The following is a 121,896-nucleotide window of genomic DNA, read 5'->3' on the forward strand; positions in this document are numbered from 1 at the left end:
TTTACCTTGCCTGGATGTGCAGCTCTCTGGGTGCTCAGCATCCCCAAAGCTCTGATCCTAGAATCGCCTCTGGTTGACCCAGACCTCTTAGACTACGCTAAGCAATCCATCTGTGAGAGGGAACAGCCTTCACTGGTAACAAACCAGGAATTCAGAGACATGTGCCAGAACATTTTAGAAAACTGTGAGTTTCCATGCACACCTGATGGTTGCCTTGTTGAATACCTCATGCTAGTCCAAGAATTCACGACTGCCCTGAACAGAAATGCAGTTCCTACACCTTCTACATTTGCAGAGGCAAATGACATATACACATTTCTGAAGAGAGAGAGAGGATGGAAGGTGCATCAGTAAACATTTCCTATGACCAATAAAGTCATACAACATTATAAACAAGGACAAATAAATGTTATAAATGTTAAACACCTTTTTAAACGGTAACTGTAATGGAATACAGTTACTCATATTTTGTATTTTAAATACGTAACGCCGGTACATGTATTCTGTTACTCCCCAACACTGGGCAGAGCAATATCTGTCACTATTCAAAAAAGTTGTTGACAAATTTTAAATAAAGCACTTTAAATGTCAAAAATGAAGTGACATTTTTGGTGCACGTGTAACAGGGAATCTCTTTACTCAAAGTAAAACAAATCATTTAAAGAAGTGTACACTTAACAATAACATTTAACATTGGATTCAACCTGTACAACCATGAACACACAAGAGGTTTATAAAAGATATTCGATATGGGGTCATTATTGCATGGGTATCCTCCATCTCCCATTTTCAATTTTGTGGTTCCAACCGTGTTTTTTTTTTCCTGGGGGAGCATTTGCACAAGCATGTTGATGCTTGTTCTTGAAAGTCTGAAGGCTGCTTTGAGGTCAGCTCCAGCAAAGAACATTGAAAGGATGGGAGCACTGTTATTAATTTGTGTGTATATTTTTGCTGGGCTTCCCACTTTTAAAGAAAGTAGAAGATGATCTGGCTAGATGGAAATCTCTACCCATATCGCTCATGGGAACGGTCGCTTCAATAAAAATGATGGGCCTGACAGACTGTTAATTCTCTTCCCGACTTCTCTTTTCTCCTTATTTCTCTTTCCTGTCCCTGGGTTCTGTCCGTTCAGATTGTAATAACTTAAAATAAAAATAAATAATAAAGACTGAATAAACTATGACAATTAAGTGGACGAGTATAGCAAAAGGTCCACTTTGGAAAGTAAATCTGTTGGGCATTTTTCTTGGCCTTCAGACAATAATTCTGAATGCTACAGAGGTGGACAGGACAGGCAGAAAAAAAAAAAAACTTTGCCAAAAAAACGGGTGTATTTGGCTCCCAGTCAAACCAGATCACTAGCGTTCATTGATGATGTGACCACTGATAGAAATAGTAGGATGAATTCTGAAGTCTACAGGGCTAAGCCCTCTGCTCAGATCCAGCCAAATGCTGCTAAATTGATTGGACAGTCCTTCACAGTTCAAATGTACCCATAACATACCACAAAAGAAACCCAAGAATTTCTCAAGGAAAAGAGATAATATTATTCAATGGCCAAGTTAATCATCTGATCTCAACCCAGTACAGTTATTAAATACACAACTGAATGCAGAAATACTGCAAAGTAGCAGCAACTGAAGGAATCTAAAACAAAAGCCTGCCCAAGTATCTTGAGGGAGAGACAGAGACAACTCTTTTGGTAATTTTACCACAATATATTTTAAATGAAACAACTGATGTGCAGACTTTCAGCTTTAATTCAGTGTGTTAACCAAAAAACATTGCATAAAAATGTAAGGAACTAAACCATATTTACCACAATGCCTTCATTTCAGGAGCTCACAAGCAACTGAGCAAATTAAATAACTGAAAATAAAATGTTCATTTCTAATACTTGGTTGATAACCCTTTGCTGGCAATAACAGCATAAAGTCTTGAACTCATGGACGTCACCAGATGCTCGGTTTCCTCGTTTTTAACCCTCTGCCTGGTCTTTACTGTAGCGGCTTTCAGTTGCTGTTTGTTTGTGGGCCTTTCTGTCTGAAATTTAGTCTTCAACAAGTGAAATACTCAATTGGGTTAACGTCAGGTGACTGACTTGGCCATTTAGAATATTCTACTTCTTTGCTTTAATAAATTGTTCATTGCATTATGAAACACCACCCAATCAATTTGATTGCATTTAGCTGGATTTGAGCAGACAGCACATATATTGTTGTTGCTGTCATGCTGCTCTCTGTCTGACTTGCCCTTTTGTATCTCATCTAAAATACACTGTTCTCTGACAGAAACAACTGATAATCAATTTGTGTTTAAATTTCAATTTTTATTTTTTAATTAAAAAGACATTGCAGTGCCATCCTTTTCATGTGCCATACTTCAGCAATAACCACAGAATGCAAGCGTCACTTGTTTTCTGCCGTATCTTGTTTGTGCAGTGTGCACAACCTCTGTTTTTATATTTATAGAAACCCTGGTCAAATGTTTTTTGACTGTGCTGGGGTTTTTTATGTTTTTTTAGCAACGTCCAATCTAGCCTTTCTAGTCTTGAGGCTTTTGAGTCGCTTGCATTTTGCAGTGAACCCTATATATTATTACTTAGTTGGCTTGGTTGTCTCAGTTTCTCTGATGGTTTTTTTCTGTTTTTGCAGCTTAAGGATGGCTTTTTTCATCTGCATAGAGGACTCCTTTGACCGCATGTTGCCTGCTCACAGCAAAATCTCCCAAATGCAAGCACATCACCTCAAAAAGACTCAATTCCTTTTTGGAATAGAATAGATCTTTATTGTCACTGTTACAAGAACAATGAAGCACAGTTTGGCATCTATCTGTTGGCAGCATGTACATTTACATGCAGATTCTTTTAGGATTGGAGAAGAAGATACCCTCAACTGAAAGCTGAGAGTCTACAAATTATGTCCAGCTGGTAGCTTACATCAAGCTTAAACTACTTGGTACTGCTGCCTCCTGGTGGTATAATAACAAAGTTTCTTGTTTTTTTTTGTTTTTTTCAAAAAACAGACAAAAATGTCCTGTGTTATTTATTTATTTATTCACTTTACTGTGGACACATTGTTAAAAAAAAAAAAAACACTCACAGAAATTTCTATTGTAGATAGCAAAAAAAAAAAAAAAAAAAAGTAAAAAACAAAAAAGGTAAATGTACTGGTTATTATGTAGCACTTTTCTACTCTATGAGATCACTTTATACAAGTTGCCTCATTCACACACAGCACTTCTACATTCACACAGAATCATACTACAATGCATCAGAGAGGAACTTGCAATTAGTATTTCGCCCAGCGATATTTTGCATGCAAACTAGAGAAGACGGGGTTTAACCTTCCACCCTAAGCATTTGCTATGTTAGTCATAAGGCTAACATTGTATTTCTTTTAATGGAGCCAAACGGAGACACTCAAGGCAGGTACAGGGATTAACAAAAGGCGAGCCGTTTATTAGCTAGGAGAAGGTAACAAACAAAAGTCAGGCAGATACTAAAGCAAAACTTAACTAGAACTAAACTGGGAGAAACTAAATGCTAAACTCAAGGGACAAAGAACATCAAATGAACATGATAAAAACCTGAACATGGGATAACCAAAATGTAGAAACCTTTAAAAACAGGAAACATGGAAGCCAGGAAACGCAACGTGAACACAACAGACAACCTAACAATGGATGACAGAAAACACACACTAAACACAGAGAGGAGACGAGGGAAGTGGAAACACATGGAAAGCACAGCTGAAGCAAATGACCATGACCCCACAGGGGAAGCAAAACTAAATACACTGAACATGGACCACGAGACTATCAAAATAAAACAGGAAACACAGTAACATAGTCTGACACATGAGCTTGAAACAGGAGGAAAGGCAGATGTGAGAGAGGGAGCCAGGGAAGACGAGAGAGAGGAGACGAGAGACCACAAGAAACAGAGACATGACAGGCTGGGGAGAACACTGAATGAACATGAACAGGGGAGACATGGAATGACACACAGGAAGGGGAGATGAGACATCTTGACAAGACAACATGGAAACGGAAATACAACTAAACAATAAAGAGAACTCAATACTAAAAAAATAGAAAACCCAAACACCATGACCTCAAAAGGGTGGGACAAATGACAAAGAACTATTACAGACATAGCAAATATCTGTAATTTAATTTTCTCATGTTTCATTAGAAAATTAATTTGCATTTTGGTGTGAAGTGGTTGGTGTTTTCCTTGTGTGTTGCTTCACTCTGACAGAGTAGACTACAGCAGCATGAACTGAAAGAAGTTTAAAAAAAGACATTTTAACTGTGTCTTGCGCAGTTAAAGGATAATAATATTGGGGGTTTTTTTTTACATTATACAGAATGGTAAAATAAGGTACATATTCCCAATACATAAATTCACGCTTTCCATTTTCTAGTTTTTTCAAAAGATTTTCAGAAATGTCAACAAAACTGTCCAGGTTTTTATACTAGTTTATTAAATCAAGAACATTAAATGAATATGTATCTTTTACCTTCATTAACGGTGATAGGGTTAGTTGTCCTATTGAAATATTTGATACCAAGAAGCAGGGCCAAATCCAGAAGTAGAATAGAAGTGCTTGCCACCACAACCACATTCAAGGCAGAGAGGTGAGAAACTTTATCTAGAAGATATACAAAACAACATTAATAAGGAACTGAGATAATGCACTCTCATTTACAGGGCTACATGACCTCAAGTGACCTCAAACCCAGGATGTGTACTTGAATTTGGTGCATAATACTGTAAACTACTATAAACTAAAAATGCAAGCTATCCATGGAGTTGAAAGATCATTTTCTTTCTTTTTTCTGTAAAATAAATCAAAGCACACACATATACCAAATAGCTACAACAAAATACACGACCTCCAAAAATATATTTTTAAAGATATTCAGATAAAATAAAATGTCATGACTCTACCTGTACAGCTTCTAAGGCGGATGACTCTTTGTTCTCTGCTGACATTGTTTTGAACAATACATGTCAAGTTTCCCATCATCTGACCATGTAAGCTGATGGTAATGTTTAAAACGTTGTGGTTGTCTGTTTCCTTGGGTCTGGTCTGTATCAGTGAGTTATCATGCAACGACAAAGTGAACTCTACTTCATCTCCTTCAGAGAAGCAGCTCACTGTCTTCTGTTCTGGTGACAAACACATCTGTGATATAGCTGGTTCTGACACAGGGGCTGAAAAACAGATTTATAGTCACTTAAAAATGTGATGCCAACTGGAAACTGTTGGCTATATATTTATTTCAGTTGTATTTAATTTCCAGTAAAAGAAACTCTTAAACAAATTACTTCTTTAGAGACATTAGCTAATAAACCTAACAAAAGTAGGTTTGAGAGGTGTCTACAGTAAAAAGACCATGCAACACAGCAGTTGTATATGTCATCAATGCCAGTGGTCCCCAACCTTTTCTGTGCCACGGACCGGTTTATGTCCGACAGCCTTTAAGGTGTCGCAGATAAATACAACAAAATAACACCGGTACCGGTACCAAAAAAAATATTTATTCATGACACATGGGAAAAGACCCAGGGAAACCAAGTTAACGATAAAAACGATTAAAAAAAATAACGCTAAAAACCCTGAAAACCATGAATTTCACACCCGAGCGTCAACTCTTGCAGCCCGGTACCAGACGACTCACGGACCAGTACCGGTCCGTGGCCCAGGGGTTTGGGACCGCTGATCTATGCAACTGGTTATATAAGTGTATATAAAAAATTAAAGAGTAGAATTACATCAAAATAATTTATATAAAAATGCTACAGAAACTCTGCTTCCAGGTACCTTCAAAACTTACTAAAGAAAATGCATCTGGCAAATTATGACTCAAAGACAAACTGCTCAAAAAACAAACATTTTTAATCTAGGTATGAAAGGTTTAAAAAGATTTGTAATGTAAGTTGTTTATTTTCTCCTTTACAGTAAATCCATATCATATGCATTATTGCTGTTACACATATATTTTCCGAAGAAAAAAGGAATTGTTGTCTTACCTAGTATGTCCAATTCAACGATTATTTTGTGCAATAACACACCATCAGATGCGTGTTTTTCCATCTTGTACTCTCCAGAATCATTTTTTGTTGCACTGCTGAGCATAAATGTTCCATTTGTGAACAGGGTAGAACGACTCCTGTATTTTTCATTTATATTTAGTAAGGAGTAATTTTTTAAGTTTAAAATAACATCTGTATTCTTCTCGAATCTGGTCTTTGTGTTTAGACTAGTAGATAAGTAAAAAATGAGTGGTTGTCCCAATATTCCAAAACACTTATGGGATCTAGGTTGAGTTAGATTACACTCTGAAAACCCTATAGAGAGAAAAAAGAAAAAATATTAAAGAAAAGTAAAAACTAAAAATACAAAAAGGGAAAATTGTTGTTTTTAGTTACTTGTGATATACCTTATGAATCCCACCAACTACTGACTAAATTGAAAACCATATACTTTGAATAAATTTTAACTTATTTTCATTTGCAGTTTGTGTTATTCATTTTTTATTCATTTATACATTAATTTTTGCAGATTCATAGTTCGTTCAGTCATTTATATTTTAAATGACTGAGGCAATGCTGCGTGAGTATCAGTATTAAAGACATAGAGACCTGGCAGTACATAATACAGCACTGTATTAAATATTGATCCAATTAATAAATAATATGGTAAAATATTTTTTAGAATGACTTGAAATTTAAATATCTTTTTTTTTTGTTTGTTTATAGTAATTGCAGCTAAACAACATAGTAGTTTGTAATTGTTGAAGCATACCTTGTGCCAGAGGAGCGGTTGTCAGAGCTGCAATGATCATGCTGGTCAATATCATTTTCTGTTGTGGCAGAATCAAACTCTTAACAATAGTGACAACCTAAGAGTGTTAGGTCCACATTAAGAGAAAAATATTACTGATATATTGAGAATAATTTGTAATTCTGTTTCGATTAAAGAGTCAAAATACTATTTTGAGAAAAAAGTTAAAATGTGGAGAAAACTTGTTTTTCAAGACAAGCTGCCAGAGCTGCCATACCTCTACAAAACATCTTGTGTAGATGAGTTTGAAACAAATTGATCAGCCAACTTATCGTGTCTTGTGATATAACGTACATCCTTGGTCATTTTCCAGCCAACTCTTCCACATTTGTATTTTTTTCCTTCTTAGTATTTCAACTTTTTTTTCTCAATATACTACTTTGACTTTTTTCTTGACATTTCAACTTTATTCTCAGAATGATCAATAAATTTTTTTTCTTAATGTGGCCCTAATACTCAATCAACCAGATTCAGGTTTACTTTTGTATTAAAACACACTTTCATATTTGCAATAATAATATAATTAGCAGACAGTTTCAGAGATAGGATTTTATATAATTTAGACTTAAAAATATGCTTGTTTGTTTGTTAATTGATGTTGCAATTGGAACAGTCAAAACTGTAAAAGGTACTCACCATATTTGAAGTACGAGGTACTTTTTGTTGCTTGAGCAGACAGTGAATTTCCCACTGACAGCTGGGTGGTATGTATGTCTTCTCACTGTCTTGTGTAGAGAGAGTTGAGGAAGCAGCTATTTTCGTGCAGTTCTACTAAAGTCCTGAATGTGTTACTGTCATTATGGTGACAGTGGGCTGTTGTAATATTCATGTAGTATTCAGAAACAATGGGCAATCATTCTATAGTATCACAACTTTACAAAAGCCTTAAGAAATGGTTCTCTCTCTTTATTATCAGTTTTACAAATTTATTATTAAAAAAGTTATTTTCCAACAGCATCTTTGTTATGTTTTCTTTTATTCTTTCTACAAAGAAAAATAGCCAAAGTCCACAAGCAGATGAGAAAAAAATCAGACATCCAAATCAGATAGTAAGATATTCCTGATATGGTTATCAAATGTATTTCTGAAACAAGATCATGTCCATTCTTGTTTTTACTGGGAATTCAACTTGACATAATGCTGCTAGCATGTATTTACAAAACACAGACACAAGGGAACGACTGGATGAACAAGTAATGCACTTAACAAGCACTTCTAGCTGCAAATACCAACTTTTTACATCAGATTAAAATTATAATCACATTGTTCAACATTAATTCCATTCGCATGTTTTTTTTCTGCAAGGAATGACTTGGGAATTCTTTTTGTGTTCTTGTGTTAACTTATTTTGCCTTTCTTTTTTTGTCTTTCCACCTTCAGCTAATTCCTTACAAAAACTTTGTAGCATACCATGTTTCCATTTCCAACAGTTTAAACAACTTAGATGAGAGCTACAGTAAACTTATTGCATTTTTAGTAGCAAGTTTAGCATCACTCACCTGCGATCAGCGTTCTTCTCAGTGGTTGCAGGGTGGTGGTTGTGGCTTTAGACAGAATTGTGGAGGCAAATATTTAGATTCATTGAAGTATTACTGAGGGACGTATCTTATTTATATTTACTTGTTCTTAGTCTAATAACAAGAGTTACTGAAATTAAGAAAAGAAGAAATTAAAGAAGGAAAAGTTTCTAATGTAAGGAATTAGCATTTATGCCTCCTTTACTTACGGAAGATATCCTAGAAAATACAAACTAGTTTAATCGATCTAGACACAAAAAATCCCAGCGTCATCCTCAGCAGACAAAACAATATGTAGTTAATGGAAGAAAAGAGTTGGTACTGTAACACTTCATTATAACTACACATTATTAAGCATCAATAAAGTATTAGTTAATACTAAAGCATTATTTATCATTAGTATATTTTTATAAAGATAATAATAATAATGCATTGGATTTATATAGCGCTTTTCAAGGCACCCAAAGCGCTTTACAATGACATTATTCATTCACGCTCACATTCACACACTGGTGGAGGCAAGCTACGGTTGTAGCCACAGCTGCCCTGGGGCAGACTGACAGAAGCGAGGCTGCCATATCGCGCCATCGGCCCCTCTGGCCAACACCAGTAGGCAACGGGTGAAGTGTCTTGCCCAAGGACACAACGACCAGGACAGAGAGGCCGGGGATCGAACCGGCGACCTTCCGGTTACAGGTGCCCTTCCCAACCCCCTGAGCCACGGTCGCCCCAAGATGGATATAAATGGTTTAATATTGTTTAATAATCTCATATATAGCATTTTAACAAAACTTAATTGACTTAAGTAACTTAATTGAGATTGTGTTGAAAGTGTGTTAAGTAAGCTTTTATAACTACTTATTTGTAATAAGTATTTGTAATTATTGGTTTTAATTTCCATGTCGATGACAGTTCATGCCACGCTGCTTCTGATATCTTTTATTTGATCTCTCCTTTACATGTGACACTCTGCCCTCTGTTCATGTGAAGCATTCACGATTAACTACTGGCTCTGTGGTGGAAGAATTTGTGGAATTGATTGATAATAATTTACCTGAAACTGATTATATGGAACGGCATTGGCCTCCTTCATTTTGCATTGTCAAAAAATTCTAGGTAAAGTGGCTCCTCTTAACATTAGGAAAGGCAGCACTGTTAAATCCCTGCCTTGGTTCAAAGAAGCTATCTGCAGCTTTAGACGAATTTACCGTAAAACTGAGCGGCTCTGGAAAGCCACAAAACTTGATGTTCATAAGCTCCACTTAAAAGAAATATTATCTACCTTTAATGACATAGTGAAAGACTAGAGAGCTGCTTGTTTCTCTAAACTACTTGCAGTAGGAAAAAGAAATCCTAAGGTTCTCTTTGATACAGTGAGTAGCACTGTCTCCCCCCCAACTCCATGTACACCTGTCTTTTCAGATAAGGATTGCAGTGGCTTTTTAAGATTTTTTCAAGATAGGAATATAGACCTAACTCACTTAGATAACCCCTTCAACCATAATCTTCCACACTCCATAATTATGGAATCCTTCCACCCAGTTTCTTTAAAAGATCTATCGGAAATACTGACACAAATGAAACCCTCAACGAGTCTAGCTGATGTCCTACCTACTTCTTTATTTTGTAAAGTTCTTGATACCATTGGGCTCCTGTGGTCACATTGATAAACTGTTCCTTGCTATCTCTGTCTGCTTTAAACAGGGAGTTATTCAACCTCTGCTGAAAAAGCCTAATCTGGAACCGACACTTCAGTCAAGCTACAGACCCATATCAAAACTCACTTTCATTTCTAAATTATTAGAAAAATTCATTTGGTCACAAGTAAAGAACACACTAGAGGTTTTTAGAAAGCCATACTCCACAGAAACAGCTCTCCTCAAAGTCACAAATGACCTTTTGATGGCCATGGAGGCGATTGCTCAGTCCTTGTTCTATTGGACCTTAGCGCAACCTTTGATACCGTTGATCTTCAGATCTTAATCCACCACTTAAATCATATGGTAGGGATATCTGGATCTGTCCTAAAGTGGTTCACCTCATTTCTGGCGGATAGAACACTTTTAGTTTCAGTGGGAAACTTCTGGTCAGATGTAGCAAAATTGTCATGTGGACAAGGATCGGTTTTAAGCCCCTTGTTATTTTTATTATATATTCTTCCTTTAGGCCGTATCATTAGCAGTTTCAAAATTATTTCCTACCATCTGTATGCAGACGATATCCAATTATACATCTCCTTTAAACCTTGGGAATTAGACAAGTTATTCACTTTAATGGACTGTCTTAAGAAAATTGATGGTTGGATGACAAACAATTTTTTTGCAGCTGAACGCAGACAAGGCTGAGTGTTTAATTCTTGCTCCAGAGAGTATCAAGCCCCAAATGAGTCTAAATCTCGGTTCTTTCTCAGCCTCGATAAAAGCTACTGCTCAGAATCTTGGAATAATTTTTGATAAATCTCTGTCTTTTGATGCTTATATCAAGTCTGTGACCTGCTCCTAATTTTTTTATTTAAGAAATATTGCTAAACTTAGGACTATTGTCTCCAAAGGTAAAATGGAGACGCCTGTCCACGCCTTCATCTCCTCCCGGTCAGACTATTGTGACACACTCTTGCAAGGCTTTTAACCCACAGCAAAAAATTCTCCCATATCACTCCCATGTTAAAATTCTTGCACTGGCTTCCAGTTGGGTACAGATATTAGTTTAAAATCCTCACTTTTACATTTATGTCTTTACGAGGAGAGGCCCCCTCCTATATCACTGAGCTTCTTCAATTCTACTCTCCAAACTGGATCCTTAGATCCACTGATAGTGGTCTTCTAACTATTCCACAGACCCGTTCGAAAACGAAGGGGGATCGCGCTTTTCAAACCCTAGCTCCAATACTGTGGAACAGTTAATCTCCCCCACTACGCACCATCGACTCTGTGGCTTCTTTTAAAAAAGAGCTTAAAACACATCTGTTTAGACAGGCATTTGGGTAATGTTCGTGTGTAATATATTGTTTCGTTTAATATGCTTTTATATTCCTTCCCATGTGAAGCGCTTTGTAATAGCTTCCTGTCTTAACAAGTGCTATATATATAAATTTTACTTGCTTACTTACTACTAGAGTATGGCCTAGAAGACCAGAGGTCAAAATTGGATGCACCCCTTGGGGTGGTTGAAAATACCCATCTAAGATCCTGTGGGATTGGGGACTTCCAGATACAGACAGAAAAACAGGTGATCACTAACCAACTGGACATAGATTTACTAACACACATTCTTGGGACAGAAACCAATATTAACTTAGAAGAAGAGAAAGGTATGTAGAGAAAAGATAATCCAAACAATGCTACCCTGAGTCTGTGCTTGATTGCATATTATTTTTTGATTTGAAATCTAATGTTGTGGTGTACCAACAAAATTCCAAAAACAACAAACTATCTAACAAATTATGAACCAAACTATTTGTGGTTATACTGTGTTATACTTCTGGCATTTACCTTCTGAAATTCCTACATCACATACAATATGCCCACGGCGGGATATTAATGACAATATAAACTAAAATTGGTGTCTTCTGAAATTGTACTTGAAAGACTCTTATCAATTGTGAATCATAGTTTAAAAACCTACATTAATGAAATATTGTACATTTATTATTCTACCTATGCAGTGACAACAAAATTCTTAAAATACATTGAACCAACAAAGCATCAGCTATGTGTTGTGCAGTAAGAGTTGTGTTATGCCCTAGGAGTATAAGAGGGGGTTCATGTCCTGCATGTACATTCAGCAACATAGCCTGCATTAACAAAGTCTGTTAAAAGAAACAAACAGGAAGTTTCACAGTAGACAAAAAACAATGCATGATAGAATCTATTTAAGCCACAACTTGTTCCATTCTCACTGTCCTCACACAGTAGCAAACTAGGGTGTGTATTTTTAACTACATAGATACAAAACAACACAAGAGCTACACAGAATGAAAGAGAAAGAGATGTGGTTACAGTACCTTATATGGAATACTTTTTAGCACGCAAGTTCCTTATGTGGTGGACAGACTGTCAGGGTAGGCACTGGCGATACTGACTTTTAACTTTGAAGCAATGCTATTTACAAGTCTAGTATCTAAAGGAACAAAAACACCATTATCAAAAGGGGAAATAGAGTGTAAATTCACAAAAATGCCTTTGTTATATTATTATAAGATCATGCTCTATGATAGCTAGTATATATGTGGCCCCAGGACACCCTAGTTGTCAACTGTTGGTAGACAAACTGGACTACACTGGGAAAAGTAAACCTAAACAAATACTGAAACATGAAGCCTGGACATGGAACACTTAAACGTAAATACCTGAACATAATGCATGAAGAACAGACGACACGATATGAAGAAGAGACAACCCGATAATGAACAAGGGTAAACTCACATAATAAATACACAGAGGGGTGACAAGGGAAGTGGAAACACATGGGCAACACGGCAGAAATGAATTAGGGGAGATGAGACAGGAGGAAACAAAACTGAACACAATGAACACAGGGCATGATGCTGTCAATGTAAAACTAGAAACACTAAGACGCAGACTAAAATACCCAGTGACACGGGGCCGGGAAAAAGGCATGCACAGGGGAACAAGACAGGCTGGGGAGACAATGGGAGGAAACACAGAGAGGAAAACACATTAAAGAAGATGAGACATGGAGGGAGGGAGAGAAATAGGGAGAGAGAAAAGACGGGCTGGGGAGAACATACATAAATGCACATGACAGACATGGAATGAGTATAATGAGACAATGAAAAAATTTCCTCTACTACACTGAGAGTGCTTGTGGCCTGTCCTTAGGTCTTTGAGCCAGGCTGGGCCCAACATGAAAGTGGCAAACCCTACTCTAAGCCTTCAGTCACAGAAGAGAATGTCGGTCTTCAGTGCTTTGTGCACCTGTCAGGGACAGAGGCCCATGTGGTCAGAAATCGCATATTTTTATAGAGACATGGAATGTCGCCATGATTGCTATACACGTGTGTGTGTATACATAAAACACGTTGCACTGTACCATGTGACAATAATTAAAAGCTATACCTTAGCTGTTCGAAGTGGATCATGGACCAAGTAGCCATTCATTTTACCTTAATCCTCGAATCTCTCCCTTCCTAATTATATCACTCCTTCTATTTTCTTACCAGGTCAATGGCTCAGTTTCCTAAATAGTTCATCTTCCTCATCTCTTACTCACTACTCCACAGCTGGTGCTAGCAGCAGTAGCCTCCTGTGAGTGTGAGGCCTGGTTACTAACTGTTACTAGCTGTTATTAGTTGTTGCTGGCACTACTGTTCAGCTAACATGTCAGTTAATATGACACATTTACTGCATCTATTATTAGTTTCTTATTTTCTCTTAGCTGTTAAGCTCCACCTTCACTTTTTCTTCCATGCTAAACTTTTCTACAAGCTGATCAACTGCACACTGAAGATAGGGGAGGGGCCGGTCGTATTAAGAGATTTGACTGGGCAATCCAGTGTCAGTAATAGTGATGTGTCGGTCGCGAACGAAACGGCTCTTAGAGCCAGATCTTTGAAGTAAACGACGGGAGTCGTTTCCTTGTTGGGAGCTGTGTTTCTTTTTTTTCTTTCTCTCACCCTCTCTCTCTCACTTTTTTTCGCTTCACGCCGCACGTGAGCCTTGTGCTTGCGCTGAGCAGAGGGGGGAGGGGTGGTAGTTACACTCGCAGTGGCACAGGAACAGAGAAGGAGGGAGAGGGAGAGAAAGAGAGCCAGGGGCAACAACAAGAGAAAACATCATCACATTAGAAAGGTATAGTAATGAAAATGAGTGACACCAAGAAAAGAACCAAAATCTGGAACCATTTCAATCTTATTGACAATACATAGGCAGAGTGTAGAGTCTGCAAGAAAAGGATATCATATAGCGCGGGCTCCACAAACAACGTGCACAGGCACCTGAGAGCTGTCCACCCATCAGTGCAATGGGAAGATAAAACACAGTCAGTTGAGTGTGATATTAATGAACATGCCAGTGTGTCTACTGCAACTGTTGCTGCTGCTGCTGCATCTACAGCATCTTGCAGTATACCACCACAACCACCTAAACCAACCCAGAGCTCTATTAGACAGTTTTTGCAGAAGTCTGTGACCCCAGCAAGACAGAACTCAATTGATAAAGACCTGGCAAAAATGATTGCACTTGATTTCCAACTATTTTCAGTTGTGGATGTTAAAGGATTCAGAAAGTTTATTCATGCACTGAATCCTATGTATGCAATTCCAAGCAGGAAAACACTCTCCCAAAAAATCATCCCAGGCCTATATGACAGAGAACATCCATCTTCTTTTTGTTTTGAATATTAATTTATATTTTATTGTGTTGTGGATGGCAGTGTTTTGTGTTGTTTCATTTTAAATTTGCTTAAAAGGAAAAAGCTGAAAATTTAAATAGTTAAAAGTAGAATTGTAAATAGTTGGTTTTTGTATTTTATAATTTATTTTTTTAATTTTATGTGGAGTGAATAAATAAAAGCATATTTATATAATAAACATATATAAATAAGAAACAATTTTTTTTTACATTAGTACTTCATTTTGTGCATAATTTTATATTGTTGTTGATAATAAATTAATTAAAGCAACAAAACAACCTGAAGAGCCGGTTGGGAGCCGAAAGAGCCGGATCTGTGTAGTGAGTCAAGCCGAAAGAGTCGGTTCTCTTAAAAGAGCTGGAATCCCTATCACTAGTCAATAATGAAAATGAACCAATGGGATGCTGTCAGTGCTGGTATGGCCAGCACACAGGAGCCCAAAAGTTTGTTAGTCCACCGGGAAAACACCCGGCATGCCAGATTACCAGTTCAGCCCTGAATGTCAAAAAACTGTTCAGAATCAATCAATCGTAAGTTTAAAATCAGCTAACTGAGAGTAAACAGAAATCAAAACTTGACTGCTCGCGTTCATAGAATTATAAATACACTGTCTTTTCAGTAAATGTAGAAAGCATGTGCAAGTAGGACCTGTGATATGCCCACAGTGGAGCATTACTAAATGAATTCAGACCATAAACTTACAAAACTATGTGGCACGCAGTACCATTAAAGCTTTTTTCTCCCAAGTCATGCATAGTACATCAAAGTTTGGTAGAACATGCTAACAGGAAGTTTCACATTAGACATGAAAACCATAGACGTGTTTGTGTGCTTAAACCACAACTTGTTCCATTCTCACTATCTCTGCTTCAGAAACAGGAATGACTTGGGTGTTTATTTTTATCTCTGAAGATACAATACAGCACAGATCTACTAAGTCTGAATGATTAAAAAAAATGAAAAAGCATGTGCAGAGTTTACTTCTGAACATTAACGCTCCTCATGTTATGGGCAGTTAGACTAGGGATGCAAACATAAGAACATTTACAACAGTAAAATGAAGCAAAGTGCTGTAAATTCACAAAAATGCCTTTTATTAATACAAGATCAGCCTGTCATCTAGCAACATGTAGAATCCCCATTTTTTCAGGTATAAAAACACTCTTTTTGTTTCAAAAATACAAATGAAGGTTTAGCAAATTTATAGAAGCTACATACATGCATACGTGGAAAAAGAACTTCCTAAATAGTCTTCCTCATGTATATACATGAGTACATATATACACATATATCTATCTATCTATCTATCTATCTATCTACATATATATATATATATATATTCACTGGATATATGCTTTGACATATGTATATATATGTATATAGGTATGTAGTGATGATAGTACAATACTGATATCAAAGATTGTTATACCATTCTGCAAAAACAGAACTTATAACAAAGAAGTAATTTCTTGAAACATTTGGTAATTTTCAGTTTACAAATTAGAATTAACCAAATAAGGATTTGGGATAAAGTTTATAAAGGTTTTATTCTTTTACTAATTCTTTTTACTAATTATTTTGATCATTTCATTTGTTTGAAACAGAAGCTTTACAGAATATTAACAGTTATGAACATTAACTATTTCAGCTGTTAGTGAGGACAGGAGCTGTTTCTGTCTATAGCTGTGTTGTGTGAAGTTATGTGCAAGCTGGAGGTGTCAAAGATTACACTGTTTGTTGCAAATGAATATTGTAAATTGATGGTAATATCCTAATACATCTCCACAACAATAAACATTATTCATCCTTGTTACCCATTTTAGTTGTTTAAATTGCTAAATTTTAGAGTAATTACCAATAACAAAACAAAATTTAGAAAAAAACCCCATCCATACATCTTCTTAACTACTTAACCACTTCAGGGTCAGGGCTGGATCCTTTCCCAGCTGATTTTCCTGAGTTGGTTTTATTTCATTTGTTATTTCTAATCACTCTAACATCTGTGTAGATAACTTCACTGTCAAAGTTACCTAGAGGGGAAATAAAAAAAAAAGTGTATTGTGCTTTGGATGAAGCTATGTTGTTTAAAAAGAAAAACAATCCCAGCAAGGCTTTAAATACTTTACTTACCTTCATTAACTGTTGTCAGTCTTGTTTTCTTGGAAAAACGTTTTACAACCACAATCAAAACTACAATAAAAAACAGCATGATGACACTGGTTATCACAGCCACTGTCAATGTTGTAACAGAACCTAGAATGCAAAAGCAAATGTCAAACAATATTGAATATCATGACGAATTTAGAAATACCAAAATGCTTCTTAAATATTTCCAAATAGCAGCTTTTCCCATCCATATCGTCAACATACAGTAACATCTGAAGTCACAGGAGATGTGTACTAACTTTTTCCCACAAGAATTCACAAGCGACCAAAACCATATGCTAAATAATTTCTTTTACTGCATATAAATTCAAATCCCTTTGAAAGAAAATATGTAGTGTTGTCTCAGAAAATCTTACGTTTAAATACTCTACCACTGCAGGCTGCCAGGGGAATAACGGTTTCATCTCTGCTGACATTATTCCAAACTTGGCACATAAGGTTTCCAGTCAGCTTTCCATCTAAGATGATGGTAACATTTGGAAACTCGGCTGTCCAAATGTTTAGGGACTGGTTGTGGTCATTACTTTGTATAAGTATCTGACCATCCAAACTCAAAATTAATTGTACTCCATCTCCCTCAGAGAAGCAGCTGATCTTCATCTGTTCTGGTGACAAACACGTCTGAGACAGTGTTGGCTTTGACACTGGAGCTGGAAGACATGTAATCATATTGTGTAAGCAGTGTAGAAGACAAATAAAATATAGTTTAAGTTAATTTGCACTGTATTTTATTTGTCACAAAAAAGGTTTCTAGGGAAATATCACCAAGTATTAAGAGAAATATACACTTAATTTGTCCCACATTTGGGGAAATATTTTTTTAAACAGCAATTTGACTAATAATAACAATAATAATAATAATAATAATAATAATAGATGAATAACATTCAAGGGTTACAATTTTGGATTTCCAGGTTTAATTTAGTTATATGTATACAGCATCAAATCACAACAGCAGTTGCCTCAAGTTGCTTTATATTGTAAGGTAAAGACTTTAATATAATAATGCAAAGAGATGTTTCAGTTTCAGATATTTCAGTATTTCAGTGCCATAAGGGTTTTGTCATGCTTCTGGGTCTTTGACCCAGGTTTTTGAGGTTGTTAGACTTGATTTAATTTCCGAGAATATTGAGATTCTGATGTTCAGTTTAGAGAGCCTCTGTGTTTTGTTACTTAAGTTCTAGTTTTTAGTTATTGTTTAATTTAGTATCCTTTTATGTCTAGTCTCTTGGGCTTTCCTCGGTGCGTCCTCCCCTGCATTGCCAGGGTGTAGACTATCATATCTGTTTTTGAATGTGTTTAGTGTCACTCTGATAGTCTCTTGTCCCGTGTGCATTATGTTTAGTTTTGCTTCTTGTAATGTCTTGTTGAGTCTAGTTTGCTCCAGTTGTGTTCCCATGCACTTCTCTCTATCACCCTTGTGTATATATTGGCTCAGTCTCCCCTCATGTCTTGTCGAATCATTGAGTCACTTTCTCTTTTTCTTCTAGCACCTGTCTTCTTGTTTTCTGCTAGCTCTAGTTTTAGTTCCAGTTTATTTTTGTTAGTGTTTTCCTAGTTCCCTTTGCTCTTGTGTGATTGCCTAAGTTTCGCTCTGGACATCAGCCTTAATAAATTCGCCTCTTGAGTAAGGTCCTGTAAGGTCGTGGTCCTTTACTTCACTACTCACGATCTGTGTTTCCGCAGGTCATGACAAGTTTAAAGTATTATACCTGCTGCAAGTATAATACGTTTTAACACTTTCTTGTTCACCAACTCACCAAATAAACTGTGTTGTTTGCTGTTGTTTGTTTCGGTTGAAAGCATAGGTTTGTGACCCGAAGTTCTTTATTAAGCTTTAGCATTCAAGTTCATTGACTTTGTTGACAATAAAAAAACAAAGGATTTTGACAGCTTGATTTAATCACAAATCCTTTTTTATTCCTTGACTGGGATCAAATGGCAAAATAATACCAGTAGTATTCTCTGATGCCTCTGGCATTTACACTTTTTTGCATCAGTATTTATTTAGATTTAAATTTCTTTTGAATAACAGGAACTAAAACTCAATATGAACCTGCAGCCTTTGCTCCCCTCATATTCAGTATAACAGACCATTCTCAAATTTTGATTTAGTATTCAGGTTTTTTCTCAAATATTTGTTTTACTGTACATTGCATGTACATTTACATTACTTTTTAAATTTGCACAGTAAAGTATAAAGCAGTAAAGTATTTTTGCTTTTGCAGATTTGAAGATTAAAGCAATGAGGTCTTTTATGGAATTAACATTTAATTTAGTCTCATTTATATGTATATATGTAATATTCAATAAAAAAACAACTATACAATTAATGTACTTGGTTTATAACATCTGCTTTTTTAAAACTCTTTTAATAAAACATAGCCATTCATATAAATCAATAATAACGATTAGCTTGAGTTTGAAGCAAACAACCGAATAAAATAAAAACTTACCATATATTTTTAGAGATACATTCGCTTTTTTCAGTAACTTTCCTTTAGAGTCATGTTCTTCCAACTGGTAATATCCAGAGTGTTTCTTCATGGCTTTACCCAGTTTCAGTGTTCCATTATTTACGCCATTTGGTTGATTTACATATTCATGATTTAAAGACATAGTCCCATTATTGCCAGTTTTTACAACCCAGTATTTGTTATCCTTCATAACTCCCATTGAAGTATCAATTTTATGTGACAGATGAAAAATTAGCGACTGTCCTATGGCTCCAAAACAATAATGGGTTCCAGGAGATTCTGAGAAAATGCATTCAACTGACCCTAAAAGAAACAAGAAATAAACACAAAATTTTTTTATGTAAAATATGGAATAAAATGAAACAGATTCTATAAACAAAACTGGTACAAATTTACAAATTCAATCAACATTTTCTGTATTGAAAACAGTACAATATACTATAAAATTAAATACCTTTTGCCAGGGCTGTTGTTACCAGAATTGTGATGCTGATGTAGATGGAAATCATTGTTTCTGTAACACAGAGGTCAACATTTGGAAACATGTCACACTTTTTTGGAAGGTATGCCTGCCCTAATTTATTCTATGGATTCTACTTCTACTTATTCTATTGATCACTTTGAGAATAAAGTCAAAATTCCTAGATAAAAGTTGAAATCCTATTTTGAGAAAAAAAAATTAAATGGGGAGATTAAGACAAACCTATACCCTCTATAAAATGCCTTGTGTAGATGAGTTAGTAAAATCATACTTCATAATCTGTTTTCTGCACACTAAAAATTTATCACATAAACACAGTGTGGTGATAAAGGATGTAAAAAGATGACAGAAAAAGGAAAAAAACACATAAACACATAAAACACATAAAAAGAGTTGAACGAATTTGTACAAAATGAAATGCCTCCCAATGGACAGATGCAGGAATATCGATGACTGCAACCTCGTGCAATGAAGAGGATGTACGTTGTATCATAATACACTATAAGACGGCTGATCAATTTGTTTCACTAATTCATCTGCACAAGGCATTTTGTAGAATGTATATAGCAGTCATGGCACTTTGTCCTGAAACACCTGTAATCACCAAATTTGACTTTTTTTTCTCAAAATAGAATTTCAACTTTGATCTTGAAATTCAACTTTATTCTCAAAACGATCAATAATATTAGTTTATTCTTAACACGCCCCTAATTGTTCTTTGTATTATTTAAACATTTGCCACACTGCATAAAAGGTTGATTTCACAAATTAAAAGTTATACAGTCTCTATGAAATAGTATACATGGATTATTATTTATAATTTAATTAAATAAATTTGTTACAGATTTTTAGTTTGTTTTAATCAATATCAGCCTGCATGGATTAAAGTTAAAAGCTTTCACTCACCGCATTCAAAAGGGGAAGTTTTCTATATGGCAGTGTAAGACTGCACTGTGAATGTTTTACAAGCAGAAGGCTGGTTTATGGTCATTACAATGGGCGGATCAATGTAAATATCAATAGTATTGATACCAATGCTGGTATTGATATTAGATTGATAGTAGCGTGATAGAATCAATACTTTGTTTCTATCCTCTAAGTTCAGTATGTAGCCCACCTAATTGCGTAAATTATTTATGGGGAAATACAAAGAAATATACCTAAAAGATCCACTATGAAACATGTGTAAACCTCGTTGTACTGAATGTGACCTCAATTTGATTTATAGCCTACAGCACATTTAAACAACAGAAGAGTTGTTTAGAAATAGGCACATTTATATTTTAGGTTTCCACAAAGCCCAATTTCAAAAGTATAACCAATTATTGTGAATAGTAAAAGTCACTATGATTTAGTGATCATTAAAATGTGTTCAGAATTTGCTAATCGATCATGAATCAACTCATAGGTCATAACACACTGCTCTCCTCTACATTAACTTTCTTTATAAGTTAAAAGTGTTGTTTTTTGCCTTGTGTGGGGAATACTGGCCCCACATTTAGTTGGTATCTGATCGATACAGAAATTTAAAGTATGGTACAGCACTTGCTTCTTCTCTGATAAGAATTAAGGAAGGAGCTTTTGCACTGGTTCCCACAACTGTACAGTACAAATTGGTCATACATGCTTTAGTTTTTAGCCCCTTTTGTCAGACTGGTTCTGGCAAAAGGTGGCTATATTTGCTATGTGTCTATTTAGCAAAGCTGCAAAACCGAACCTCACTCAATCATGTTTGTGGTGCTGGTGTTTTCTGCCGTTATCAGACAAAAAATATGGTTTCACATTTGGTCAATTATACTAACAGGGTTTTCAAATGTTTTATGCTCCTTTTGTTTTGTTTATTTGTTCTGCTTTTGTTGTTGGAGTTTTTTTATCTATTCTTTTTTTGTCTGTGGTCAGTGGGCCCGATATTGTTCTAAGCCAGCTGGCTTTAACTAATAGTTCAACAATTCAGGTCCTTAAGAGAAACAAAATATAGACAGTTATTGTGACAATCTTGATCTAAGAACAACACAAACATATAAATTATTTGACTTTTTGTGAATGCTGTATTTTTATGTGTGAAATTATTTTTAGCTTTCACACAATATAAAAGGATCCAGAAAGCTACAGTTTTATTTTATTTTATAGATATTTCTTTCATTCATTTATTTATTTTCACAAATTGTGATACTAGATTAGTGAAGTTATACAATGTTATGTATTTTCTTTGGTGACACTGGTGTATTTTCATTTTACCTTTTAATTTTTAGAAGGGCTCGCATTTCTGATGACCATATTGTTTCTAAAGAATAGCTTGCCTATTGATGCTATTATTGTGACCTTTATTTTATTAAAATCCCCTCTGTATTCATAATGTTTGATAAAAGTTGTGGCGTGTGGGCATTACATTTTTTCCTCTTCTACTCTAAAGGGGCAGTGTGAGGGTTTGGGGCTTGCCAGCAAAAGAAGACAAAAACATCACTCACATAATTGCTCAAGTTTCTCACGACAACAAAGGCAATAACAAATTAAGCCAAGTGTGAGACTGACAGTTAAAAACCACAGCTCTTTTTCTGTTTCTGTCACTGTCTCATCCGTAGCGTTTAATGTGAAACTCTCAGGGGAAACTTCTCGAACGTCCGGTGTAAAACCAGATGGACAGGACTTTTAAGAAGTACTTTGCATTTGACCTCACAAGAAAGCAGACTGGCAAACATTTTTTATTTAGTATTACTTTTAAATATATATATTTTTGGTCTTTTAACTGGCTTTATTGGATAGATACAGTGAAGATTGACAGGAAAGCAGAGGAAAAGAAAGTGGGGAAGCCATGCGGCATAGGGCCATGGGTTGGACTCGAACCCAGGCCGAGTCCAACCCACAGACTGTGTGTCTCTGTCTATATGTTACTCTGCTGTGACGGATACATGTATGCTGCCTCTTTCCCAAAGTCAGATATAGGTTCCACCTCCTGCAACACTTCATTGGATAAGCAGCTGAAAAAATCGATGTCCTTTAGAACTCTTTATCAAAGAAAAAAACAATTTATTAATGCAATCCCACAACTGTCAATGATTTCAGCCATTTATACTCAATCATTTTCATAAGATCTAATGTTGGCATTGCATTGCTCATACCTCACTGCATATAACATACTGATTACCACACTTAGCATTCAGAGTCCTTTCTATTTCAGCTTGATTAAACACAAGCTAACTTGTTTTACATGTGTCAAACATAAGGTGAATGCTCTGGTTGCTTAAATTTGTGTTTTTGTTTATGGGCCACTTTGCAACAAACTTATCCACATTATTCAGAGACTGACATGTTGCTTATTATTTAGTTTCTATCGTTTTCCTCATTACATTCTAAGTCAGAACACTCAAAATTGCTCAGTCCTCTTTGTTTTGTACAGCTTTCATCAATCTCTGGGTTCTTGCAGTTCTGCTTCAGTTTATCTCGTCTCTCAGGGTTTTCCATAATTCTCTCCAGTGATGTAACTGGACTATCATTTCTTTTTAAAATGCAGCCTAGAAGCAAAAATAAGAACAGAAAAAAATGTTCACATAAACAATGAAGGACTGGCTGAAACTGAGAGTAATAGATGATAGTAAGATGATAGTAGTTGCAGATATATTTTCCTATCCATTGCCTGCACCACAAAGTCATTCCAGTGTTATTATTGTAGGGTCTACCTTACAATATAGAGCCTTGAGGCAACTGTTGTTGTGATTTGGCACTGTATAAATTACACTGAATTGAATTGAAATTAAATTGAATTGAATTCGTGATGAGGTCATCCAGTCGTGTTTGGTATTCTAACTGGCAAACTGTCAGGTCTGCGTAACCGAAAAATGTTACATTTTGCAACGAATATAATCATCATAATGACTGGTTCCCCAATCCCTGTAATTGCCTTCCAGTTGGCAATAGAGAGAGCAAACAAGAGGGAATGCAGTAGTAGAAAGCAGAAGAGGAGGTACAAGACAGCAAACCAGTGGTACCTGAGTAGGATTTGTTTTTGTCTTAGTGACTGGTATGCAGTGTTGGTCAAGTTACTTGAAAAAAGTAATCAGTAACTAATTACTGATTACTTCCCCAAAAAAGTAATCCCGTTACTTTACTGATTACTTATTTTCAAAAGTAATTAATTACTTAGTTACTTAGTTACTTTTTAAAAACACGATTTACAACCTGAATAGGTGATAAAGCGATAGATCTTTCAGCCCAATTCTACTTTTTCTGCATAATTCATCATACGAAATGTAATCAAATGGAAAAGTCTCTTTTTAAAACTTGTTTTAATCTTTTAACTTTATGCATCAAGCAAAAATTAAATTATATGCAACATTCTCTGACTGGAAGAAATTTGTTTAACATTTAAACCTATTTTCTGCACATTCCAGCACATAAAATAAAATATTTTCTTGTGTTTACACTCACTCTTTCAAATAGATGCAAGTAAAACACAGCAGAAAATAAATAAAATCAAAGACTCAGCGGTCCTGTTGCTCTATTTTCACCTATAAAGCAGGAGTGGGTTAGGGGTTAGGCGGAGGTTTACCCTGGTGCAGGTGTGCCGCAGCGGTCAATAGAAGAATCCGCGAGTTTCTCTGTGAATTTCACATTACAGTCGTAGCGCACTCGGTGCTTGCTTGGAAGTTTGGGGGTTTAAAAAGAAGTTTTCTTCCCACGCAGTGAACAGTGGACACTAATGTTTTTGTCACTTTTTATGGAATCAAACTCAAAGTAAGGTCAGTACTTCCACGCTTTAAACGCTGCACGCTCATACTCTCTCCCGTACTTGATATATTATCCCGTAGTTGATCTGCAGACAGCTGTTGTCACGAACGTCGCACTCGCTTACGTCACTGTCATGAGACATTCTCGCAAAAAATCACGGTTTTAGTAACGCAGTAACGCAGCGTTCCTACGGGAAAGTAACGGTAATCTAATTACCGTTTTTGCAATAGTAATCCCTTACATTACTCGTTACTTGAAAAAAGTAATCAGATTACAGTAACGCGTTACTGCCCATCTCTGCTGGTATGGAATACCACAACAGGATACCAGTGAGGTTAAAGAAAAACAAATATAAGTGTAACAATAAAAGAGACCACTGAGAGAATGTGGACAAGGAGACAAATTAAAGGGAAAGTAGCAAACAAGTAAAACCTGTGCAACTGAAACAACATAGGGTATTTTCTCAGGAAAATGTAACATGAGTAGTTTTCTTTCAGACATGTCTTCACACAACCTGCCTGAGAGTTTACACTTAATTCTTTAAATTTTTTCAAATGTGAGGATCATGCAATTAATTTTAACTGTTAGAATTAGCTTAAGGAGTAACACACCCAGGAATGCACTTAAAACATACCAGTACATATAAGACCCAAGGATCAAACAGCATGATCTTTTAGTACTAATCACACAAATCCTTCAGGTCATGCATAGCAGAAAGAAGAAAGAAATGAACGAATCACTACTTCCTCATTCAATGTTTAAATGGAAATGCTCAGTTGTTGAGCATTTTTAAAATGACTGTACTATAATTAGCATGTTTCCAGAGTCTGCACAATTATAAAGGGCCTTAGCCCCTATGCTGAGTAACTAAGAAGAAACCTGGCAGGACAGGTTCTGTGTTATTATTGATATTTTAGCTGCACCTACATGACTGTGACATGAAACCAGTGCTTCACCAGACTCTTGTTTCTCACACTTTTGTCTCCTTCAACAACTGCTGCAATGACTGACTGATCCAGCTAAACAAAGAAGAGCATATTGTAAAGTTATAACTGACATTATTAAGCCATTTCATAATGTTAAATATGTTTAATAATGTTAATGATTATTACTTCCATTTTTTTCTTTGTTTAAGCTAGGGCATTATGTCGTTACTATTGAGTATTGCAGGGTATTTGTGTCACTTAAATATGAATATACAGTGTAATGCACACTGTGAAAAGCTAGAGGGGGCAGTTTTCAAATTGACTTCACTAGGTTAGAGAAAATTCTGTTTTTGTTTTCTTTTATTTTTGGTCTTTTCTCAGTCTCATTGGCATGACAGCTTTTTCATTCTTTCCAACCTGCTGTGGAATAATAATGCAACATTAGTTTATATTAACTGTAATGGAGCTACAATATTATGATTTACAAATAGCAGAGAGAACATTTATATTTTACACCTCAGTGAATTTTAGATTAGTAAAAGAAAAGATTTGGACATATTTAGGATTTCTCAGGGATGCCTGCCTGAATTATATTTAAGTCAGTGGCTCAGTCACAATTTTAAGACGTGTGTTTGTGTGTGTTTGTCCTATAGGTGTTAAACGCGCACACAGTTCTCCTTATTATCCTATAGAATAAAGACCGGTTTGTTAGGCAATCTACACCCTGTGTGGCAATAACTTCACCAGGCGCTGCTTTCTGCCCTGCACTGACCCACTCCTCCTACTGCAGCTAAGGCAAAACCATACACCAGCCACAATGATATAGTTATTTATGTATACTCATTGTCCAAATCTCAGTTATATTCTATACAAGTATGTTATTAAATGTGTATGTTCACATATACAGTGAAAAGTTAACTGAAAAAATAAATGTTAGTTAAAGCTTCAAACACAATTGTTAAGACCTTTTTCATGCCAAAGTTTATAACTCAAAAGGTTTGCAAATGTTTGAAATTCTTTGGAATTTTTTGTGATATTACAAAACTGAATAGTCTGATCACATTTGCATTTGGCTTGCAATTTATGTAGCTTGGCTTATTTATCTACATATGTTTTGTTATTAATGACATGAACAAAAGAAAAGAAACAGGAGCCAAAAACTAGATACTCAGTTGTCAGGTGGGTATTTTTTATAATGATGTGCACACAACTTTCACACTCATTAACTTTTAAACTCATCAAACCTGTTTTGTGTTATCTTACATGTAGGTTAACATGTAACACTGATTTGAAGTCTGGTACTCTCATAGTGTCATATATTTAGCACAGTCCAAGAGTCTGTTTAACAAATACATAAGAAAAAGGAGGACTGATATATGAAAGACTGAAATATTTATTTAATATTTTTACAGCTTAGAGCTTATTGATACAGTTATCACATCTATTAGAAATAATCTGTAAAGAAGGAGGCTGTGAAAAAATGGCATGCAATACATATTAAGCTAATGTGTGAATCTCAAAATCGTTTTACACAAATGTGTCATTATGGTAACATTAGTCACTCGTGGAAACACAGCAGCTTGTGAAAGTAACAGTTAAAAAATATATAAATAAAAGTTTAGAAGGTTATTTTGAACAGTACAAAAGAGGTAATAGGAGCCGGGAACCGTGTGTGTTTGGGTGGAGTACATGTAAGCACAGCCTACATACAAGGTGTGGCGTGACTAGGCACAATGCAGTTTCAGGAAGACACAAGAGTCAGCAGCTTACCTCGAAAAAGGGTTATAATTATTTGACTATGAAAGATTATGCTGAAACCATTGGCTTTCTGGGGCAGTGGGGACGTTTCCAGCAAATTGTCTTCTTCTCGCTCGTTGCCACCATCATGCCAAATGGATTTGGTGCTTTCACTCTTGTTTTTCTGACTGATACACCGAGTCATCACTGCCTGGTATCTGGCATCAACCTCACTGAAGACTGGCGTAAAAGTGTCATCCCAATCAGAGTAAGTGACTGCGAGAGCCCCAACTCTGTGAAACAGCACAAAAAGGAAACATTTAAACTACTGATGCAGTTTTTCAGTGAAAAAACATGCTTGGGAGAAATAGAAAACTACTTTATGGAACTAAATGAGTTTTACATCGCTGTACAATCCAGAGAGAAGTTTAAGTAAAAGTTTAAGTGGTTGAAAGTTTAAAAAAAGCTGTGTAAACAATACATTTAACTGAAAACCATTAAATCTTCATGAAATGCAATAAAATATTTAAGAAAGTCATAAATTGGGATAGTAGTCATTGGTATCTGGTTTGTACAGGTGTAGATGTGATTGCCAGTTTGTCTACACAAACTGATATACTTAGATAAACTGAATTGTCTACACATCTGTATGTAAAGGACACTCTCTATATAAATGGCCAGAAAAGTTAGTAATGTATTTCAGTATGCTGGTTTTAAGTTCTGTTATTACCAAGAAGAAGTGTCAGGAACTGTCTGCTCTTTGGGCTGGAGTTTATGTCATAACCTATCACAAGACTGCTATGCAACCAACTAAAATGTGTTGTAGTAAAGTAAGTAAGTAAAATTGTAGTCATATAGTACTGTTCAAGACAACAATCATAAAGTGCTTCACAAATAAATACCAGGGCATTAAAAAATAAAACAGACAAAAAATTAGCCAGACGCAATTCCAAAAAGATGCGTTTTAAGTTGTTTTTTAAAATAGACTACTGAGCCCACAGATCTCAAGCTCAGAGATCCGGGTAGTTGGGTTTTGGTTGGGCCTACGGTGGCCCTGAGAGGCCAAACGGATTGCAACTTAAGAAAACACCAGCAATAAGAAAAACGCTGCAAAAGCACACAAAACACAATGGAAATAGGAAAAAAGAAAACAGAAATAGGAAAAAGCACAAGGGAAGTGTTTCTGGGGAGACAATAACCCGACGGACCAGTTGCAGGAACCCAAAACATAATAGGTGTGTTTTATCATGATTCATATAATAGTGATGACTGATTTTTAGGCTAGTAGTTAGACTAACACACTTACCTCTCATCTTTTCTTTCCTCACAAAACCATAGATCCTCCACTTCTTAGCCTATTTTGGTTCCTGCAGCTGGTCCGTCAGGTTATTGTCTCCCCAGAAACACTTCCCTTGTGCTTTTGGAAATCTGTTTTTTCCTCTTCTTGTTTTCTTTATTCCTATTTCTGTTTTCTTTTTTCCTATTTCTGTTTTTGTTTTTCCTATTTCCGTTGTATTTTGTGTGCTTTCGCAGTGTTTTTGGTATTGCTGGTGTTTTCTTAAGTTGCAGTCCGTTTGGCCTCTCAGGGCCACCGTATGGGCCTATTGTTGCCTCAGTGTTACATAATTTTGTAAACACTATGACATCCTACCGAGTTTGTCTTAAACATCTTAATACTAATAATGATAAAACTGTTTGTATCCTTGTGACTATGAGGAGGTGGATGGGAAACGGGAGCTGAGCAGATGCAGCAGATACAGGTTGGATGTGGTCAGAAATCTCTCTGCTCAGGGATATATTCCTGGCATGGATGTCAACCTTACGGACCTGGAGGAGGAGGGCTGTGTAGATGGGTGGAGCTATAGCAAAGACATCTATGAATCCACTATAGTTTCTGAGGTATGGTCAAATCCTTCTTCTACATCGACGTATTTTTCATGTACTATTTTTTAGCAGCATTGGCTGTTTTTTATTGATGTTGCAGATATATCATTAACTCCTTAGTCTATGTGACTCCTTTCCTCCTACCTTATCCAAGGCAGGGGATTTCAGCCCATCCATTTGTTCAACAGTTAGGACAGAACACACCTGTGAACATACAGTAGCTGCAGTCAGTCAGTATAGGAACGTGATATAAATTCCTGTGGAAAAATCTTTCTGTACTGAGTGTTGTTAATGTGAAGTTATCAACATGGCTTATTTCTCATTATCTTGTTGTAATCTTGTTGATCTTTGAGTCAAAGCAAATTCATTATGTCTTCAACATTATTTTGTCAGTGCTTAAAGTTCAAGGTGCTCTATGGGGATTTAGTTTCTCCACACCCTTTTTCTTTCTACTTGGAGTGAAAAGACATTTGAATACAGCGAGCAACAGTCAGCACATATCACACTAACTTTAACGTGGTTATTTATTTTGCACATATTCAATCTTTCAACTGTTAATATCTAATTTTCCAGTTTGACTTGGTGTGCAGTAACCAATGGAAGCAGCCGCTCACATCCACTGTTTTCTTCGTGGGAGTGCTCCTTGGATCATTCTTTTCAGGCCAGCTGTCAGACAGGTACTGACATGAGATTCATGTGAAAGAGACCAAACACCACACCATTCTTTAAAGGTCATTATACAACTGAAAGGCTTCAGTGTTTCGATATTAAGATTGTCTTTATTGTAAAAAGAAATAAAAAATTAAAATCATTTAAAAAAGATCATGTTACAGTATACGCTTATAATAGTCAATAATGTAAAAGACATGTATTATGCTGTTGTTGACAGCTTTTATTAAGCTTTGTAATACTTTTAAGATGTTTCTCTCGCTGAAAATGCTACATCCAGACAAACTTTTCTGCGATTTTCATTTATGATGGAGTTGTATTTTTACCAGTATAGTATAGTATTTTTACCAGTAATAAGAAATAGAGTACAGTGGTAGAACACAGTTATTATTTTTAGATATTTACTTATTTATTTTCAATTTGTGCTCCTTCTACCCCGCAATATTTTGAATACCGTTAGGTCCATCATTTCTGGGACAATGCACTTATTTTGTTATTTTGTCTGTGTACAGCACCACCCTGGATTATACATTTTTAAAAGTCCAGATTTTTAGATGCAATTCACACAATTGTATAGAAAATACAACACTTTTTATTCATGTATATGTTTACTAATGTATTTATCTTCTCTGTCTAGATATGGCAGAAAACCTGTTCTTTTTGCAGCTTTGGCACTACAGACAGTTTTCACCTTTGCTCAAGTCTTTTCTGGTTCATGGATTATGTTCCTCATCATCCTCTTCATCAACGGTTTGGGACAGATGTCCAACTTTGTGGCTGCTCTTGTGCTGGGTAGGATAGAACATTTATTTAGCTATGATGCAAAACTAAGGGCCAGATTTATAAGAGGGTGTCATGGTCCTGTGTCAGTGCCCCAGTGTTTTTGAGTTTTGTGCTTTTAGTTTTTGGTTTCTTGCTCACTCTAGCTCCTTAGCCCTTTAGCATTTCTTGAGTTCTAGTTTTAGGTTTTGTTATGTGGCTTCTCTGTGTTCTGTGTTTCCTGTTTTACTTTGAAGGTGCGAGTCTCTTGTCTTGTTATGTTAATTCGGATCAGCTGTGCCTCCCTCCTGTTTGCCATCCCTTGTTCCCTTTGTGTGTGTATTTATAGTGTGGGGTTGTCTTTGCTCACTGTCGGACCATCTGTGTTACTTGGTGTATCTCTGCGGCTCCCTGCTCATCATCCCATGTAGTTATGGTTTCAGGCTAGTTTTGGTAGCTCCCCATTCTGCATTTCCTGTTTTTTGCCACTCCTGTAAATAAAGCTCACTTGCATCTCAGCCTGTACCTGCATCTTGGGTCCTTACTCTCACACACCACACGACTGCTGCCGCCGCCGTGACAGTGGGGTAAATTGTAATGACACCACAATCCTAAAAGGGCCAATGGGAGCGTCAGGTTCTACTGCTGATCTACAAACATCATGCCAATTGATAAATGATGGAGTTTGAAAGATGCATTTTGATGCAATCTAACACAAGGAGCATAAACTAGGGAGCCAAGAATAGAAAACACCAGAGGAATGTCTAAGTGCAGGTTTTACACGTTTGCTTTGTACAGCAAAAAGAGCAGCAGATGTTTGGATATAAGTGCAAAATTAGTAGAAACTGAAGTCAGGTGACAGCTCAAATGGAGTGAAGGAGTCATTCAGAAGACAGCTGCTTTATTCCAGATCATTCTGCTGTAACTCTCACAGCTACCTGTCAGATGTCACATCACTCACATACTTCTGAGCAGCTTGTGCAGCCTCTATGCTTTTATTCAGTTTCTTAATGCACACTGTGTGCGTTTAGTCTGTGTGCCTTATATACCCAATGGCAAAGTGCATTTAATTCTCACAAAAATCACTCTAAAAACACCTTTTGACAAGTCTTTACTGGCAAGGCCCTGCTGCCTCTGGCACTTTCACTCTCTCCAGGGGTCTCAGCATACTTTTACATTAAAAAACAGGCAGTGATTGGCAAATTTGCTGCAGATGCATGAACACTGTCAGTGGACACTGCTTTTAGAAGCACTCTGTCCCACGTGTCCCTTTGCAGCTGAGCCACAAACCACACCTCACTGCCATAAACAAATTCAGATGTTAAAAAAAAATACATGAAAGCTTATTTATTGTGGTGTGGCACTCTGCATTGTGTTGATAACATACAAACAGAGTTTTTTGTGCAATCTTTAGTTTGTTTCCTTTTTTTGTTTTGTTTTTCGGAACACATATATTTTTATTCATCATTACCCCCTCTTTTTTTGCAGGTTCTGAGGTCTTAACTGGCAAAGTGCGTGTCCTTTACTCATCTTTGGGCACATGTCTAGGCTTTGCTATTGGATACATGATACTTCCACTCTTAGCATATTTTTTAAGGGACTGGAAATCACTGTCATTGGCTTTATCTTTGCCTTGTGTGGCCTACATCCCCTTTTGGTGGTAGGTGGCACTCATTCTAGCATATCTATCTGTCTACATATATCTGTATATAGCATTCCCTGTAGGAACTGAATCAAATGTAATGACTTGCTTGAAACTGTGGTGGACATTAGCAGATGAAGTCAGGGGGGAGTTTCCATAGACTGTGACATACACAGATGATATTGTTATCTAAAGACAGAGTACAGTGGAGGAAGATGATCCTCTGTCACAACCCCTAAAGGGAGCAGCTGAAAGAAAAAGAAGAAACTGTTCCCAATAACAAGTTTATTGACTTTATTTCACTGTCTTTTTTGCTTTGTCTCCAAAATCCCTCTGATCAAGTCTGCATCCTTTTGTTTGTGTTAAATATTAAGCCAGGCTTATGCCAGAGTCTCCCCGGTGGTTGCTTTCTCAAGGCAGAGTTGAGGAAGCCGAGGCCATTATAAGAACTGCTGCTAAGTGGAACAAAGTTCAAGCTCCGAGGATCATCTTTGAAGATTGTGGTGTAAGTAAACTTTCACTTACACATTACTGGATTAATCCAAGATGCAGAACACAGTTGTTATCATTTGAAACAAGTTCAAGTTTTACAAATAAATACATAAATAAAAATTACAAATATTTTTTTATATTTGACATTTGACTGATATTATTAGTATAAAAATGCATGAAAAAAGAGAAATCTTAAACATTTTTGTGTTTTAATATTTTTTGAAAAAGCCCTGCTCACACAGTCAAACTAATTTTATGAGTCTTCCAGACAGAAAAGATGCAGACACACTCAAAGGAGCATTACAATGTCTTTGACCTGCTGAGGCAGAGCAGCATCAGAGCCACAACACTCATCCTCTGCTTTGTGTTGTGAGTAAACAGTTTCCGTTTTCCATAAACGTTTTTGTGACATTTCACTAGTGTCACTAATACAGCAGTGAAGACAGTGTGGCACATAGCGGCTTAATGAGACATCCTCAGATAGAGAAAATAATGAAACAACAAGAAAATTACCAAACAATGAATTTGCCGGATTCCTCATGGAAATCAAAAGCAGATTTAGCAGATAAACAGCTAAAAATGACCTGTCTCTTAACTAAAAATGATTTTTTACTAAAAGAAAATTCATTTTTCTTTTGTTTTTTCATGTATTTGTGTTTGCCATGATATAAGATCTGCGATAGAAAAAACAATCACGATTTGCATTTGAAAAAAATGAATGCATGCAGAAAAATCTTGGGAAAGTTCACTTAGATGAAAAAAACGTTTTCATTTCCCTTTGATTTTCCCAGGTTCACTATGATTGTTGGCTACTATAGCCTGTCTTTCAATACAGCACAACTCCATGAAAACCCCTACATCAGTTGCTTCATCTCAGCAGTTGTAGAGATTCCAGCATATATTTCCAGCTGGTTGGCTCTGCTATACCTTCCACGACGGCTGTCTGTGATCCTTACGTTGGTCTTTGGAGCGGTGCCACTCTACCTGATTCAACTTGTTCCAGACGGTAAAATTTCTTAAAAGCAAGCTGCAAGAATTCACATTAGAACAATCGATCAGTCATATATAAGTTACTTATTGCTTAAAGTGTCCATACTATAATTTTGGGGTTCTTCCTTTTCCTTTGATGTGTGATACACACTACTGTGATTTTTTTTCTATAATGTCATTCCAAGGAGCCAGACTTTCTTGTTGTTTATTTGTATTTTGTCTTGGTCTTCTAAATTTCAGTCCAGTCCTTGTACGTGTCCATTTTAGGGAAAAAATGTTGTTAAGCCACTGTTAAGCACTGATTTATGAATCATTCAAGCATAACAAGGCAGCTAGCTCAAGGCATGAACCACTGTCGTGTCTACCTATAACTCACAACAAAGATCCAGTTCTAATGTATTGCTTTAGGCATTTGTTACTAGAAGCCTGCCATTAAACACATAATTTGTTCTCATTTCTTCAGTGGAATCTATAAAAATGTCAAAGATAACAGTTTGACAAGGATGAAATTATATTTTTACAACAACAAGGTGCAAAGAGTGATGTTAGCTGAAAATGCAGCATAAGCTGGCATGGTGTGCAATGTATAGCTGTCAAAAAAACATTCCTAAGGAAGGTAAATAAATAAAATGAATAAAAAAGGCTGAGATATACCAAAATCCTCAAGAACTGGAACAAAAATAATTTGTAAAACTTTTGGTTTAAAAGTACCTATTATCTGAATGACAACAGCTTCAACTTTTAGCACGCCAATATAGTAAAAACATACCTATATAGAAAAACACGCAACGGCGAACATTCAGTCATGGATTGGCCTCCTAACAGCCTGGGCCTCAACATTATTGAGACATTATTAAGACAATCCCAGACCGTTTGTCTGGGATTGTCTTGACAGAGAACTGAACAAAAGGCAGGCAACAGACAAAGATGTGCTTTTGAATATCTGGAACCAAATATTGACTTTAAGCTTCTTTGTACTATACAAAGAAACCTATATTTCCATATGGGTTTTGTTACGGGTTCGAAATTGAGGACGAGAGTAAAACAATGATGGTCCAGAAGAGGTCATTCAAACAATTGATTTTAATGAATGCACGCAGCGTGGAGAGGTGCAAACTGCAAAACAGTTGTACATCTCTACCCAAAATACACTCTAGATTGCTTTTATAACATCAGGGTATTGTAACGCCCCTTCTTGCGTTTACAAGCACATAATTTGCATGTACAGAACATTCATGTATTTTAAGAATTAAATGCAACATAGAGGTTCCTCCTTGTGGCATACTCTTCCGAATATAGTGATGACCTAAGGCCTTTGAGGTCACCATGGACTGGACATCCTTCCGTCACCTGTAACTAAGCAAACTCAAATACCACAAGAAGCTGAATACATTCAGGCCTTTGCTCAGCTACTATTTTACTATATCAATATACTCAGCATATGAGTTATGATATATATATATTTAACTCAATCATTTTAAAGTAGTTATAACTGCACCTGTAATAAAAATGTTAATATTTGATTATAATAACCCCTATAATATAAATTATAACATAATGCCAGCAGCTTCAATAAACACTTTGATGAAATGATAATTAATGCAATGATAAGATGATGGTTATGTAAAATAATCCCTATAATTCTACAGTTTGCACATATTCTAATAAATCACTGCACCTGTTTCCCATCTTCCAGGCAACATCTAGAGAAAAAGAGGACCAAAAGTCCCAAAAAATTATTTTTGGAAAACACTGTAGCTATGTTGCACATAAAAGTTCTTCCAATAAAGCCTCTGGCAAAGACAGATATTCTTTCATACATATAAAACGTTGCCCCTTTCTTTGCCCAAGATAACTCATCTATCATCAGTTATCTGCTGCTCTATTTGATGCAGCGACATTGTGTCTGCAGAGCAGCTGTTTGGCAACATTTTCTACAAAGAACAAGAAATTGACTCAATCCAGATGCAAACAGCTGCCTTAGAGTCTGATAATATTTTCGCATTAGACCCACTTCTGCTAACTCTAAAATGTCTCAAAGCATTACAAAAGTTTAGGATTACTTTTTTTTTTTTCATGTAATGTACCCGTGGAAAAAGGTAGCTTCCTGTATCTTTAGTTCTAGCATTGTCCATGGCTGTTGTTGTTTACATTAGCACTAGTACTGACTGGGGGCTGACTTGTATAGTATCTATAGGCCCAGAGAATGCATGAATGCATTTCTTTCAGACTTTCTGCTGGAATCCACAGTCTCTTCTGGTTCATTATGTATCAGAAAACTACAGGTGTATGTTAAGGGAAGATAGCTTTCAGGAGACTATGCCAAAGCTGCCTTTGATCAGCTGACACTCACATGAGTCAGGCTTTTCTGGAGGTGGGGCCCTTAAAGGAACAGAGGTTGAAAAAGGACGAAAAAAACCCCCAAAGCATCAGTGTGCATTGTGTGAAATGTGATGCGTTATTTAACATTATAGCATGTGAACCAACAAAAGTATGAACATGTAAATGATCATAATAGAGGAATAGAATTTGTTTTTGTGATTTTTTTCATGTTACTAGGCAGGAAGTGACTACATGACAGGTATATGCAGGATTATCATCTTATATAAAACAAGTTTCACATACTTGATTAGAGTTTTGTCTCTTACTGTTTACTTATATCCACAAACTAAACAAATGTATTATTCTTTAGATCTATCAAATCTGTCTCTTGTACTGGAAATGCTGGGTAAGTATTCAATCACGACTGGTTCCTCCCTGATGTTCGCCTACACCGCAGAGCTTTACCCAACAGTGCTCAGAAACACAGCAACGGGGATAAGCAATACTGTTTCCAGAATTGGAAGTTGCATTGCCCCTTTATTGTTAAGTCTGGGTGAGTGCACTGATTAATATTCATTTTTAATCATTTGCTGTTTTCTGCCTGAGCATTTTACATCATTTGATTAAATTTGTATATTTTATGCACACTCATAAAGGAGTTTTCTCTCATCCTAACTTCCCCCTCTGTGTCTTCAGGTATGTATTATAAGTATCTACCTCATATTATATTGGGGACTCTGGCTGTTGTGGCTGCCTTTGCGGCTCTTTTCCTTCCGGAGAGTTTTAAGAAACCTCTTCCTGAAACTATTGAACAAATGCACAGACGAGAAAGGTAAGCTACTTTCATTCATAGTTCATTTTACTAAAAACAAGTTAAAATAACTTAAAAATAAGTTCCCAGTTAAAAGCAATTGTAATTTTACATTCTTATACAGCAAGTTCTTTAAACATGGTACACAGTATGCAGAAAAGTATGTTGTCAGGCAAGTATTTGTCATTTAGACAGTCATTGAAAGTAACTGAGTAGAAGCATGTTCATGGCGTAGATCATCTGATTAGATTTTAGCGCACCTATTATCTGCATGTATTTGCTTACTGATGGAAAAATACTAGTTTCCAAGGAATTGTGGAAACACCTTTGAAATTTGGTCAGGTTTAGAATGACCCTTTTGGAAAAATACAGTAACTATTTCAATAAACATACAAAGCCAGATTGTAATATTGACATCCTGGGTACGATTTCATAGGATTGATGAGGCCATTTCCCACAGTCTTGGGTCTACAAATCCCTCCCTCTGATGATTTTTTCTTATTTTTTTTTCTTATGTTTTTTAATCTCCGTTGGGGACAACTACATACTTAACTACAAAGTACATACTTTGTTAGTTTACTTTTAATAACAATATTTGTAGCGGTACGCTACAGACTCAAAACTGCAAACAGTTATTACCAGAATCTGCAGCTCTTCTTTTATTCCAGTTTCAGTCTGACTCTAAATGTATCATTATGTTCTCTATAACTAAATGTTGGGTATGTAAATAGAAAAATCTTTGACTTAAGAGGTGAGATTGCTGTTTATTTCCAAGTGAACTTGGCTGCCACCAAGTGGCCAAATGTTTTTTTGCAGATTGAATGAAAGCCCTTACCCAACTACAAAAAATAAGTGTTAAGGCAGGTTACATCTTATAAGAACAAGTTCCTGATTATAATCACAGACCTCTCCCTTCTTTTGGTTTGTCTTCAGTTTTAAAATAGCAAAAAGACATGTGCATCGTAGTATTGTGCTGATAATGAAGGTTATCGCGGAAAATAAAACTCGTCTTTGTCTTTCCTCTTTAAAACAGGATGGAGTGCCCATGTCTTACTAGAAGTATGACCCCTGTACCCGTGGTACCACTGGACAGTCCACTATGATTATTTGTGTGTCCTGGTCTAGACAGATGTTGTTATTGTTTACAGTCCTTTATATTTAAGTTTTGTTTGGCTTCGTTGTCTGTTAAATTACTGAAAGCTGTATTATATATAAAAAGTCTCATAACAAAGATAGACCAATAATTTTCATTTTTTGTTTCATTTTGATATTTTTAATAAAACAATTTACAGTGTTTTTTACATCAATTTGCAAATGTTCATTTGATACTTAAAGTTACAAATACCTCATTTAACCCACATTAAACTACATGATCGCATTAAGCTTGTTTGTGCATTTTTTTACTACGTCAGCTAGATATGATATTCTTCACACACCCATAAATCCTCAATAGAGGGTTAATAATAAATGCTGTCTTGCACAAGTTGGAAGTTTTCCCATATTTCTTGGAAACCTATTATGCAAGTGACGGTCAAAGATCATCTTTCACCATCTGAGCATTTTGTTATTGCCTTTGTAATCTATAACCCAGTGATGACTATCAAAAGTCAAATTTGGAGTTGATACCTTTAAGAATGCACACAACGTAAAAGCTCTGCAGAGTTTCTGGAGTCTTCACTTTCAGAGTATTACTTATTTATTTATGCAACTTTTGCTTTGAAGAGTATTTTTTTACTTTTTTTACTTTTTATTTAAGTGATTTAAAAGACAGAAATCTGAGAGTATGCAGGATTATGATGAAGTCACAGCATTTCTTGGTCATTGGGGACATTTCCAGCAAAGTGTTTTCTTCCTACTTTGTGCCAGCGTGCTGCCAAATGGATTTGGTGCTTTTTCCCTCATCTTCCTTACTGACATTCCCAGTCACCACTGCCTGGTTCCTGATATTAACTTGACAGAAAACTGGCACCAAGCTATCATTCCAATGGAGGTAAAGAAGTTTATTCATTAAAAGAAACAAGAAGAGCTGCATGTAATCTTGACAACACCAATACAGATAAGTTGTGTCAGTGTTGCAATCAAATCCTCTAAATCTAATATTTTTCTTCAAAGGTATTTAATGTATTTAGTCTGAAATGTCAGTATGAAATTTGAGTTGTGAAGTACATAACCACAAGACAAAGAAAACCTTCACATAAAGCAAAATTTAGCTGAAAGAGAAATAGTATTTTCACTCTGCAGCTATGATACACAAACTAGAACATCATTATAAAAGTCTGGCATGTGCAAGATGACTTCTAGACAAGGCGTTCTGCAACTAAGTCGTTTTGACAGATGAGTCATGGTAACAAAATTTATATTTGAAAATATGAATCATTTAAGGTGGGCCGAAATCTGCTTTGGATTTGTGTGACAGTCAGTGGCAAAGGAAACGCTGCATGGTTGGAAGGAATGATCGTTCCCACTAAAAGTCTGTGAATGTCACTCAGTCAGTCAGCCAGCACAGCATAAATGAAAGCTACATTTGAAATAGCTTCCATCTTTAGAAACAAAGTTAGTCAAATCCAATACCAGCCCAATACCAACACTTTAAAAGGCATATACAGTAACACACAATTATATATTATTTATATTCACATTCAGACCAATTTAGTGGGCAGGACAGTTAAAGCGAATTCACAATTACCTGTAATTACCTACTTTTTTTCTAAAGACAACATGTATGTTTGAGTTATATGTTAATGTTGGAGGATGTGCAAATGTTTAAATGTGTCCGTCTGAAATTTAATTTTTTAATGATCATATTTGCAGCTTTGTAGATGTATTTTCTAGAGATGGAACATCAGATATTACATATCGGTATTGGTCCGATACTGACCTAAATTACTGGATCGGATATCGGAGAGAAATAAAAAAAAATGTAATCCGATCCATTAAATATCAAAAAAGCACCTCACAAAACTTGCGACACGGCGTAACTCGGCTCATAACCGTAGCACGTCGGAGCAGTGTGCTCACGTGATAGAGTCGCTGTGTGTATTTGTAGCCTCGCTACCAAACCAGCATTTCATCTCCGAGGAAGTTATCCCAGAGAGAAGTAAAGCAAGTGTGTAAGTTCATCTCTGAATGTTTGTAAAGCAATCCCACGTTAAGCTTAACAACCGATATATGGAGCGACTGCCTCTCTCTCTCTCTCCCTCTCCTGCCGCTACTTCATGAAACTGATCAATGATCAGCTGATCGGCTTTTCTGTCGCGAGTCCCATCTCTCTTGTTTGTTTTTGGCCCACTTTGCACCAGAAAGAGGAAACCAGCAGCTGAACAACAGCAGCACGTTTAAGCTTGATAAGCTGTTGTTAGAATTTATTTAATATTACTTTCTAAACCAGGATCCTTTTCTACGTAGCTGACCGCTGGTACCTGTGCAGGGGCGGATCTAGCAAAGTTTAGCCAGGGGGGCAGGTAGGGCATTAACAGGGAAAAGGGGGCACAGAGACATACTTTTCTTTCTTATTCTCATTTAAAATGTCTAGCTTTTAATAAATAATTATCTGAATCTTACACCCAAAGTTTTAATCTGATGTAAAATGTATAGAAGTCCATTACTGTATATAGTAACTATTAAGTCTAATATACCCTAGTAAGCTAGTACTTTTTCCTTTGGGAAGGTACCATCTGTGCAGTCTGCAATTCTGTTGAAGAAAGATGTTGAATCTATTTAATTATTCTTGAAAAATAATTTAATTCTGTGCATTTTTTTTCACACTGCATCAAATAAAAGTTGATTACGTCGATTAAGCATCATGAGGTGGAGGGTGGGGGGTGGTTCCCTATTTTTTTTTGCTGGGAGTTTGCAACCCTATTAGGTTGCTTAATATTTCTGCTAAGTACTCTTTAAAATACCAGAATAGGGAGGATGATGCAGGTTTAAGTTTATTAGATTGATCAGTGTTGCTGAACTATGAAATATTTTGGGCGCAATGTATTTTTTTTTACATACAGGTATAACAGAATAGCTTTAGTGTTGTTGTTTATTTAAACTTGAGTATGAACTTATACAAAATGCAGCAAGATATTAAAAACAGTTTTATTGATTAAAAAACACACTATATCGGATTCATGTCGGTATCGGCAGATATCCAAATTTATGATATCGGTATCGGTATCGGACATAAAAAAGTGGTTATCGTGCCATCTCTAGTATTTTCTTTGCATTCTGCAAAGCCAACTTTAGCTTTAAGCTCAATAAAGTAGAATGGCCATATTTTATGATAGGGTATATATTTATATGTGTGTGAAGGGTTATTATGAGCACTACGCCATCAAAATACGGTCATGGTTTTGGGTTTTATGTTTTTGTACTTTGCATTCTTGTTTATTTTTAACCATTCTTTATTTTAGCTCTAGTTTTGAATTGTGTTGTTTAGAGTTTTTACAGCTTTTAAGATTATCTTTACAATAGTAATGCCTCTGTGTCTAATCTTTAGTTGTTGAAACTTTGTGATCTGGTTTCTATTGGTTTTTGAATTGTATTGTGATCGCTTGTGTTTTACTTTGATCTGATCTGTGCCCGTCTTTGTTACGTTCCCCGCTAGGTTACTTCCTGTTTTATTTTGAAAGTATTTTGTTTCTTGTTTAGTTTAGTTTGATTTCCTCTTTTGTCAATAACCTAATATTTCAGTATTTCTTGGTTGGTTTGTTTCTGCATGTTTGTTTGTTTTGTTGTTGTTGTTGTTGTTGTTGCAGTTATTTTAGATTTGTTTTTCTTTATCTTTATAGAGGGTAGTATTTCTTTTATAATATGGTATTCAACACAAAGACAATTTCACAGAAAAGTAAATAAATTAATGTATTTATTTAACTGCAAGATGGTGAATGGGAAGCTGGAGCTGAGCAGATGTCGGAGATACAGGCTGGATGTGGTCAGAAATCTTTCAGCTCAGGGATATATTCCAGGCCAGGATGTTAATCTCACTAACCTGGAGCAAGAGGGGTGTGTTGATGGGTGGAGCTACAGCAAAGACATCTATAAATCCACTATAGTCTCTGAGGTAAGTGTGTAATACAGAAGATATTTGAACCATGAAAAAATAAGTTGTCCAAGCATAAACAGCACCTGAAGTCTTTGTATTTTCAATTTTTTATGCACGGACATTTCAGTTTGACCTGGTATGCAGCGAAGAGTGGAAGCAGCCGTTTACTTCCACAGTTTACTTCATGGGAGTTTTAGTTGGATCCTTTTTTTCAGGACAGTTGTCAGATAGGTAAAAATACTTTTTTCCCCTTTTAAGCAGCACAAACTGTATATTGATCTTTTAAATTCTTTCTGGCAATCATTGCATATTAATACTTTATAATATGGCCTCCTGTAATTAGACTGAATTTCAATTTATTTTATTTGAAATTATAATGTACTTATATTTACCTACAAATACTTAGGTTAGGTACACTAGAATAAATACAAGTACAATTCTTACACAAAACAGTAATAAGTAATTCTAAGTAATGTAATTTTACAAAATACAATGTAATTTTGTGGAAAAACAAGCAATATTTATTTGTTATTTATGTCTTAATTCTTTTTTTCCTGACTGTAAGTCAATGTAATTCTTTAAAAATATATATTTTTTAATATTTTAATTCTTATAATTTCAAATAAAATGTGTTTAAATTCCATTTAATTAAAGGTGAATTACACTCTTACAGTAGTTTTTATCGTATTATAAAGTGTTTTTATTTCTACAATTGCTTTGTTTAGCATGTAATAAAAGTCGTCATTACATTATGTAACTTCTTTATTGCTGAGTATTATATTGCTATTACCACTAAACACACAAATATACTTTATAATAAATATTTTATGATAAGCAGTATGTCTTATTTGTTTTTTCTTATTTCATCTTTTGACTTTTCGCTGTAGATTTGGAAGAAAGCCAGTTCTCTTTCTGACCATGGCACTTCAGACTCTTTTCACTTTTGTTCAAATCTTCTCATCATCTTGGACAGTGTTCTGCATCCTCCTGTTCATCAGCGGTTTGGGACAAATCTCTAACTATGTTTCTGCTTTTGTGCTCGGTAAAGGCATATTTTTTGTTCTTTGGTTACTGCAGCAATGCATCCATTAACCTCCATTACCTCAAAAGTTCTGTTGATATTCTCTTTGTGTGCAGGCACTGAAATCTTCACTGGTAATGTGCGCGTCCTTTTCTCATCCATGGGTGTTTGTCTTGCCTTTGCCTTTGGCTTTATGATGCTTCCTCTCTTTGCCTACTTTTTAAGGGACTGGACATCTCTCCTGTTAGGTATATCTCTCCCTGGCCTTCTCTACCTTCCTCTCTGGTGGTAGGTTGTTCTTGAAAAAAATATAGCTGCATTCCTGTTAAGTTTATCTTCCCATGAATTCATTATAGAGTATATAACCTCTGGCCAAGAGTCAAAGAGAGTAATAGGCAATACTATAACTTCTGTTCCACCTGATCCAGGCTAAATCTTTTGGTTTCTTTGTGTTGAATACTGATGCAGGTTTATTCCAGAGTCTCCTCGGTGGCTGCTTTCACAGGGAAGAGTGGAGGAGGCAGAGAACATAGTGAAATATGCTGCCAAGAAGAACAAAGTAGAGGCTCCACAGGCCATCTTTGATGATTACGATTCACCAGTAAGTTGGCTTTGAATTAAATCATTCAGGCACGTAAAGAGAATCTGTGGAAGACACATAAATGTCTCTCAAACTACACATGACAATACCCAAATGATCAGAAATATAACTGTTACCAAAAAAGGATCGAACCCTGGAGGAACAGATATTACCGTATGCTCAGAGTCCAGAGTACAGCTGCTGAGACTGGGATTTTGTATCTTTTAGGCAGATAAGACTCAGGCTAATGAACATCACAGTATCTTCAGCCTGCTAAGGACTGCAAACATCAGAAACACATTGATCATTCTTTGCCTTGTGTGGTGAGTAGTAATTCAAAGCACTTATATTTTGGGGATGAATAGAATATCCTATGTTTATCTGAATTCCCATGAATGATGAGAGAACAGGAAAAAAGCCAGTTTAGTTTAGAAGAGCAGTGTTTTGCTCTAAGCCATATTTTTTCACATTATATTTTTACAAGCACTTGAAGCACCATCACCCACTGCAGGCCCACAATCACCAGAGAGCTGGCTGCACTGGTCTTGCAGACACATAATTCCTGCTGGTTTGGCACTCAGTGAACACAACTAGCAGTGTTCACTGGTGACAAGCCTTTGAAGGTCCTTTTCAATGCAATCCCAATAGTCTCCCAGAAAAGCTCCTTACTGGTAAGTCACTGGGAAGAGTTAGAGTGTAATGCATTGTAACGTAACACATTACAGAGATGCAATTATTTATTTTGGTAATGAGAAGTGCAGTAGTAATATGATTAATAACAAAAACCTCATCTTTCAATTGCATGAATAGATAATATAAATGCACTACTGCTTATTCCAAGCAGATTCCTTTTCAGATTGCTACCATGTTTTATTTGACATATGTTTCCAGGTTCACTCTAAGTACTGGCTACTTTGGCTTATCTCTAAATACATCTCGACTCCATGCCGATCCGTTTATCAGCTGTTTCATCTCAGCAGCCGTGGAGGTTCCAGCGTACATTACCAGCTGGCTGGCTTTGCAATACCTTCCACGACGACTTGCTGTCATAAGCATCTTGCTCCTTGGAGGAGTATCACTGTATTTCATTCAACTTGTGCCTCATGGTAAGCAGAAAAAATGCACCATATTGTGTCCATGGGAGTGTCAGAGGTTTTATTTATTTATTTATTTACTTATTTATTTATATGGCTGAGGTTTTTCAGGCATATCTTATCTCAATTACCGACACTAGAAGTAGGTACTGAAGCAAATTAGTATACAGCCTTATGCAAATCTTTTTTTTTTTTCCCTTCAGGTCTATCATATCTGTCTATTACTCTAGAGATGGTGGGCAAATTTGGTATTACCACCGGTACTGCCCTGATGTTTGTATATACAGCAGAGCTGTTCCCAACAGTACTCAGGAATACTGCAACAGGAATGTGTACTACTGCATCCAGAGTGGGAAGCTGTATTGCACCATTTTTGTTAAAGCTGAGTGAGTGAAGGAATGTTTCTCAAATCTTCATAAATAAGCATTTTATCAAGTATATCTAGTGGTCTGTATAGACTCCAAATTCCCACACTACATTACATTGCATAAACACAAGACCAAGGCCTTTCATCAATCCTAATTGCTCCTTGTCTTTGTGCAGGTCAGTACTTTAAATATCTGCCTTATATTACACTGGGGAGTCTTGCTGTTGTGTCTGCCTTCGCTACTGTGTTCCTACCAGAGAGTTTCGGACGGCCTTTGCCTCAAACTATTGAACAGATTCATAAAAGAGAAAGGTGAGATCAGTTGGAAGAACATATGTAATATTTATTGAATGTGAAACTTGTCATAAAATCTTGTTTGTTTCCAAAGACCTCAGACGTAGGTCTCAGACTTGTGATAACGTGATAACGTAGTCACTGTGCAACTACAAAAATTGACTCTTAATTTAAGTGTTTTAAAAGCACCAAAATGACAATAACTAATTTGGCAGTAAACACAAAGATGGTGACACTTCACGTCCTTCCTGCAAAAACAAAACTGTGTTTTCTTTGTCTTTTGTCCCTGACAGAATGAAATGTCCCTTCATTACTAGAAAAGGACAATCAAAACACGTGAAGATTTTTGAAAGTCGACTATGATTTTTTCCAACACCGATGAGTCACGAATATATTGTTTTACTTCTTGTGTCTCACTGCTACGTTTTGCTGTTCTTTGCATTGGAGTCAGTAATAACATGGTAATAAAGGTGAAGTAATTGAATTAATTACAAAATTTTAATCCAGATGATGTTGTTTTAACAGTGTGTATGACTGAAGGTAAATTTAATGTAACCAATATTGTTGGAGCAGCAGCTTGAATGTCCTTGTTCGTTAGCAGAACAGGCTGCCAGCAATTTTTCTATATAATTTGGTTAATCTTGAAGAATAAAGCATTATTTTATTACATGTTTGTATTTGTTTAATATGCAATATTTTCAATAGGACACGTTTGACAAACTCATAATTACTTAATGAAAAATTTTCTGTAACGTTACTTAATTGTACATATTTTTCATCTAACTGTAACTGAAGTCATAATTTATGAAGAATTAGTGAATTTGTTGTTGTGTGTAAAGAGTAAGTACTGAAATAATGATTTAGTAATGACAGAAAATCTATCTCTTCTACCTACCCTTTCTTCATTTATTATGTTACAGCCACAGAAAGCACAACTGTGATTGGAAACTGCGGCACAAACAAAGTTACTGCAACCATGTGCAATAAACTTCATTTCACTTCATTTAAATGGTTGCTTTAACCCTTTCATGCATGAATTATGACAACCTCAATTGGGATTTTTTTCTTAAATATTTTTATTCATCTTTAGGCATGAAAAGATGAATAAAAATACTTAAGAAAAAAATCCAGATTGAGGTTGTCTGATTTATGCATGACAGGGTTAAATAACAATAATTACAATGAAACACGTCATACATCTATGGTAACATTAAATGACCAGTGGGTGGCAGGGTATGGAGTGACACATCAGTGTCCAATGTAGTGGTTTATGTGCAAGTATACCATCAACGCTGACACAAATACAAGAAAACAGCCTTTGAATAGCTGTCCACTGTAGTGACAACTATACGTGAAAGGGTTAAAGACCAGGAACCAGGTCTGCAACCACTCACATTCAGTTGCCTTCAAAGCGACCTTGGTGCATCAGGAGGGTGAAAAAACAAAAATAAGACAGAGCCAGTCTATCACTTTGTTATTGTTTGGTGAATGAATCGGATTCCTAAATTAGACAGCAATTATTTTCAAACCTTCACCAGTTCATCTGAGAGGGACTGCAGTCAGTCTGAGTCAGATGGTGATTGTTCATGACAGGTTGGCTTGTAGGCAAGCTGTGCATTCACCTTACTATTGAAAGTGGCCGCCCAGAGGTTAAAAGCTGGCTGTCGCAGCTACTTGCAGTCAGTTCTCAAATTTAAAAACAATACTAAAAAATCAGTGCAATCACCAGAAAACCAAACATTTTTCCTAGTCACAGTCAAATTGCTGCCCTGTTTTTACTCTAGTTCACACGCGTTTGAACTCCAGGCCTCAAGGGCCGGTGTCCTGCCGGTTTTAGATGTGTTCTTGATCCAACACAGCTGATTCAAATGGCTGAATTAACTCCTCAACATGTCTTGGAGTTCTCCAGAGGCCTGGTAATGAACTAATCTTTTGATTCAGGTTTGTTGACCCAGGGTGATATCTAAACCTGCAGGACACCAGCCCTTGAGGCCTGAAGTTCGACACCCCTGCTCTAGTGTGACTGAGTAATTAGTTAGCCTATAGAACTTCTTCTGATATACAGCACCATGTAATTGGTTGCATCTGATTAACAGCTGAATCCAAAGAAAACATTATTTTTATTACATTAGATTATAATGGTTACTTGTTTGTGTGTTTGTTTTTATAAGTCCCCCTTAAGCTGTGGCCTAGAGCTGATCAACTATTTTCTACTATCAATCTACTACTAGCCGATCTACTTCCTGGTGTCTTATCATCACAATCAGAATTACTTTGTGGTATCTGGGTATTTTATGGCATACTCATGTATGATGTCATTCAGAGTGGCAGATCATGGTCAGATCATGGTTCATGGTAAGCAATTAATGAATAAATCTTCCATTAAATAATGCATTAAATGCATTATGTATTCCCACTATATTCTAAGCAAAGTACTGAATTTCTACAAATTTTCTGCAAGTTAGTCTTTCAAGTTTCCTATTGTACATCCTAATGTTGTCAAATTGGTGGTGAGTATAAGCTTCCTTTTATAATATTTTTTTGCTATAATATAAAAGTAATATTTTAGAGTTTTGTAAGGAAATTAGCTCTCCGGTCCCCTTGAACTGATATAATTTTATACATCCAGTGTCAACACAGCAATAATATTACCTATGTCTATAAAGAGGTCACTTAGTGGAAATGTGTACACAATCTCTGCTCATCCAGTGATTCGAATCAAGTCAGATTTTCACTTTTCTCCTTGTTTATGGAGTCTTTCATGCAGGAGCATTTTCCTCTTCTCTCATGTGTGTGACAGTGTAAGGCTTTCTCTGACAGCATCTACAGAGAAGGAAGAAAAAATAAAGTCATAATCAAGCATTTTCTGTTTTTTTACATTTCTGTATGTGAACTGTCCTGGACTAAAGAGGAAGTGGAAACACTTGTCAAACAATTATCTGATTCCCACTATGTATTTTAATATCTGTTATATGGGATCAGCTGACCTTACTGGGTGAATCTGGGTAAATTTCTGAGTTACTAAATAATAGCGACACCAATAAAATATTGTAAACTGTGGTACATTTGTTTTGCTTATGAGTTCAGTATATTGCATACACTCACTGTCCGCTTCAATAGGTTCAACTGCTCATGAACACATATATCTAAGCAACTCAGTGCATTTAGGCATATAGACATGGTCAAGATGCACAGTCGGTCTTTTATGCAGTGAGCTTTTTATCATAATTTTTTCTTTACCTTTCTCTGATTAAACACAATTGTAGCTATGACAAATATACTGAGAAATATATATTACATGATGATAATCCCTGATACTCCATGTAGGCAAGTCGCATGGTAGATGAGGGTGTTTTCTATATATGCAAACAAACGTTACTTATTAACAAGCAGGAATCTAATCTTTGCACATTTGGTTTAACTGTTGAGAAAAATAATCAAAGGGCAAATGTGTTTGAGCTTGTGAACTCACCAACACACCAAAAATGAACAGAGTTGGGTAAAAGAGATCTATATTTTTCTATCTTTCTTCTTTCTTTTTAAGTTTAAAATTTAAGCAAACACATTTTTTGAAAAAAAAATATAATGGTATAAAATTGTGATACAAGAAAAAAAAAATTAAACTTTATGTTTAACACTATTTAAAATTGAAAGATTGGCCTCTCCTTATAACACCGGAACGTGAAACTACCAAACGCACAACGATTGTAAATTTAAACTACACTGAAAAAAAGAGTAAAATAATCTTTTTACCTAATCTCACTCTATAATGAAACTCTTTCTTTACCCGGGGAAGTGCTGCATGTGATCAATGGTCTCAGGCAAAGGCATTCCAAAGCTCTCAGGCAGCAGGAGACTCAGCAACCCTGCTAAGGCTGTAAGGCTTCCCATAAGGATGTAAGGCAGTGAAACGGAATAGCTTCCTGTGGCAACACATCAAAGGAAGTGAAGAAAGTGAAAAACAACCTTGCCTACAATGGTTACAAAAAAAATCCCTTAAATGGTAAGAAACTTGTAAATTTTAACTGAAGGCTGTTGTTTCCTTTCTGATTGCTAATCAAGTCTTCTATTACACTTCAACTAGTGGTATTTCTTGTTGTTTAGTTCTAGTTGGGACATTTCTAAGTTGTTATGTTCTCCTTGGACGTGTGTGGTCTGGTTTCCTTGAGGAGTACAAGTTAGTTTAACTCCAAACTTCAAAATGCCAAGTTATCTGACTTTGAACGTCTAAATGTTCAAGCCTTGTGACAGAGTATTTACTAAAATAGATGAAAAGAAATGCATAAACACACCTTCATTTAACGAGAAACTAAGAATAAGCTAGATGTAATGGCAGGATGCTTAGCATATGTTCTCCTCACTTTAAACGTGTTTATTTTTCATGCTTGTAACCAGTGATTAACACAACTTTAGGGAGAGGACAGAAGATCCTTACTTAAGTAAATGAAGAACGGAGCAGTAATGCTTCCTATTCTGGAGGCCATAGAACAGGCACCAACAGCTGTAGTTCTCAGCACAGTTGGGTAGAGTTCAGCTGTGAAGGCGTAGACCAAAGAATACGCTGTTGTCACTGCAAACTTCCCTATCATCTCCAGTGCTATCGCCAGAGAGAACAGATCTACGGGGGAAAAACATTGCAAACGATTGAAAATGACTGTACTTAATCAATAAATATGAGAACAACACTCAAAATAGAACATGTGAACATAATATATAATTATATTTAAAAAAAAAAAATTAAAGATTGCCAGAAATTACAGCTATAATGAATCAGTTTCGAACAAAACATTGAAGTGCCATACGTGTTGGAATAAGCTGAATGAGCAGCAGAAACAACCCTCCCATGGACAATGATGAGGACAGAGTCAGCCGTCTGGAACACCAGCGAAACATAGTCCATGACAAAATGTAGGCTGGTATCTCCACCAGAGCTGACAGGAAACAGTTGAAGTGCACATTCCCATGAAGGTTTGCCGTGTTCAGGGAAACAGCAAAGTAGGCAATGGTCAAGGTGTTCCTGTGAGGATATAAGGTGTCCTTTTTGTATCCTTATTCTGTACATCTCAATAGTATGGCACTACAAAGTAGTCAGAAACATAACAAAACATTGTATCAACAAAATATTTTAGTTTTTTGGTGGTTTGACACTGTAGATGTTGTGACGGCAACATCTACAAAACCTCCACTAAAAGTGAGAAATGTGGTACGTTATAGATGAAAAGCTAAATCTAGTATTTTAGGTGGTGTAACATAAGTTTGTCATAGATCTAGCTTTGTAGAGCTTAATGTTTTAAGAACATCTATTTTAGAATTTTGTTTAACATTTAAAAGTGCAGATAAACACAGTTAGTGACTGTCCAAGTGGTTCCTTCAAGTGCTGAAAAACAAAGCCAAAATGAAATTTCCTATGGTCATTTGATAATGGCATCAAAAGCCCTGAAGTACTTTACTACTGAGCTGCCACCCAGGCAAAAGAAAAATAGAGCTAGATCACGTTATAACGTGAAAAGTTTATTTTTCTAACAATAGAAAAATAAGGGTATGGGGCGATCGTGGCTCAAGAGTTGGCAGTTCGTCTCAAGAGTTGGCAGTTCGTTCTTTTGCCTGGGTGACAGCTCTTTACAATACCTATGCCTAGAAACAAAATAAACCTAGAGCTTTTTTTTCCTTTTATATTGATAGGGGACTTCGTTTTATTTTTGTCTTTTTTCAAAAGTTGCCTTAAGCCTCAAAGTTATGGCAGATAAGGAACATGGTTGCACTGAGTGAGCAGCATAGACAGTTTTAAGATGGCTGTAGCTACTGCAATGTCATGCACTGGTTTCTGAAGTCCTGTTTTTAAGTCTAGTCTCTACATTAGAATTTTCACCATCTTGGGTTTTTTTTTTAATCGCTTTTTTTATAGGACTAGGAAGGTTTTTGTGATCACAACCATCACCATCTGGTGGCACTAAGAAATAATGCAGGCTTCAGTCACTTTTGTATTGGCAACATTTTTCCAAGCTACATCTATGTTTTAAACTCACTGTGGTGACAGGTAGGTGCTGACTACGTTCCCAGCTCTTTGCTAGATTTCATTTAAGCTAATTAAAGACACTGAACTGAAATTCTATTTTTTAGTATGTCAGCGCTAACTGGCAGGTATCTTTGTGTGTGGAATGCATCTATACTGTGTATGGATATGCCTTGATAACCAAGCTAGCAATGCTAGCTAGCTTGGTTAGCACATCAAAGTCCAAAAATTGACCATTTTGGCTAAAATAATAAGACTGCAACACATAAAACCAAACTTCAAAGCAGTTAAGAAACCAGTAGGTGATGTCATGCTGTCTTTGTCCATTTTTTAGATTATATACAAGGTGACTAGCTAAAAATTACAAAAGCAAGCCGAACGAGAACCACAACTCAACCTTATCCTGGGTTTCCCCTATAGGAACCCTAAAGCACTCAAAACAAGTTTTTAATAGAAGGAGAAATGAAAAATTTGAGTTTTTTTTTAAGTCAGTTAATTGTAATAAATATGCAATGTGTGATTACATATTTATTACAATTGATATTTTCAGGATATGCAATCCTAAAAATATTTTCATATTAATATTTTTAACTTCAGAGGTTAAGAAAAAATATCATCTTATCCACTAGCGAAGACTTAACTGTGTAAAGCTAAATCGAATTGTTTCCTGATCAAACAGAAATGCAGCTGCATCTGTTTTCGGACTCAGCAAGAAAGCGTGCACAGGACGAATACAGGCATACTGTGCAGTTATGCAAAACCTGATTTTGATCTTAGTTGCAGGCTTCACAGCACCCGACAGGTCATTATTTGTTGTTAGTGAAACAGGCTTACATGTGGTCAAAGTGATGCATAAACAGGTTAAACCTTTTTATGTGAATGTGAGCAGTCGTGTGTGTTTATGCCCACATGTGAGTGCTTGGATGTGTGTAGCTGTGTGTATGTAGGGTCACGGTACCAAATGCGAGGGTCAGGTGGGACAGCAGGGACTCACCAGATCAGCCACAGCGTGACAGAGATCCAGCGGATGTTTCGAGAACGAAGCAGGTCACAGATGTTGTGGGCCCTTCTCTTCTCAGGCTTAAGTTGTTCCTGTGGGGCATCGATGCATGTGGAATAACAAACACTTAACAAGCAGAGCCATCAGTCTGGAAATAATGTAACTGGAGAGAAGCTTGTGGGTTCAGGGTCAGATTTTCCATATATATGTATATATGTGTGTGTGTGTGTGTGTGTGTGTGTGTGTGTGTGTGTGTGTGTGTGTGTACAGTATATTCAATTGTGAGGATTTTAATTTAAATGAGCAAATATTTCAGTGTATAATAATAAAGTTGGGGGGGAAATGCATTTATATCCCCTAAACCGCATATTATACTGCCATTTGCTGTAATACCACATTTGTAAGCTAATTATATCCCCATGGATTGCTTGAGACAGATGTTTATAATTAGAAACAGACAGCAGTCAAGTATTCAGCTTTTTATTCCCCCCCAAAAAAACAATCCCACAAAAACCACCATAATCTACTCCCAGTTTCCAGAAATGACACCAAATAAATGCTAACTCTACACATTTTTTAGCAGATCTGTTCTCAAAAATATAAAAAATGTGTCTCCATAAAAACATCAGACACCTGTATTGTTCTAGACCTAGTTACAATAAACTGATAGAGAAAAAAAAACAAACAACATTTTGTAGCCCATGCTAAGGGTACATTATCTCTAAGGGGGAGATATTGTCTGCACAGGATAAAGTTCATGAATGTGGCAATTTGGTTTCTTGAATAGAGTTCAAGAAACCAAAGTTGAAAAAAGTAACACAGAGGTCATCTGAATGGAGGAATGCATTGTGGAAAAAAACAGACCCACTTTTTAAAGTTCTTTCGTAGAGTTCAATTGGTAATTTTCCATTATTAAGCATGTGATCCTTTTTTTTAAACAATGAACACAATTACTGCAATTAACAGTTTGATTTATTTCATGTTTCAATCTCGGAAATTTACCATTTTTCTGGATTTTAGGTGTCTTTCGTTTTTTGATAGACAGTTATATATGGATTGAACTGAAGTAGACAAAAACCAAGGTAATATTAAGAAACATGACGTCTTCACAGCTTCTTTCATAAACTTACCTTTATTTGCAGTTACAGGTTTAATCAGTTCTTCCTGCTGTTAAAGTTCAGGCCTTTCAGGTTTAACCATATACTCAACCATTTACCAGCTAACCTATCTAATCTGTACACATTTAGGCTCATAACACATGTACAGCTGTACTAAAGCACAATATAACGGTGCTTGGTGTTCTTTTCAGCACGTTGAAAACTCCTTGTCGATTAAAGTCGACTTCCTTTAATAGTTAAAAGGCACATTATCCAGTGCAAGAGTGCAAGAAGGAAAGGTGTTAAATAAACCTTGACAACGTGTCTGTCTGCTAGCCGCCAGATTAACGTTCATTCATGCGGAAAACAGGAAAACAGCAAATGATTACATCACAATGCACACTGAGCAGTGAACCCTAAAAGGTTCATGCTTCTTGCCCTTTCACCTAGAAATACTGAAAATTCAGTTGGAATATTAAAACACATAGTCACATGGTTTAATTGTAGGTGTATGCATTCTAATTTTCCTGAAAAAGAATAAATATTTACTGTCTTACTATCTTATTCAGTCATTAATATTATAGTGTCTAAGTGATTTCTGAAAACAAATGAAAAACAGCAATCATACCTCCAGTAAAATAGCCTTCTTTCTAAATTATTTGTGTAGTGACAGTAACAGATTTTCAAAGTTACAGAGAAAACACTGACAGATAAGGCATTTTTGTGTTCCCTAAACATTTTAAAAGAACTGCCGCTTCTCTAGCACAGCACCCAAAAAGGTCTCACCTGCAAGGGACTAAAGATGACTGATGGAGGCTCAACCTTGTTCTTCTTAGCAGCGTCTCTGATTATGGCCTCAGCTTCTTCTATCCTTCCCTGAGAGAGCAGCCACCGAGGAGACTCTGGGATAAACCTTTTTCATTAAACAAAAGAGGGCAGAAACAGAGGCTCAACCTTTTCAAACCAAATAAAGCGCAGTCAGGACATCATGTAAATGTTTTGTCAATATTTTTTTACTGGCTTCATTAAAAAGGATCCAAGAAAAAATAATTTGATTACACTAAAAAAAATCCTAACACTCCCCAGATGTACAGCTGTGCATTATCAGTTACCATAACAACATGTACAGTCACACACAAACACACACCTACCTACCACCAGAGAGGCACAAAGAAGAAGCCAGGCAGGGAAAGGCCTAGGAGGAGCATCCTCCAGTCCCTGATGAAGAAACCAAAGAACGGCAAAAGCATGTAGCCCCCAGCAAAGAACAGATTCACACCCGCCGTGGTGTAAACAGTCCGCACATATGGGCTTAATATCTCTGCTCCTTGGAAAATGATGATTAAAAAAAACATTCAAAATACAAGTTAAATTACATAAAAGTTTTGTATTACAAAAAAAACATATCTGAAAACTTTTGAATAGAGTACCTAACACAAACGCAGCCACAAAGTTGGAAATGTGGCCCACCCCAACGACAAAGAACAGGGCGCAGAACGCCGTCCAAGATGGCGAGAAGACCTGAATCAATGTGAATACCGTCTGAATTGCCTGAGTAACAAACAGCACTATTTTTCTCCCATACCTGAAATTGACAGAAGGCAGGACTGAACAAATCAGCATGTTTTATAAAGTGGGAGAGTCAGTCAAATTCACGACAACAATAATGTCTCATATGTTCTTTTTTCTGCATGTACTTCAATGAGACAACATGTGCACTCAATGACTAACAATACCATAAAGACTGACCAATCCCCTGATACCTCATCTCTTTGCTTCTTTTTAATTACAATTTTGTTTTACAGCAACTTTACTGGATAGTTCACTCTCGCCCCTGCCATTAGCTTCCATCCAGAACAAATGAAATAGTCTGAAATTGTGTGGTTTTCTGAGACATAACCAAACAATTAATTATTTAAGTTTGCCCCCCCAAATCTTACTCTAATGAGTAACAATGGATTTTCCCTTTAACCTAACTTGGCTTCTGAGTTGTGCTCGAAATCTGTTTAGACTTTGTGAGGGATTATGCAAGAACTGTTTTCAATAAAAACAAAATGCAATGAGCTATGAATCATCTAAATTTGTTCTGAGGCCTGTTTTTCATCTTTTTTTCTTTTTTAAGAACACTAAAGTTGCAATAGTTTGAAAAGAGAGATATCTTGCCTGCATAGGGTACTTTCTTGTTTTATTTATAGCAGAGCTATAGATAACTGGTTTCGACTGGAAGCTGACCAGTTTAGTATCAGGACACTTGGTAAAACATTTGTTTTACGCCCCCACCTTGGCTACTCAGACCACATCTCTGTTATGCTAATCCCAGCATACAGACCACTCGTCAGGCGATCAAAACCGGTTCTGAAGCAGGTGAAAACCTGGCCAGCAGGAGCCACCTCTGCTCTTCAGGACTGTTTTGAGAGCACTGACTGGAACATGTTTAGGGAGGCAGCAACTTACGGCGACTTCACTGACTTGGAGGAGTACACGTCATCAGTGTCCAGCTACATCAACAAATGCAGCGATGACGTCACTGTCTCCAAGACCATCATCTCACGACCCAATCAGAAACCGTGGATTACTGCGGAAGTGCGTGCACTTCTGAGGACCAGAGACTCTGCCTTCAAAGCGGGAGATAAGGTGGCGCTTAGCAGAGCTAGGGCCGAACTTTCTCGGGCCATCAGAGAGGCAAAGCGTGCACACGCCCAGAGAATCCACAACCACTTCAAGGACAGCGGCGACACACGGCGCATGTGGCAGGGCTTACAAGCCATCACCAACTACAGGACGACAACACCTGCCTGTGATGGTGACGGCTCCCTCCCAGATGCGCTGAACAACTTCTACGCTCGGTTCGACAGGCAGAACGACGTGGCGGCGAGGAAGTCCACCCCTCCTCCGAACGACCAGGTGCTGTGTCTCACTACAGCTGAGGTGAGGAAAACTCTACGCAGAGTCAACCCACGTAAAGCTGCTGGTCCAGACAACATCCCAGGCAGAGTGCTCAGAGAATGTGCTGAACAGCTGGCAGATGTTCTCACTGACATCTTCAACATCTCTCTGAGCAGTGCCGTCGTTCCCACGTGCTTCAAGGCCACCACCATCGTCCCCGTGCCCAAGAAGTCTTCTGTGTCCTGTCTCAACGACTACCGTCCTGTTGCACTTACACCCACCATCATGAAGTGCTTGAGCGGCTCGTCATGAGACACATCAAGACCCTGCTGCCCCCTCACTGGACCCACTGCAATTTGCATACCGCCATAACCGCTCAACGGACGACGCCATCTCCACTGCACTCCATCTTGACCTCACACACTTGGACAAGAAGGACACACACGTTCGAATGCTGTACATAGATTTCAGCTCAGCATTTAACACGATCATCCCCCAACAACTGATCGGAAAGCTGAGCCTGTTGGGCCTGAACACCTCCCTCTGCAACTGGATCCTGGACTTTCTGACCGGAAGGCCTCAGTCAGTACGGATCGGGAACTGCACCTCCAGCACCACCACACTGAGCACTGGGGCCCCACAAGGCTGTGTGCTCAGTCCTCTGCTGTTCACACTGCTGACTCATGACTGTGTGGCAACACACAGTTCAAACCACATCATTAAGTTCGCTGATGACACGACCGTGGTGGGTCTCATTAGCAAGAACGACGAGTCAGCGTACAGAGAGGAAGTGCAGAGGCTATCGGACTGGTGTAAAGACAACAACCTGTCTCTGAATGTTGACAAGACAAAAGAGATGGTTGTTGACTTTAGGAGGACACAAGGCGACCATTCACCGCTGAGCATCAACGGCTCCTCTGTGGAGATCGTCGACAGCACCAAGTTCCTGGGCGCCCACCTGGAGAAAGACCTCGGATGGTCCCTCAACACCAGCTTCCTGCACAAGAAAGCCCAATAGCGTCTCTTCTTTCTGAGAAGACTGAGAAAGGCCCAGCTTCCACCACCGATCCTGACCACCTTCTATAGAGGAACTATTGAGAGCATCCTGAGCAGCTGTATCACTGCCTGGTTTGGGAACTGTGCCATATCGGACCGCAAGACCCTACAGCGGATAGTGGGAACAGCAGAGAAGATCATCGGAGTCTCTCTCCCCTCTATTAAGGACATCTACACCACACGCTGCATCCGCAAAGCCACCAGCATTGTGGCTGATCGGACACACCCCTCTCACACACTCTTCACACTCCTGCCATCTGGAAAAAGGTACCGAAGCATTCGGGCACACACATCCAGACTGTGCAACAGCTTCTTTCCACAAGCCATCCGTCTCCTCAACAAAAAGGGACTGGACTGATAAACACACACACACACACACACACACACACACACACACTCTATCACTCAGCTCAACTCAACTACCTCAAAGCACTGAGACTGAACTTACACATCAACCTGTAAATGCTCTTTTTGCACAATATTTTTATGTTTACTGTTCCTGCACTACCTACATACCAAGTATGTTTACGGTTTCCTTTGCACTACTTACCTAGTTAGAATAGTTAGTTTTAGTTAGATAGTTAGTTTTTGTTAATTTATGTTGTAATTTATGTTAGGTCAGTCTGTCCTGTCTCTAGTTAGCTAGTTTAGTGATTTTCTGTTAATTTATGTTGTAAATTTATGTTGCATGTAGCACCTTGGCCCTGGAGGAACGCTGTTTCGCCTCACTGTGTACAAACTGTATATGGCTGAAGTGACAATAAAGCCAACTTGACTTGACTTGACTTGAAAATGTGGTTTGGCACTGTTTTGCTAATAAATATAAATTAATGTGTTTTTAAAAACACAAATTTATATCATTTTGTGATTCACTGATGCTGTGACAGACTATGGTGGAAAGAACACACTGAGTTGTGGAATGAAAAGTGTATAATTAATTTGAGCATACTGATTAGCCTATCGTATGCAATGACATTTGTTTAACAGCTTACTTCTGTAGCAATAGATATGAGTTAAAGGGCATTTATTTCTATATCATATCTAAAATATAGTGTGGTAGGATTAGCTATATTAAATAAACAGCTGGGCTTAACAATTTTTTAAAAACTATTCCTCAGTGAATATTGGACTAAAGGTCACATTACTACACATGTGTTTATTCAGTAGATCAACAGTACTCTAGCTCAACTGATTTGACCTATGCTTAACAATTGTTAAGCATAGGTCTATATGTCCGGAATATGCTTATCAATTGTTACCCATGGGACTAGAATTTAACAATTAATAATAAGTAGAATTTAACTGAATTAAGCTATCTTGTCCATAACCTGTCAGAGAGCTGTCCTGAAATGAAGGAACCAGTGAGAACTCCACAGAAGAAGAAAGAAGAAGTCAGCGGTTTCTTCCAGCTTTCATCACAAACCAGGTCCCACTGAAAAAACACATAGATATATACAGTGCAGATCACACTCAAAAAGGTTTGCTTTTTTTAGTTTTGTTTTCTCTTCAAGAAAAACCAAAGAGCTCAGTGTGTTCCAGATGTTAAACAACAATCTAAAAGCATAAAACAGCATTGTTCATGTAAACCACACAACCTAGGGCCAGTTTTCCACAAATTAGAGATTTTGTGTTATTTGAGAAATTTTTGCCACATCTTGTTTGACTTTGTGATGAATTCCCATAATAACAAGAGTTTAGCTAACACACTTCCTGTATATCACAACATTTAACCTATAGGCTATACACAGTCGCTTAGATCTACCTCAGCATAAAAGCAGAATCAGCCTTCTCCGCATTTAGAAAAAAGGCGTGTACATACCTCCGATATGATAGTAGAAATGTAGATGCTCTGGTCATACTCCCATCCGTCCAAGCAGCTTTCTTTCGGCACAGCAGACAGATTCACATCAACGTCGGGCAGCAAGCCTTTTTCAGAGAAACTCAGGATATCAACAAGTTTGTATCTGGAACACTTGCTGCGCACTAACGCGCCACCTTGGCTGCTCTCTTGCTCCAGCGGGATGCTGCTGTTCCTCCACGCGGGGGTGAGGTTGAGATGCGCGGGTATGAGGCAGTGGTGGGACGGCGTGTCGGCGAGGAACACCGTGGAAAGGGCAGTGAAACCGTTAGGGATGACGGTCAAAGAAAGGAGGAAAAACACCTGCTGCTGGAAACGTCCCCACTCTCCGAGGAAAGCCGTTGAAGTTTCATAGTCCGTCATCTTACTGGTTTCTGACGGCTCAGGGTACACACAGTGGGCCAGAGTTAAGAAAAATGAAATGATGACTGGAGTGGGCATTTCTTAAGCAGAGCTTTTGTTTCAACTACTAAACCATCCCTCCCACCTCGCGGCGTTTTAATTATTGGCCAAGTTTCTCAAATTAACTTGTCTTTAAAGGGACAATCCGTGTTTTAAACTGCATGGCAATAATGCATTGTTAAGCCCCCAAAGTAAACAGTGTTAAGTGTTAAAATATCGATTTTTAGTGCATTTTAGTGCACGTGCATTATGGCAGCTACATTATCTCTATCATTTCTATTTCCTAATACTCAAAAACATAAATAAACCATTACTGATTTTAAAAGAATTTTAACGTAATAACGATAGCAAAATACTTTATTCCATTTACACAAGTGTCCTTCTGTATATGCTTTAATTTAGCTGCCATCACCTATGCTGATTTGCATCACTTGACATGTGAGTCAAAGCTTTGTTCCTAAGGTATAACAAGAAAGTGTGCACTGGGTTCATCTGCTAAGACAGCTGTTTCAGAGAGCAAGCATGAAAATCACTGTGATGGAAAAGTCCATCATTAGGGAGAGTCCAGAAAGGACAGCGTCTTACCCCTGCACTGGAAGTTGTATTTCCAAATTCCTTACTTTAGTCTTGCCATACCAAATGCACTCTGGACTCTTTTATTATCGTAATGACACCTATTTGAAATTATCTTTGGTCCAAGGCCAGATAACGATGCGCGGTGTTCTCTTTGGTTATAATTCCCTAAAGTCTTCCCTCCCCAAAGACCAGATACCTTTTTTGTTATACTGTGTCTTTCTCCTGAATCAAACTGCCATAAAAAGACCATGAAGTCGAACACTCTCATAATTTCCTAAACAGTTAATTACGTAAGCGTTGGATACCACTAGATCAGTAAATACAGCTCCAGCCACCACTCACTTACATGCCAGCTTAAACTGTCCACATTGTTCTACATTAGTACCAAAAACCAATGAAGAATGAACACTGTGCATGTCTGTCGATTATTAAAATTAAATGAAAAAAATACAGCTAGATAGAGAGCGAGTGAGAGGGGGGAGAGAGAGTGCATTGCTCTTGTAATTTTCCTTCTGCTCAAAGAGTAGGACAGTCTTACCACCATATCTAATCTTTATACAAACCTTTATCATGAAAGAACTGTCACATGCATGTAACCCCAGCCTCTGCATTTATTGATTGTGTAAAATGTGATCTCCTCAGTGCTAGGCTATGAAAACCTGCTTGCTGGTAAAGCTTGAGTTAATGATTGTGTACACTGCTTTACACATTTGTTGTAAAACAAAAAAAGACAAGGAATATGCTGTTTTTCACCCAAGCATTAACAAGGAAATCAGGCAGGCTGACACTGGAGACACATGTTCTTGATTAACTTCGGTGGCATTAATTATTTATGAAATAGATTGGAAAAAGCCGGCAGTATATTCACCATTATGCAGGATATGATTCATGTTTTAAAAGCCTTATTTGATGTTACATAAGTGTTTGTGTTTTCCAGGTTTTAACATAACTGTTCATTGCAATGATTCAAATGCATGTTGCTGTAAAATCTATGTGGTCTTTTCGACATGTGTCACCTGAGGAGCTGTAAGTCCCTTTGTTAGAGTTGTTAAGCAAGACTCTTTATTCCAACTGCTGCTGGACTCTCACGTGATTGTTACAACTTAATACGTTTTTAAATGTTGTTATGCACTTAGAAGAAACCTTGTCTGTAGACAGTAAATAACTTCAGCTTTAAATCTTTATCTATAGATGAGTATTTTCACTCTGGGAAAAGATTTATCTGTTTATCGTTGATCATTTCTTTTTTGTCATATTGAATAAAGACCACAAAAAACCTTCAATATCCCAGCTGGAATATGCATTATTGTTTTGTTATACTTTATTTACTATTACTATCTTCTGAATATATTGTTTTACATCTTAGTTTTGTTTCTATGTGTGTCAAATACACAGCATTTGGTACAGAGCTAGACAATCAAAAGATCCAGTCCAGCCCACTGGATGACTAAGCAAAGTGTGGAACTGCAGGTTTTTTCAATGAACTTCACAGTCAGTAATGATTTGTCCAATAGGATCATGCTGTCCTGGCTGTCTGTCTGATGGATGCACATGCTATATTGGCTATATTTTCATCCAAACTCAAAGTCTATATCATTGTTAATTTTCAGACTCGCTGCTGAAAAATAATAAGGATGTTGGTTCCATGCCACATCAAGGATGGTTAAGGATGAGACGAGGTGCTGGTTATACAGCAGTTTTAACAGTCTGACCCGCTCAGGATCAAACTGGGTTGTGTGTGGCCTATGAACAAAAACAGGTTTAAGATCTCTTATCTAAAGCACTATAAGGGCCTCTGAAGGGTGCATATACACTCACTGGCCACTTTGTTATATACACCTTGCAAATACTGGGCTGGACCCCCTTTTGCGTTCATTACTGACTCAATTTCTGAATGCAGTGACTCAACAACATGCTGAATAACCATAACCCCCCTAACCTAACCTAACCTAACCTAACCTAACCCCCTGGAAATTACGCCCCTGTGTCACACAGTGGCTGCAGAATCGTTGGCTGCACAACCATAATACACATGTCCTATTCAACAACATCTCAAAGGTACTCTATTGGATTGAGATCTGGTGACTGTGGAGACCACTGGAGTACGGTGAAACCAGTTTGAAATGATTTGAGCTTTGAGCACGTTATCCAGTGTGTTATTCTTAGATGAGCTAAAAACAGACAAAATTCATCACTTAAAAGCTGTTTAAAAGTGAGTGCAGTATCTGGGTTTTTGTTCTTAGAGCATAAAGATTTTGCGTGTATTTTTTGTAATTTTTGTAATTTTTTACTTAAATCATTCCTCTTTATTTATTTATAAGATTTGTCTCCAGTAAAACCTTAATTTATATAATTTATATTATATTTATATAATATCTTATTAAAAATGCAATTGACCTTATGCTGCAATACAGGACCCCAATCAGTCTCCAAACCATGTAGATATGTAAAAGAGGCTAAATATAAAAATCTGTAGTGAATTTACAAAAGCGTGATGAATTTGTGCACACAAAAAATCTTTAATCCACATATAAAGTCATGTCTGCCTTAACGGAGTTTCTTAAAATAGTCCAATGAGAGACCTAATTCTTCTTAGCAACATTTAGAGTACAGGCACGTGGACTTCTTGGGAGTATTTAATAGAGTGGAATGTTGTTTAGAGGAAATTTCCACAGCAGTGAGGGGGCTGGGTGAGGGGGCTGGGTAACTATGAAGCTTCTGGTTATTTTTACTTACAGTAAATCAAATCCAATCAAATTACCGCACGACCTGTCTGTCATTCTTTAATATCCGATTAATTTTCTCCCTTGACTGCTTATAAGAATAGAGGATCAACAAGAAGTTTCACATTGAGATGAAAATTGATCCTTTAGAAAGGAGGTTTAAAACTCTCAGCACTCTCGGCACTTAAATTTAAAGTTTTTCCGTTGTAACTCCGTCCCACCAAGAGACCGGCTCACTCTGCCTGACAAAGAGCTCAGCTCTAACACTCTGACACTAAGCTGAAGAGTTTAAGAAGAAAGCCAGCTCTGAAGAATTTTACAAGACTTTGCCTTTCTCCCTTCAGAGCAGGGAGGTATTTTTTGTAATATAGATATATATAAAGAATGGGAGATTATGATGACGATACAGCATTTCTTGGACAGAGCGGTCCTTACTTCTGGACCACATTCTTTCTCCTAAATGTTGTTTTTGTGTCAACCGGATTCAACGGGCTTTACATTGTCTTTGTTGGAGCAGCTCCGAAACACCACTGTTTGATTCCAGATATCAACCTGACTGAGGAGTGGAGAGATGCCATAATTCCCTTTACGATAGTGGATGGTGAGGAAGTTCAGAGCCAGTGCAGCAGATATAAGATAGACGTGGTTAGAAATCTTTCTGCACAAGGATATATTCCTGGAAGGGATGTTAACCTGACGACCCTGGAGCAGGAGGGATGCTTAGATGGATGGAATTACAGCAAAGAAATCTACCAATCCACTATAGTCACTGAGGTCAGTACTATATTATTATGATTACTAACATGAAATTCCAGTTTTGGAAGCTTTAAGCTGTCTTTTCATTATGTAATTCACATCTTGCACAGTGGGACCTTGTTTGTGACAACCAATGGAAAGTTCCATTTGCATCCTCGAGTCTGTTTGTGGGATATCTTGTTGGGTCCCTAGTCTCAGGACAGCTTTCAGACAGGTATTTTACTCCTAATTATCCTTTTTCTACTTACCCTGAATCCACCCAGTATAATTATACTGACTTAATTACAAGACATTTTCTGTCATTTACTATATACTACAAGTCTGTTAGTTTCTCTAAATCAAGTCTGTTCATACAGTGCTGGTTACAGTAGTGTCACTGTAATGACACTGATTTAGGAACACTTAAAAAAAACAAACCCTATAGCCACACTATATAGTGGAATTAATGACAGCAGCCCCATCTGCTGTTATAACAGGGATGGTGCTAACACACGGGTTAATATAGTTTTGTATTTAACATTAAATTTTATTTCCTTATTCAGTTTCTAATGTTTCCAATTTCACTTCATTTCCAGAGAGGGTTTGTTCATTTAGCTGTGATGTTTTCTTAAAACCTTAACTGTAGCTGTTTGATTGCATTTCCTCACCAAAAGAAAACAAACCACATGCATTTATAAATGCTCTGTATCTGTGGATAAATATCTGCGATATATATGATTCCTTTCTAATCAGGTTTGGAAGGAAGAAGGTTGTTTTTATGTCTCTTGGGGTCCAGTGTCTCTCCGTCCTGCTTCAGTCCTTTTCTCATTCATGGAGGATGTTCTGCATCATGTACCTCTGGGTTGGAGCCTCTCAGATATCTCTCTACATTTCTGCATTTGTTCTAGGTTTGAAATATAATTTAAACATGTGTTTGGTATGATTTCTCTGTCTGCCTTCAGTAACACGCTTGTCACTAACGATTTATGATTTCATCTTGGCTAGGAACTGAGGTTTTGAGTAAAACTATGCGTGTGCTGTTCACAACTCTCGGAGCCTTCCTTTTCTACTGCATTGGGTACATGACACTTCCTTGGATTGCATACGGCATCAGAGAATGGAGGACTCTGGTTGCAGTTCTGTCAACAACCTCTCTGATAAACTTTCCACTGTGGTGGTATGTTTTTTATAATAATAACCAGTGATTTTTACTCCAATAATCATGCATAAATGCAAAGTCAATAACGCTGTCAATAACTATGAAGAAAACAGACTCTAAAACTATGTTGGTTGGGCAGGTTTATCCCAGAGTCTCCTCGATGGCTGATGGCTCAGGGGAGAGTCAAGGAGGCAGAGGCCATTGTCAGAGAAGCTGCAAGTAAAAATAAAGTTCAGGCACCACCTGTAATCTTTAAAGAATCTGAGGTGAGGTTCATTCATTGTTATTAATATTAGTATTAATATATGCATTTGTCTAACATTCAGGTCCACATCTAGTATTTTCTAAAAATGGAAAAATAAATTTAGGGTTACATTTCTAGAAATTTGACATACAGAATGAGCCACAACATTAAAACCACTGACAGGTGAAACAAATAGCATTTGTCTTCTCATTCCAATGCATTATTCTGCTGGAAAACCTTGGGTCTTGGCATTCTTGTGCATGTTACTTTAACATGTATCACCCACCTAAACGCTGTTGCAGACCCACTCCCCACATCGTAACAACACTCTCCGACGGCACCGGCCTCCCTCTGCAGGACAGTGCACCATGCCACACTGCCAAACCTGCTTAGGGGGGCACCACAAAGAGCCCAAAGTGTTGACCCAGATCTGAGTCCGATCAGGCATTTGTGGGATGCAGCGGAACAAGCCAGATCTACAGATGTCCAACCCTGGAACCCAAAGGATCCACTGCTAACGTCCCAGTGCCAGACATCACATCCAGGCCTTCAAGGGTCAGAGCTGCACAATGCTACATAGGTGGTTTCAATGTTGTGGCTGACAGGTGTATGCTGGTAGTTTTAATATTCACAGACTAAATGTAAAAATGTGACTCCAGAGGCCACATTGAATATTTTAGTCATTTATATTTTTTTGCCCCTGGAGAGGGCAGCTGGGGAAGTTTGTGTTTTGTCTTGCTGGAGGTTTCCTCTTCCAGTACATGTCTGTTTATTTTATTTTTGTTCTCCATAGCCTGAGTAAAAACCTGAGTAAAAGCTATGTGGATAGCTTCCTTGAGGCTACCACATGTTAACATTTCAGATAACTGCGAATGCACTATTGAATAGAAATCTAGTGCTAGTGTTTGGAATTAAGAATCATTCCTCAGATTACTATGAGATTAAAATACAGTACAATCTCACCCATTCATATCTGCATGATGCTTTTTCCTTGGACAAAGCCCACATATAATCTGCTTATGATATACTGACAATAGTCTATGTACAAGAGTAGAAGTTCAAATCACATAAATCGTCTTCTGTCTCCATTTAACACCCAGGAATTGCCTCTTTTCAAGACATATACCATGCTTGATATTCTGAAATCCAAGAATCTGAGATGTATCACACTGATGTGTCTCCTTTTATGGTACGTTTTATGGTTGCTTTCACCTTTTTCTGGCATTTTAGGTTTTTGTAATTCAGCAAAAATAGTCAATGGGAACAGATGCCTGACTTGACCTTTATATAATAATACAAATATTGGTAAATAATGACACTGTACTTTTCTTTTTGTATTTTCAGGATGGCAATAAACATTGGGTATTTTGGTTTATCGCTGAACACCTCCAACCTCAGTGGCAACCCATTTGTGAACTGCTTTTTGTCTGCTACAACCGAAGTCCCCGCCTACATAGTTTCTACATGGCTGCTAAAAACATGTCCCAGAAGAGTGCTGCTTTCATTGTTCCTTATCATTGGAGGAGGAGTTCTTCTGCTCATCCAGTTCATCCCAGACAGTAAGGCTTCCCTTCTTACAGAGTAAAACTGTAATATCATGAAGCCAAAAAACTATTAAGTCTCTCTCTATTTCTTCTCTCCTCAGCCCTTCATAATGTTGCTCTGGCATTAGAAATGACTGGAAAGTTTGGCTTCACCATGGCCTTCAGCATCGTGTACATCTACACTGCTGAGATTTACCCCACAGTACTCAGGAACATTGGCATGGGGATGTGCTCTTCAGCTGCACGTGTTGGCAGTATCACAGCACCTTATGTCATTTTTTTAGGTACACAGATGTTAGATATCTCACACAGACACTGCATTGGCATAGTCATACAATGATATGGTGTAGGCACAGAATAACAGCAGTGGTATGTAAAAATATAGTCAGGTAAAAGTATGTCTTGCAGCATCTCATGTAAACTTGAAGTAAACACAGATTTGTAGATGCTTAACATTTCATGAGGTCATACATCGATATACTGTAGGTATCTAAAAGTATGCCTTTTTCTAAAGTTGGCTTTTGTTCCTTTATTATTTCTAGGTACGTATAATAAAGTTCTGCCTTATATTTTAATGGGAAGTCTCACAATTGCCTCCTCTGTGGTTAACCTCTTCCTTCCGGAGACCCTTCATAAAGATCTTCCGGAAACCGTGGAGCAGATGCAAAAATGTCAGGGGTGAGGGCCGTTCACGTATCACATGTAGATAAGCTCAAAGCGCTAAGTGTCTCACATGTGGGCTGTAGAACATGTCAGAAACTGATTTTACTATTTGTCAATGCATAATTTCTGAGAACACTTAGATTGATTGCCTTCCTGATAAGGTGATGTGCATGTTGTAAAAAGGCAATATTTTTTTTTATGCTACATACCTTCAAATGTGAAGAAATAGAAAATGCATTTTTTCTCTTTTTTTCACTTTTTTTTGTAATTTCAGGCTTTGCAGTGGACCAAAGAAGAAGAAATGCATAACAAATGCAGCAGTGGTTAACCCACCCATACCATGTGAGGCCCATTCTGATGGGCAAGCTCTTTCTCTTTAGTTTATTTAATGTTAAGCGTCTTTTGCGTGAAAGTGGCCATCTGAAATCCCAAAATAAAATCCCAAAAGCACGCTAAGATTGTGAATTCAAGAATTCCTATAGGTATTTAGACATATTGCAAATAAAAACATTATTCATTTTTTATGGAATTGAATGTTCACAAAATTCAAGTAAAAAATTAACATCTGAACCCTATTAGCGCACTGTTCAGCTTTTGTGTTTTAACAGTTAATACCACATCGTAATTTAACATCATTGTCTATTTTATTGTTTTTACTGCCAGTGAAAAGTTTGATTTACTGTAATGAAAAGCATCATGCTGCCATACTAATAAAGAAAAGGGTAAAGTCAGCAGGTCTTAAGCTTAGTTAGCATAAAATCTGGAAACGAATAGCAGTTTGCTTGTTTCTGTCCAAAGGTAGCAAACTTCACCTGCCAGCATATCTGAAGCTTACTAATTAACTTGTAATATCTTGTTTGTTTAAGAGAAGACAGAGCAAGGAGTTCTGGGATACCCCAACCCCCAAGATTGAAATGGGGAGACTTGAAACCATTTAAGTGTTGCAAATCTTTGACTGAATCAGTGCTCAAGATGTTATTAGATTACATGTTTGTTTTATTGTTTTTTCAAATAAATTGTCATTGAATATTTGTTGTTAAATGTTGTTTATTTTTATGTCATTTTAAATATATGCTCACTATTAATTTGCTGGGCCACTTCAAGCTGTTTTGAAATGAGAAATATTAACCACCTATTGATATGTATCACTTGTTCTACAATACTGTGATTATGAATTGCTATAAAATGCAGTGAAGAAATCAGAGGTTAACGTGAGATGGAACCTTAAACAATGCTGTTAACAATGGCGTCTCTCTAAATTGTGATATACTCCAAGCCTATTTAGTGAATTCTGTCATAACTGTATCAAGATAAATTCCTCCTGAGTTGCTGTCCTACATTAGGCTTTAGCTTTGGAAAACGTCTCAGCTGTAATTATGTAAAATGTATTAAAAACCTGTATGAAACACAAATAGAAGAATGTTTAAATTCTGAGCTGTAAGTACTAAGAAAACTTGTCTTTTTTGGTTTAAATGTCAAGAAATTTATTCACAAAATGGACAGCAGAAAAATCATGACACTTTCACAACTGGCCATCAGTATCCTCCTGAACAGATTTTTTGGCAATTTTTATTTTATGTAATTGAATGATTGTACAATGTATATTACTGATCTAATAACTAGAAATTCTAACTTAAATGTCTAACATTAACTCATTAACACATCTCATTCCTTCTCTCAGGGCTTAAGGACATTTTAATCACTGAGAGAAACTATAATTGTCAAGGTAGCATCAAGATATTTTACAGGGAAACTGGTTGTGACTTGATGCTTAAGAAGGTTGGATGATGCAACAAGTCAGTTACACTGAAGTCAATCAGCAACAAGATGGTTGAATAATATTTAAAAAATCAACGTGTATGGTGGTGGCTATAACTCAGGAGGTCGAACTGGTCATTCAGTAACTGGAAGGCTGGTAGTTTGAGCTCAAAGTTTTGATGTCAAAGCATCTTTGGGCAAGTTAATGAACCCCAAGTTGGCCTCTGAAGTGTTAAAGTTCAATAGAAAGCATTTAGTTGTAGAAAATAAAAAGTGCTTGTTTGAATGAGTGTCAACGGGTGAATGAGACATGTTGTATAAAGCACTTTGACGCTCCAGTAGAACAGGAATACTGTATAATACCCAGACCCTTTTCCATTTACTATATAAAAGTAACACCATCATATGAAATTAATAAGCGATGGTAATGGCTTAATTTGTGACTGTTTTAAAGTCATTTTAAAGTAAACTTTAACATCCAGTTTTTCTTTGATGTGTCCAGGTCATCGTTGTAGTTATAGTTAGTATTGTAGTCTCCTCATTGGCCGCTCTCTCAGGGAAGAGTAAAGGCCATTCTGGAAGAAGCTGTTAAGAAGAATAAAGTAAGAGGCCCCTCAGAGGCTATTTTGACCCAAGCTGAAGTAAGAGTCTTGGAAATATGTTGTTTGTTTCAATATGTGATCTTCACAATCTGCAAAGGTGCTAAAAAGGTCAAAGGTTCTAAAAACTAGTTGAAAGATAATTTAATTATGATGAAGTTTTATTGGCTTGACCTTTTTATCATCTGGAAGTAAGATAGCAGAAGAAGCTTGAAAATGCAGTTTGATGAAGTGAAAACAAGGAGGGCTTTGTGACTTCCAGGAATGTTTTTTTTGGTTAAACAAATATTTCTATAAATAAATATTAAATAAATATTTTTGTTACCGGTGAATATGAAAAGTATTTGGTTAAGACTTGCTTACACCAAGAGACTCGAGTTCCTGTTGTCTTTTGGCTCAGTTTTGCATTTCAGGTTAGCCTGTTTGTGTTAGGTCACTCATTATATCACTTTGTACCATGTGTGCTGAAGTCGTGTTTCATTTACAGATCTTGGATCCAAAGTTTAACTACAGCTTCATCTTGTTTTGTTCCTCCCCACACCTTGAAGATTTGTTTTCTATAAAGAAAAAAAAAATACATTTCTGTGGTATGTGTACAGTTTCCTCATATAATATGAAAAGTATTAAAATCAAGAGATGAAAATTTAAGTAACTTAACATCTATAGTCATATGCATAAGCTAGATGCAGTACAAAACGTTTGGTTATTTAAGTCCCCAAACTGCAGCTAATTCGTTTGATATTTGGTTGTGGATTTTGCATTTCCAATATTATTGGAAAAAATAAATTTTATATATTTTATATATAAAATAAATTTTTGAGTACGCTGTCTCAGCAGGATCGCTGTCATCATCATTAACTACTACACATCAAACCAGCATGTAAACCATTACTTAAGCTGCTTCTTGTCTGCTGTGTGAGGTTCCAGCTTACAGATGTGTCTTGGTACTGCTTCAGTATTGCTCCAGAACCTTCTCCCAGTCTTCAGCTCTCCCCCTCCATCCTGATCCTCTGTGTCCACACCATCCCAAGAGGTAATGCTTTAACTTGAGAAATACATTGCTAGATCATCATGTCACCAAGACCCTATTTTCTTAACTTAATAAACAGCATAGTCACTCTTGGCTTGCATTGTGATTTTACTCCGATTCAACTATGAATGTGATTTATACAGAATTATGATATTATTGATAAAATACTGTTTTTAGCAGGACTGAATACAAATCTGAAGATATATACACTAGCCGCATCATTAGGTATATCTGTTCCCCAACCATATATTCGTGCCTTCCTTCGTTCGCAGGCATGTGATGCCTTGGGTGAACATTATCAGATTTGCTTGGTGCCCCGGTTAAAGTGGCACCAACTTTTGGTAGTCCACTCTACAGAGAGAGTATGTGCAACCTGTTCAATTTGCTTCAAAAGTAAGGCTTGTTCCTGCCTTCAGCTCTCTTGCAATCACTCCTGTCAGCCAGCTCTGTATTCCAACTGCATTCCCTCGCACATTTTCTCAGGCAGACATTCCCAATTTATATATTGTTTTTGCGTGAAGTACTAGGCACAAAGGTTAGCTTATTCTCAGGATTCTAGTTCAACAATCAAAAAGAAAGGGCTAATCGGGAGCTTAAAGCTGCCCTCTGCTGTATCACTACCTCAATCCCTCCTCCTGAAGGCCTCATCGTCCTTGGGTTAAGTATGCTCACTAACCCCCTCACCATTTGAAGCTTCATTGGGATGTCAACCGTCTTTGCTTCCAGTCCAGGAGGGGGAGACTGTGGTGCTCTCTTTACAACATCCCCTGCATCAAAAACTAGCTTTTGAGACTGAATGCACCATTAACACATCAGCTGTCTATCTCAAGCTTCCAACATCTTTTAAGATCCAGCCTACTTTTTATGTTTCCCAAATTAAACCTTTTCTTCCAGCCCTTTTTGCATGCTGGCACATCAGCATGCACCCGCCCAGGTAGTGGACAATAAACCTGGTTACACGGTTCACAGGTTTTTGGGCATTCAAAGACAAGGTCCCACATCAATCACCTTTGCAATATTCTCTTTGTAATGAAAATAAATAATTCTGAAATATTCTGAAATAATCCAACTTATTAAGTCATGGTATCTGTTCTGTTTCAAAAGTTCTATTTTACTTGTTTTTGTTCTGAAATTTTATTCTGTGTACAGTATTTGGTATGTCTAATTTACCTAACCTACTGTGAAGAAAACATCAAAGTCATTGAAAATATTAAAATCTAAATAAAATACTTTTAAAAACCTTGTATAACTATGGTCATAATGCACTAGTCTCCTCAGCTACAGGATTGTCACTTGTGCTAAAGCTCAAATAGTGTTGTAAAGAAAAAAAGAACTTTATGTAACTGTGTAACCTCCCATATCAGGTGAGGCATATAAAACCTGAGCTCAGTTTTACAGTTCACAAGCTCTGAAATCTCTTAGACCAATAGAGCTCATCCTAACTTGTGACTATTCAACACTGACTCTTTTAAGTATGAAGGATTTTGGTGAAGTAACAGACACGGTAAAAATCAGAGACTATGACACCATCACAGCTTTTCTTGGATCTTGGGGACCCTTTCAGCTCAGGATTTTTTTAGCACTGGCCATAAGCATTCTCCCAAATGGATTTATTGGTGGTTATATAGTATTCATAGGTGCTATTCCATCTCATGAATGCTATATTCCTGAAAACTACAACATCAGCGACATGTGGAAAAATGTGACAATCCCATTGGAAACTGTTAGTGGCAATGCAAAGCGGAGTTCCTGCTCAAGGCTTAACTTGGATGTGGTCAGGAACTACTCTCAGAACAATATTATCCCAAATGTCGATGTGAACGTTAGTGAAATACCTTGGGAGAGCTGTATAGATGGGTGGTTACACAGCAAAAGCATCTACCAGTCGACTATTGTTACCGAGGTGAGAAATTTGTCATAATTTTATTTAGCATCATAGATTTATCTAGAACATGCATGCACAAGGTATTGCATTGATCTGCCAATCTAGTAACCATCTTATCAGTGTTATCAATAATAATAGACTGCATTTATATAGCGCTTTTCAAGACCCTCAAAGCACTTTACAATTCCACTATTCATTCACTCTCACATTCACACACACTGGTAGAGGCAAGCTACAGTTGTAGCCACAGCTGCCCTGGGGCAGACTGACAGAAGTGAGGCTGCCATATTGCGCCATCGGCCCCTCTGGCCAACACCAGTAGACGGTAGGTGAAGTGTCTTACCCAAGGACACAACGACCAAGACTGTCCGAGCCGGGGCTCGAACCAGCAACCTTCCGATTACAAGACAAACTGCCAACTCTTGAATCGCCCGTATCAGATACGCTTTTAAATGAAGTGCCTGGCATGGAGCTGGATGTGAAAAATTACAGACAAGATAGTTTTGCCTAGACTTTTACATGAAGCTATTATGCAGAGTCAAAACCAGTTCATGTAAATTACTAAACTATGGCAGCCCACCAGGTACAACAACAACAGGTCAAAATGCCAAACTTTCATTTACTACTCTTATACACAGTATTCATGGTGTGTAATATTATTATTATTATTGGGAAATTAAGCAGCAACAACTAAAGTAACTATTTGTACATTAGTGCTGTAAAAGAAAACCAAATGCATGTTAAAATATAATCTTGCTTAAAGATGAGTGTTGCAAGAATTATGCAGACTGAAAGAAGTCACACAACCCTTGAATTTACTCAGCAACCGTGCATCATGTTTTTAATGTTACTGTCAATTAAAGTTGCATTACAGTTACAATGGATTTCAGATTAATGCTCCGAAAATCATTTTTAGTTTATTAGTCCTTTTCATCTTATTCAAACATCTCTCTCATGCCACAGGTGAGGATTTTGACTAAGCCATTGCAAAGGGCGAGCTTGCATTCCCATTGTCTTTTTTTATATATATAAAGTTCCTTGTTTTCCCCAGTGATTGCAAAGCATCCAAGCATCAAAACAACATCAAACCACAATGTTTCCTTTACATCATGCAAATAAAAAGAATAAAACAATAACTATCCTAACATAAACTGATTTTTTCTCACTTTCTATCAGTATATGTCTATATGAGTTAAAATTAGGTGTTACAAATTGTAAGTGTGATTAAATTCTCCCCAAGCTGTGGAGACTAACTGATAGTTATTATGAAAAATTAATAAAGTTATTGGTGTTGTTGCACAAACAATTACCTGGAACTATTAAAAAATAAACGTTGTTCTACATGTGGGAGAGTTACTCTTACTTTACATATTCAGAAATCATAAATAGTGTGAGTTCTTATTCTATTCTATTCTTGTCTTCAACTAGTTACTGAGAATTCCAGTCAGTAAAATATCAGCATATCATGAAAACATCCTCCACGATGTAGCCCATGCAGGACCCTGTTGTCTACAGTGGGACTCCAAAACCTATCACCATATTACCTTAGATTTAAAACCTACAAGTAATTTAAACTGTGATCTGAGTCACCTGTCATTTCTTTATTAGTTGACAGATTTGCAGATGTATACAACACATTGTAAGTGAGTGAAAATGATGTACTGATTTTGCAGTGGGACTTGGTTTGTGAGAATGCATACAAACTTCCACTCACCAGCTCCATTTATTATGTTGGTGTACTACTGGGAGCGTTGATCTCAGGTCTGGTGTCCGACAGGTCTGTACTTCACACAACAATGTTTGAACAGTATTTGTGTTGATCTAGTCTACTAGACTGTGTTTCCTTACAGATACGGAAGGAGACCAATACTCTTTATCATGATGCTGCTTCAAACTGTATCAATCACAGCACAGATATTCTCCCCGAGCTGGGAGATTTTCACCTTTATCTTCTTTTTGGTGGGTGCTGGGGGATTCTCCAACTACATCATTGCATTTGTGCTAGGTATGTTTTCCTGATAAGGAATGTGATATTTGATGCTGCTTAATATACACAGGCATTAAGTAATTTTGTCTGTGCATGAAGCATAAGTCAATTGCTAGGATGTACAATAAAAATGTAGGAAGCCCTAAATGAAAGAATAAAGAAATCAAGAAATAAGCAAACATTCATAACTGTTATATAGACATACTATGTATCACTTTTGCACAGCTCTTGTTATAACCTCAAAAACTACATATGAAATATGCTTCATGCCAGACCAATGGTTTATCTGATTTGATAAGTAAGACAGTAAGACAGAATGGTCAGTTTCATTATAACGATATTACAAATTTTCCAAAATGTTGTTTTTGACATTTACAGGTTCAGAAATTCTAAGCCCAAAAACCAGAGTGACGTTTTGTTCTCTTGGAGTCTTTATGGGCTCAGCACTGGGGTACATGGCAATGCCTGGAGCAGCGTACTTCCTCCGGGAATGGCGGTTGCTGCTGATTCCAATGGCTGCCTGTGGATTGATCTACGTCCCTCTGTGGTGGTGAGACTTTTTCATTTGTTGCATTCAGTGTTGGGTGTAATGCGTTACTATGTAACGCGTTACTGTAATTAAAATACTTTTCCACTGAAAAAGTGGAGTAACTAATTACTGTTCATTTTTAGGTATTTTAATGACAGTTACTTACAATGTACTTGCGTTACATTGTAAAATAATTAAACTCGCTGAATATCATTATTTAATTTCAATAATTTATCTTCTAAACGTAGACGTAAACTCTGCCGCGTTAACATCGCTGTAGTGCAGCTGCACGTCATTTCGCGCCAGTTTGCTGCATACTGCAGGCTACATTGTGGAAGAGATGCTACCGCTGCGTACTGTAGAGTCTACGTCTTTTAAAAAAATGATTTATTATTTAAAGAGTTTAGTTTCTATTGTTTGCCCACTCAAGGTTTATAGGGATTTTTAAGAAGTATTTAGTTAAATTACTTATTTAGTAATTAAGTTACTTTTCTCACACAGTAATTAGATAAGTATTTTAAATACAATATTGACTAAGTAATTAGTAATTAATTACTTTTTTAAAGTAACTTACCCAACACTGGTTGCATTATAGCTTGTGTCCTGAAAGTTGTTTTCAACTCAAGAAAAAGATATAATTTCTTATTGAAGGGAACGTGCAAGTAGGTAATACATTAATTTATTGTTCAAGATAGCAAAACACCAGATTTTACTTCATAGTTTTGTTTGTTTAGGGTTAAGTAAAATATCAACACAGCTGAAAACACCCTCCAAGTAGTAGCCCAAGCAGCAGCCTGATGTCCACTCTCTCCGGTTAGTTTGTTAAACTCTGACTCCAAAACATGTCAGCATATTAGAAATTTACAGCCTTATATGGTAAACAGACCCATAATTTGCAACGTGATCTTAATCCCTTGTCAGTCATGTTGATCACTTGTTTTGTTTTTTATGAATGGTTGGATGGTCTGCTGCTTTGAACTGTGGGACATCATCCTCTCCTTTCTTTTGTGAAGGATAGTCCAGCATATTCTACACTAAAGGAGCAAACAGAGAAAGCACTGAAGCACTTTTCCTGAACATTTATACAGTTCAATCAGCTCTTGTCATGGCTGCCATTCAGATACTGGGTCATTTCACTACTTTAGTATCCTTCCTAAACAAAAACGACTATTCAACTTCAACCAACAAGCAGCTAAATCAACAAGATGTTTTGGCAGGGATGTTGCCAATGTTTTGCTTCACTATCAGATAAATGATAAAGTTTGTGTTTCTCTGAAAATATTGTGTTGCCACTGTGTTTGTCTGCTCAGGATAGTCCCAGAGTCTCCTCGCTGGCTGCTCTCTCAGGGAAGAGTAAACGAGGCTGAAGCAATCCTGAAGCGTGCTGCCAAGCTGAACAAAGTAGAGCCCCCGCAGGCAATTTTTACACAAGCTGAGGTAAGTGCATGAGCAAGTTGGTGATTTTAAATCAGAATGTGTTTAGAGAAATGTGAAAAAGTCCTAATATGTGCATTAGGTTAGAATAAAACTAAAACCTTTGACATTTGTACCATGATTATGCTTGTCTCTTGGCTTAGGTTTGCATTTCAAGTTAGCCTATTTTTTATAAAAATTCATTATATGGCTTCATACCACATATGCAGAAGTCTGCAGGTCCAGGATCCAAAGTGTAACCGAAGTAACACTTTGTCTGTTTTTTGCCACAGATTGAAGATGCACTGACAATGAAGGAGGAGAAGCAAAACATTTTGGTCATTGTGAAAAGCTGCAATATTTTCTCTATTACACTGATATGTTCACTTCTGTGGTACATCTAGACTTTGCTCATATCACTTAAGAGATTAAAAGATTTAAACCAAAATAATTGCTTTTTATGTCAAATTAAGTTTTGCTCTGAATTTCTGTGCAGGATCATCATCACCATCAGCTACTATGCTTTAGTCCTCAACACTTCCAACCTGAACGGTGACCCTTACATAAACAGCTTCTTGTCCGCTGTCGTAGAAGTTCCAGCTTACATAATTGCCTTGGTACTGCTTAAGTACTGCGCCAGGCGCTTCTGCCAGTCTTCCACGCTCTTTCTCGGAGGTGTCATGATCCTCTGTGTCCACCTCATTCCAATAGGTAATGATTAAAGCGTTACAAGCACGTCACTTGTTAATGAGTTCACACTGTGGATGAACAAATGTTTGCACTTCGTCCTCAAAAATGTAACAGGAACAAAACCCTATTTACTTACCTGAATAAAATAAGAATGTATTCAGAATGCATGTGACATGTTATTTGACCAAGTTGAATACCTTTAGCTTCCACTGTGACCAAATCTGACATGGGTCTAAAGGGCATTACACACTGAACGCGTGCAAAAAGCAACACAAAGTTCCAAATTTTCCAAATGCATTTTCACCAGAAATTGCACTGAGACAAAAATAGGACAGTTGAGTAGTTTTAGCACTTACTGGCAGAGTTGGAACCACATCTAAGGAGGCAGAGAAATAATTTCAGACGGCCATTGACCTGGAGCAGTGTCTACTGTAGCCGTTCATCTGATGTAAAATGATATTTTTTTTTGCATTTGTATACTCGGTACCAGTGTCCATTTTAAGTTACAGTTGCACCTGTTGGCAGATGCAGTGGCCTGACTGGTCAGAGCTATTTATTTGGAACTAAAAAGCAATTTTTGGTTCATTAAAATAAATCCTGGCAAATCGTCAAGTGAAGTTCTGCAGTCGGTTTGAATTAGAACAGATATTTTAACGTGCAAAATATTTGCACGGATCTAATGCATTGTGTGTAAAGGCCTTAAGTGCAGTCTGTTTAGCATGGCTGCACTGTTTAAAAATTCATATCAATCGACTGATCATGAATATTTAGCACTAGCACAGCTAGAATGATTAAGTAAGGTATACTTAGCTACCTGAGAAAATTCGAAACAACCCTTAGTTATGTACATCTCGTTTGACTTTTTAGGTTGTGCTGTAATGTTAAATGATTTTTTCTTCCATAGGTTTACCTGGTGTGGCTGTTTTTCTCGAGATGTTGGGAAAGTTTGGCATCACATCAGCATTCTGTGTGGTGTATGCTGTCACATCAGAGCTCTTCCCAACGGTTATCAGAAACACAGCAATGGGGATTTGCTCCATGGCTGCACGGATTGGGACCATCATCTCTCCGTTTATTATTTACTTAGGTAGGGTTTTTTTGTTTGTTTACTTCTTCAGGCATTTGGCTTTTACCAGGACTATTTTTACCAAAGTATTTAAAATTAGCTGGATCAGTTAACCTTTTACTACATAGTAATGCTACTTTCAATAATCACAGAAAAACTTTTGCACAGGCTTATAGTTGTATCAATTGTAAGGCAAAGACTCCACAATAATACAGAGAAAAAGTCTTAAGAACTTATAGTACAAACTCTGTCTCTGCAATCTGTCTGCTTAACAATGCTACCAGTTCAGCTGGAACTCTGGAAAATTAAGCACATTTTTCAGTTCATAATTTTCAAAACAGTTATGTTTAAATTCTATTTATTTATGTATTTATTGATATTTTTGTTTTACAGACTTGAAGTTTTATTAAATGTAAACCTTGAGGTCAAGGTTTATTTTCTTTAACAAGAAAAAAATTACTTTTGCTTATTTCTTCTTCTTTTTTGTTTACTAGCAACAGATACTCTGTTTTTGCTTTGATGCCCTTATTATTTTATTTTGCATTTTCCATTTGCAGGACAAGAATTCAAGGCACTCCCCTACATACTAATGGGAGTTCTAGCAATATGTGGAGCTGTCTTATGTTTGTTGTTGCCTGAAACGAATGGAAAAATCTTGCCAGAGACTATATCACAAATGCCGCAGATATGCAGGTATGTTTATGCATTAATATATCTACAAGCTTTATGTTTAATACCTATTTTTGTCACAGTTAAAAATTTAATGCTAAATGACACCTTGTTGTTCAAGCAGGAGAAAAGGAGAAAAGGAAAAGGAGGCTGAAAATGAATCGACTCCATCTGTTTGCCAGCTCAAAGAATCTAAATTATAGTTTGGCTTCTCTATGTTTTTATTTTTTGGTTTGTTTGTTGTTTTTTGTTTTTCAGATATTTAATTGTTCTGTCATGAAGCAGCATGACGTTCTGCAGCTAAACAACATGTTATACATTTTAAAGCTTCTTTTTATTATTTTTGTGTTTTATGTCTTTTATTTTGAACTATTTTGTAACGGTACCTGTTACATACTGTATTTGTTTGTTCAGCTTACTTGTGTTATTGTGATGTTTCTTGTCATCAGCAGATGTAGCCACCTCTAGAAATTTAGGAAATTTGCTGGTGTGAAGCATTCAGATATGTCTCCATCCTGAGTCCCAATGGACCTCAAATACATCTCTCATCACCTGCAACAGGCAGCGTGCAGAATATATCCAGCACATTGCACGCTTCTCCAAAATCCTCTGTCTATGTGGGAAATAATGGTAATGTGTTATTACAAAATAAATAGTTTCGAATCAAAATACATTTCCTGGGGGTGTGGTTTCTACAGTTACACACATTTTTGACATAAAAGAACTCCCCTCCTTCTTCAGATATCAGTGGGGTTGAGTGTTAGGAGTGTCAGTATGGGGACAGCTAAGCCTGAGCCAAAGGTTCAGTCTGTTTATTTGTCCTGGAAACAAGTCAACTGATACAGAAAAAAGTGATTTAGTATACATATATACAGCCCTTCATCACCGCATTACTCCCCCATGTGGAGGCCCTGGAAAGCTGTGGCGTGTCCAGCGGGGTGGCCTGGGGGGGCACAGGCCACCCCCCCAACCAGACTGGCCACCCCAGGTGCCACCCCGAAGCCAAAACAATAAAATCCAATGAAATATCAAATGTACGATTATGTTTTCACAGTGAAGCTCAGATATCCGAGTGTAAGTGAATGCAGCATCGGCTTCTGCGCTATGAGCATCATGTTAGCAAAGGTAGGAGAGCCAAGCACGAAAGACAGCACCACAGAAAACAGTTTTTCGGCGAAAGATTAACAGTTTAACATAGCTGGACTGGCCATCGGGCATGGCGGAGCTTCCACGGCGGCTAGCAGGTGGATGAGGGAAGGGGAGGCAGGAGGAGGAGAGACCCGAAGCGGCCGCTGGTCCGAGTGTCAGGTGAACTGAACTTCAGGTAAGAAGTTATGACCTGCAGTCTATCCGGGTCAGATATAAACCAAGTTTAGGTGGAGTTTATTTTCGTTGTGCTGACTTTTTACAGTCAGTTACAATAACTCGTACTGCGTACTAGCTAGCATGATGGAGTTTATATACAGCTGGGTGGGTGCTGTGATGTTACTGATAGTGAACTTTATTCATAAGGTTAGTTAGTAGAGTTGCCAACAGCTCCTTAAAAATGGAATGGTCCCTCATTCAGAGACAATATTACAGGTTTTGTATTGAGCTGAGAAGAGACGCAGTTTGTCCCGAACTTAAGCTAGAATGGAAAAGACACAAAGCTGGAGTTATTCTGTGTTTACGCTGCACAGCTGCCTCTTCTTCTCTCATTCTCTCCCCCTCCCTCTCCTGTTGCTACTTCAATCATGAGACTGATCAATGATCAGCTGATCGGCTTTTCTGTCTTGTTTGTTTATCGCCCACTTTGCCAGAAAGAGGAAACCAGCGGATGTCGCGCTAAACAACAGCAGCACCTTTAAGCTTGATCAGCTGTTAGAATTTATTTAATATTAATTTCTAGTATCAGCTGATGTTTGCTGGAGCCACAGCTGTAAAAGCTGCTGGTCATGATGTCAGTTTGGATATGTGGTGAGAGGAAACATGAAGATGAAACCAGGAGATGTCCTTACTGAATCATCAGAGCTGAACAGGTGATGGAGAAACAGGTTTACCTTTTAGGTCACATGAATGAGTTGAAGGGAAGTTATGAACTGTTTCTGAGAGACAAATAACACCAGGATCCTTTTCTACGTAGCTGACAGCTGGTAACTGTGCAGGGGCGGGTCTAGCAAAGTTATGCCAGGGTGCCAGGCAGGGCATTAACAGGGAAAGGGGGGCACAAAGAAATACTTTTCTTACTTATTCTCATTTAAAATATCTAGCTTTTATTAAATAATTATCTGAATCTTGCGAACAAAGTTTTTATCTGATGTAAAATCGATAGAAATCATACACATACCAACAAGACCGTGTACATCACTGTCACAACAGCATTTGTTTTCATTCAAAGGCTTTATGGCTTTAATACCTGGTGGGCCGGTCTCTGGTCAAAATGCCCAATTTTTTGTACCAGTCCAGCCCTGCAGGTTAATACTGGCAGTGTCACCATGCCAGCTGACTGTATTTCATCATCAGCCAGTGTTGTTCTTTATACATCAATATTACCAAAGTTTACCATAAGGCAGCATAGAAAGTATTTACTTGCTTTCAGGTTTCATTCAAATGTTAGTCTTTTCATTTGTTTCCACTTTTCCCTGTTTCAAAATCAAACACCAGTTTGTGAGAAGATTATCTGCCTATTAAAAAAGAAGATAAAGTTTTGCATTGGCTAATTTGCCAATTGTATGTTAAAAATGTTTGTATTTTAATATTCAAAAATGTTTGTGCCCAAAACATATGTGCACTATATGTCAGTAAAAATACTATGCAAATATTGCTGTCCTTGAATGCTGAGCAAACACTGACAAAGCACTGATTGTATCTCTTATACTTCATCAACACAGTATCTAAAAACTTTGCACCGTAGTGGTTAAAACCTCATTCTAATAAGAGTCAAAAGCAAATTCAGTTATTAGGTTTACAGGGTTATTGAATGATGGTTAACTGTTGGTAGAATTTTTTTTAACATTATCTGCCAATTACATCTGCCACCCTTCTCCAAATCTGTGCCCCTACCTGGCCCCCCCAACAAAAATTTTCTAGACACGCCACTGCTGGAAAGGGTTGCCAGGAGAAAGCTTCTTCTATTTAGTAACACATCAAAAGAATCAAGGTGTTGCAATTACCGGGTCAATGTCCAGACCGCCATCTGATTAAAATGCTGCTTCTGGATCTAAAAGAGAGCTCTGCATAAATGAATGCGCACAAACCTTATTTAAAGCAATGCTTTAAATACAATGTAGTATTGCTGACAGGTAACACTAATCACTAGGGATGGGTATCGAAAACCGGTTCTTGTTGAGAACCAGTTCCCACTGTTTCAATTCCTTGGAATTGTTTGCCATTTTTGCAAACGATTCCTTTATCGATTCCAGTCGCCCTGAATGACGTCACCACGTTGCGGAGCGTCATTTACCTGGCAGGGCGCCTAAGCGGCTCAAACGCTAAAAAGTTTGGTTATACTTTACGAGAAAGGATGACAACAGGGCAACTTGCAATACTTGCAAAGTAGATATTTCATTTAAGGGAGGAAACACTACGAATATGCAAAAGCATTTGGTCACAAAACACGCGATAACCTTAAATGAATGTCGTGTTTTTAATTCCGCTCCGGACTCGTGAATCTCAACCCAGCAGCAGCGGTAACGTTTGCACGTCCTCTCCCGTTACTGCGGCAGGTAAATAATCAGCTAACAGTGCATATTATGTTAGCGCGATCTGCCTTATTACAAAACCTGCCATTACTGTGCGCTGCATTTAGGTGACCATGATGAGAGAGACAGACAGAGTCTGGCTGGCAGTTCTCGCTGCAGTCTACCGTTAGCGTCTCCTTTCAGGCCAGGATAGACGAATGTCACCGAGCAGTGACTAAGTTTGTGGTAAAAGGCTTGCACCCATTTGCCACAGCAGATGCCCCCGATTTTAGGTAAGTGAACTGTAGGCAGGGACATTACTGGATATTCTTGTGTAATTGCTACAGAATAAGTTATGTTATACTTTGTTAATGCTACAGAAGAATATTTATTTTATTATTTTACATTTACAATTTTTTTGTCCTGGGGACCCTGTGACACCCCATTGAAGAGCCGTAGGCTGTGGATCTCTTAAGATCTCACTGTTGGGTTTGTAAGGCCATGTTACTCCTAAATTTCTATCTTGTTCAAAGAGAAGATATAAAACAAAGTTCTAAGCTAATCAACCTTAGTGTGGATGGATGGATGGATGGATGGATGGATGGATGGATGGATAAAGAATCGAATCGTTAAACAGAATCGAAAATGGAATCGGAATCGTGAAAATCTTGTCAATACCCATCCCTACTAATTACCTACTGAAATTCTTCCAGCTGCTTCTATCCTTTGAGTTTCCTGATTTTAATCACTCTAAAATGTCTTTTGCCAGGGCTTAAATCCTCCTACTGTACAGCTGACTGCTCTGGTCGGTAAAACATTACTTAAGGTGCTGTTGTGGTGCCAAAAGCTGTATCTAGACAGCTGAACCTTAGCTTGGCAGAGAGAACAGGTGACTTGGAGGACTTCTGCTGGGTAGATCTGGTAATGCAGGAGGATGCAGAAGCGAAAGCTTGAACACAAAGCATCACTGGTGCACCCTTTTAAAAAAAAAAAATAAAAAAATTTCACTGCGTTTTACATCTGCACAAAAAAGCTGAACTTTCTGTGATGTAATAAATATTTTCCCAACTTCTGTATGATTTTTCTTTCAACTCGTTTTTTGATGACCGAAAAATAGTGCTAATATTATGTGTACTGTACCTGAACCCTGTACAAACTGTACGGCGGTATTTAATTGTGGCAAGTGGGTGGGATAATTGATTGATTTTTGCTACTTTAAGATAACGCCACCAAGACTTAGATGAGCCTATGACTTTAATTTTAATTTAATAATTTAGGTTCCACGTGGAGAGCAGTGTGAACAGGGACAGGGATATTTTATAAAATATAATTTTAATTCACCCTCAATATAACCAGATAAAACATAGGTTGCTCTGAATAAGACATAAAAAAAATGCTTTCACCAGTGCTTGGAGGCAACGAACAAAAACAAAAGATCCTAACAAGGGAACCATGGTGTCGCAGCGGTAGGCTATTATTACCGCGACAAAGGGACGCCTTTAGCCTACGTGGGGCTGTGTGAGGACACAGTGTGTGATGTAAGATGCGTGTACATATTTTTATTTACACATTTCATCGGTTACATGCAATAATTAGTTAACTGCTAATTAATTAATCCTTGCATGTCGTCGATTAAAAAGCCACGGTGTTGGCTACAGTTTTATGCGGTTTTTTTAAAATTAGTGTTGTTTTCTTGTTTTGTTTTTTTTTATTTAAAAAAAGAAGCGTCATCAGTTTCCGGGGAAAGTCCGCCAGCATTTCACTTTCAATTCAGATGCGACGGCACGATTTAAATGTAAACCAGTGTAATTGTTTTACATTTTATTACAAAACTTTAAAATAATTAATATCGATCGGACTGTTTGTATATAAGAAGCTGGATTCAGGAAGCTGTAAGAAGAAAACTGACCACAGCGACGAAGCACGCAAATGGGAGTTACTGGTAAGGCTTGCGTAGGAATTTTGCCTGAAGGGCTGAGCAAAGCAAAAGTGAAACCGAATGGAGAACACAAGCTAAATGTTTCATTCTTTGCTCAAATCCACTCGAGCTTTAATTCATATATGGATGGGTTTTTTCATCTTTTATGCGGAATATATTGATGGAGGCACATGTTAAGGTGAGTTTTTTTTTTTCTTTAAATCTGCATACTCGTATCCTTTCGCCCCAGATGGCGGCAGTTCTGGTTTTTCAGCCTTGATGTAACTGGAATAGCTGTAGCTTACATCACTTCACTGATATGAAATCGGTATTCAATGCAACTTTCTCTGTCAATTCTTGGCGTGCTATTAATGAGGAAATTATAAAGAAACGTGATATGCACAGAAAACAAAACATGAATCGAGGAACACCAAAAAATAGGCATCGTGATGCTTCACAGACAGAATGTGAATTATCTTTTTTCCTGCCCCATCTTTTCCCCTCGGTGATGAATCTTAAAGTGTATTTATTCGTTACTCTTGACTGTTCTCAGTATTTAATTCCACTTTGACATTTTAATGCTCAAAAGCCTAAATGAAAACATTTGTGCCTTTTATGTACATCTTGACTGACACATACATCTGTGCAGTGGCATCTGTTTTCATTATGACTCTTTAGATTCTCGGAAAGACGGAAAATTGCTTTCTAGGCCCTTAAGCAGCTAAACCGCTGAATCAAACTATTCCTTCATTACAATGCTGATCTTAAGGGGTTTTAGCAATACGTTAAGAATATTTCATAGATTTCTTTCAGTTTCCAAAAAAAAAAAAAAGCCTCTGGGTTTGTATTGTAAATCTTCTATAGCTGTGACTGTTTAAATGGCTGCTCACAGGCAGTCCCCTATTTGGATAATACTTCTTCTACAGCTGTACTATATATACTTCACCACTGGTTGTCGCCAAAGTCAACTATTTCTTTTTTTTTAAAAATTGTTTTTGTAATATGTCAAAAATATTCAATGTGTTTAACTTCCGCATTTTAATTTTAGCTTAGTGGTTAGAGTTAGTCAAATTTTTACTGTTTTGCAATAAAAAAAAATACCAAACAGTTACAAATAATTAAGAACAATATATACAATAACAACATAACAATAAAATATACAACTGTGTATTTCATATTATATTAGATATAATATTTTGTGTGGACGAGGTGGTCGACACCTCGTCCACACAAGGTGTCGACATACTTGTGTGGACGAGCTTTCATAGCTTTCATAGCTTTTGCATATAGTGTTTACTAAAGTACACAGTTTTTGGCACCATGTGAAAAACCCAGTTAAATGTAATTTGATACATATACAGAACATCTACAAAATAGGACGCTGCAAAATGTAAAAACAGATTCTAATGATTTGCAAAAAAAAACCTCATTAACCTATATTTTATCCTCAATAGAACAGAATAGAAAACATATCATATGTCTAAAGTTAGACAATGTCCCACGTTTAATACAAAATGTAACATTAAATGCATAACTGATGGTATGCGGATACATGAAATTGGCAGCTTGTATTCCTTGTAAGGCCCCAGCTGTGCTGAAAGCTATATTTTAGCGCTTTTAGAGCAACATATGTTCCCTTCCAGATGAAGTCTTTTTTTATCACAATAGTATGTCTTTGTAGAAAAATCTGGGTACTGACCTGCCTTTCACCAGCTGAAAACATTTGGACCATTATGAAATGAAAAGTATTACAAAGACCCTGGACAGTTACGCAACTGGAATCCCATAACAGACAAGAATTCTTCTCCCAGAAGTCCAGCAGCTGGTCTCTACAGTTCCCAGACACTTACAGACTGCTGTCAAAACAAACTAGGATGCTGCACTGAATTATAACACATTTATAACTGAGTCTTACATTTTGTAACTTGTACATAACAGAGTGAGTTTAATATTTTGGCTGCTCGCTCCACTACAGGGCTATGTAGCTTGGCCAGGAAATGTGGAAAATAGAGATACAATCTTTTGTTTGTTTTTCGGTTTAAAATTCATAGATTGCTAGCTGATGAGCTCTTGCAGTCTAAAAGTGGAAGATAGATTGTTAACACAAACTTGGAGTAATTAGGACTCTATACCACCGGGCAGAACATGTTCCCTCTAAGCCTGAAGGGAAAAAGAAGGAACACACACATGTAAAGGAAGCACTGAAAACATGCGGTTATCCTAACTGGGCGTTCATAAAGTCAGCAAAGAGGCACAGAAAAGAAGATCAGACACCAGCGAGGGAGGATAAGAAAGACAGACGCAACAACGTTGTCATCCCCTATGTAGCCGGTGTATCAGAGAAACTCAGGAGAGTTTTCTCCAAGCATGACATCCCAGTGTACTTCAGACCCAGCAACACACTCAGATACAAACTGGTTCACCCGAAAGACAAAACTCCAAAACACAGAATTAACAACGTGGTGTATGCTGTACAGTGCAGCGAGGAATGCCCAGACCTCTACATTGGCGAGACCAAACAGCCACTTCACAAGCGCATGGCACAACATAGAAGAGCCACCTCCACAGGACAAGACTCAGCAGTCCATCTGCATCTTAAGGATAAAGGACACTCTTTCGAGGATGCCAATGTTCACATATTGGACAGAGAGGACAGATGGTTTGAAAGAGGAGTGAAAGAGGCCATCTATGTCCACTGTGAGCGACCATCTTTGAACAGAGGCGGTGGTTTACGACACCAACTGTCTGCCATCTATAATCCAGTTTTGAGTTCCTCCCCAGACGCCTTAACGCCCACTCACATCCTGGGCCATCTGACCTCAGGAATTCACATGACAAGGTGGGGCCAGGTTTCACAATGGGCTCACCGAAACCCTGGCTGATTGGGTCCCACCCGCTTTCACACCTGGGCGCATGTGATTAGAGGATCACCAGGGGTCCTTTGTCCCTCCTTGGGGGATACTCCCACTGGGTTTAAATCTGGGACTCTCGGCCATTTGACCTTAGAACTGAAGAAGCTTCTCGGATGAGAGGTGAAACGTCTTCAAGCAACTTAAAGAAGTCCAGACGCTTTTCTTTGCAAACTCCTTTGACTACGATGACCTGGATGACTGAGAACCTTCACAGACATAGATTGTTATTCACTGATTTTTTTTTCCTGGATTGTTTAGCCCTGCGACAAACTGGCAACCTGTCCAGAGTGTACCCTGCCTCTCGCGCTGAGACAGTTGATGGATGATTTTTTCTTAGTTAGGTGGTATGCCATTTGAGTGCTTTTCCATTCTGGACTTACACAGGAACTTTCATTACATTGTACTTACTTACTTAGATTAATTCTATCACTTACAAAAGCTTTTGAAGCTTCAAAATAATACTACCGTCTTACTTCCAGGTATAGAAGTATTTTACTGTGAAGTATTTTTACTTGCGTATTTGACACTTTTGACACTTTCTACACTGCTCACCCATTTTTTCCCGCTCATCCAGTTCAAGGTCGGGGTGCCAGCTGTAAACAGGGAAAAACTGGGGTATAGCCTTGACAGGTTGGTTGTGTAACTTGCTAACACAGAGAGAGACAGAGCACCATTAACACCAGCACCCAGTTTAGAATCACCAGTCAACCTAACATGCTTGGGTTGACCAAGGTCAGTGGATTTGAACACAGGACCTTTTTGCTGTGGCATAAAAGTGCAAATAACTGCCGCAATGTACCACTCTACTTTTTACTCCTTTTATTCCATTACATCGATTTTATAACTTAGTACCTTGGAACTTTAATGACTGTGATGCAGACAAATTAAAAAAATTTAAAAACACATAAAGAAAAATTAAATATTTTTAATCATTTCTTGAAAGAAAAGCTACAAGCCAAAAAAAGTGTATATCCCCCCTTTATGAGGTTTGCCACAAAGTAACTGATGACACATAAATGCACAAAACATCGGAATTCAATTATTTTCCTTTAATTATTTTGATAGGTTATGTTTTCTATAAACATAACATTCTATTTATATTTGTATTCCAACACTTATTAACACTAAAGTAATTTAATGAGCATTAGCATAACTTTCAATAACAAAACATGCTGATACATTTATTCTAAATTCTTGGGGTTTTTTTGTACCACTTATCAACCACACAGGCCAAACATGCAATTTAATAAATGAACAGCAGATGTCACCATTGGTCAAGACTTAAAGAACCACAGCATCACTAATAACCAGTAGGTGGCACTAGAGACCTTGTTAAAATGGCTTTGATGACTGTGTTCTCTTTATGGCATGTGAAAAGGAAGTTTTGTGGTTTGAGTGTTAATGATGGGCTGAGTACTTGCCCTCGTTTGCTAATCATCTGACGTTTATATTTTGCATGTCTGCTAACATGTACAAGACAGCAGGGCACAACAATTCGCCACATAAAAGCAGTCTTAGAGCATACAGTTTTCTTTGTTTTATTACAATCAGTCTGCAGAGCAGCGTGATGAGTGTCCTACATTAAAAACAGGAAATGAATTGTCTGAACTGGAGCAGTGATAGATGTGTTACTTTGAACCCAGCCTGCCAGCAGCGACCTTTACATAACCGAGTTACAGGAACTCTTGTAGCAAAAACATAAGATGAAGCAAACTTCTCCATGCTGTCACCAGGCAAAAGCTCTGCTCTGAAAGCCTTTCAAAAGCATTCAAAGTAGGCAAAATATATTTAAAATGTGTATCTGTGTCACGGCATAAGAATGCTTAAGCTTTAGGTATGCTTTTGTCTGGTTTCCATATAATCTGATTTGAAGTGGAATGCTTCCTTCATCACTTATCATCAGAGAATGCATGTAGATAACAGGCAGCCATCGATACCAACAGACAGCTTTTAAGTTATCAAAAGCAAAGCAATTGTGTTTTGTTTTGGGGGGTTTTGCATGTTAAGTTTGTGACACCTAGGAGGGCTGAATAAGTCATTGTGGTAACAATCCAAAAGTTTAGCCATTATTTAACTGTGAAGGTGCAGCATGCTTAACCCAAGTAAATGTCAGTATTGAGTGACTTTTTGAACCCTAGAAGTTTTAAGTTCTCTTTGATGTTTATGCTCACTGCTAAGTGGTATGACACCTTAACTCAGAGACACACCACAAATGAGTGAGTGTGTTGCATGCCATGATTTTAAATCCCAGTAGGGTCACAAATTCAAGGGTTTACGCTGATCATTACTCGTTTAGTAAAATCATGACTGCACGACTTACAAACAGCTGGCAGTGAGTGGGTGGCATTCACCTAGAAGTAGTAAACCACAAACAACATGTTATCTAATCATTTATGATCTTGCTAACTGGCAGTGTGTGTGCAAATAGTCATGAATACTATGACTCTTACAGTAAAAAACACATGTGCATCAACTCTCAGGTCTCAACATTTGGTGATACATCTCCTTCCACTATAAGATAAGGACCGCAAACTCAAATAGGCCAGTAACTCCCTCGGGTAGAATTTGTTTTGCATTGTTTCTTATGTGGGTTTTTTAATTGGTTTTTTCAGTTTGCTGTAATGGAATGATAGAAAAATCATATTCTCCTTCTGTTTTGTGTAATTTTTCTGTGATATCTTATAGACCTTATCTTATAGGCTAGGCTAGGTGTAGTGATGCCAGGTTTGGACACTCAAATGCAGAGAGTCGTTTGCAAGTATAATGTAACCCATATCTGATGAGCAGAGAGTAAACTTGTGTCTGTGAGCTCCTCTCATCCTCACTAAAGATGATAATTCATAAAAGAAGTGGTTTATTAAAAAAAAGAAGAAGAAAGAAAGAAAGAAAGAGAAAAAATAGCATTCATTTCCCCCCAAAAAAGCAACTCTCCTGCAAAAAATGCTTTGAGATGAGTTTTTGTTTTGATGCTGTGGTTGCTGTGGCTTCTTCTTACAAAGCTGAAACTTTAAAGCCTGGTGCAAAAAAGCAAAACAAAAAAAAAACATTCCACTGCGGCTAAACCACGGCTCAAATGAAAGCGTGAAAGGTGAAGCCTGACTTCCCAACTCCAGGCAGATTTATTAGAAATGCCTCGTCTTCCCTCTGAGCAGCACCATCTACTGGCCAAAGGACAAAAATGCAAAGCGTCTGCTTCTCTCAAGTCACGTGATTTAAGAGAAATCGAGCCTCCAGTTTAGAGCAGGTCACATTGAGGCTGACAGTTACACAGACCGTGAAAAGGGCTTGACTCAGCAGGTGCTTTTTTTTTATTGCATTGGGTGTTTGTCCACTTTTATTTCGCTTATCTGACCATTTATATGAATTATGCAGTGCATATTTTCAACTTTTAGCTCTGAAATTATTTGACATCTGCCACAGATGGCAGTTTTGGGTTCAGTATGTCGTGACATCAACAGGCAACAGTGTTATAATGAGGGGATGTATTTTTTAAAACTAGATGCTCTTATTGGGGTTTATTCAATCACATATGTGTAGCTGCATGTGTAGAGTTTCTCTTGCAGCACAACCAGATATAGGGCTAGGGACATCCAGCCCTAGGCTAACATTAACGGCATACAGGTCAAAGAATAACACATATGTCTGCTATGTCCAAGCAAACAAAACTATGAGGTTTGTTTTTTAAACCTCCATGTTTATCTTTAACTCTGTTTGCTATCTTTGTTGTTGCTGTTTTGGCTTCATAGCAACAACTTTGTTCACCTGTGGCCACACCCACACACCAGATGGCACGGCAGCACAAAGACATTTCGAATGATGGGTGATTTCGGGTAAACAGGATATTTATTGTACACACAGAGACAAATAAAGAGTATATTGCTGACACTAAGGCCTCAGCGTTGGCACATCACATCAAAGTATTCTTGACCTCATTCTCATGTTGACACATTTTTTTATTTTTTTATTTTACTACTATTATTTTTATCAGCAGTAGATTTGATATCACGAACAGGGATCTAGAGACATTGGAAACTGGACTGCAAAAATAGGGAAAAAGTTCAGGCAGTCACTGGGGCGGTGGTTAGTGTGTGTAATGGATCCAAAAGTGTGCGGAAGACTTTATGTTCTAGAGGAATAGTGAGGAAGACACTTTGACTTCTTAAGTAACACATTCCTTGGGAGCTGTCATGTCTTGATGCTCAGGAATGCCAAAATTGTCCAAAACAGTTTACACCCTGTTACATCCGCATAGATTGTTTATCAGCTTTACTGTGCCAATCACTATAATGCACATACCTGTTTGTTAAAGCAGTTCGGCAGGCTGGATTATAACATCATTCCCTGGCTCATAAAACAAAAGATTTTTTTTTTTCTCTTATTGCATGCCACCTTAATGGAGAGTTGTTGGCATTACACACACAAAATCTGTGATGATGCAGGTTGGGCTGGTATCATTACTTTAAACAGACAAATTACAGTAAGAAGGTATTGCTCCTCTGGACATCACCAGCTGTCACTGCTCCCAGGCCTTTATTGTTTTAAGTTAACTAACAAAATAAACCACATTTTGCTCTTGTTTTGTTTAGCACAGCAGTGTTTCTGTTTACCTGTGTGACTTCATCAGAAACGATTGCAGGAAAAACATGCATTTTCTTGTAGAAGGAATATATATAACTTTGTTGAGAATACCCGCATGGCATAGTAAGCCTTTAGATGATGGTAGTCTCAGAAAGATAAGTCATTCATGAAAGATGACTTGTTTGAGTTGTGATATAACATTACTATTTTTATTACACTGTTGATTGTGAGGTGCTCTCCTAATAAAAGAAGTCCTCAGGATGTTTTTCACTTATGGTAACCACATGTGACTAGTGATTAATATCCACCTGTTGACTGGGCATAGCAGCATTTATTTTGCAACATAATGTGGTAAAATATGGGTGCTATATCATCCTGCCACTAAATGACATCCACTTCCTTTGTGTGTCTGTGTGAGAGAGCAAGAGACAGAGAAAAGCAACAGAAAGGATTTTGTTCTTTCCAGTAAATGAGCCAACTCTAGTAAACTGCCTTCTCCTTGGTGTCATCTCTTTCACTCATTTAGCTACCCTCCCAACCAAAAAACAACATGCATGCACACACACACACACACACACACACACACACACACACACACACACACACACACAGCTTATAAAGCATCGAACCAATATGTGGCCAGAAAACAGCCAAAACCATGTCAGCAGCCTTGGCTTATCACACTGTCTTACCCTTCCTCACTCCATCCAAATCTCTTTATCACTGTCACCCATGCCTATAATGCTCCCTCCTTTACACCCACATGCACACTTGATTGCTTTTGCACATCGTCAACTTTTTTGGCATACAGGTAACTCCTGTTTACAAAGGTATGACAGTCAAACAGGATGTGATTTTACTTAATATGAATGCTTGCGTGACTTCTCTCTCTGTGTTATGTATAATTAAATTGAATTTTATTTTATTTTATTTCAAGGCACTTTGTAAGTAAAGACCCAGCTGCGTGGAGAAAGACCCAAATAATCCAAAAATCCATTTCGTGCAAGTCCTCGGCAACAGTAAGGGAAACAAACGTTTATCCAAACCTGACTCAGAAAGACAGTCCTTCTACCCTGACTGTTTGGGATTAGATAATAGTGAAGAAAGAAAAGAAAAAAAAAACTAAGAAACAATATGAATTATTAGAAATTAGAAATACTGGCATATAAAAAGCACTCCAATGCAAACTTTTCATCTTTGAAAATCTAACTTGTGAGCATGTGGAGAGTATTAGTACCTTTAATACTTAAATTAACCAGACTAAAATGATTGAAACGCAACTAACTCACCTTTATTATCGTGTTATGTATCATATTATTGGGTTATTATAAGTGCAATTATGTGTAATCTGCCTTTTATTTTACTATTGCAAATTATCCAGCTTGCAGTAGGTTAAATAACTATATAAATAGCTATGACTAGTAAGCATAAGGAGTGTAAATCTGCAAAAAACAAAAAATCAAAAGTTGATCATCAAGAATTAAAAACAGGAATATTTCATATTAACGCATGAACGTGTTTGAATTTTAATGCCAAAATGAAAACAGATGAAGAAAGAGTTTCCTTTTTTACCGCTTTGTTCAAAAGACTGCGGCACTGAGAAACTTTAGTAAATATGTAAACAACCACTGACATGAATGAAGACCGTGATTGAAACTTTTTTATTTCATTTTGAATGCCATCCAATTGAACCTTCATTCAACCTTAGAAATGGCATCAGTTGAAATTTGATACGTCACTGTGACAACAGTTGCTCAGGGTTTTAGATTACTTCAAATCAGAAAACGTTTTAATTAATGGATGTCATTTTTACGTTTCTGAACACACAAGGACGAATCAGCAGACAAATATAGTGTCATGATAACAATAAAACATGCAGAAGTGGAAGTTTGCTGTATTCTGTAAGCATAGGAAGCCAATTAATTATTGTGTTCTTGTTCTTTGGAACCAGTGTAAAAGAGGGCAGCCTTCTCGTGAGTGTTTGTCAGCTTTTTTCAGTGGGAACAAATACACACACGCATTAGAAATCTTTAAAGAACTACAAACCTAAGCATCTAGCCAAGATACTAATTTCAAAAAATTTGAACTTCAAATCCCAGTTTGACAGTATTTGTTCTACACTTGGTGGTTACTCCTTTACTGCAAAATACCACATCAGTGCGATGTGGCATGGAGGCTAGGTTAAGATGTTTTTGAAGTCCAGGTTGTTTTCATACCAGCCTTTAGCTTGTGCGTATTTTTGAGCTGGGTGTTTCCCGCTTACTCTTGACAATACTTCACAGATTCTCTGTGGGTTGTATGTCAGGTGAGTTGGCTAGCCAGTCAAGTGCGGTAATAACATGAACAGCAAACCTTTAGTCATGGTTTTGACCTTGTAGGGAGGTGCTAAGTACTGGTGGATAGGGAAACAGATGGAAGCATAAAGTGCTCTAGAGTCTCCTGGTAGATGGATGCTTTGGCTTGTGGCTTGATAAAACAGTGGACGAACCACCACTATGTTTTATGATATAGCACCCCAAATTATCACAGAGTGGGGAAGCTTCACACTGGACTTGCAATATGCTTCTCCACCCTTTCTCCACACTCTAGGAACTTGATTTTCAAATTATATACAAAACATACTCTCACCTGAAAAGAGGACTTAGAACCACTGACCAACAGTCCAGTTCCTCTTCTGTTTAGGTTAGATGCTTTTGGCATTGTCTCTGGCTCAGGATTTCCTTTTTATTAGAAACGATGGTGGCTCTTCATGCACTGACGTCAACCTTAGTCACTATTTAATCACGCCACACATTGCCATGACTAAATTGATTAAACTGTGTTCAACCAACAGATTGTCACGTTAAATGAACACATTTCTATTTTGCAAATCAACGATGCACCTTAGCTGACTTTTTTCAGCAACGACCCTTCGTGTTTTTGTTACGCAAATGATATTCAGTTGTGCGTGTCATTCAAACCCCAGAATGGTGCCAGACTATCTGTCCCCCAGGAGTACGTTAATGTTACAAAGAACTGGATGGGAGACAATTGTCTTGTCTTTACATGCCTGAAAGAAATGAAGTTCTTATCTGTGCCCCTGACAACTTGGTGTTTAAGTCAGGAGTTTATTTTGCTAAATGCACTGACCATCTTGTACAAACTTGTTTTTTATCATTTGTGAAGCATGGCAAGGTTAAATATATTGCGCCTCAATGTGAAATGGAAGTGATGATGCAGTGGTTTGTTTTATGACTCCTTGGTTATTGTCATTTGTTGTTGGCTGTTATCCGTGCCGAGATCATCCCGAGATCGACTGCAAACAGTCCAGAACGCTACTGAAAGCTGCTCACGAGGTCCCATGTAACACCAGTTCTGTCTTCTTTACACCAGCTCCTGTAAAATTAGGGTCCAGTTTAGCATTTAGTGATTACTTTCAGCGCGCTTCATGGTCAGATTCCTCCCCATATCTACTACATCCATTCGTAAGTGCAGGGACAGCTGATCAGTGCTTGTTGCCGGTAACTCGACTCAGGTAGGGGCTGTGCTTTTGAGGTTGTGGCTCCCAAGTTGTGGAACTCACCTCCATTGGAATTAAGATATGTGGACACTGTTCACAGCTTTAAAAAGAAGACCTACCTGTGCAGGATTGTTTTTTACCTTGTTTTATCCATTGATATGGTTTTAATTGTTATAGCTTATACTGTGTTACACTTGTTTTTTATAAGTGCTATATAAATGGACTTCACTTACTTCTGGGACTTATAATCTTTATGGATGGTGTAGATGATCATCTTCTAGAAAACTGTCTAGTCAGCAGTTTGTGGTTGGATTGTGGTTGCCTCTAATGAACTAGACTGAGAGATAAACAGCATTTATACTGTTTGAACAGTAATTAACTTATACGTACTATTAAATATTCTATTATTTATCGGTACCATATTTGTGACTTTCATGAGTTATATGACATAATCATTCAAATTAAAACAAAAGCCAAAAAAACACCTGAAATCTTTCCCTTTACATATAATACTTACAAAATGCAAGGAAGTTTCCCCTTCTTGATCAAACATTTTTCATGATATTCTAATTTTTCTGAGATGCACCTGTAGTCTTTATGTATGTAATCTTATCTGTGTGTGCATCGTTTGGTTCAACGTCCAGGTAAATGCAAATTTCCTTTAAACACCTGCACTTTTTTTTGATCAGTGCATTGTGTTGAGGCCAAGGATGCACAGAAGACTGATTCAGAGTTAAAAGGGTTTTTTTAGCTGTTTCGCACCTCATAAATGTGTAGAGCGCTCGCATATATCTGTAAACTCTGTCACACCAAGCTTTATCCCATTTAACACTTGGCAAGAGGTGGAGTACACCTTTGCACCTTACATTGCTTACATTACACCTACAACCATCACACAAAATGGCACCAACCGGCTAACAAGTGTAAACCCACAGCCTTCTTCCTGTGACATGACAGAGGCCACCTGCTCACCACCATGGCTGTGCACCACCTAGTCTTTGATTTACCTCAAAAATGTACACTAAGAATATATCTTTTAAAAAAACAGAATTGCAGAAGTTAGAGATTTTTCCGCTTTTGTCCGCTTAGTAGCCGTAGTCGTTTAATAATATCCTTAATTGAAGCAGCAGTTTTTAGCAACTTTTCACTAGCCCTAGCTGATATAAGTGAAGGACACATGCACTCCTTTTTCCACTCTGTCGTGATCACACTTGACCCACTTGATTGGTTAAAGGTTAAACTGGATATTATAAAAATGTAAAGCCTTGTCTGATTTAGATTAAACCCTGGGAGATGATACGGCTCGTATTTTGTTTTACAGGGTGTCGTATCCTGAAAGTTTACTGCAATCATCTTTTGTTTGAAACCACAGGCAGTTCTGGTGTTTCCAGTAAATCAGCCGACCAATATTTCACTCTCTCTAACACACAGTCACTCTTTCACTCCCTCTCCTTATCTCTATCAGACACACACCCACATCCACTCACTCACAGACACCTGCATACCCACAGCGTGCATAAATCAGTCTCAGTTAAAGCAGTCTTTCTTCCTCTGCATATGTGACCAGCTACCAAAGTTCAGTTTTTTGTCATACGTCACCAATTTGCAGCAGTTATCTCGGGGCACTTTGTTATTATTATCTTCATTTTACGGTAAACATCTTAGAATAATAAAGATAGAAATCAAATGACTGCCTGTATCGAGGCATTAAAACATGTTTTAATAGAATGAAACCTGCAGCAGAGCCAAGCTCGGGAAGGTCAACTAGCAGTTAAGGTAAAGGGAATGTAAAGAGAGAAGAAAAGGCAATAAAAAAGACAAAGGAGACAATAAACAAAGTAATAATAAACATTTTATAGGTGAACGTTCATTCATCAGTTCATCTTCATGTACATATTGATGTATTGAACCGCTTTGGAGGTTTTGAATTAGGTTAGGGAGAAACCTACATATTTTGGCATTCATTATCATGATTTGATCCCAAAACGTGCTTCATTATCATAGCAAGTGTACTTTGAGAAACTTTTAAAAAGTTTACTATCTTAATAGTGCATTTTTGCAGTTGGTTAACAAAACTCTATTTTGCATGTTAATAATAGTAATAATTAGAAATATTGTTTATTTTAGGTGCATTTCAAAACATTGGAGGTCACCCCACACATATATACAACATACATGCATACATAGAAGAACAGACAAAGAAACTATCCGTCAAGTCAATGAGACAAGTTTACAATATATAAAATCATTAAAAACTGAGGATTCATGTGACAGGATGAAAACATGTTAACTGAAAATGGTGGAAGAAAAGAAATTGCATTAAAGGAAAAACAGTTAATAACAAAAACCAAATATTTATGTGAGCAAAATGCAGCACCACTTGTCTCTGTAGCTCACAGACAATAAGAATCTGGGGTAGTTGCCACAAACTCAACAGTCTAAAGAGCAACCAGCGTTAGGTACTTTGAGTCTGCCTTGAGCCCAAAGTTACACAGTAGTCTGTACTTCAGCATACAGGCTTGAATTAACCTTTTAAGACATATACATCAGTCACCATCTGTGCTGTTAAAAGGTGCAAAACGCAATATGTTAGAGTTCGCAACTGTTCAAACAGGTCAGGTCAGGCACTTTGGCAATGTTTAAACAGGCATCGCTACCGGGAGAAATCCCACAGTCCAGATGTCTAAGTAGCCCTCTAAACATTTAGTATTAACTTGCAACGTGCCCGCTTTACATCACCAGCAGTTACTTTTTCCTTTGTTGCTTGTTGTTGGCGAATGTTATTCACAATATATGGTCTCTAGTTATGTTAGACAATAGTAGATGAAGCGGCTGTGTTTTTATTTTAGTTATTTTTTTGTATTTCTCTTTAAGCCTACAATTTGGTGGGCAAATTAAATTACTTCAAAATTGTCTTGGAATCAGATAATTAGTAATATGAGCTTTTGATTGATTGATTTTTATTGATTAGCATACAGAATACAAAATAAAGATTACCAAAAAGCAAAAAAATCATGAGACAAGGCTAATCAAAGGGTATTGGCTGAAGCATTTGCTTATTATGCCAACCCTTTTAACAAAAAATCTTTTGCATGCAGCTCCTGTACACAGGGCTCGAAGCAAAGAATAAAAGAAAGCAAAGCAAAAACAAACAAACAAACAAACAAAAAAAAAATTTCCACCTTAGATAATTACATCAAAGCAAAACAATCAAGAGTTTCAGAATTATTATTTTTGCTCTTTTCATTCTTGATTAATATATTTTTCTAATACTCTGTTTTTAAACATGTTTTTAAACAAGGAAAATGAACGACACCTTTTTAAATCATTGTCATAACTATTCCACAGGTTAACTCCTCTAACAGAAACACATCTTTGCTTTATGTTTGTCCTTATCTTGTTTGTTTTAAAGACATCTGTTCCCCTTAAGTCATATTGACTCTCTCTGACTTTAAACAGCTTCTGAATATACTGCGGCAAAGCAAGTTATTTTGTGCTTTATACATTATCTGTGCCATTTTATATTCGACTAAATCATAAAATTTTAGGGTATTCAGATTAATAAACAAAATGTTAGTTGGTTCTATATAGTTTGATTGATTTATAATTCTTATAGCTCTTTTTGTAACTTGAAAATAGGAAGAGTATTTGTTTTATATGCATTACCCCATATCTCCAGACAATAAGTCATATATGGAAGCAACAGAGAACAATAAAGTGTGTATAATGATTTTTTGTTCAGGACATGCTTTGTTTTGTAGAGAATAGCAATGGTTTTTGACATTTTTGTTGTCACATGATTTATATGAGACTTCCAGCTCAGCTTATCATCAATTAGCACTCCAAGAAATTTATTTTGAACACTCTTTCAATTTCAATTCCATTAACCCTGATTTTAGATACATTTTTCATTTGTCTAGTGCCAAAAATAATCAATTTTGTTTTCTTTATATTTAATGATAACTTATTTACATCAAACCAGTTTTTTAATATATTTAACTCCTTTTCCACTGTAGTCAGAAGCTGTTCTAGGTCTTTACCTGAGCAATACAGAGTGGTATCATCAGCAAACAATACACATTTTAACAGTTTGGAAACACTACATATGTCATTTATATATAATATGAATAATTTAGGGCCCAGCACAGAGCCCTGAGGAACACCACAAGTTACCTTCAACTGATTAGATTTTACATTATTGATTTCAACATATTGATATCTGTCATCCAGGTAACTTTTCATCCACTTATATGCTATCCTCTTATGCCATATCTCTCTAGTTTATTCATTAATATAGAATGATCAATTGTATCAAACGCCTTTTTAAGTCTATAAAAACACCAACGGTATATTCCCTTATTATCTATTGCATTAGATATCCCTTCTACAAGTTCCATCACTGCCATCGAAGTGGACCTTTTCACTCTAAAGCCATATTGGTTATCACTTAGGAGATTATGCTTCTCTATATATTTATCAAGTCTATTAACAAATAACTTTTCTAAAATTTTTGAGAACTGTGGGAGTAGTGATATTGGCCTGTAATTGGTAAACTGACATCTCTCTCCGTTTTTATGGATTGGAATAACTTTTGCTATTTTCATTTGTGAGGGAAACACACCAGTTCGAAAGGACAGATTACAAATGTATGCGAAAGGTTGCACTATATATTCTATAATACTCTTAACTAATTTCATGTCAATACCAAAACAGTCAGTGGACTTTTTATTTTTAAATGTCTTCACAATGTTAATTATTTCTCTATGAGTTACAGCACCAATAAACATGGAGGACACATTCTGAGTAATATGTTTATTTAGGTCATTATTATTTCTTGACTCTGGAATTTCTTTTGCTAAATTAAAGCCAACATTTACAAAGAAATCATTAAATTCATTTACAATGTCTTTAGTTTTATCAAGCACAATATCTTTATCTTTTTTAAAATAGTCTGGATAATTCTTATTTTTTGAGCCCTTTTTGATTATGCTATTTAATATCCTCCATGTTTCTTGTGTGTTACTTCTATTTTGAGCTAATTACATTTAGCTCATGTTACTAAATGTAGTTTGACATATATGAGCCTCTATATCCAATGTGTATTTGGAACCTTGCATGTACCAGGTTGGACCCCATTTTGTCTTCAGAGCTGCCTTAAATCTTCATCACATAGATTCAACAGATACTGGTACTGGTTACATGATCACACAGTTGCTGCAAATCTCTCAGCGGCACATGCAAATTTCCTGATCCACCACTCCCAAAGGTGTTTTATTGGATTGAGATCTGACAAGGCTATTTGAATGCAAGGGAACTTGTCATGTTCAAAAAAACAGTTTGAGATAACTATGAGCTTTGTGCCATCACAAAGCAGTGTGAACCACTGATACAAGACAGGACAATCCATGCTTTCGTTGTTTAAGTTCTGACCCTGCCAGCCCAATGTTGCCGAACAAATCCGGACTCATCAGACACATTTTTTTAATGGTTTTGAAATTTTGGCGAGCCTGTATAAATTGTAGCCTCAGATTCTTGCTCTTAACTGACAGGTGATCCACACAGTGAGGTCTTCTGCTGCTGTAACCCATCTGTATCAAGGTTTGGTGTTGCTCTTATGCATAGCTTGGTTGTGATGAGTGGTTAATTGAGTGACTGTTGCCTTCCTTTCAACGTGAAGCAGTCTGGTCGTTATCCTCTTACCTTTGACCTCTGTTGTTCTCTTTTTTGGACCATTCTTTGTCAACTCGAAAGACGGTTGTGTGAGAAAAACCCAGTAGATCCCAATCTTCGGACCAACAACTGTTGCTATGTGATTGGCTGATTAGATGTGTATGTTAATGAACAGCTGAAAAAGTGTACTAAAGTGTAATAACGTAGTCTATATACATAAACGGTTAGGATGAACTCAAGTCCATTGTTAATCAAATGACCCCAAATGGAGATTGTACTCCCATAACTACATACACTCAGTTTTTATTAGCTCTATGTCCCGAAAGTGTCAGGAAATACCTCTTAGCTGTGATTTCTCTAATCCTACACCAGAACATTAAATCATCTAAAAAATCATCTTAATCCAGCGCATGATGAAAACAAAATCTATTCTACCAAGCTATTTTTTAGGAGCGGATGTTGAAACATGGAGCATGGATCACAAAGATAAGCCCCCCAATTGGCCTTCTACTCATTCTGCTTCCTGCTATTGTTTTCAGCTGCTCAGAATGAAAGTAACAACTTCTGCCAAACGAGTGCTGGGATACAGAAGTTATGTCAATATAGTTCCTCCAAATTGTCTTCTAGATTATGTATTGTAAGCAGTTCTGCTGCAGGGAATATTGGCTTTTTGGGTTAATGTAACAAACAATGTTAATGTATTCATAAAAACACCCCAAAGCCTACATAGAGCTGAAATCGAGCACCTTAAAATTATTTTTGATCCTCAGTATATTTTTGTTCTGCATCTGGTTTCACTGGTTTCATACAAAAATTAGGTGGAGCAAATGTTTCCAGAGGATACTCCAAGTATGAGTGGTGATCGTTTTGGAATGTGTGTGACTTATCAGTATCATGTAATGAGACAGCAGAGCCTTCAAGTGTGACTCACTGTGAAACTAATGGCTAACTGCTGAAAACTCGTTTCTTTTGGTGGCTTTAGAGTCTGACTAAGAGTTGGAACCCAAATTGAAAAGACACCGACTGGGAGCGAGAGGTGACGGCCTTTTAAAAATCAGACACGGTCCAGCCTGTAGCTCAAGATGTCTGATCAGCGACGAATATTTCTTTTAATTTGCATCTTTTTTGTTAAATAAACGAAGCCACTTGTGTGAAGAGTGTGTTCACATTTAAAGCATCAACGAAATACATTTTTACATTCGCCCATTTATAAGAGCAGTTTGTTGTTCTCAAGAAACACTTTGTCGTTGTTGAGGAATTGAAGTTTAAAATAGAAAGGACTCCTGCAAGGATAAGTTCAGTTACATATCTTAGCATAAGATAAGTAATTAAACTCATGTAAGGACAAGTTTAATTGCAAATGCCACGTCAATCATTTCAGCTTTCATGACAGTTCTACCATCATCCATTTGTGTTTTCTCTTCGGGCTGGTATGCATGTTACGCATTCGTCCAGCCTTAGAGCTTAATCCTGACTTTAAATCACACAAGCTGACATCGTCAAACCTGAAAATCCACCCGCTCTGGTTCGTTCCATGTTACAGATGTTTGGCTTTTCTCCTTTTGTCTTCAGGCTTCAGGTACTAAAGATTTAATTAATCCAGGAATACCACACCCCTGTTTAATTAAAAGTTCATTTATTATTTCTAATATTTCTAAAATGTGATTAATAAGGGCAAATTTTGTGCACACTGGCAGTAAGGTGGCTCATGATCAACGCTGTTGCATAACAGCAAAAGGGTCACGATTTTAAAACTTTCGTGCTCTTTGCCTGTTATTCCCATAGTGGAAAGCATGCAAGAGAGATTCTTACTCTCAAGAGTTTCACTTCCTGGTTTAAATAAATAAACTTATAACTCATTCTAATCTGGCGCCTTTTTTTATAGTGCAGAACATGCACAGTACAGGGTGGGGTAAAATGCAAGTGAATGATTTCGTTAGTAGGCTAATCACTATGGAGTGTACATGTATGTAGGTATTTGTACTAAATCACTGTCATTTTAAATCAAAGCAATACAGAAGTAGAATTCATCTATCTGCAACATGCAACCTCTATTTTCTGTAAAGACATGCAAAGCATGGTGGTGATTTTACAGCAGTTACAGTAGTCTTTATGAGACCAAACATTACGTTTTCTGGTGAGAATCTACACTGCTGAGAGGCGGATCAAATAACAACTGTGCAGCAACCACAGATGCTAATGTTGGACTTCCTCAACGGCTACAGTAACCTAATTCTTCGAATGAAAATATTGCGGCCTGATTATGTGAATACAAAACTTATTTTATGTAACAACTTGATCCAGATTATGAGAAAAAGCACACGACTTTTCCCTGAGGCAACTCTGCAAATTTTTTGGTGTACGGTGTGGGTTGCGTGACGCAAAGAATGTTCAAAACAGTCGTCCTTTACAGAAACTCCGTATTATCTCTGTGATTCTAATCACTATGTCTTTCATATGAATCACGGCTGATGAGTTGAAAGAAAAGGTAACAGAACTGTGGCAGTTAATTAAGCAAAATATGCATGGAGCTCATCATTACATGTCTGAATAGCTGTAACAGAAGTAGGCAAATTTTCAGAGGCACGATGTAATGAGAATTGAAAAAAACAAAAAAACAAACTAAGACATTCAACCTAGACACTGAGGGAAGGTCTGACTGACGGTTGAATGATGCAGTTTCCTGTTAGAGAGTAACAAACACAGGGCAAAGAGTGACTTAATAGGTGGAGTATAAAAAGCTGCAAACACTGCAGCACTTTACCTCCTGTTGATACAGTCAAGCCCTATTTACTTATGATATGCTCTTTGTTTGTTTTTTTTATTAGGAATTACTTTATTTATCTTTTGATAAATTTGAAAACCAGAATAGAAGAATTATGGAAAAGGTTGTATTGTGCAATCAAAGGAAACCAACACAAGATGGCTTAAACTGCAGTATTAGTAATGCTAATGCTGTTTTTGTGTAGTGAAATTCTACAGAGCCCACAAAAGGCCATAGTTTGGAGGTTTATTCTGGATTATTTCTGCATCCTTTGCAATGAATTTCACATGCCATTTTATCAGTGTAAACAACATATAGCATTACGCTGAGCCAGCAGTGCACCCACACAAATGCTACACGCAGTCAGTGTTACACTGTTTAGCTGCTGGGTCACACCCACAATCAAAACAGTTACAGTCAGAGTTTCAGAGAAAGCTGTTAGGTGCATCTGTATGGTCTGATGTAATCACAGCTCTGACAGTGGCCATGGACAAAGCTGGTGAACATGTTTCCATAATGTTATTTCTCTCTGTAACAGTGTAGACTTTTACCTGTCTAAGCAGCCACAACAGTTTGTTCAGTGGCACATTCAGCAGCACTGGTTGATCTGTTGATAAGAATGAGTTTTAAATTTCTTTTGGTAATTTTTCTGTGAGGTTTAATCCAGAAAATATAATTCAGTTAGTGACATTATGGGGGTTTGTTATCTTTATAATGTATTTACCATCAGCTGTGTAGACCGTCATCACCTAATGGATGTTCATCCAAACTGTTGAATGGAACAAATACGTTTTAGGACATCTTTAAAGAATGGTAGCACAAAAAAATCTCACCTCAACCCATTTATTTTTTTTAAAAATACGAAGTAGAAATGCTCTAAAAGGCGCCAACCTTACAAGCATCAATGATTCACGCTTTGATTCATGGTATCTGGCATGATACTTAACCAAGGAGTCTAGTGCGCCCCCAATAGTTACACCAGGGATGGGGAATGCCAGACCTCAAGGTCCGGTGTCCTGCAGGTTTTAGATATCACTCTGGGTCAACACACCTGATGATTAGTTCATTCCCAGGCCTCTGGAGAACTTCAAGACATGTTGAGGAGGTCATTTAGCCATTTAAATCTGCTGTGTTGGATCAAGGACACATCTAAAACCTGCAGGTTTTATATTTGCTCTGTATCCATAATTTAAAACACGGCTACAATTTATGCAATTTATGTAAGCATTCACCACCTGTAGGGCTTTACAGGCTATAGTGATTAAACATAAAAAATGTTTTAGTCTCTATGGCCGGTGTAAATATTTATTAAAAGTTCTATTCTGCTCCTAAGTTAGGAATATGTTAAGTTTTACACCACAAGCTTTCTGAGCCTCGGTGAGTGAGTGAGTGAGTGAGTGAGTGGTACAGCACAGGCATTAATCTGGAAATATTTTTCAGATTGCCTTCCATCCTGAGCCCCAAAAAAGCATTTTGTCAATCTTTCTATTTATTTGTTTTTATGTGTATTAAGCAGATTTTTGAAAAGAAAGACACAAAGTCACACATTTATTTATCTATATTCATATGAATACGAACACTACAAAACTGGAAAAGCAGAAATCAGTAAGAGAAAAAGAGATAATGATCGAACATTGCCTAACAATGGGTTATAGATGACAAAACAAGTTTCTACACGCTGTCGTAGTATATCCTTCTGAAACAGGGATAATTGTGTCTCTTATTTGTTTTTTTACAAACCCTATTTGCAAGACAGTCTCCTAAAAACTTGCACTGTACACATTTGAACTTTGAGCCGGGACAGATAGAGTTTGTTCATCGACCACTAAAAAATCTTGGAGAATTTGCTGCAATGAAGGAAACCTGGAGATCAATAATTGTTTCATATAATTCAATATCAGTGACTTGTCATGCTTGTGCAATGTGAGTTCCTGTGTTTGCTTTTCCTTGTGTTCATTATTGCCATAACATTAAATATTCTAAAATTAGAATATTTCATGTTCTATTTTCTATTCTATTTTATACTGTACTAATGAAACTAATCCAAAATATCTGGATTTTACTCTTACTATACAGTCATAGTGAAAAGAATGGACACCCTTTTAAATTCAGGAGTCAATCAGGAGACAGTAAAAATTCATCAGGTCCTTACCAAATTTAAATTATTTTAAATACAAACTCGGATTAACAACAAGACATGACATATTACATCATGCCATTGTTTCACAACAGCGAAGCCAACGTGCAGACATAGTGTGTGAAAAACTAAGTACAGCACATGGTTCAGTAGCTTGCAGAAAATAATTTATTTTGAAGTAATTGCTTTCGGTGCAATCTTATCAGTGTTTCACATCATTATGGAAGAATTTTGGCCCACTCTTCTTTACAAGCTCTCTTAACGTCCCGCCACAGCATTGCAGTCCAACCAACGTCTGGATTTTACCTGAAGCAATGCAACATCTTGATTATTTTCTTTCTCAGCTGTCATATTGTAGATTTGATGGTGTGCTTGGCACCATTTTCCTGTTTTATGAGCCAGTTTTCGGCCAGACTTTTGCTGTTTGCATAACATTTGCCTACAGAATCATGGACTGCAACGTGGCCAATTTCTGTGGCTGCAAACCAAACCCAAATGATCACCCCTCGTCAAGCCGTGAGGTGTGCTATGAAGTGTTTTTCTGCTGATAAGCTTCGTATTTTCCAACTATGGCACTGTACATTAGCGCCAAACATCTCCACGTTGGTCTCGTCTGTCCAAAAAACGTTTGTTCAGATGCAGCTTTGCAAACTTAAGCTGTGCTCCCAGGTTCTTTTTAAAGAGAAGACATTTTCGCCTGGCAGCCTTTCCAAACAAGCCATACTTGTTCAGCCTTTATTAAATTTTAACTGTCACAAACTTAAACATTGACGTCTTTCCTTCTTGACATCTTGAAACACACCTAATTACTCCAGACCAGCAAAATGCCACAACTTTAATCAATTAATCAAGCGCATTCGACTAGCAGCACTAGGCTGCGACTTGCCCTCTTTGGTTCTATAGTTCTAGTTTTTCACACACTGCTTCTGCATTTTGGCTTGACAGTATGTTATACCGCATGCTTTTTAGTTCATCTGAGGTTTCATTTAAATCATTTTAGAACCTGCTAAGAATCGGTTTATTTTTATTGATTTCACAACAACTCCTGCTTCGCTGTAATATTAATAACTTTTAATTTTTGAGTCATATTAGTCTTTGTCACAAGACTGAAAATCCTAGGGAAATGCCAAGCCAGCTTGATTTTACCCTGCTGGTTATTGTGGTATGTATGTGTCTAGAAGCACTTAGAGGAAGTAACTTCACAAGCATAGCTGTGTCGTTAAAAAAAAGAAAGAAAGAAAAGAGAAAAAACAACTTTGGTTGAGCTTCACTCTAAAGTGGTTCAGAATGAAGCATCATTAAAATTAGCACAAAACAAGTCTAATGGTTGTGCTTGTTAGGTGGAAAGCACCAGAGATTCACCAAGTGCATTACCAACACACACGGTCCCCTCCCCCCTCGGCCCTCTCTTGTGGTTTTTGCATGTTAGATCTCTTCATGGCCGTGTCATCTATGTAGGGAGGAAGAGTTTTGCATCGTCTGCATCCCTCCCTGAGTGCTACGCCCTTTCCTGGCCATGGGACAGTGTTAACGCCTGTATTTCTTCAGCACGTGATCGAAATTTTAAGCACATTTTAGTGTTTCTTCTTTAAAGTTATCTGTTGTTTCACATCCCAACACAAACCATTTTCTCTTGGCAAACACAGTTCCAATGTGCTCTCCAAAGGTGGACCAAAGAGCTTATTTGATATCTTATTTTGCACCTGATGTGGCTCTTATGGTTGGCAGTGAGTCATCGCCTGAAATTTTAGGGTATTACAGCCAGCCATGGCACCAGTTTGCTTTTTTCAACAGACAGAGTGTGTGGCGTCAATCTGATATATGTTAGATTAATGTTTTATTAACTTTATCTACATTTGTGCAGCTTAAAACAGAAGTGAAACATGATCTGTGTTAATTTTTTGCACATCTTATTCGTCACTTTTTACACAGAGATTTTATATACTTTGTAATAAATCAGCCACGTTTTAGATTAGGCTGCAGTTTCTCCTGAACTCTCATATTTGTCCAATGATTCCACACATTCATCCGAACAGTCACAAGCAATTTTTTCAGCCTTCTTTCAAAACCATATCCATTCTCCTTCAGCTGCCTTTCACTGGTCTGAATCATCATGGTGTTTAGGGAGGGTCTGGGGTCTGCTGGGACAGGTTATCAAAAATGAGCATCATTTGATTGATTTCTACGTAATCTGATCACATATAATACACATTCTACAAAACGTTGTCTGCATGAATAAAAAGCTTATAACTCTGTGCCACAGTTCTCCGTCTTAAAATTGTTAAACTTAAACCAATTAAATTAATGAATTAAAATATCTGCCATCTGGTGCTTCTAGAGTTGTCTTGAATAAAACCATTTTTGCCATCCGTGTGTCAAAATTTAAGGTTAGATCACAAAAATTTCAAGTTAGCTCTTCAATTTTGAGTCATTTTCTCAGATGTCAAAATTTCAAGATAATAAGCTGAAAATTTGGTCTTATGTATTGAAAAAAATGTTTTTCAGTGGCAGAAACAGGCTTCCATACCCTTGACAGTCAGTGGTATCAACATTTTATTGAAACTAAGTGTGCTTCTGTGACATATTTAAGCTTTTGTAAAGGGATAACAAAGCGAAAATGCATTTATTTAAGAACTGCAGACAATAAAGAGAACCGCATGCTTTAGACAAAATCACAATGGTGTCATGTTAACAGGAACTAACCTAAAAATGCACAACCTTCCCAACTGGTGATTCACTACTGTTTTTTTCCTCTTTGTATGCACGATGCACTTTCAATGAATTCTGGTAAAACTATGTTTAGATCGGGGTCATGTTAACAATCCATTAAGATTTGTCTTATATTCACCAAGATCATCAAGGTCAACATGATGTATTGGTCAACAATTGACAGAAAGTTTCACATTTTCCACTTTTATTACGTAAACAAAGTATATAAGAACTAACAGAACAAACAAGATGTCATGTGTTGCGATAGCACCAGGTGGATTATGTCATTGCACTCATATATAACAAGTAAGAGTTGTTAATGGTCTGTCATACTGGCAAGATAAGAACGCCATTTTTTCCATTGCCTTTCTCCCAAATCGTTTTGTAGAGGGATGGATTAAGTCATTTGCTGATGTTTAATTATGTTAATAAAAAGCCAACACTTTCAGAAGGTAGGCTTCATATTTATCCATACTTTCTGGGATATACCCGAGATGTAGATATAGACGCTCGTGCTAACAGAGATACGCAGGGTTTGTGAAATGAAGCAGCAACATCCTTCCAAAAGAAACTATGATTCTTGTTATAACCGTTTAAACAATGCATGTACAATGTTCCTGAATAAGTATATTTTTTTAAACAAAATAAACATGATCAAAACTTTTTTCACAAACAATGCAATGTATGCTTCACACGTACTCTATCTGCATAAATAAAAAAAATAATTATGCTCAAATTATGTCTAGTATATATGAAATGGGTTTCAACCAGGGCAGCACGGTGGCACGGTGGTTAGCACTGTTGCCGCACAGCAAGAAGGTCCTGAGTTCAATTCCACCATCAGGCCGGGGTCTTTCTGTGTGGAGTTTGCATGTTCTCCCTGTGTTTGCGTGGGTTCCCTCCGGGTACTCTGGCTTCCTCCCACCGTCCAAAGACATGCAGTTTGAGGGGATAGGTTAATTGGATAATCCAAATTGTCACTAGGTGTGAATGTGAGCGTGAATGGTTGTCTGTCCCTGTGTGTTGGCCCTGCGACAGACTGGCGACCTGTCCAGGGTGTACCCCGCCTCTCGCCCTATGACAGCTGGGATAGGCTCCAGCGCCCCCCGCGACCCTGGAAAGGATAAGCGGAAGCGAATGGATGGATGGATGGATGGGTTTCAACCAGTCAAATAACAAATCCTGCACTTTACACTTGTTAAAATGTGTTTAAAAAGAACAAAGGGGACAAAATAATATATAGAAAATACAAATAAATCCCCTTAAAAGTAAATACTGCCCAGAGAGTGTGGTGTAGGTTTGCGTTTGTTAGAAGGTAGTGCGTCTTGTTTGTGTGCTTCAAAAACAGCAAACTTAATGTTCAGCATGGGTGTCCTGATAAAACCAGCACCTATTCAGTTCAGTTTACCAAATTGTAAATAAATAAATGAATATTTGGTACATTCAGAGTTTGGAAATAATATTCAACTAATGATAATTAGTCCATTCTAAACAGGTTTCTACACTGTAGTAATATGTAACTTTTTGCCTGTATAATCAGCATTAGATTCACCACTTTCTTACTGAAACCTTTCAGTTCTTGATACATTATAAAGTGATTCCTTAAATTATGTGTCTGCACTGAAACTGGAAATTTTGTGGGTAGGAAACCTGAATAAAAAGGGTACAAATCTTGCACTTACATAACCAGTTACCCTGACGTTTGTTGGTTAAATGCTAACTTATTGCAAAGGCAGTTTAGCTTACCAGCTTGTGTAAATTGGACTGAATGCAACATAGATACTGCTCCTTATTGTACTGGGGAGCTAATAGTGTCAGGAGTCCCAGCAGAAAATCTAGTTTCAAATGCATAACAACGCATTACTTACACCACATTTGCCGCTTGCTAAATGCTTTTTCTTTTTTGCCTTGAAGTGCTATTGCTCCATCTTTGACCTCTAAGTGTTTGTTTTTCCATTACAAGGTTTATGTTGGTACTAAGCAGGTGCCATTATTTCTTTTTTGCAGTTCCTGCTGGTTCCAATCATTTTTTCATCATTTAGAGACTGAACACAACGATAGCAGTTAAATTCACGTGGACATGATTTAACATGAATATTGCCTGCATGACATAACTGGCAACATGGAAAAGATTCTTTGTGTTGTCGGGTTTTTATACATTAAGTTAAATAGAGAAAATATATGCCGTTTATGTTGGAAGTTTGCCTTAAGATAAGCTGGAAATGTATTTAATCATTATTCTTTGTTCTCTCTCTCCCCCTTTTATTTGTTCATTTTCTTTGTTTTGTTTTGGTCTTGGTTTTTTTCAAAGGATAATCTTCAGTGGATCAAAAGTAGCCCTGGCATGGTTCACCTCTACATCAAAGAGCAGACAAAGGAAGGACAGAGTCTGATGGTTGTCTATCTACAAAAGAACTATGTCTTCAGCAAAGAGGGAAACAGACAAAGATATGTCTAGAAAAATATATGTTTATTTCGACATACAGAAAAATGAAGTTTGCAGTCTGTGCTTATAGTTTCACATCTTGTTTTGCGTGTATGTGTGTGCGTGGTTTGTTTCCCAGATGGTATTCCAGTCTCGAGTTTGAAACCACAGAAGCTTGCACACCGTCTGTGTATCTTCATGGTGTAGCTTTTGACTGTTTAAAACACGATGTGTTCAAACTCCTGCTGCTGATGCCGTATTGTCACGGGACTTCATACTCACAAAAAGTCATGAACTACAACATCGTAAACCGAACAAAAGGTGTTATTTATGAGCAGCTGTCATCGGGGGGTGACATAAACCTAACCTCTTTTTGATTAGTTAATGATTATTTGTTTATTATGTTGTCAAGTTGTTGCGTGACACCTCACGTTGCCATGTGCAGCCATTTTTTTAAAAAGACAAAAAAAGCTGTATGCAAAAGAACTCGCTAACATGTAACTCAAAGCTTCTTTGTGTCAGCGAAACCAGTCATGTTCTTCTACTATGTTTTGGACAGCATCACTACATAAAGTTATTTTGTGCTTTTTTTATTATATTACACTGGTCGGAAAATTTCCTATACTTTATCTAGTCATTAATGTCGGTAACTGCACTAACAGCTGCAGGTCATTTCCACAGGTGTTTGATCTCAAAGGACTAAGGAAACATTGTTGTATTTTCGAACTCCCATTGAAGTACACTTTTCTAAGTTTATAAGCACGCTATAAGACTATAGCAGCTGTCACAGGGTGAGAGGTGGGGTACAAAATTGTCAGAAGCTTTTAAGATAACTGTAGGTTTATAATTGATTGCACATTAGAAGCAGGTGAGTGTTAACATAAATGTTCATTTTATACATTTTTTGTAATAAAGTGGAATAAAAACACATACTGGAGTCTTGTGAGATTCAGTTTTTTATATTGTGACTTGTGAGATGCTGTTTGTGGATATAGCTGTCTCTGCCTCTCTGCAGAAAAAGCTACCTTGACTGTTTTTTTGAAAGTGAATAATTGTGTTGGTATTTCTTCAGTTGTTTGGACGAAACCTCAGTGAATCATTTGAAAGGAATCATTATTGATGCTTAAGCTGTAAACACAATGTTTTGAATTCCTTTTGTGTTCGTGGTGCCTCAGGAAAGGAGGGTAATCACGTCACAAGAACCTTCATCAAAAATAGGATCAAAGCATTATTTTTATTAAAAAAAACATATGCACATCATAATGAATGACATGAAGTAATTTACAATACACATAAAGACTAAATTACTTCTTTTCCCTTTGATTGTTGCGTAACCTCTATTAAATCTGGAAACTGCATTGAAAGCAGGCGCTGAGAAAATCTCACTATTATTCACAGAAAAGTCAAAAACTACAAAAAAAGTTTGAATACATTAAGTGTATATTTGAAAGTTATTTTGAATTCAAAAACATAAACACTTCAAACCTTATCTCATAGTTTTTACATTTATCCAAATGAGGTTTCTCATTGAAAAGGCTTCGCCTGCCTCAAATGAAGTCACATGACTTACTGTAAAGCAAGGCTTTTCAGGTCCCAAACAAAAGTATGGCTATTATCTCGTTTTTATCTCTAAGGATGTTTGACAAGTCTACTTCAACAGTCTGGACTAACCTGAAAACATGCATGAAATAAATGTAAAGAATCCCATTTGTGGGGTCTCCTGCAGTAACAGTTCCTTGTCAGCGAGCCAGTTTAAAGTATGTATAGCGTGCATGTCAGTATATTTTGCAATGACACTATTTCCTCAAACTGTTTGGGGATTATCGGGGGAACCCGAGATGAGGAAGAAAAAAAAACTGATGCAACTATTCACAGTACCACATACCACAACTTTTTTCTGCTCTTAAGACTCAATGATTTAAAATGAAGAAATAGATCATTAACTGCATGCTGTGATCATTCAGACCAACGTGATTAGAATTTTTCATAATATTTTAGAGTTTATGTTTGGTAGTTCTAATTTAGGTTTATTAATTTGCTCAAAGAGACGTTACAAATAGATAGCCCACAAATGATCAGTTTCATTACAGGACACCATTTAAAACCACTTGGTTTAGAAATAAAGAACAAAAATTCTTTTATATGTTTCATATTTTGTTTGTTTTATTAAAAAACACACAACAAACTATTTACAACATAGAAAAGCTTTCACCTGTTGTTGGGATGTTTGTCGACAAGATGTAAAGATGCAGTTTTTGGTCACTTAAACTATAATTCACTGGTAGATATAACGGAAAAACAAAGAAAAAAATATGTGATTTTTTTTTACACTATACATTAACTATCTTTCACAAGCACTGAGTGCGAGCATATCTGCAAGATGAGGTTAATGACAACTACCTCGTAATTGTCAGAGGTTGTTTAAGATAAAGGAATTACCATGCCTGAGCTTAACAGAGAAAACATGTGCAGCGTGGTGCCTTGAACCAGCCAAAACTATAAACAATGTTGAGCATGTGAATTCCTTTTACACAGCAGTGCGCTTTATAACTTCTGTTCACAACTTCACATATGGGATGAGAGAGATGAGGGTAGCTCTGCAAACTGCTTCCAAACATCAAACACACAGTAGAAGTCCAGATGTTGGGATGCTGTCCTAGCCAAGGGGTGATTTAGCTGGGAGGAAGGCTCTGATGGGAGAAGATTTCAGGAGCTTAAAAGTCCAGTGTAAAAGAATTGTCCTGTCATGTCCTTTACTTTTTTAAAGCAAAAGTGGCATCTGTTGGCAAAAGCTGTTCCAGAATTCATCTGTGGAATTTGGGATGTCTGCAAGAGTTGTGTACTGTGGCCGTGTGTCGTCTACTTCGTCGACTGCAAAACAAAGAGCGAAATCCAAGGTCAGTTAAACCAACAAAGAATATATTTTGGAGTAATGTGACTTAAAACTGATAGCACTATTCTGATTGCTAATGTAATCTACAACAAAATCTATACATATTTATTTATGTTGACTAAATTCTACTGAATTCTTAAATTGCTGGCATGGACTGTGGTGTTTAAGCAGCAGCTACATGACAGCCTCCAACTAGCAACATTTACCTGATGAAGACTCACTCCACTGGCTCCCTGGACTGGTGCATGGTTCATTGCTCAGGAACCCCCTGTCGTCTAAACTGCTTGTTGTCATCCAGTGTGAAGTTTCTTTCTCCAGTTTTCTGCAAATCTGAAAGAGTAACACTGGATTGAGTATGGCTATATTTGGCCCAACTAGTTTTTCCAACACAAAACATGCTTATTAGTGTTTTGGGTATTATTGCATGAGCCAAACCAAGCAGAATAAGACAAACATGGGTATTCCTGTCAATGAAATATTACTTTCTAGCTAGGGTAAGACCTGTAGCTTATGCTTACCTCAATAATGTCTTCTGGATAGTCGTAGTCTGCACGATCACAGCAACGAGAAGGGGAGAGAAACAGAAAGACACATGAGTATTTAAGTTTCTATGTAAGTTTAATTATTCCAAGCTAAGCCAAAGTCTAGCAAGTATGAGCTATGTGCTGTCATCTTACCGGAGCTGTGAACAGGTGAAACCTGAAATCTGTTGGCGAAGGAGTCAGGGCCAATCTCGACTGTTGAAGACCATTCAGGAACGTCAGATGGAAAGAAGAAATCTGCAAAAATGGCAAACAAACACATTGAGTACACTTGGACTTTTAGATTCAAATGCAATGTTTATCTGAGCATTTTCAGTACAGATTTTTCAAACTTGCTCACCTGGCTGGTCTGTCTGCACTGTGCTGTCAACTCTGTTTTCTTGTGTGCTTTCTGGCATCAGTGCAGGGATGGGAGACTGAGTGTCACTGTAGCTGTCTTCCCTCTCTTCCATCTTAACCACTGAACTCTGCAAGAACAAATCAAAGAGAAATTAAGCGGGATGTTTGAAATGAAAATCGAGACATTCAAATCCATATGTGTATGTCTGTTTCCTGCACAGCTACAAAGTAGAATTATTTTAGAAAGCTATACATTCAGTATCTGGATCAGTGTAAATGAGGAATATTTTGAGTATGCTATTTAAAAACAAGTGCCACTAGAGCTATAGTAACAGTGATAGCATTTACCTTCTTCCTTCCCTTTGACTCCCTTGATTTAGTCCGTTTATCTGTGCAGAGGAAAGAAAAACATTATGGTCACTTACTTTCTTCACCACTGAGACTTTAGAGCACATGAATTGAAGATACTGAGCGCCAATGTTAATTTGCAAAAAAAAAAACAACAAACGTTCATTTCCTGTCAGTTTTCTCACCTTTAGATTTTTGACTAGCAGGCAGCATCCTGAAGACACGCATAGCTTGGTGGCCTTTGTTAATGCTTTTGTCTTTCACCTCCTCGATGTCAGGCAGTGAGTTCATTGCACAGCGAAAGTTGGCTTTCCATGTCTTGGGGTCACAAACTTGGCCCTCCGCATATTTCCCTGTAAAATGCATTGGCACATGCTAGTTTAGTACACTTTGTCAGCCTGTAAAGAAGAATTGTTCTGAACAGGTGGCAGGCTTATTCAAGTTTGCTCACCTGTGTGTTTGGCCCACTCTTTGAACAGACATGCGTCTTTGTCCACCTCCCAGCCATGTCGAGCTGCATGCTTCCAGGGGATGGAAAACATTGTTTTCTCCTAAGAAATATAAAAAAATCAATATATATTAAGTTGGATTGTGGGTAATTGCGCTTACTGAGAGAATGCAATGTGTTATCTCCCAAGCAGAAACCAAGCTTCCGTTCAGCTACCTCATCGTGGCTATTTTCACCAGTTTGAAGTGCCACAGGCATAGCTGCAAAGTGGCTTTAACTATAGTACGCCTCAAAGTAACACTGCAATACTAAGACCCAGCCCAAGCTAGTGCTTCAAACCAGGTCAATGTTTGTAACACGCAAATACTGTATGCACAGCAAGGGGACAACTCAGCGTCAAAAAAAACATGTGCAGCTTTGCAGAAATAACTTCCCTGTCTCATGGGGAGATGTGTCAATCTTACAACATATAGATTTCCAAATATCTATTCCTGTACTCTGAATTGTCATTACTTATTTGCAGGCAGTTCCTATTTACATGAACCAGTTCAGCGTATTATAATAGGATAAGAAAGCTTCTCACCTTGTCAATCCAAGCCAGTCCCCAAATTGTATTGGAGTCGATCATCTTCTCCAGCCATGGCCTCATCCTCATTCTTGACACTGGCATGTTTGCCTAAAAAAATCCAGAAGAAAGTGTTTAGAGAAATGCTGTAATGCAGCGTGTGAAGCACAGCGGTAAGAGGAAATAAACTCCCGCATCTCAGCCCCGGCTTAGATTTACTACTGCTTCTTGGCTGCGCGGGACATAAGAGTTCATGGCCAGGGCAATCAGCGCGCACAGGGAGGCGTTTACGTGTAGCAGTCAACTTTAGTTTAGAAAGGTTGGAAGGAACAAAAAGTAAAAAAATAACTGAAAATAACTCGTGCAGTTATGCAGTGATTTTATTAATCCTGGAGCGCAAAAGTTTAAAAATCTGAAATGGTAAGCGAATATTCCCCACCTAAAAAAAAGTTTCTTAATTCCTTAGAGCAAAAGAGCGCAACTCAACATAGGCTGAGCAAAAATGTCACAGAATTAAAAATTCGAGTTTGAAATGTGCATAAAAAACCTTTGAGAGTGAGCATTGAATTAAATAACATGCAAATAGATGCAAACACACAGCGTGAGAGAAAGACTCCCACAGTAATAATAGATACTATTTTAAAAAGAAATCATCCCAATAGCATCATTTAGCCTTTAAAAAATACAGCAGCGATGTTAAATTGATATCACTATACTTACAGATTAATTTGCTTTGATTCCAGGAGGAAAAGAATGCAACAATAATCCCGTTGATTTAAGAAAAGTTTCGTCTCGTCTTTAAGTGTTCCACTTGCAAACGTTTTCTGAGTACAAGTGAGTACTGACAGCTTGCTCTGCACACTTATATACTGTAAGCTCAGTAGCGGGTATTCCCCGGCAGGAGGCTTGGTGCTATAAAAAATGTCCTCAGAAGACAAAAGAAGTGAGAGGTGTGTTTATCAAGCCTTTGAAAATGTATTGGTTATTTGACGATAATCTCGTAGTTTCTTACAGTAGCTACTTTATTAATGTCATATCTGCATATTTGCGCATTACCACCCTGTTGTAACTAAAAAAAAATACCATTTGAAGGTTTTTTTATTGAATTGACTGAAAGTCCTCTTATAATAGGACTGACATTTTTTACAGTGTGTTTGGAGCATGCGCTGTGATCCTCTGCTTCAGCAAAAGAACCGTTTCCGAGAAATCACGCTGTTGAGAGCTAGAAGGAAGTTAAAAACAACACGCGTGGAATACAGTTGATTGCTGCACGTAGACTAGATCATCAAACTAAATGACCCAACTCATGTGTCACTCGAGTTTGTTTCCCCACTCCCTCCTTTTTAAGCAATTCACCTTACAGATAGTGCTTTGTGCAAAAAGTGCAAATGTTTGCAAATGGCAAATTATATTTAACTCACATTAAGATTTGACATTAAACCGTAACAGCCGACTTGTTATACTATCGCGTCCTGTTATGCACCGCATTTCCATTATACTGATCATAATATCACATTCTTATAATAACATTGCTTTGGAGGTTGTGCAAAGTTAACATGTCATATCTGCATATTTGCGCATTACCACCCTGTTATAACTAAAAGAAAAATACCATTTGAAGGTTTATTATTGAATTGACTGAAAGTCCTCTTCCAACAGGTCTGAGAGCGCGTGCATTCATTTCCAAAGCACACGCGCACGCATTCGTCTTCCACAAGCCAAAAGTCTTCCCCCACAGTCTGGCATGACAAACATGTGCATGGGACCAACCCTTTAGTATAAACAGCGACCTGCCTGAGAAGTCAGGCATTTACAAGAAATGGTGTAGTAATTTTCAATGGCCGTTGGGGGCAGTGTGATACCGGCTTGCTGGGTGCATGGATATGGGTCATGCTGAGTGAACTCTTGTACTGTCTTGACAGCGGGAAAAGAGAGTAGCATCGGACGATGCGGAAGCAGCAGCAGCTGTTTATCCGCAAATACAGGACCCGCGGAGCGTTTTTTTCCAGACATCCTGCATGTGTGTGCGCGCGCGCGCGCGCGTGTGTAGCAATATCATATCAAGCATTTGTGAAATTCGACGTAATGAAACACTGGGCACAAAACTGCGGGGGTGAATAGAAATATGGCGATCATTCATATTGTGTGTCGTAAATATCGACAGTCTCTTAGCTTGATTGCATAAAATACACGCAGAAGGGCATTGTAGTTATAATAGTGTGAGTGCACTTCGAGGGAAATTTGGCAAAGAGTGAATAGAAATGTGATCATTAGTCATAACCTGTATCCTGAATTTCGGCGCTTAAAAATAGCGTAACTGCACCTGATTACACCCCGCAGGTCTTTTTATGTAACGGGGTGAGTTCACTTGGAGGAAAATTGGGAAATCCCACACATCAAGTCTGGCTCAGATAATGTATCTGTCCATTTAGGGGCTTCCCGCGTGGTGTGGCGAGTTCGCGTGCTCGCGCATGTTTGACGTGACGCTCGCCTGCGCGTAGCCGAGAGGGAATTGCAGGGAGTTTTTCCCGCGGAGTTTTCACCGGTAGCGGGGGTCTGTGGGATTTCCCAAACGAATACAAAGATCTGGATTGGAAGAGGGAAAATCATCCCGTTTTTCCCACCGATTCTTCTTCTCTTTTTTTTTAATCGAAGGCTGGCAGCCTTTGTGCCAGTGTGCAAAGAAACGGGTGAATTATAGGAATTCACTGCAGCTGGCATGAAACAAAACCAGCACCAGGATCATTATAGTTTAGTGAAAAGAATCCCTTTGAAAACAATTTTTTTTTAAAAAAACTGTTACGTTTTTAAGGATCCTCTTTAAAATTGTGCAGTGGTATTATGCAATTGATGTGAACCATTTTTTCTAACCGTATATATATATATGTGTGTGTGTGTGTGTGTGTGTGTGTGTGTGTGTGTGTGTGTGTGTGTGTGTGTGCGTGTGTGTGTGTGTGTGTGCGTGTGTGTGTGTTCCTATTTAAAATCCATTATATCCGAAAATACATAACTACAACGTGACAGTTACCTGGTTCATCAACCTAGCCCCTATACCTCACCTTAATTCTGAAACAGGCTTTCAGCAAACACCAGTGACTGATTATAACATTTGACTGTCTCTTTCAAACTGCATCCAGTGTGATTTCACTCCCAACTGACCAAATTCCTCTAAAGTATATTGCACTCTGTGCTTACCCCAGGCTAGTCTAGACATTAAGGTCACCTACATGCAGCAAGAAAATGTAACTTAAGGCTTGAGTCACTAATCTTGCCTTTTGACAGCTTACCTGCACTGGAGCTATTCAAAGCCTTCCTTCAATTTTAGCCACAATGTTAAACTGAAGGTGCAAGTTTTTTTTATATACCTCCAGCTTTTATAATTGTGTTTGTTTCACTGGCAAATCCAGTTTGCTTGTCTTTTGACTGCAGTCAAAAGATTTAACTGTGAAGACTGTTTTGTCTCAGGCGATTGTTTTCTTCTGCTTCTTTTCTCACATGAGTAATCTTCATGTCAAATACTCCCAATAGTCACCTTCCAAAGGACCTGCAGATCGCAGTTCTTTTTAGTGGGACAACACCTGCGTACTTTACTAAGCACCTGCAAATTAAAGTATTATAGGCATATAATAGAAGGCAATCAAAGTGGGGGAGAAAATGAGAAGAAGAAATCTTGCCACAATTTGGTAAGGGAGGATCAGTTTATACCAGCAGACATGAGGAAGCATGTTGGCTTTTCAAGATCTGCCCAAAATTCAGCCCTCGGGTCAGTCACACACAAGTTGGATATCTACTCAAGTTTCACCCAAACAGGCCTCCTGAATCTATTTTACACAGTGGAGCTTTATAGAGTTTAGCACCCCCATCAGGCCAGTCACTGTACTGCTTGAAAGAAACAGGTTACATCATACTTTGCAGCCATTCAACAGTTGAATTGGAATTTCAAATTATAGTTTAGGTATAAAAATAAATCAATGAATAAGAAGTGATGCAAGCAGTACTCAGAGCCTTTGCTCTGTTGCCAATGCAGTGTACTTACAGAGGTGTCCCCAATATTACTCCTTCAAGTGTTGTATATTCTGTAAATTCCTAGGAATTCCTATTTTTGACATCAAGTCATCCTAAAATGTTTCAAAATTAATTTGAGGGCTATGAGTCATATGACAGGAAGAAAGAAAAGCTGTCTTTATGCGACACACTGGATTCATTGTTCAGACTTTTCTCTAGTCCTTCCCTTTTTGTGAAATAGTCAAAAGTTTTGCCTTTCAGGGCCTCCAACAGTTACATGAACTAAACATTCTTAAGATTTGTGTTGGGAGGCCACTCTCATGTTGAGCTGATCCAAACTTGATCATTTTCAGAAACATGACAAGGGAGCCCCACTAGACTTTTTTTGCTGTGTATTATCTATGTAATAATCTTCTAATAGGTTATATACCACAGGTTTTGAAAGTGGCTGTAAATAAACCATTACTTTAAAATTCTGTACTTAATTCAGCCATCATAGCCAACTCCAGACTGATTTCCAACCAGGGGCGGATCTATAGGGGGGCAAGGGGGGCAACTACCCCCCTGCTGTAGGGCCCCCCCTGGTAAAAACTAATTGTTTTTTATTCAAAAAGCCTCTTATAGCCTTTGTTTTCTTAGAAGAGATACAATAAACAATTTTTTGTTGATATTTTGTTGACTTCATTTACATTTGGGGGATTTTCACACACCGTACTTCACCGAAGAGGTATGTGCCACCCTGCCTAGACCTCTTGCCTCTCTTTGTCCATTGTTTCCAACCTTTAGTTTCCTTTAGTTTCCAAAATCATTTGCTGAGGAACTGATTATTAGAAGAGTTTCACTCAAGATTTAGAGGTTATTATTGCACAGAAACAGCACTAGTGAAGGACAGTAATAATATTCTTATGGTGTCTGACATTGTACTTGTGTCTGTGCTTGTACCGCTAGACCCCAGTGCAGCGTTAAATGCTGATAATTCTGTTTTCTTGATTGTGATAAAGCTCAGGTTAGCCCTAAAAAACATAGAAACGTGTTTTCTACCCAGATGCTTTGTCTGGATGGCATCACCTTGGCCTCCAGCAGCAATGTGAGGAACCTTGGAGCCAATTTTGATCACGATATGTTGTTCAATGTGCAAACAAATATATAGGACTCCCTTCTTTCTTCTTTATTTCTTTCTGAATGGTATTGCCAAAGTTAGAATGTCCTGCCTTAGAGTAATGGTGACAAGTTAGTTCATGCATTCATTATTTCTATTCTGAATTATCCCTCGAAAGCCTTCAGTTAATCCAAAGCATGAATCACAGAGCGTACTGGCAGAAAGGGAGATCATCTGTCTCCCATATTAACTTTTTACCATTGACTCCCTGTAAACTCCAGAATTCAGTCCAGAATTGGGAGGCAGACACCCTGTCTGCTTTTATGAATAAACCTAACTCTTTTATTTTAAAGCTTCTGGTTGGGGCTGAATCAGGTGACCCTGAACTATCCATTAGTTATGTGGCTAAATGCTCAGACTGCTGGGGAACTTCCAGTGATGCACTGAGCAATTCTCCTCTCATCTCTTTTCACTACTCATGTGTTTTTATGCCACCACTGCATGTAATTAAATCTTTTCTTCTCTTCTTGCTCCCATAGTTGAGTTTATGCTCTCTCTTCTTATTCCCCTCACTCCCAACCCTTAGTGACAA

General features: G+C 37.4%; 7 protein-coding genes and 2 long non-coding RNA genes across 13 annotated transcripts; 5 read left to right on the forward strand and 4 right to left on the reverse strand.

Moving 5' to 3' along the window:
- Nucleotides 1-3,162: 3,162 nt before the first annotated feature.
- LOC120442211 lies at nucleotides 3,163-7,686 on the reverse strand. Its single transcript, XM_039618130.1, has 6 exons — nucleotides 7,491-7,686; nucleotides 6,816-6,873; nucleotides 6,041-6,358; nucleotides 4,955-5,221; nucleotides 4,524-4,655; nucleotides 3,163-4,282 (listed from the first exon to the last, which is right to left on the reverse strand). The coding sequence occupies exons 1-6, from the start codon at nucleotides 7,491-7,493 to the stop codon at nucleotides 4,200-4,202; spliced, it is 861 nt and encodes a 286-aa protein (XP_039474064.1). The 5' UTR covers nucleotides 7,494-7,686; the 3' UTR covers nucleotides 3,163-4,199.
- A 19,558-nt stretch (nucleotides 7,687-27,244) lies between these two features.
- On the forward strand, nucleotides 27,245-38,194 carry LOC116315864 (solute carrier family 22 member 5-like). The gene is made up of 11 exons (XM_031734300.2): nucleotides 27,245-27,523; nucleotides 28,972-29,154; nucleotides 29,713-29,816; nucleotides 30,446-30,600; nucleotides 32,056-32,227; nucleotides 32,588-32,714; nucleotides 32,970-33,070; nucleotides 33,493-33,707; nucleotides 36,384-36,566; nucleotides 36,710-36,845; nucleotides 37,858-38,194. The coding sequence occupies exons 1-11, from the start codon at nucleotides 27,317-27,319 to the stop codon at nucleotides 37,925-37,927; spliced, it is 1,653 nt and encodes a 550-aa protein (XP_031590160.2). The 5' UTR covers nucleotides 27,245-27,316; the 3' UTR covers nucleotides 37,928-38,194.
- Nucleotides 38,195-38,459: 265 nt separating this feature from the next.
- On the forward strand, nucleotides 38,460-45,879 carry LOC116315661 (solute carrier family 22 member 5-like). Of its 2 annotated transcripts, none has more exons than XM_039618630.1 (11): nucleotides 38,460-38,814; nucleotides 41,692-41,874; nucleotides 41,984-42,087; nucleotides 42,744-42,898; nucleotides 42,994-43,165; nucleotides 43,346-43,478; nucleotides 43,686-43,780; nucleotides 44,349-44,563; nucleotides 44,755-44,937; nucleotides 45,095-45,230; nucleotides 45,506-45,879. In XM_039618630.1, the coding sequence occupies exons 1-11, from the start codon at nucleotides 38,608-38,610 to the stop codon at nucleotides 45,573-45,575; spliced, it is 1,653 nt and encodes a 550-aa protein (XP_039474564.1). In that variant the 5' UTR covers nucleotides 38,460-38,607; the 3' UTR covers nucleotides 45,576-45,879. The 2 variants fall into 2 exon arrangements, with proteins under 2 accessions (XP_039474564.1, XP_039474565.1); XM_039618631.1 differs by lacking the exon at nucleotides 38,460-38,814 and adding an exon at nucleotides 39,885-39,934.
- Nucleotides 45,880-46,095: 216 nt separating this feature from the next.
- On the reverse strand, nucleotides 46,096-60,217 carry slc22a21 (solute carrier family 22 member 21). The gene is made up of 10 exons (XM_031734027.2): nucleotides 59,084-60,217; nucleotides 58,593-58,696; nucleotides 54,753-54,907; nucleotides 54,478-54,649; nucleotides 54,109-54,235; nucleotides 52,220-52,317; nucleotides 50,015-50,229; nucleotides 49,648-49,830; nucleotides 49,000-49,135; nucleotides 46,096-48,035 (listed from the first exon to the last, which is right to left on the reverse strand). Exons 1-10 carry the CDS (start codon nucleotides 59,561-59,563, stop codon nucleotides 47,972-47,974), a joined length of 1,734 nt encoding a protein of 577 aa, XP_031589887.2. The 5' UTR covers nucleotides 59,564-60,217; the 3' UTR covers nucleotides 46,096-47,971.
- A 2,613-nt stretch (nucleotides 60,218-62,830) lies between these two features.
- Nucleotides 62,831-68,559, forward strand: slc22a5 (solute carrier family 22 member 5). Its single transcript, XM_039618629.1, has 10 exons — nucleotides 62,831-63,597; nucleotides 63,690-63,793; nucleotides 64,312-64,466; nucleotides 64,564-64,735; nucleotides 64,857-64,983; nucleotides 66,062-66,150; nucleotides 66,306-66,520; nucleotides 66,607-66,789; nucleotides 67,048-67,183; nucleotides 67,443-68,559. Exons 1-10 carry the CDS (start codon nucleotides 63,208-63,210, stop codon nucleotides 67,546-67,548), a joined length of 1,677 nt encoding a protein of 558 aa, XP_039474563.1. The 5' UTR covers nucleotides 62,831-63,207; the 3' UTR covers nucleotides 67,549-68,559.
- Nucleotides 68,560-68,701: 142 nt separating this feature from the next.
- LOC120442170 lies at nucleotides 68,702-71,378 on the reverse strand. 2 transcript variants are annotated; one of them, XR_005614538.1, is made up of 3 exons: nucleotides 71,240-71,378; nucleotides 70,458-70,570; nucleotides 68,702-70,082 (listed from the first exon to the last, which is right to left on the reverse strand). It is a non-coding gene; the product is annotated as an uncharacterized LOC120442170 (long non-coding RNA). The 2 variants fall into 2 exon arrangements; XR_005614537.1 differs by having other exon boundaries at nucleotides 71,177-71,314.
- Nucleotides 71,379-71,883: 505 nt separating this feature from the next.
- slc22a4 (solute carrier family 22 member 4) lies at nucleotides 71,884-79,451 on the forward strand. Of its 2 annotated transcripts, none has more exons than XM_039618008.1 (10): nucleotides 71,884-72,458; nucleotides 74,114-74,217; nucleotides 74,291-74,445; nucleotides 74,806-74,977; nucleotides 76,267-76,393; nucleotides 76,663-76,763; nucleotides 76,866-77,080; nucleotides 77,964-78,146; nucleotides 78,683-78,818; nucleotides 78,916-79,451. In XM_039618008.1, the coding sequence occupies exons 1-10, from the start codon at nucleotides 72,030-72,032 to the stop codon at nucleotides 78,995-78,997; spliced, it is 1,704 nt and encodes a 567-aa protein (XP_039473942.1). In that variant the 5' UTR covers nucleotides 71,884-72,029; the 3' UTR covers nucleotides 78,998-79,451. The 2 variants fall into 2 exon arrangements, with proteins under 2 accessions (XP_039473942.1, XP_039473943.1); XM_039618009.1 differs by having other exon boundaries at nucleotides 71,909-72,458; nucleotides 78,919-79,451.
- Nucleotides 79,452-84,404: 4,953 nt separating this feature from the next.
- LOC120442379 lies at nucleotides 84,405-112,002 on the forward strand. The gene is made up of 2 exons (XR_005614693.1): nucleotides 84,405-84,570; nucleotides 110,952-112,002. It is a non-coding gene; the product is annotated as an uncharacterized LOC120442379 (long non-coding RNA).
- Nucleotides 112,003-113,201: 1,199 nt separating this feature from the next.
- irf1b (interferon regulatory factor 1b) lies at nucleotides 113,202-117,072 on the reverse strand. Of its 2 annotated transcripts, XM_031734124.2 has the most exons (10): nucleotides 116,921-117,071; nucleotides 116,219-116,311; nucleotides 115,639-115,738; nucleotides 115,373-115,540; nucleotides 115,188-115,228; nucleotides 114,841-114,967; nucleotides 114,636-114,737; nucleotides 114,477-114,505; nucleotides 114,165-114,288; nucleotides 113,202-113,936 (listed from the first exon to the last, which is right to left on the reverse strand). In XM_031734124.2, exons 2-10 carry the CDS (start codon nucleotides 116,303-116,305, stop codon nucleotides 113,827-113,829), a joined length of 888 nt encoding a protein of 295 aa, XP_031589984.2. In that variant the 5' UTR covers nucleotides 116,306-116,311; nucleotides 116,921-117,071; the 3' UTR covers nucleotides 113,202-113,826. The 2 variants fall into 2 exon arrangements, with proteins under 2 accessions (XP_031589984.2, XP_031589993.2); XM_031734133.2 differs by lacking the exon at nucleotides 114,165-114,288 and having other exon boundaries at nucleotides 116,921-117,072.
- Nucleotides 117,073-121,896: the final 4,824 nt, after the last annotated feature.

This window comes from Oreochromis aureus, linkage group 10 (assembly GCF_013358895.1).
Source record: "Oreochromis aureus strain Israel breed Guangdong linkage group 10, ZZ_aureus, whole genome shotgun sequence".
NCBI classification, from domain to species: Eukaryota; Metazoa; Chordata; class Actinopteri; order Cichliformes; family Cichlidae; genus Oreochromis; species Oreochromis aureus.

What these genes read in the sequence shown, in the direction of transcription:
- LOC120442211 (XM_039618130.1), bottom strand. An exon ending in AACCGCTCCTCTGGCACAAG is followed by an intron (nt 6,359 to 6,815) that starts GTATGCTTCAAC and finishes TTCTCTCTATAG; the next exon opens with GGTTTTCAGAGTGTAATCTA. An exon ending in CCGCCTTAGAAGCTGTACAG is followed by an intron (nt 4,656 to 4,954) that starts GTAGAGTCATGA and finishes TATATCTTCTAG; the next exon opens with ATAAAGTTTCTCACCTCTCT.
- LOC116315864 (XM_031734300.2), top strand. Translation starts at nt 27,317, where the DNA reads ATGAAAGATTATGCTGAAACCATTGGCTTTCTGGGGCAGTGGGGACGT. An exon ending in TCATCTTTGAAGATTGTGGT is followed by an intron (nt 32,715 to 32,969) that starts GTAAGTAAACTT and finishes TGAGTCTTCCAG; the next exon opens with ACAGAAAAGATGCAGACACA. An exon ending in CAAATGCACAGACGAGAAAG is followed by an intron (nt 36,846 to 37,857) that starts GTAAGCTACTTT and finishes TCTTTAAAACAG; the next exon opens with GATGGAGTGCCCATGTCTTA.
- LOC116315661 (XM_039618630.1), top strand. Translation starts at nt 38,608, where the DNA reads ATGCAGGATTATGATGAAGTCACAGCATTTCTTGGTCATTGGGGACAT. An exon ending in TCAGGACAGTTGTCAGATAG is followed by an intron (nt 42,088 to 42,743) that starts GTAAAAATACTT and finishes TTTTCGCTGTAG; the next exon opens with ATTTGGAAGAAAGCCAGTTC. An exon ending in CTCTACCTTCCTCTCTGGTG is followed by an intron (nt 43,166 to 43,345) that starts GTAGGTTGTTCT and finishes ATACTGATGCAG; the next exon opens with GTTTATTCCAGAGTCTCCTC.
- slc22a21 (XM_031734027.2), bottom strand. Translation starts at nt 59,563, where the DNA reads ATGCCCACTCCAGTCATCATTTCATTTTTCTTAACTCTGGCCCACTGT. An exon ending in TGTGGCTGCGTTTGTGTTAG is followed by an intron (nt 54,650 to 54,752) that starts GTACTCTATTCA and finishes TCATTTTCCAAG; the next exon opens with GAGCAGAGATATTAAGCCCA. An exon ending in CATTCAGCTTATTCCAACAC is followed by an intron (nt 49,831 to 50,014) that starts GTATGGCACTTC and finishes TTTCCCCCGTAG; the next exon opens with ATCTGTTCTCTCTGGCGATA.
- slc22a5 (XM_039618629.1), top strand. Translation starts at nt 63,208, where the DNA reads ATGGGAGATTATGATGACGATACAGCATTTCTTGGACAGAGCGGTCCT. An exon ending in TAATCTTTAAAGAATCTGAG is followed by an intron (nt 64,984 to 66,061) that starts GTGAGGTTCATT and finishes TTTAACACCCAG; the next exon opens with GAATTGCCTCTTTTCAAGAC. An exon ending in ACCTTATGTCATTTTTTTAG is followed by an intron (nt 66,790 to 67,047) that starts GTACACAGATGT and finishes TATTATTTCTAG; the next exon opens with GTACGTATAATAAAGTTCTG.
- slc22a4 (XM_039618008.1), top strand. Translation starts at nt 72,030, where the DNA reads ATGAAGGATTTTGGTGAAGTAACAGACACGGTAAAAATCAGAGACTAT. An exon ending in AGTCGACTATTGTTACCGAG is followed by an intron (nt 72,459 to 74,113) that starts GTGAGAAATTTG and finishes CTGATTTTGCAG; the next exon opens with TGGGACTTGGTTTGTGAGAA. An exon ending in TCCGTTTATTATTTACTTAG is followed by an intron (nt 78,147 to 78,682) that starts GTAGGGTTTTTT and finishes TTCCATTTGCAG; the next exon opens with GACAAGAATTCAAGGCACTC.
- irf1b (XM_031734124.2), bottom strand. Translation starts at nt 116,305, where the DNA reads ATGCCAGTGTCAAGAATGAGGATGAGGCCATGGCTGGAGAAGATGATC. An exon ending in TGCTAGTCAAAAATCTAAAG is followed by an intron (nt 115,229 to 115,372) that starts GTGAGAAAACTG and finishes TCCTCTGCACAG; the next exon opens with ATAAACGGACTAAATCAAGG. An exon ending in ATCCAGAAGACATTATTGAG is followed by an intron (nt 114,289 to 114,476) that starts GTAAGCATAAGC and finishes TTACTCTTTCAG; the next exon opens with ATTTGCAGAAAACTGGAGAA.